General features: G+C 32.7%; 6 protein-coding genes and 1 pseudogene across 11 annotated transcripts; 4 read left to right on the top strand and 3 right to left on the bottom strand.

Moving 5' to 3' along the window:
• Window positions 1-2,035: 2,035 nt before the first annotated feature.
• LOC131846299 (uncharacterized) lies at window positions 2,036-3,542 on the bottom strand (annotated as a pseudogene).
• Window positions 3,543-26,938: 23,396 nt separating this feature from the next.
• LOC131846837 (phosphorylase b kinase gamma catalytic chain, skeletal muscle/heart isoform) lies at window positions 26,939-50,946 on the top strand. Its single transcript, XM_059196258.1, has 12 exons — window positions 26,939-27,372; window positions 33,612-33,787; window positions 34,578-34,710; window positions 39,298-39,449; window positions 40,862-40,952; window positions 43,634-43,663; window positions 44,086-44,192; window positions 44,446-44,543; window positions 45,140-45,223; window positions 46,970-47,131; window positions 47,856-48,049; window positions 48,925-50,946. The coding sequence occupies exons 1-11, from the start codon at window positions 27,281-27,283 to the stop codon at window positions 47,988-47,990; spliced, it is 1,260 nt and encodes a 419-aa protein (XP_059052241.1). The 5' UTR covers window positions 26,939-27,280; the 3' UTR covers window positions 47,991-48,049; window positions 48,925-50,946.
• Window positions 50,947-56,370: 5,424 nt separating this feature from the next.
• Window positions 56,371-93,522, top strand: LOC131846792 (max-binding protein MNT-like). Of its 6 annotated transcripts, none has more exons than XM_059196213.1 (13): window positions 63,739-63,927; window positions 67,227-67,727; window positions 81,443-81,680; window positions 86,566-86,806; window positions 88,268-88,403; window positions 88,634-88,695; window positions 88,836-88,955; window positions 89,154-89,231; window positions 89,825-89,911; window positions 90,517-90,619; window positions 91,365-91,436; window positions 91,995-92,086; window positions 93,119-93,522. In XM_059196213.1, exons 2-13 carry the CDS (start codon window positions 67,319-67,321, stop codon window positions 93,272-93,274), a joined length of 1,794 nt encoding a protein of 597 aa, XP_059052196.1. In that variant the 5' UTR covers window positions 63,739-63,927; window positions 67,227-67,318; the 3' UTR covers window positions 93,275-93,522. The 6 variants fall into 6 exon arrangements, with proteins under 6 accessions (XP_059052219.1, XP_059052196.1, XP_059052203.1 ...); XM_059196220.1 differs by having other exon boundaries at window positions 67,166-67,727; window positions 91,998-92,086; XM_059196196.1 differs by having other exon boundaries at window positions 67,166-67,727.
• Window positions 93,523-101,733: 8,211 nt separating this feature from the next.
• Window positions 101,734-112,762, top strand: LOC131848262 (zinc metalloproteinase nas-1-like). Its single transcript, XM_059198067.1, has 8 exons — window positions 101,734-101,920; window positions 103,629-103,799; window positions 106,347-106,496; window positions 106,951-107,106; window positions 107,623-107,756; window positions 108,702-108,787; window positions 109,213-109,242; window positions 112,693-112,762. Exons 1-8 carry the CDS (start codon window positions 101,734-101,736, stop codon window positions 112,760-112,762), a joined length of 984 nt encoding a protein of 327 aa, XP_059054050.1.
• Window positions 112,763-114,978: 2,216 nt separating this feature from the next.
• On the bottom strand, window positions 114,979-117,913 carry LOC131846829 (uncharacterized). Its single transcript, XM_059196249.1, has 4 exons — window positions 117,670-117,913; window positions 116,609-116,670; window positions 115,719-115,869; window positions 114,979-115,055 (listed from the first exon to the last, which is right to left on the bottom strand). The coding sequence occupies exons 1-4, from the start codon at window positions 117,911-117,913 to the stop codon at window positions 114,979-114,981; spliced, it is 534 nt and encodes a 177-aa protein (XP_059052232.1).
• A 5,226-nt stretch (window positions 117,914-123,139) lies between these two features.
• LOC131848252 (uncharacterized) lies at window positions 123,140-124,491 on the top strand. Its single transcript, XM_059198055.1, has 2 exons — window positions 123,140-123,203; window positions 124,103-124,491. The coding sequence occupies exons 1-2, from the start codon at window positions 123,140-123,142 to the stop codon at window positions 124,489-124,491; spliced, it is 453 nt and encodes a 150-aa protein (XP_059054038.1).
• A 952-nt stretch (window positions 124,492-125,443) lies between these two features.
• Window positions 125,444-131,103, bottom strand: LOC131848245 (uncharacterized). Its single transcript, XM_059198041.1, has 9 exons — window positions 131,043-131,103; window positions 130,140-130,310; window positions 129,601-129,794; window positions 128,754-128,904; window positions 127,864-127,932; window positions 127,223-127,411; window positions 126,595-126,704; window positions 126,162-126,326; window positions 125,444-125,524 (listed from the first exon to the last, which is right to left on the bottom strand). Exons 1-9 carry the CDS (start codon window positions 131,101-131,103, stop codon window positions 125,444-125,446), a joined length of 1,191 nt encoding a protein of 396 aa, XP_059054024.1.
• Window positions 131,104-144,179: the final 13,076 nt, after the last annotated feature.

Raw genomic sequence — 144,179 nt, 5'->3', positions numbered from 1 at the left:
CCAAGTGCTCTCGCTTTAAATACCGCTGACAGACCATCCAATTGCAATCAACACGATTTTATGTCATTATCAATTTGTAAAACAAATTCAACTAAGAATCCACCGCAATTACAGGACGTAAGGCTCTAAAAATTTCAATTGGTTTCATTGAATCTGTAGACAGAACTCAACGGTTGGAATAAAACATTAATAGAAAAAACTTGACTTGTGTAACTGATTTTAGTACTAGTGTTTGATAAACGGTGGTAGATGATATCCTATTAAATGTTCAAGTTAATTATTTTGTTGCATCGACGCATGACGCATTTATTGGAAATGAATTAATTGTATTTCAATTTCTAAAGCCATTCATTAATGTTGGCGCCATAATGTCAGATAAGCACAGATCCTCGCGCTGTAGTGAGTAGAAACAGATATTCTTTTTAAATTTCATGTACTTAACAGTTGTATGTGATATTCCATTGAAGGCTCGTGCTGATTGTGTTGTTGCATCATTGATTAATAGTAAAACCATTGATGCGTTGATAGGAATTGAATTAATGGTACTTAAATTTCTATAGCCATTCATTCATGTTGACGCCGAAATGTCAGTTTAGCACAGATCCGCACTATTCGCAAGCTAAAGTGGGTAGAAACCGTCTCGTTAACAAATGCCCTTATCTCTGTACACCTACACCTACGCTAATGCAACCGCCCACATTTAATGGTAAAAGTTAATTTATAATAATAAATATAAACATGCGTGCTGTTTACATATCTTCATTATCATTTCATGATGTTAAATTAAATCAACACTAAGGTTGTTTTTAGGTTTTTTATTGTTTTATTAAACTAACTAATTCGCGATTGATATTTCGTCCAATTTACATATTTGTTATTCTGATGTATAAGCTATATTGTAAAGTTTCATCAGTAGTTTTGCGTGAAAGCGTAACAAACATACATTCCACCATCCATTCATATATAGTCCCATAATCCCATAAATTAACGTTTATAATATTAGTAAGATTGGCTTCATAACTTCAACAACATTATATTTTAATTAATCTTTCCGAAATACATTCGTTACCAAAGAGATAGCGAAGGGTTTACACAAATATATAACTTACTGTTTACTATAATTGGTTCGTACAAACATCTCCAAACTAGATTAGGTCAACATGTATATAAATCTGACAATAGAATTTTCCGTGCCCATCTAGGTTGCTACCAGGTTTACCATCCTTATGCTACGTTTTCATTCAGCCGCTTCCCCTGGCACTCGCGCTGCCGTAAATATTACCGCGTCAGCGTCGACGAGAGTCGACGCGAGTGAGTGTCGTTTACACTCACCCCTTATATTTATTTAACGGGCGACTCGCAAAGATGGCGGACGTCGACGTTGTTGCGGCACCAGCTGCATGTCTGCTTAGTGTAATGAATTATTTAAATGTTGTGAAAAGATATTTAAAAAAAAGACGCTATCTCCAAAGAAGATAGTGGATGAAAAAAATTCATCTGAATCGAACGACGTAAGTACTATAGAACTTCCTAAATGTACACTTTTGATATTAGTTCAAGATGTGAATAATGAATATTATATTTTTGTTACAGAAACAGCATGAATAGTTTTTTTATGGAGTTGACTTCCAAAGATGCTGGCGAGTTTTCTAACTATTGCAGAATATCAACTGCTGATTTTGAATTCTTGTTACATAGAATTGGAACCTATGATCGAAAAACAGCAAACCAGACTGCGAATGCCTATACCAGCAAAGATACGTTTGGCATTAACATTACGATATTTAGCAACAGGGGATAGTTATAAAAGTCTCCACTACTTATTCAAGGTTTCTACATCAGCTATTTCGTTAATTATTCCTGAAGTATGCAAAGCTATCAACTATGTTCTCAAGGATCAAATTAAGGTAAGTAACACAAGTACTTTAAAATTATGTTTTATTGTATTAAATTATAGGAATGATATAATCAAAACTACACGGCGTATCACATCACTAATAAAATGAAACAATGTAAATGAAAAAAACAATAGAATTCAGTTCTGGGTAGCATTCTAGTAGGCTCTTTCAATCACATTCATTTCGTGAGGTGTAACACTTCATTCTGGGAATCTGGGCTGTACTTTTGGTTCCAAGACGTATTGTGTTGATGGGCTTGGTGGCATCACATGGCTTGGAGAAGCTGAAATTTCAATCATTTCCGGGCTCATTTCTGGAATACTGACATCTACTGATGAGTCAGACTGTGCCGTTGGTTGCATGGTATAAACACGTTGAGATTGTTGATTCGGTGGGTTTGATGTGACTTGGTAATCTGAATACTGTGATTGCGATGAATGATTTGAGAAGACACTTGATGGTCGATCAACTTGATGGTCGATGGTCGGATAAGGATTTTGCAAAAGTAACCCATCTATTTGGTACATAATTGTTCCCCGTATTGACTCGGGATATTTTCGTAATTTTGTAGCTAAGAGTTTCGCATAAAGATCACACTCGTCTTCATTCTTTTCATTTGTATAATTTCTTTTATCTCTTAGCACTTGGTTCAAAGTGTCTAAAGTCTGAGATATTTTATTTTGTGCCTCATCTATGTCAAGGCTTGGTCTTTTTTTGACTTTGTTTGGCCTTTTATATACTGGTGTTGATGATGCTCCTGCCTGTGTAAAAACTGACTGTGACGGCGAAGGAACTGACTGTGGCGGCGAACTGATTTGATGGCGTGATGGCGATTGAAGTGACGGTTCGACATCTGGAGATTGTGCCTCATGTTCAGTATGAGAATTCTGAAAATTTAAATAAATATATTTTTTCTGTTTAAGTTACCACAAACACTTCCGTTGGTGGTTATCTATATAGAAGAGGGATTTAGGAGGAAATTTCCTCGATGTGTCGGAGCTATAGATGGGAAGCATATTGTAATTAAATGTCTCTTGGAGGCAAAATCAAACCAACCCAGACAATTTAGCTATTAGGCCAATAGCGAACGTACCAAGACGCTCATCTAGAAACATTTGTGAAATCCGAACTGAATTTGCGTATTATTTTAATAATTTGAATACAGAAAATAACTAAATAGTTGTAATATGTAAGCTGTAATAACCACCCAATAAAAATGATTATAGCAAGTGTTTTAATATTTGAACGAAATTACCTTTTGTTCCGTTTTCATGGTTTCTTCTACGTCATACAGTGTGCCTAAAAATCTTTCCATAGTTTCAAAAGGAAACCATATTGGCTGGAACACATCATCAACATCTGCTCCTGAACGTATGGACGCTTTCTTTTTCTTTAAGAGTGGTCGAAATGTAGCCATAAGCGATTTCTTCTTCCATTTTAGCTCTTTTATTGGAGTATTGTCCATTTGAATACTTATGCGATTCCACGCATCGTGTACTTTATGCTTCACTTTATGATTTTTAACACGTGGATCCCATATTATTCTCTCACTTTCGTAAAACTGCAAAAACTGTATTATTTTTTCATTACTCCACTCTAGTGGCGGTGGTGGCGTAGGCATGGTTAATGCTGACGTTTACAACTAGACAAAAAAAAAGCAACACGTCCTTCCGCTTAAAACGCCGGGCGACAACTGAGCGAGAGGGCTGAATGTAAATACACGCTGCCACTCGCACATTCGAGGGAGCGCCGGGCAGGGCGAGTGGCAGCGCCGATGGGACGGGAAGTATCATGTTTACACTCTCGCGTTGCTCACTGCCCTGCCCACTCGGGCTGAGTGTAAATTAGGCATTATATGTTTCTTATACACTATTCGGTCTATAGCATTAGTATAAAGTCATTCAGTAATATCAGATTATTTTTACTTTCCCTATAATATTTATACAACATAAATTGTTAAATATTTGTACAATAAGAAAATGCTTTAAAAAAATTAAGAATATATTGCGGTGGGCCTGTAGTGTAATACAGTCTTTCCAAAATATAAGGGTAACTTGAGAAAGCCTCACAACTAGCAACATTAAGTCAAATGATTATCTTACTTAGTGTTGCCAGTTAACCATCTTGCTGGCTAGGTATATATCAAAACACAAGTGGAAAAATATAATAAGAGCGGAAAAGGGGCACTGCATTGCATGGAATAATACACAAAACAAGCTTAATAAAATAATTACTATACTTACCCCAACTGTGTAGTGCTATCAAAATACTCCCCCACATTTCAAATATGAAACGTTAAAGGAGGTACATACCTGTAAAAAAGAAAAAAATATGTTAAAATGAGATAAAACTAACATTATAATTATAATTCAGCGTCATGCTAGCGTGGAATATATGAAAACTTTGGGCTGGCTACTAGACAATTTTAATTGATAATTGTCTTGTCATTTACAATTGAAGTTATTCAAATGTATTATATAATTAATTTGGTATAGTTTGTAATTATTAATCAATACATGTAGTAGTGTAAGTAATAGAGGATTATCATCGTAAATTTTAGTTATCTGTTTATTAATTATGTTTAATTTGTAATATTGGTATTACTAATACTTGTATAATGGTAATAAAACAATGACACAATATTTCAAAATAAGTTTTACTCGTAAGGTCTATTTACTTATAAATTATGCCTTGTATCATACATAAGATAAAAGTAGGTCTCTCACGTAACTCTTTTAATGTTTTCATTCATAATGTAACAATAATTATCATCTAATTAACTACAACACCAATTTTAATGATAAATAGTCATAAATATTTTCCGACGTCAAGACAATGGAAAAAACTGGTTTGCTAAAATCATTGCAGCGGAATTATGGTGCAAAAATGTTTCACAGCGACGACTGAAAGTTCAGTGACCTCTGTTGCCTAGCACAGATGAGTTGCTAACCTAGCGCCACTCGAAATATTAATCTGCAACCACGTCATTCACTGACCTATCATTCACATGTTACTAGGCAGTTTCTAGTAAAGAAAAAACGACTGATGAGTACTATAATTTATTCCAAATACATGATAATTAATTTTAAAAGCGTGCAATTTTTAACCTATGTGTCTTTTGATGTATAATCTGACTAGATTATACATCAAAAGACACATAGGTTCAATAAAGTCTATTCAGTAGTTTTTGCGTGAAAGAGTAATAAACATACATTCATCCACGCTGACAAACTTCCACGTTTATATATCCTTATGGATGATGTAATGGTAAATAGTCATAAATAGTCACCCACCTGCGATAACGGTTTACGCTGGCGGGGCATCAGTGGAGGCTGATAACATGAGCATGAGGTCAGGACAGTTAGCCCATCAAAATGACAAATTCACAAAGAAATTATCACGATGGTTTTCAGGGGGAACCACATGGAGGTCAATTTGACATGGTACATGGTCTCCGTTACTAACAATATCCTTCCCCTATGTTTATAATATTAGTAGGATTCTTTGCCATTCTATAATGTTAAAATAAGGGTTGATATAATATTATTATAAGAGCTCTATAGACCCTTATGGGCTCAGCAAAGTACAATGGAAGACAGCGGCCTGATTTTATTTTTTACTAGCTGTTCCCGCGATTTCGTCCGCGTGGATTTAACTTTATTTTTCTAAAATAAAAGTAGCCTAAGTTACTCCTTATTACATCAGCTACCAACCAATAAAGGTCCCGTCAAAATTGATCTAGCCATTTTAGAAATTAGTCGGAACAAACAGACCGACAGCCAGACAGACAAAAATTGTAAATTAACTTTATTTTTCTAAAATAAAAGTAGCCTAAATTACTCCTTATTACATCAGCTACCAACCAATGAAGGTCCCGTCAAAATTGGTCTAGCCATTTTAGAGATTAGTCGGAACAAACAGATCGTTTGTTTTTTGGTATATGTACCGTATTTATATTCATATGCATGTAGTAAAAAACGGTTATTTCAATATTACAAACAGACATTCCAATTTTATTTATATGTATGTATAGATATAGATGTATAGATAAGTTATCTGTGAAATATTCACTGACATTATAAATACGAAATTCTTAAATACTTTTGACATTTAATAGTGTATGTTCACTTTTTATACATATATCAAAACCTATACGTTTCGTTTCTTTAAAAGTAGACTTTGTAATCTTCTTCCTAGAGTTATGGGTACCGTATTTAGGTGCTTTTTCTACGCTTTATGGTACGGGTGACGAGATGTAGATATTTGTGGATGTATTCCTCAATATTTTCGCTGAAATCAATAGGGATTTCAGACTGAAAACGAGAAGGAGCTGGTAGAAAATGCAAAAGTAAATTGGTCGTAACTATTAATAGGTTAATACACCTACCACTATTCATCAAACTGGCCGTCAGCTTGTTTGAAACAGTTACATAAAATTGAAATCGTGTTCTATATCACTCCAATTATACTATCTAGTAGAGATATACAGATTAATTAGTAATTAAAATTCAGCATTTAATCTTATTGCATTAAATGAATTACTTGAATATAATCGCCAGTTATAAGGTCACTGAACTTAAACGATAAGGTTGTCTGAAACATATTGTTACAGTTACTCAAGGTTATTTTGAACTGAAAATAAAATGGCGTCACGTGAACTTTATTGATAAGCAACATGCTTGTCTGCAACTGCGCGTGACCGGGACCGATGTATAAAAGTGTATGAAATACAAATCTTTAAATTTCTCGGCTAGTATAGAACAATACTATAATATGTATTATACATATAAATCACTCTATCTATTGCCGCATCAAAATCTGTTCATCATCATCATCATCATCGCAGCCCGGAAGACGTCCACTGCTGGACATAGGCCTCCCCCAAAGATCTCCACGACGATCGGTCCTGCGCTGCTCGCATCCAATGCCTTCCAGCGATCTTGACCAGATCGTCGGTCCACCTTGCTGGAGGCCTTCCCACGCTGCGTCTTCCGGTCCGTGGTCGCCACTCGAGGACTTTACTGCCCCAACGGCCATCTGTCCTACGAGCTATGTGCCCTGCCCATTGCCACTTCAAAGTCGCAATTCAAAATCTGTTGCGTAATTTAAAATATGTAAGCGAACCGACCGACAACTCATTTTATACTATGTAAAGAAGATGGATGGACTAATGAAATATGGGTCTAATTAAAAAATATTATGTACTTATAAAAATCTACAAAATCAAGGAGTTATATGACTTTTCAATTATTATACATTAATAATAATGATAATATTATATACATTAAAAATACAATGCTCAGTCCTAAAAACTATATCATAATATTATATACATAAAAAATACAATGGTCAGTGGTAAAAAAACGATATCAATTTCTACGAATTTTTATACATTGTTTAATTTAAATTTGTGAGTAATATTGAAACTCTATTAATGTTAAATTCGCCACAACACTTTATTGTTAAGAATTGATAAATAAAATAAAACAAAGAATATTTTTTATATGGGACTAACACGATAACATGCTGTGTAACTACTCTCGTACATATATAGGCAACGGCTACCACTTCCCACCAGCTTATTTGTCAGTCTATTTATTGTATACTATCTTACTCCGCGAACTCCGTTTATACCTTCCCTGGACTTCTACGAATATTTCAAGATAAAAATTAGCCAAATCGGTTCAGCCGTTCTGAGTTTTAGCGAGACTAACGAATAGAATTCATTTTTATATATATGGATATAAAAAAAATAGGCTCTTCTTGCAATCAATAAGGCGAGAAAAATTTGGATGCATTAATATTAGGAAACATGGTTGTGTGAAATAAATTGTTTCAAACAAAGATTTAGAACTAAGACAGTCAAAATCAGTTGCTCCGCATATTTGAAGTACATTGCAAATAAAATGTATTACTATTTGTTTAAAAAGAAAGGAATTATGATGGAATAACGTACACGGGGCGACTACTAAAAATAGAATTACAAAATATGTGGTACAGTCATACACAAAAAAACCTCCTGTTGTTTGAAGTGGAGTCGTTTAAAATAGAATGTATTAACTTTCTATTGTGATAAGCCTAAATAAACATGTTACATAAGTAACGGTTAATTATAGTTACCGAAATGTAATAATTGAAATGTTATCTTTTCATCCAGTTACCAGAAGGTCATCGATGTTTATGTACTTGTGAGATATATCATTGATAACGTTATCTGGAGTTACCTACACCTACTCGTAACGTAAATAATTCACTCAACATAATTCCATTTGGAATGTTCAATTTGGTTCACTGCTGTGATTCATTTGTAAAGAAACACCTTTACATACTATTTTTATAGTATAGGGAACAAATTAACATGCGGCTCACCTGATGGTTTTACTACTATATTTATGGGTATACAAAAGAAAACAACCTATTCTCAGATGTACTGAGTATACACACAAAATTTCATCAAAATCGGTTCAGTAGTTTTTGCGTGAAAGAGTAACAAACATACATCCATCCATATTCACAAGCTGTCGCGTTTATTACATTAGTAATACGATGAAAAGTATAGATCGTACCTCAAGACTAGCTGTTAAAAGGGACTTCGTACGCGTAGAATATATTTTTTTAATTAAAATAAAAACAAATCTATAATAAAAGTCTTATAGTCAGTTTTAAAGGTTTTTACTGGGATATTATAATGTTATAAGGATATATATATATAGTTATAACAGGTTAAGTTATTGCTTGTAACATTATCTATCTGCGCGTGTCCAGTCAAAATAGGTCTAATTAAATATTAGTAAGATTAGTAGATTGCTTTGCATAGGGACCCCGAAGTCGTTCAACTAGCTCTAAGTTTCTTACATATACACATACCATGATTTTAACTTAGTTACTGACAAGTCTACTGATGCAACATTGTTGTAGAACTTGTTCGTATGCTAATGCATACTCGTAATTTAAAATATCCCTTTTCATGTTTATATAATGAGATAGAGGCTCTTTGAAATTCTCTTTGATAAATTCCCATCAACACCAAAGATTTGACAAAATTGCAATAGCATATGCTGGTGGTCACTGTATTCTCCCAAATTTGAATTTAATAATGAATCTGTATTATTGTAAACACGTACAAGCTCATTTTCTTGTCAAATCATCTCATATTTTCATATATTGTTTATTAACCAATGTAAAAAGCTTCTCTACATATACATACAGTAATTAATAATTATATAAATTCAATCTAATTACAATAACATTAATAAATAAAATTACATTAGCATCTCAGCTCGAAAGCTCTCTAAACTGACAGTAGATTTGACATATGATAATATCGAATCTACCGTCAGACCCAGCCTGTAATAGATCTACATGAATAAAGATATTTTGATTTGATAGTCAATAAACAAACAAAGTAGTATGAATCGACAATACCAGATACGAGAGAATATATATTCTTTTTTTTATTTTAGTTTTTGGACTGACAAAATTAAGTTAGGTTATGCTTTGAATCTCAGTCAAGCTAGCAAACTTAAGGGAACAAATAATTTTATTGCCAGAGGTCAGAACCGGTCCTTCATAATACCTGACCTCGTCTCATACTAGCGGTATGGTTTTTGAACAAAGTGTTGCGACAAAAAGGGTTTGTAATTTCGCAAGCTCAAACAGTTAAATTACAATGTAATTGTAAAGACGCTTCAGCACAGTAGCTACTTTATTACCTGTTGGTAGTAACAAGGCTCTTGGCCTCTCTATTCAAATAGGAGTTCTAAAGTAATATATATATATAGACACTGCTTATAATAATAATTTACCTTCCTAGTCCTATAGTTGTCCTCATCATCATCATCGTAGCCCGGAAGACGTCCATGGACATAGGGATTGTATGGTAATGTGGACTAACTATTCCATTGCAATGTACCAAGTCAGACTGACCTCCAGGCGGTTTCCCCTGGAAACCATCGTGATAAATTCCTAGAAAAATTGCAACGATGGGCTAAGTGACTTCATACCTCCACTGATGCATCCACTGGTGCCCCGCCAGCGTAAACCGTTAGCGTAGGCGGAGTACCAATCCATTATCATCCAATAATAAATAAATAAAAAAAAGGTGAAGGGATTGTATAGTAATGTGGACAAACGATCCTATTCCAAGAAATGTACCATGTTAGGATGACATCCACCAGATTCCCCTTGGAAACTATCCTGACAAATTCCTGGTAATAAGCAAATTAGTTAGGTGGACTAACTGACCTGACCTCATATTCATCTTAACATTCTCCACTGGTAATCCAGTGGAGGATGATAAGATTGGTGGTTAAGTGGACAGATTTTAGTGTTTCTACAGAATTAGAATTCAGGATTTTTATATCCACATCCGGGTAGGACACTAAGCACCTGGTATCATCAATACTAAACTAAAATAAACGCTTAATTTTTTTTAATTACATACATAATATACATAAAAAATAGTCCGTTCTATAGAAACATGTATGTAAATATTAATATCGCACGTGACACAAAGATGCGACCATCAGAGGTAAGCCAGTGTGGTAAACCACTAGACCATCGAGGATATCAAATAAAAACAAAAAGCTAACATTTTAATAATAAACATAATTTGGGGATTTCCAATCCACAATTAAAACGAGGAAGTTCCTAATTTGACAGTATTGGCAACAAGAACAACACTCGAAATCTATCATTTGTATATAACGACTATAATTAGAATATTTAGGTTTTAATACATCGTAGAATAAATAATAAGATTTCATGAAATGGGCAAATAATATTAGAAAACATAATACGAGATTGCTTTTTAAATATAGGGATGTTTCAGAATAAATCTAAAAATATTAATACATGTAAAAACTTTGTATCCATTTTTAAGAAATTGCGTGGACGTAGAGTATGAAATTTCGCACACTTACAGTTTATGCAGAGAAGAAGTGCTATTTTTTTTTAATTATGCATATAAAATACAGGGAATCAATAAAAACATTACACATACTACCATATATTTGGCATACACAAGCATATATACTCTTTTGTTTATTGTTACTCTTTCTTATTGACTTATTGCTGGTTCAACGATTTATATTTTTTATTATGGTGGAATTTTGATCATTGGGAAACCCACTAGTCATATTAAATAGAACCATAGATTTTATTTAAACTAATTACTGCTTAAAAATTATACATTAATATACACTATAAGATTAACAATATTTTTATTTAACAAACTAATTTCGAAACCCTTTTCAGTTAATTATAATTGGAAACAAATTATCGCTCGTACATACGAGTATAAGCAAAATCAACAAAGATTAAGAAAAAATAATAAATAATTCCGGACAAATAATTATTTAATTGCAATGCCCAATTAAATTATTTTTCAATTATATATTTTTTTAACAATTATTGACTTTAATGTTCTTAATGTTTATTAAAAAAAAACAATAAAAAACCACCCAGTGGTCAAAATAATATAGTGCTATTACTTGAATTTATATTTGCAACTACAATATCAAATTTATAGCAAAGACGGAAGGAAAAATGGAACAAAATTTTGATTATATGATAAGACTCTCAAGTCTTTCAAGGTTTTAGAGTCAAAGTCACGAGTATACGGCTAAATCAACTATTTTAGTCCTGACAGAGACGTATTTTTTTATAACATTTTATAACCTCAATAATAAATCATAAATAATATATAGTAACAAATATGAATAAGTTATGCATCGAACTATAATTAAGTATCGTTTCGTACCTACACGTTTCGTGGTCTAGGATACAAAAATTACAGTCCTTGTCTCCGATGACAGTCTCGGGCATCAGGGCTGGATCGATTTCAATAATTCTTTTTTTGATATGTATGTTATTGCCAATAAAAGGTTCTTATGAAAGAAAAAATCAACAAAGTTTCGCGGAACATTAGTCAACATTCATAGATAAGATATCAGTCGGGTTCGATAGTTACTAAATTAAATTTAGCAACTTTAAAGTCTAACACTTTTTGAAATAAATATTACAAAAATTTACAAAAATCAGTGTTTATCACAAATTGTCATATTTAGCTTATTATTAAATGTCAACGAAGCGATTCTTTTTAGTTAATCTATTGTTAAACTAATTTTCGACACTCAATGTCTTGTTTTTTAAGTAATATTGTATTATACCTATATAAGTTTTTTTTAATGTATGTGTCAAAATAAAGAGAAAATAAAAATTAATAAAAAAAGTTTAACATTTAGCGTACCTAAAATCTGGGGCCGACTCGATTATCCATGGGACATTTATCATTGTTTAAGAAATATTATGCGAGTTTGCGCTTAAGTTTGCTAAAAACATAAACCTCAGTAATAGCAACAAACATCTGAATGTACGTCATGTAGATGGCATATGGCAATAAGCTTTGTAGTTTTATTGGCAACTAAACGTTCTCTGTGCTCAGTTCATGACGCCGTCCACGTCGTGGACACCGAGACTCGTTTACTAAAAATAGCTACGTACGCACGATACGGCATGCGGCATTTTGATATGGCGGGGTGCATACTCAGTGTAGCTTATGCACGCGGAGACAGTATAACGAATGTCGTATTAAACTTATATGGCATTCTTGTAGAATTCAAATAACTCCTACTTAGTCATGTCGCCTTAGTACCCAACGACTGGCTAGGTGGTTATAGTTTTTAAATGTCTTTGCGATGTATACTAACATTATATAGCTAAAGAGTTTAATCACTTCGTTGAACGAGCTAACCTCAGAAATTACTAATTACTAATTAGAATTGTTTTTTTAAGATTTTGTTAGTATTTATCGAGGTTGGCTATTGGCTATATAATATTACGCTACGGCCGATAGAAGTAGAGTATTATGAGAGTTTCCTCCCTCGTATGACGGAAACGAGCATGGACTATCTTCTATCTCAAACAAAACAAACAGTCACGGGTAACAGCCAGTTTACAAATAAAGTGAATTCTGTTCACAAATGTTTCCCGCTAATCGCTCATAACTTGTAACGTAGCGATTCAACATGCAATCGCTGAGTCAAGGCCAGCGACGCATCTGCGTGCATGAGCGTACCAAGGCCACCCCAATATTTCGTTACAAAACAAAACTTTTATTACACTTCGGACGGGATTTTTATCTGTAGCCAGTAAGCAGGTTTTAAGCTGTGTAACTGACAACTTTGTTGTATTCTGTATTTTAAATTTAGAACTCTTAAATCTTTTGTTTCTTTTGTATAGAGAAATGTAGAGAGACTACTCACACACCGCCGTAAGTTCCTCCTAAGTTTCCCAAACTTGTTTTTTGGCGAATGCACTTTAAGCCAAGTCATAATAAATAAGATGTTTAATAAATATGAACATCATTACTTATAAAAACTAACACCATACAAATAATTTTAATTATAATGGGGTCATATGAAGAAAATAATGAATAACTAATGTGAACTTACTATTTTACAATAAGTTCATCTGCACAAAGTTCAGTTTCATTTTCAGATTAACTTTTTGGACATAAAGCATTATCTATGTCCGTCCTCGCGATATAAGCTATACTCGTATTCATATCAAATATTAAGATTCATTATCGTTATTTGTCATAAAAATGCTACAAACAGATTTGAAGACCTATTTTCGTATGTTATGTTAGTTATACGTATATTATTTAATTTTTATCTTTATTTATTAGATTTAAAAAAAATATAAAAAAAATTACACAACTTCATTGCAATATTTATTTCCTTACTATTTCAATGAAATAATTTATTGATATCTACTGCACATATTCAATGAATATTTTTATTATGTTGATTTCTTTTTTGTATTCGTAAATAATTTTTATAATCTCTCCACAATGAACAAAATCCTAAAACTAAACAATAATAAGCTGTATTTGAGACGCAAGTCGCGGGTTTATCAAAGCCTTTTAGATAAAAAGCAGTCCTTTGTCAGGTCGCATATATGTTCGTCTGAGCCTTTCGAATATAGTCATGATATTCACGCATGACATTTCTGTGGATACAGGACACAAAAAACATAACAATGGTCTTTAAAAGAATGTAGACAAGTTAATAAATGTCGTTTAAAGTTACTATTTGAAATACTCGGATTATTTTTAAGGAGCCGTGATTTGAGAACTTATGTTTTTTTTTTGTTGTATACTGTACTAGCTAATCAGAAATGTATTTTTTATTCTAAATTCGTATTTTTATAGTTCTTTTATTGTACATTCTTGTTTATACTTCAATGTCTTGACAATATATGTAATTAATCTTTATTCAAATAAACTTAAGATAAGCACTTCTGAATAGTCAAATTTTTATTTCATTCTACCACTAATTCGGAACGCAAACTCATTACAAGAAGAACGAGAAAGAAACTTAAGAATTTTGTGCGACTACGAACTATAAATTTATTTATGTCAACTCAAAGTTGACATAAATAAATTAATAGTTACTTGAGTAGCAAAATAAATCACTCATAGTTATGAGAGCAAATCAGTCCCTACAAGCAACATGTGTTCACGAGTATGACAACATGTTTTCAATATAAATATACCGCCATTACCAGGACCAGGAGTAACCTGACATTGATAGTGATGCAGCTGGACTCGAGTCACAACACGAGTTTTAATGTCCTCACCAACATGTACCAGGACTACTGAGGCCGGAAGGGGTGGTGTGTCGGGGCTACGGTGGCAGATTGCCGTCATCAGTGCCGTAACCACAGCGACAATCTTAATCTTATATTATAAACACGAAAGTTTGTGAGTACGAATGTATGTTTGTTACTCTTTCATGCAAAAACTACGGAACGGATTTTGATGAAACTTTACAGTAATATAGCTTATACATCAGAAGAACATACTATAGGCAATGAATTTCACGCGGATGAAACCGCGGGCACTGCTAGTAATAAACGCGAAAGTTTGTGAGCATGGATGTATGTTTGTTACTCTTTCATTTAAAACTACTGAACGGATTTTGATGAAACTTTACAGTAATATAGCTAATACAATAACACAGGCTATAATTTAAAAATATATAATGTGAATTGAGTAAGTGTGATGCAGACAAATTTCAGCGCAAACTCGTCTGCGTCAGTTTATAATAATTATTGCATATGTATGTTAGTCAATAAGGTATTTATAATATGGGCCATTAGTAGCCTGAAATAAATAAATAAAATAATAAAACATCAACTCCTATATGGCTACAGTCATATGCAGCTCGATACAAATGAAGATATGGTCGGCAACGGCGCGACGCATAAATATAACAAGTTCGTAGCCACATATTTTATTAATTGCATCCTCCCTAGCACTCTGTATCTAGTTTATTGCATTTTCAAATGAAGAATACGTAGCGACATTAAAAATAGTTCACTTTGATTGTTGCGATAGAGAAAAAAAAAATTATACAAAAAAATGCCTGATGAGGTTTTCTCGAGAGAATACTGCATGGGTTATATTAAGAATTCTTAAGGGTCGACCACGTGCACGTGGCAGCCCTGGTGTTTCAAAGGTCCATAGGCTACGGTAACCGTTTACCATCAGATGAGCCGTGTGCGTGTTTGCCACCTAGCAAAAATTTCTTACATGAGTAAATGATTTTTGATTTGACTCGATGCGTTACCATCCATGGACTGAGGTACCCTGCCTCCGTATCCTATAATTTCACTACAATATCTCATACATCATCATGCTTGACTACCATCAAAGTTGTATAAAAAATTCTTACAAATCCAAATGCTTGACGAAAGGCAAGTGTGACAGAGAACTTATAAACTCCATTTCAGTAGTCATCACAGTGGACCCCCGGTAGTCCGACAATCATTTTGCAGGGCAGTGTCGGACTATCGAATTTGTCGGATTATAGAGTGCTGCTTATTTCTGCTTATAGTCCGTTTTTAAAAAGAGTATCTTGTAATCCGACAAATTACAGATCCAATGATTCTCATATACAGTTATCCGACAAACGTTTTGCAGGGCAGTGTTTGGTCAATTTTATCATTATTTTATATATGTCCATGTTATATATGATTATGTATATGAATTGTTAATAAAAAATAGACAATGTCGGATTACCAGGGGAGGCCGGATCTTATTTTATATATGTCCATGCTTTTGATTTATATGAAAAAAAATATTTACGTGTTGATGCATGCTTCTTCAGCAACATATGCCTGATTGTTATTTTATGCACATTGCGCCGGCGCACAATATTTACATATATCGTGTAAATGCTTACAAATATAATCGTGACAACGTGCTAAGAATTATAGATAACATATCGAGTATTATAGGATTGTATATTTAATTATCTAAGTACTAATATATGATAGCCAATGTTATAAGGAATAACTTAGGCTAGTTTTATTTTAGAAATTTGATATCCTTACATAGTATAAAATTAAATTGTCGGTGTCTGTTGGCTTATATCTTTTAAATTACGCAACGGATTTTAATGCATTTTTAGCATCAGATAATGTGATTCAAGAGGAAGGATTACATGTATAATATATGCGTGTTACAGTATAAAACAATCAAATAAATTCAAAGATTTGTAATGTATCCGTGCGAAGCAAGGACCTGTCGCTAGTTATAGATAAGAATATCGCAACCGGCTTGGCGCCAACTAGGCGACATTTATTTATACCTGAAATACTTCATTAATTCACATTGATTAGATAAAACGTATAATTTTCGTAACATTCGCATGTTGTAATCGAAATTAGAAGAAAACACATTGTTTTTAGTTAGGTAGGATACAATTTTGGTACGTGCATAGGTGATTTCGGTGGTCTAGCGATTTAGCACACCGCTTTATTTCCGATAGTCGCGAGTTCGATTCCTCGCATAAGTATAGGTATAAACATTTGTATTCTTGAATATGATTGTTTGTATCGGTCTGACTGTTTTCTATATATATTATGTATGTGTTTACAAAAAAATATATGTATTTGTATCAGTTGTCTAGTACACATAATACAAGTTTTAGCTAGCTTAACTTGGTTCAAGAGGGCGCTGTGTGAATTATCCTGAGATTATTATTATTATTAATTTCACTGCCTAATCTAGTACCCTACAACATACAAGTTGGCCGTTTGTTGTCATTAATATTTCATAAAAAGTGGACGTTTCAGACATTACGCTTGCATTATGACTGCAAATGTTTGAAATTATCGAGAAATTGTTATTGATACTGTTAATAAAATACTGAATAAGTGAAGCATGAAATGGGCAATTCCGTGGCAGTAAACCGAACCAGATCCATAGTTATCGTCTTGGACATAGATTTAATAGAAATGCCATCGTAATAGATACAGCAAAAATGGAACATTATATCTTACTAATATTATAAACATGGAAGTTTGTGACTGTGGATTGATTGATTGTGTGTTAGTTACTTTTTCCCGTAAAAACTGAATGAACTACGGAATGGATTTTAATGAAACTTTATAATAACATAGCTTATACACCAGAGGCAATAAATTAAACATGGTTGAGATCTTGGGCACAGTTAGTATGTCAAGAGGATAGTCATGGCTATATAGAACCGTAAAAATAGGGTTTTTAGGGATCTATATTACTACTAGCTATTTACGACTTTACTGGAATGGTAAACGAACTGCTTATCTGATCGCAGGCATCAGACTGGACATATGTAGTTAATAATCGAAGCCTATATGTATACATGAACAGTATCACGAACATCATTTCATCATGGTAGGTACCACTTACCATCATATGAGCAATTAACTTTTTTACTTCTCCAGTTATATATTAATATATACCTAATGGTTGACCTCCACGCGGTTCCCCCTGGAAACCATTGTGGTTAATTCCTGGTTATTTAATCACGATGGGCTAACTGACGTGACCTCATGCTCATCTTATCATCCTCCACTGGTGCCCTACCAGCGTAAACCGTTACCGCAGACGGATGTACCATTCCATTATTATCCATAAAAAAAAGACGGACGTGACGTGATATGACGTTCGTGGTACATACAAAAAAAGTCGCGATCAGAAACTTGTATATATTCTACTACGTAGGATCAAGACAAAGTATCTAAAAAAATAAGCTGATACAAAGTTTGTTGGGCCGTTTCATCAACTTTATTTCCACGCGTTATTACGGTCGAGCAATCATCCGTGGTGGACGCCAATCCACCTCCTAATCCGTTCCTGGAAACTGGATGATAATAATAATAATAATATCTCACGACAATTCACACAGCGCCATCTAAGAAGAGCTTGTATTATGGGTACTAGACAACTGATATAAATACATAGATACATTTTTTCTTAAACACATACATAATATACAGAGAAAGCAACCAGGCGATATAATTTTAGTCATGAATACAAATAATAATAACAATAACAAAAGTCGAGAAGAAAAAAAGTAAAAATAACACAGGATAATTCACACAGCGTCATCTAGTTCCAAGCTAAGCAGAACTTGTTTTATGGGTACTAGACAAGTGATATAAATACATAATACATTTGTGAGTATTCTGTTTGTTTAATTATACATAGTTATGTTACATATTTCATTTGTTCTTTTCTGTAAAACTATTTATTACTTTGTGACATCATAGTTTATATCAATAAAGGATAACAGTTTCTAATTAACGCATTAACAGACATATCTATCTCTGAGGCATCAATCAAACCGCGAATCAATGGTTGCCGCTATTACACACTCACTCCTCCGTTAAAACCAGTTGCAAAGGTAAATATTAAACTTGAATTCCTTAATGCATAACTATTATCAGAGCTAAGATTAACACCGATGTAAAGTAATGCCACAGACTATTATAATATACAGAGTGTTAACTTTTCAACCAGTGCTCTAATGTCCATAATACATCCGCATGCTTCATACATTAAACATGTTTTATTAAAAATATATGCGGGTAGGATAAGTGTTTATACAACTTTCACATTCGATTAGCGTAACGATTTCTCTAAACTTCTCAATAGCTCACTGGAAGAGATACCTAAGTGGGATAAGTCCGCCGAAGATTTAAGAATTTTACAACAATATTTCTTTCATTACAAATATATGCTCATTTAACTGCAACACAGTTTTATATCAATGCAGTAGATTACAAAAATAATACCCATGTAAAATAGAAAACAAAAAAAAACTTGTTTATTATAAACAGTTGTACCTGTTGCATAGGAACAAATTATTTTGTGATCAATACTATCCATATTATTCATATATTCATATATTTGTTTCTGGAAAATGGAAGACATGGAGAAGACCTTTGCTCAGCAATGGGACAACATAGATTAATAATATATTAATAAAAAATCCGTTTGAAAAAGCTTCAGTTTGAATATAATAAACTGAACAATTTTTTTTATCCTATAGTTTAGTGCTCAATCTTACACTCTGTATATCCTGTCAGTCCTGTTGCAATGCCGTTGGATTGGAATAAGTTCGATAAGTGTAAGAAACTTGTTTGTACAGGGTTAGAAAATAGAACTAGTGTCAACGACCTGAGTGTGGCCAGTAAATTCTCTACGTATATTCAACGACATTACAGAATAAATTTTGTAAGCGTACACTAATTGCTTAGTCATGGGCGCCTAGCACACGCTCGTGTTGTGTCCAGAAATACTATTTAACTAAATATTTATTAGGATGAAAGGTTTGTATGATGTCCCCTGGGTTCATAGATTCGTAAATAGTTACTACTTCTGCCTTGCCATACGTAAATCAATTTAAATTTTGGTTACTTTATAAATTTCAAATCAATTCCAGATAATACCTATGTATATATGCCGTAAGGAGTTAAGTCCACCCTATGTACTTTTATTTTGGTATTTTGTGCATTGAAGTTATATAAATAAATAAATATATAGGTAATTTTATAAGGGCCAGTCAATGTAAACATAAGCTTAACTGAAACGATAAGCATAAATCTTAAGAGTTGTTATATGGTACTATACTATTGTTACTAATCTTTATTCAAATAAACTTAATATAAGCACTTTAGAATAGTTACATTTTTTATTCTACCATTCATTAGGAACGCAGACTCGTCAAAAGAATAAGGAGCACGTAACTAGTGTGTTGCTCTTTTAAATAAATGTTGTTCTAAGTAAATACACATAATCATCATTTGATCTAAGTAAATACAAATACAATAAAACTGATAAGCGTAATTACATAAATTAGTTTTATAATTACAGACTAATTACCATTGACTGCTATTTTAATTTGTATATTAATAATATTTATATAGGTATAAATATACAGGGTGCTATACCCCACCATAAGTCAGTGAAATACTTATGAAATTGTCACTTTACGTTTAACAACTATTGTATAATTTTCTTTATATATAATAAAATAATTAAATTCATTACTTTTTTTTATTGGAGGTTTTGGGCTGTTCTCAGGTGCTAAGACCTGAGACACTGCGGTCTACATATAATAGATCTATTGTGCTCGCACTTTTTCAAAGTTAGCTGCCTAGTCCCGTGAAGTACAAAAATTTATGGTAACTATTACTTAGTGAAGACCTTCTGTTTGTATATCATCTTTGACGTCAAAGTGGCTGGGGGAATTTTCACAGAACGTGCTATAAACATGAATCAACATATAGATTAAAGGAAGGTCAGAAAAAAATCCGACAAAAATGTAATAATCCCCGTGTCTTATTATTATAAAATTTCAATTACTCAATCACAGTACCGTTATTACGAATTAAATATATAGATTATATAATTCGATATATATTCAGTTATTTCATTCAATTCATATTTATATTTTAGTTACTATTGTTTTTGCGTAAGCTCATAATATAATATACTACATGTCAATTAAGTTAAACCTATCATTGGCCTTAATACAATCACATAGATTAATGTAAATACAAGTTATAAAACCGTTGGTTTTGAATAAATAAATCGGAACAGTATACATTCGAATAAAATCATATTATTCCCCGAAAAGAACCAGTGATTCATCTAAGGTAAAAGGGCCTTGAAAGTGTCTCTAGGTAATACCTCTATTACACGCTCAAACTTTATTCCACAGTGAATAAACATGAATCTTGCACGATTAACGATTAATTAGGCACAACGATTAATCGAAGCCTTGAATTAGCTAATAATATTAAATTAATTGTTCGCTAACAGCTATGATTACAGAGTACGTAGATTTTTCATGATCTTTCTTATAATTACTTCCTTTTATCAAAGCAAATAGATGCGATTATTTAATCGAAACCAATATTGTTTTAGAGGAAATAATTGATTTCTTTGCAATGGCTTTTTATTAATGGATGATAATGGAATGGTGCTCCCGCCTGTGCTATCGGTTTACCAGTGGAGAATAAGATGAGCATGAGGTCAGGTCAGTTTTTCTAAATGAACATAGCTTGAACTGGCCGTTACAAAACAAAAGAATAAAAAAAATCATTCTTCAATAATCTTTATTCAAATAAACTTAATATAAACACTTTTGGATAGTCATATTTTTCATTCCACCACTCATCACAAGAACAAGCAAAAAAACTTGCATGAAGTGGTAGAATAAAAAAATACCATTCAAATGTGACAATATTCAGCTCCACCTAATAAATATTATTTCAATTTTTATTAAAGGTGCCTTAATAGTTTTATTTGGATAACATAAGTGTTTATATGTTAGTGCAGGTGATTGTATTATTATCAACAAAAACTTATTTTTGATTGCAAATAATAATACTGCGTAGAATTGTATTTTGTTCTAAGAACACTATCTCCACAACGATAATATAATTGATAAAATAGAATACAAAAATACAACCACCCTATGAAGTACTAGTATTAAACCGCGAGAAAAGTGATGTCTGCGAGAAAAGTGACCTAGTCTATTTTAAATACTACGAGTAAGTGTATGAGAAATTTCGAGAACTTTAGTTTAATTTCTTTTATCAACTCTCAACTCTTGTCACACTATGTCGACCCCCTCCCCGCCCTTTCATGTGTGACGTAATTTATTTCCTAGCTACACCATACAGATCATCAAAAGAGTATTTTGTTAATATATGTATTGAGATTTTGAAATGTGACGAAATTTTTGAACTCCTCCTAACTCATGTCACACTTGTCGACCAGCCCCTTAATGTGTGACGTAATTTATTTACTAGCTACACCAAACAGGTTATCAAAAGAGTAATTTTTAAAATGTGTTTATTCATTTTGTAATGTGACAAAATTTATGAACTCGTCACACTTTGTCGGCCAGACCCTTAATGTGTGACATTTATTTCCTAGATACACCATACAAATCATCAAAAGTGTATTTTTTAATTATGTATTTTAATTTTGAAATGTGACGAAATTTATGAACTCCTCCCAACTCTTTTCATACTTTGTCGACCAGCCCTTTAATGTGTGACGTAATTTATTTCCTAGCTCCAACACCATCGAGGTCGTCGAATGAATGAATGAAGTAATCAATTACAAGAATTTATCCACTTTCTCAACCCGACCGACGAGTAATAGTGAAATGCACGAAGCAAATGCAGGAACAATCTAAATCTTTACACTAAGTGAACAGGCTAATTGTTAAAATGGCTGCAAAGGCGATGGAATGTCCCTATAAAGACGGTGGAACTGACATATATAACTTTGGCTAAAAAAACAATAGAATTATCTTTTTGTCTTTTATGTGAAAGAATATTTGTATCGTTATGCAAGCGACCTGTCTTTCGTACGGATACAACTTATTATTATAGAATATATTATAGCTATCTACTATTTATTTAGTATAAAATATATTTAATTTTCTGATAATGTAACTTTCTATATGTAAAAAAAATCGCTTAAGTAATTTGCAAAACATTCGTACTCTAATATTAGATCAGGCAATGCCATCTGGCGGCAAGAACTGTATTTACCTGTCATAAATTGAATTCATATTTTTAAAGTATACTATACTTCATAATATACAAATTCAACATATAATTATTTTAAAAATACTAACATTGCTCTGACTTATTGTTACGTTACAAAAGAAATTTTATAGCGTATCTATAAAATTTCTTTTGTAACGTAACAATAATATATATTTTTAATTTATATTTATCCATCCCAAAAACTCACAATAATGCAAATGTTTGGTGTTATCACTCACTCTACTCCATTATTAAGATATTAAAATAAATAAGCAGCGAGATAAATACTATTAATTAACAATAGTGCCCATATTTTTAAAAATAGATACGATTTTTTATTAAATATAAATTTTTATTAAATAGTATAAATTAAAGTCGTGCCGCTGTCCGTTCGCTTATATCTTCAGCTATAAATAGAGTGATTCAAGAGGAAAAAGAAGAACCGAGAAATTCAGAGATTTGTAAATCATGCGTGCGAAGCTGGGATTGGTCGCTAGTATAATATAAACTGTTATCATATGATACCTATCTAGAGTTTCTTTATTCTACCAACAACAGTGTCGTGCAACGTTCCCGTGATTTAGCCTTAACGACCGGCACTGTTTACCGTCATCACGCGATGCCACTGTATCTTGTGACGGTGACTATTGTAACTTAGTTTACAGCAAACTCAGATTTAGATAAATGGGGATTATTAGTAATGGTCTCCATTGTTAGCAATGTACCTTGTCAGGCCGACCACCTCGCGGTGTTAAAGATATCTAAAATTTAACTACATTTTTTTGGTACTTGCACCAAAAAGTTTGACCGCAGCTGGCCTTTCCCGTTTCACCGAACTATAATGATGATTATGATAATAATAATAGTTTTATTAACTCATTATAAATATAAATAAAATGGAGGTACAATGTATAATTTAAGTAAATTTAATTTGTGCGAGTTTGGTGCCAATCTAGGTAGACTCTGTGGTACAGGTTACCAGATTCTCACCCACTGACAGGTGACCGACCTTCATGCTCATTCTTTCATTTTCCATAGGTATCTTGCCAGTGCATAACATAGAATAGTCCACAATATAGAATAGTTATTTCTTAAAAAGGACTCCCCTCAAATTAAATATAAACATGGTTGTTAATTACCACTTCCTAACAGATATTTCCTAACTTATATTTATTAGACAATTTTAAAAATAAAATACGTCAATTAAAATTTTCATACCACTAGCGCCATCTATGTTAATAACACTGAAATACTTCCACACAAACTGATAGCACCTTAGGCATGATGCATGACATTCACAGAGAAAGCAGATTAATTTGATAACCCTTAAGCCTCAAATTCAATTGCTGTTTAAAAAGTATATGATATAATAAAAATGTATTTATTAAGTGACACAAACGATTTATTTAATAGAAGTTAAAACCTTGTCATATTTATGAACTGGATATGATAGATGGCTCTTAAAAAAACTATTAAATTTGTTTTTTAACATATTTTTGTTAATCAACAACATTTGTAGATATTAGGCACAACAATGTTTAAATAAAAATATAGTGTTGAAGCATTCCGAGAAATAGTCTTCTAGTCTCTATACTAAATTGTGATTTTTATTTATTGCAATTAATAAAATACTAAAACCTAAAAAAATCTGCATTAAGAGTATGGTCCTTGTAAAGTAATAGCTCAGTGTCCTGATCATAATGAGGTGAGTTCCAGGTACACACAAGTATATCTTAAGCAAAAGTATCATAATTATAGTTAAAATTAACTTATGTAAATCCCAGCTGTATTCTAATAAATGAGTTTTTGAAAATATTAGACAATACAATGTTAAATATTTAATAAGAAAAAACAATTTCAATAATTAACATTTGTAGGTACTTTCACTGACTTCCATGATTTTAACTTATGTCCTCTTCTTCAAAATACTTTAAATTATTAAAATCACAAATTCTTTCTGCACAGAAAAAAGTAAAAAGTAATTAACAGCAGAATAGAAATAAAAAAAAAAGACTTTAAAATCTATATGAAGAAGAAAAATTTTTACAATTATGATATCAATGTTGATTATAATATTATTATTACAATAATTTCAATTCTCACATTGCCAAACACTTATATATTAAAAAAATAAATATATTCACCTTGGATCCAAATAACCACTTAAACATAATTAATTTTAAGGCAAGATGACACTGTACTATTTCAAATTGAATTTCAAACTGAACTAGCCCATGTCAACAGTTACCCCCATTGTTTTGTTTTAAATGTTACCTACATTTTAGAAAGCTAAATTTCAGAACAAGTTAAATTGTACTTTGTGTTTTCACTTATTAGTATAAGTGAAAACACATACATAAATTATTACATTTATACATATAATATATAAAGAATATTGTGAAAAGTGTAAACAAAAATAATGATAAAGTAAATATAAAAATGCTTAAGTTTTATAATAGTAATAATAAAATATACAAACTTTTTAAACTAGAATTATTAAACTTTTATTGTAGATTTAATTAAATTACAACTTTAATGCAATATTGTATTAAGTGTGTGAAATCATAGACTGCCAGTAATAATAAAGTATGTATTTTCCTTTAAAATTAGTACTATTAATAAATAACTAGCAAAAAAAATTACTACTACTATTAAAAGAAAAGAAATATTATGTAAATAAATTGATGGGCTGATACATATATATAAATGACTTCAAGTGAAAGCAGATAGTGAACATCTGAGGTCAAATTCCAGAATACTGAGAAATAATAAATACCTATTTATATTAAGTAATATACTTTATCAGTATGCCATAGAGGTTATCAAGGTATTATGGAATACATTGCTGGCATTATTACGGACACGTTTTTTTTTTTAATTTTAAAAAAACCTTTAGAAAAGGCTTGGACGTATCATAAAGACAGCTGTTTACTATTGTGATGATTTAACTTACTAGAATAGATTTTATAGCGAGCTAACCATCTATTTAAGCAATAAAATATCCATGGTACTGATTAAATATCTAATTATACTGTTTTTTAATTTCTCAATGTTAAAAAGGTCACTTTTAGAATAAATTTCATAAGATTGCTTTCTAAGTAGAAACATCGGATTAGCATTGTTTACTATCTTGCGAATACCTTATCAAAAAAAGACAAAATGTATGTATTGGACACAGAACAAAGGAAACAAATGTTTTCTATCGACTCAAGGTTGTTAAAAGATGTTAAAGTATATATCTAACCACCGAAAATGTAGCAATCAAATGTCACCTCGTTATAATCAATGCGTAGTTACAACTTACCTGCTTAGCAAAACTTGAAACTCGAAAATAATACACAAATCCAAAGGGGTAATTTAAAGTCTGCGTATGGAGATCACTAATAATACATAGAATCCGATTACATTCACAACACTAAAAATGCAAGACAATCGGACGGAACAACAAGCAAAAACATAGGAATAATGTTAGAAAGAGACAAAAACACAAATTATTTGACATTTCACAATCCCATTGACAATTGAGATCCACTATAGACAAAGAACAGCTGTTTTTGTCCATAGTAAAACAAATGCACGTTCAACGTAACACCTAACTACTAAATTATTTATATGGATAATGCTGAATAACTATTTCGAAAACAAAAACTTTGATATTGATATATCGATTTGATAAGAAAATTTATTTATTTCTATTCATAATTGCATGCACATTTAACTGCTGGGTCATATTTAAGTAGAGATGTTACTAACAATTCTTATTGGAAAGTTATGCTTTAGGGTGAACCTCTTTACCCGGCATTCATTCCGGGGGCAAAAATCCCTGTAACTGGCTTAAAAGCCTCCTAGTGCGGATTAGTTCAAAACTAACTTAAACCAGGGATATCCCTAGCTTGATAATATTTACAATTAATTTAAACTTATTAAATAAACTTAACTTAAGAAGTAATACCATACTTGGGAACTAATTTTAATGTACTTGAACATACATACTCAATATGTATATTTCATGTAATGTATATGACAACACTATATTATAACTTTGACAAAAAAGGTTTGTATAGTATATCAATATAAATTAATATAATGTCAATCAATCAAAGGAAGTCATTCCATCAGTTGACAAATTAATTTGTTATTTGTCATTCGTAATCATTTGATTTGTCACATTAATGTCATTTTTTCCAATGTAGCTTTTGTGATGATTGAACTATGTAACTTCCATCTCATAATATTTTAATTATTATTTAATTCTGTTGTATCTGAAGTTTTCTTTATAGTCAGTAAAGCGAAAAAACATCTAGCTAAACTGCATGTTAATGTTCACTATATTATGAAATAGCTTGTATTTTTGGTTAAAATAATTTATTTGGAAGTCTTATATCTGCTACTGTAACCGTTCATAATTGTAAACTGCATATTATCGCCAACTAATTAAGTTCCCGGAAAGTATATCAGGAAAAATAGATAATATAATGGCGAAAGAAGAAGACGACGACAGTTTACCAGATAAGGATGCGGCTAGGGAGTTTTATGCTAAATATGAGCCGAAAGAAATTATAGGAAGGTGAGATAAATATTTTTGTTTTTTGCTAACGGTTACAACCGCTTAATTGGGATCTAAATTTTAAAAACATTCGTATTAACAATACATTCTTTGTGAACTGAAATAATTTAGAAGATATCTGTCTACCAGATATTACTATTTTTGAAGAAAATCACTATCAATTAGTCAATTATAAACAGTTGGTTACATCTGTGTCTATAATAAAATAAAAAATATAATATCGTTTGTATTCAATTTTAATTGTAAAAATTAAACTTGAAGCAAATGAAATTAGAATATGAAAATTTATGTGGGAAATTAATAATTTCTCAAGCGAGGTTGTATTTCAAATTAAAAAATCATTTATCTATGGAACATTTTAATCATTTAAGGAAGTCAAGTTTTTTTTTGTATTATTGTTTTCCCCATCCAGTTCCATGGTAAGCAAAGCTTATGTTATGTAAGTACATTTTTTTAAAAATACATATACATTATACATGTAAAACACCCAGACATATTAGCAATATACCATGTCAGATTGACCTCCACGCGGTTCCCCCTGGAAACCATCGTGATAAATTCTTGGTGAATTTGTCACCATGGGCTAACTGACCTGACCTCATGCACATCTTATCATTCTTTACTAGTGCCCTGCCAGCGTAAACCGTTAGCGCAGGTGGGTGCACCATTCCATTATCATCCACAAAAAAAAACACCAGACAGATATAAACAATCATACTCCTGAATACTAATGTTTGCACCTTGCGAGGAATTGAACCCGCAACCATAGGAAGTATAGCTGTGTGCTAAACTGCTATACAGAGGCCATTGGTATGCTGATTTATTGTCGGTATAATAATTAATGTTGTATATAATAATTAATAATCTCTGAGGACAAAATGGTATCTATTTCTGTAATAATATGGTAGATTAATTAACATTGTTCTATCTTAGTGAATGTGCAAATCACCTAATGCACAAAAATATCCTATTATGTGAATGATTTTCTTAATTTCTCTCTCTATAAGAATTTTTATTCATCAAAAGATTCTTTATTCACAAATTTCAAACATGCTTTGTTTTTTAAATTGGTGATATACGAGGTACACATAAAATGAATGTGCAAATAAAAGAAACGGTGGTGGCTCTATGTTCTGCATAAGTGTATAGGGAACCAACTCAGCATAAAGTTGTAGATAAATCTGCAGCACATGAGTGCTGCAGATTTATCTACAACTATAGAATATGAATAATAGAATATGAATTCTATTGGCTTTTATGTTTCAAAATATGTATGTAGTATTAAATTTTGAGTTCATTAATATGTGCCTGCCATTACCAATTATGATAGTGCATGCGTTCTATGGGCTATATTTGATTCCAAATATGGAAGCCGGCGAGTCTATGTATTATCAATAAAATTGTTGGTTTTGTTATTACTGTTTCCTCACTGGAGAATCAGTCAGAAAAATAAATTAACTCACAAACTTTTTTGTGTCAGCCAGATTTTAACTAAGTACCTTTTGGATGCCATTCGGAGTAGTAAACCAATTAGGCTATGAAGCTAGGTTGTATATTCACAATTGGAACTAAGAAATGTACTGTATAATATATAATTTGCAATATTATAGACTTTAATCTGAATCACATGAGAATTGTTATCTACTGTTACATAATTAAGCCCCCTGATGTTTCTATAGGTATAAACTGGCAATTGATAAACAACCAAATGATATTTATTTGTTATATAATTTAAAGATTTTTCTACCAAATCTAGACCAACATCCTTACTAATATTATAAATGCGAAAGTAACTCTGTCTGTCTGTCTGTCTGTCTGTCTGTCTGTCTCGCTTTCACGCCAAAACTACTGAACAGATTTAAATGAAATTTGGTACCCATATAGTCTAGACGCCGAGGAAGGACATAGGCTACTTTTTAATGCGAAAAAAGGGTTGTAAGGGGTTGAAAATGGTAATGCAAGGTTATCTTTATGCGGTTGAATAAACACTTATTATAATAATGGCTTAACTAAAAAATTAGATATTTTGGAAAGTCTACTTTATAATTGTGTTATTAAGTCTATTTTCAAAAATTTTTAATTTCTGAATTACACCAGTATTGTACTAGATATGCGACTTATTAACGCTCATATGTCATAAATAAACATATATGTCATTTGTATAAGCAGCGCGCGCAACTGATTATTGTCAATCCGTTGTCTCCTTATGAATTTAAATGAATAAACGTTTGCTCTGCAATTTTATTTTATAAATACATAAATATAATCCTGGTACAGCCTATAACTGATGACCCTGCTCTTGGACAAGAGCGTAAGAACATATTATTAATATTTTTGAAGAATAAAACAACATATAATATTTAAAATGTTGTCAATACATATGAACAACATTTCCTTGGAAGAAACAACATCTACCGTTCCATCCGAGCTAATCAGGTTCGGAATACGCGTTTCTCCATTCTGGCCAGTAGAGTCAGAGATATGGTTCGCGCAAGTAGAGGGATAGTTTGCAATTTAGAATATCACATCTATTATTTTGATTTAACAAAATTTTATTATGTTATTGGCCAACTGGACCACCAATTTTCAAAAGAATTTAAACTGTTTATTAAATATAAATAAATATGACATTTAAATTTGTTAATATCACATTGTCACCATTCAAGGGGTAAAATAAAATAGCAGATAAAAGTTTTTATGGAAATTCGTCATATTAGAAGCTAGAACGATGAAGCTTTTTTCTTACGCTTTTTTGGGTCAGTTTATTTAATAAATACCTTACTAATATTATGAAAGTGAAAGTGACTCTGCCTGTCTGTCTTAAAAGCCAAAACTTCTGAACTGATTTAAATGAAATTTAAAGTCTAGATCTTGAGATAGGACATAGGTTACTTTTTAATGCTATAAAGGGTTATAAGAGACTGAAAGAGGAATTTTTTAAAAGTTTAAGCTTCAGTCTTATTTTTTTGCGTATTGATCCTTACTAATATTATAAATGCGAAAGTAACTCTGTCTGTCTGTCTGTCTGTCTGTCTGTCTGTCTCGCTTTCACGCCAAAACTACTGAACAGATTTAAATGAAATTTGGTACCCATATAGTCTAGACGCCGAGGAAGGACATAGGCTACTTTTTAATGCGAAAAAAGGGTTGTAAGGGGTTGAAAATGGTAATGCAAGGTTATCTTTATGCGGTTGAATAAACACTTATTATAATAATGGCTTAACTAAAAAATTAGATATTTTGGAAAGTCTACTTTATAATTGTGTTATTAAGTCTATTTTCAAAAATTTTTAATTTCTGAATTACACCAGTATTGTACTAGATATGCGACTTATTAACGCTCTCATAAATAAACATATATGTCATTTGTATAAGCAGCGCGCGCAACTGATTATTGTCAATCCGTTGTCTCCTTATGAATTTAAATGAATAAACGTTTGCTCTGCAATTTTATTTTATAAATACATAAATATAATCCTGGTACAGCCTATAACTGATGACCCTGCTCTTGGACAAGAGCGTAAGAACATATTATTAATATTTTTGAAGAATAAAACAACATATAATATTTAAAATGTTGTCAATACATATGAACAACATTTCCTTGGAAGAAACAACATCTACCGTTCCATCCGAGCTAATCAGGTTCGGAATACGCGTTTCTCCATTCTGGCCAGTAGAGTCAGAGATATGGTTCGCGCAAGTAGAGGGATAGTTTGCAATTTAGAATATCACATCTATTATTTTGATTTAACAAAATTTTATTATGTTATTGGCCAACTGGACCACCAATTTTCAAAAGAATTTAAACTGTTTATTAAATATAAATAAATATGACATTTAAATTTGTTAATATCACATTGTCACCATTCAAGGGGTAAAATAAAATAGCAGATAAAAGTTTTTATGGAAATTCGTCATATTAGAAGCTAGAACGATGAAGCTTTTTTCTTACGCTTTTTTGGGTCAGTTTATTTAATAAATACCTTACTAATATTATGAAAGTGAAAGTGACTCTGCCTGTCTGTCTTAAAAGCCAAAACTTCTGAACTGATTTAAATGAAATTTAAAGTCTAGATCTTGAGATAGGACATAGGTTACTTTTTAATGCTATAAAGGGTTATAAGAGACTGAAAGAGGAATTTTTTAAAAGTTTAAGCTTCAGTCTTATTTTTTTGCGTATTGATTAAATATAATTAACGAAAATAGGTTGTAAGGGTCAAAAGGGGAGTTAAAATGTTGTATGCATGTATTGTCATTTTTTAAAGCTAGAAACTTGAAACCCATTTTTAGGCTGTTGAGAAAATATCAGTACCTACCGCCACAGGACTCAGCCATAAATGGTTACAGTATATACATCTTATCATACATGATGACACTAATGTAAGTAGCATTAAAAAAAACAAGAAAAAGGGTTATAAGGGGTTGAAAGGGGAGATGTAATGTATGTATGGTATGTATGGAAGTATCTTCATTTTAAAGATAGTAGTTTGAAACTTAGTTTTTGTCTGTTGATTGAATTGTATGGAATTATGTATGGAAATTTCATTTTTGAAGCTAGAACGATGTAACTTTTTTTATTGGGTTAGATTATTAATATATATTTTTTATTATTTGCTCAAGGTCACTATTTTACGCGGACGAAGTCGCGGGTACAGCTAGTATATTAATAAATGTACCACACAGGTACATTTATCAATATTTGTTTTGAGAATACAAATCATTTATTATTTTTTTTCATTCAATTTCTTGCTATCATTTACATATAATATAGAGTTATATATAATATAGAGTTATATATAATATAGAGTTATATATAATATAGAGTTATATATAATATAGAGTTATATATAATATAGAGTTATATATAATATAGGTTATGAATACCGTGTCTTATAGATAATAATGGAATGGTGCACCCACCTTCTCTAACGATTTAAGCTGGCAAAGCACCAGTGGAGGATAACAAGATGAGCATGAGGCCAGGTCCCTTAGCTCATAGTGGCAATTTCACCAAGAATTTAATGTAATGGTTTCCAGGAGCAACCGCGTGGAGGTCAACTTGACATGGTCATTGCTAGCAATGGGGTTAGGTTAGGTTAGGTTAGTCCACATTACTAACAATCCCCTTTCCCCCTGAATACAGTGTCAGTGTAAGCAAAGTGAAAGTTCACGAAACATGTGACCTATAAACCATCTAAAAATATAAAGAACCCTGAGCAATAAAGGTCAGTAATTCTTTGAGCCCATTTTAATTTGTTAGGATGAGGCAGTCAACCTTTCTTAACTTGTATATGTACAGTATGCAATTCAGGTATGATAAAAATATATCTACACATATATATATATATATATATATATATATATGTATATACTTATCTTTTCTGTGACCTGCAATGAGTCGAAGACTATAAATGGATGTTGCAAAAGTTATATCGCGGGTAGAGTGTGATTCCCAGCAGAATCATCGTCTCTTTAGGTGGTTCTGATTAGTCGTCGGGTACCAGTAACCTTTTAAGGCCTTTTAAGGCGACGTATGTTGTCGGGGACCCTCAGTTGGTTGGTCAGCATATTAGGTAACTATACATATAAAAAAATATTACTGACACTGTCTGTACATTGAAGATATGTGTGAAAAACCATTATTTTACTTTATGTATGTAATAGAACCTAACCAAAATATTGATATTTACAATTTTTTATTTGTTTATCTGTCCATATTCTGTGAATTGACTAACTGATTTGATTGCGGTAATTGACGATAATGGAATGCCGTTCCCGTCTGCGCTAACGGTTTACGCTGGCGGAGCACCAGTGGACGATGATAAGATTTGCATGAGGTCAGGTCAGATAGCCCATCATGGCAAATTCAAGAGGAATTTATCATGATGGTTTTTATGGAGAACCGCGTGGAGGTCAACTTGTCACGGTTCGTTGCTAGCAATGGGATCAACAGTCCAAATTAGTAATATTTGAATTCATGATGATGATTGTTTGCATTGGTCTGGGTATTTCTAAGTATATTAAGTCTGTAGTTTAGTAATTCTATCAATTGTCTAGAACCCAAAATACAAGCTCTGCTTACCTTGAAACTAGATGGCGCTGTGTCTTAAGATTTTTTTTATAATAAAGTAATATCTGTCGCTACTTTTGTTGCGATATCCTTTTGGCCTATATCCTATTATTGTCATTGTATGTGTATTTGAGTTTATTGTAATATATTTATTAAATTCGCACAGAGGTGTAAGTTCAACGGTAAGGCGGTGTATAGAAAAAGAAACGGGTCGGGAGTATGCGGCCAAGATTATCGACCTCAGTCAAGAGTCCCAGGATGGAGTGGACACTCACACGATGCGAGACGCCACCCGTCAGGAGATAAATATACTGCGGATGGTGGCTGGTCACCCTTATATTAGTGAGTGAGTTGTTATATAGATTCTAGACGAAATTGCCTGTACCGGATGACTACTTTTGCCGTTTAGGAAATTACGAAATATACTGCATCGTATATATCGGACCCCAAATAAATGGGATAAGGAAGAAGCAGATGATAATGACTATATCCTATATATCCTAATTTTCTCCTACTTTAAATATATGTTTAATGTAGTTCTATTACTTTAAATAATAGTAATAAAGTAGAAACACTATATAAGGCTAAACTATAGGATTTGAATTTTCTCTGAAACTACATTATAATCATTTACCCTCCATGTTTTGTAATGGATGATAATGAAATGGTGCACCCGGCATTTGGTAATATAGCATACTGTTACCGCAATATATATACATCAACATAAATATATACCTACTTAAATACTTACTACAATATATAATCTATATATATATAAAAGAAATGCTGTTCGTTAGTCTCGCTAAAACTTGAGAACGGCTGAACCAATATAGATAATTTTAGTCTTGTAATAATCGTGTAGTACATGAAAGGTTTAAACGCTGATAAAATATGAAATAATTGCTTGAAACAGCAATTTTATGTAACTAAACTTCATAAAACTGACATTTTATTTAAGTCTGAAGCCGAACGGAGTTCGCGGGGTCAGCTAGTAATATATATTATACACTAGTAAATGTATATACTGGATGTTGATAAAAATTTTGTAGGTATATGTGAAAAATAGGCAATTTGTGAATGCGACACTCTGTCTGCTTAATAATAATGTGCGTTTGTTTTTCTTTTGTTTCAGTTGAACTACAAGACGTATTTGAATCGGAGACATTCATTTTCCTAGTGTTTGAGTTGTGTAAGAACGGCGAACTGTTCGACTATCTCACGTCTGTTGTTACTCTATCGGAGAAGAAGACAAGATATATAATGAGGTAAATTACTACTAGCTGTGCCCGCGGTTATACACGCATGAAATTTATAGCCTATATTTAATTCTGATGGATGAGCTATATTACTGTAAAGTTTTATCAAAATCCGTTCAGTAGTTTTTGCGTGAAAGACTAACAGACATCTATCTATACTGACAAACTATTGCGTTTATAATATTTATAGGATATACACCCCATACCTACAAGGGTAGTAAAAAATAAAGTGCAATGGAGAAGGTAACAATTAGATGAGTAAAGTAAAGACGCTACTCACGTACTTCTGGTCTTCTCGGTTCTATACAATAGAATAAGTATTTATATCAGTCGTCTATTTTATACCGGGACTAGATACCGCTGTGTGAATTTTCCTTCCTTTTTTTTATTCATTCGTTTGGGCTATATTCAGGTGCCTTAGACCTTTACGCCCTTTTTGCAAAGTTTGCTACCTAGATCAGTCAGGGACAAGAATTGAAGGATATTCTTAAGAACGATGGTCTTTATCTCCTCAGTATAGAGTGTATATTTTCCAAAGGTGCGTCCTGAGTTATTTTTATTCTAATATTTTCTAAAAGAAAGCCACTCTTCAAATAAAAAACAAATATAATCTAAAATGTAAGACATTTATCGCATTTGTAGTCATTATGTATAATTAGATAAGAATGAGCCCAATGTTTATTAATTACAATTTATCTCACAAGCTTCCGGGTTATGAATGTTTTGCAGAATTTTACAGTGATATAAAAAAGTCTTATTTCATAATCGTGACTGATATGAGTATTGAATGATGTTATAGAAAGGCCAATGAATTTATATAATGCTATATTGTGTTTACAGATGTGCTTATACATATTTTATGTATAAATTAGCTGACCAGATATACGTTGTTATGCCATATAAATTAATATCGCTATTAAAAATAGGGGTTCGTGGTAGGAGAGTGAAAATTTAGGAGTGTATGTATTTAATACTAATTAAAAAAAAATAAAAAAATCGGTTGTGCCATTCTCATCAGTTGGCGGTAATATCGCTATTAAAAAATAGGGGTTGGTGGTAGAAAGGTGAATGTTTAGGTATTTTTTGGCATATCATAAAAAAAAATACTTCATAAAATAAAAAATACATTTTTGTTTATTTTAATAAAAGTAATAAAGTAAAGTTAAATTCCATGCGGATAAGCACGTCGTGGGTAACAGTTAGTCTTATTTTTTTTTTAATCGATGTTAATTGAATGGTTCACCCGCCTGCGCTAACGTTATAAGCTGTCAGGGCACCAGTAGAGTATGATAAGATGAGCCTGAGGTCAGGTCAGTTAGCCGTTCGTGGCGAATCCGCCAGGAGTTTACCCCGATGGTTTAGAATAAGATTGAGCGCCGCTTAATATGGCTATATCTATAATATATAAAGCTGCTAGCTATTATAAACATTATTTTATTTTATTTATTAACTACCTGTACCTCGACTTAGTCCGCTTTGAATCTTGCTTCATTACTTTAATTTTTCTAAAATAAAAGTAGCCTAAGTTACTCCTTATTACATCAGCTACCTGCCACTAAAAGTCCCGTCAAAATCAGTCCAGCCATTTCAGAGATTAGCCGGAACAAACAGACAGACAGACAAAAATTGTAAAAAAAATTATTTTGGTGTATGTACCGTATTTATATTCACATGCATACGGTTATTTCAATATTACGACCTATTGAATGCTACAATATCAAGCGAGCTTCACTTCCGAATAAACTACTATTTTTATTTTTCATTACATATAATGAAATTGTAAAATCGTGACGAGGCGGCAATTAATTGTTTATGTTTGGTAAGATTTCATGTAAAACGCCTGTAGGAATTGGAATCAAAATTTCACACAATATGTTGTTTAACAAATATATTCACAAAGGACGAAAAAATATTTTATCATTAATCAAATTAAGGAAATTTTATTAATATATAAGTAATTTAAAATTAATTTTAAGAAGATTTAATTAAAGAAAGTTTTAGGCGAAGTAATTAAAATTTTGGCGTTGTATAGTTGCTTTATTGTTGTCGTTTGTTTACCATCAAATGTCGATGTACAAATGTATACGCGTACGAAGTCACGGACTCCACTAGTATCTAATAATTGGCGACTAATTAAAATCCAGAATGTCTATTAGCAAACGTTGATTGCGGTTCTTTTAATTGCTTTATTTTTAACTTTACCTTTTTGTGTGGTTTATTACATGTAACTTATATATTGCACATCCAATACCACAGACCAATTATTTGAGTAGTCAATATAACGATATATAATTGCAGTCGTTATTGCGTTGTTTAGTTACATTTTCACCAATTAACTGTACTCGGCTAACCTTATCCAGATAAGACACGGTTACACATAATTGCTCGATAGGTTTCGTTACAGCGGTACTAAAAATACGACATTGCAAATTGAATAAACACAGCAACCTAGGCCTGTACATAATAAAAATCTGCATTTTTTGCCAAACTGAAGAGGAAACGCCACTACATATCCTATATGATTGTAGCCCACTTATGCATAAACGAAATATCTGCTTTGGAAAGTTTACACTCTATCTTGAGGGGATAAAAACCATAGCTCCTTAAAATATCCTTTAATTCTTGTTCCCAACCGATCTAGGTAGTGAACTCTGAAAAAGGGCGATCACAATAGATATAGGTCTTAGTGTAACACTTCGAAGCATGTAAGCATAGCCCAAATACCCCAATAAAAAAAAATTATGCCATTCCAATTTAAAAAAAAAGAAAACCTTTGCAATATGAAAGTCGTTCTAACAGTGACATTTTTAGTTTTTATATAAGTACAGGTTAGGATCTTGCCTCGCCTATTTCTATTGTGTTTGTGACCCGACTTGCTCTTGACCTGCTTGTTCAGTGTTGATATAGCTGATTAAACAATTTTCTTTAATTAGGATAAAGGTTATAACATGTACTTGTTTCTACTAAATTATTAGATAGAATAAAACTTTAATTGCTATAAAGTGCACACATACAAATATAAAAAAAAGTAAATACATAACTCGGTCGGTTAAAAATATTATTATGAATTTATAACAGACTAGCATCCCTTTTTATTTTTGAGATAAACTGTATCCGTTATTGTAATACTGCATCAACATATGAAATTTTTTTTGAGTTCGTTCAGCCGTTTTGGCTTATTGAAATTATAAAGATATGTAATATTTACATTAGTATTATTATATATTTTATTTGCACCTTCTTTTATATTACGATGGTGGCAAACAAGCTTGTAAATAGTTACCGTGGCCTATGGACGCCTGAGACACCTGGGGTGTCACGTGCGCCTTGTCGACCCTTAAGAAACCCCTCTTGAAAAATCCCATGCTATAGTCTCGCGAGAAAACCTCGGCAGGTAGTTCATTCCACAATCTTAGTTTAGTTTGGTCACTCTAAAGAACTGCCTAGTAAATTGCTACCGTATAATATATCTTTAATGTAATGAATATTATCCGAGTAAATTGTATAAACAACGTAAACAGTCGTAATTATGTGAATCTAAGTAGCTTTGTAAACGAGAAGGAGTATATAGATAATGGATTCGCGTATTTTCTGTCTCGCATAAATCGGGTTCGGAGTCCGGCCTCGAGTCTCAGTTAGTAGCGTGCGACCTCCTACACCTTCATAATCTCCTGGTAGTTTGTCGCGTCGACATTTGTGATTCTGTCTGTTGATTCTCTGTTTTGTTTTTGTTTTTAAACAAGATGGCCCTTTGCGGATTCCTGGCTGCAGATGTCCAGAAATTCATTTCTGATGAGCAGAAAAAATACGAGTGTGTTGATTTCATTGTTAATTATTTTGATAAATTAATAATTAATCGCTATATATAAGGTAGGTAATATGTTATTTATTTATATGGATAAAATGTTTACTTAATTCATATTTCTTAGTATTGACTTGTCTACGGATTTTTTAATATAAAACACAAAACTTGTCATTTATAAATTAATATTTTCTTATTGATTAAAATCATAATAATTACTACTTATACAATTTTATGTTAACGTCGTTAGATTATTTTGTAAGCTTTAATTTATCTATTAGGTAGCTATCGTAATGAAACATGTATTCTTAATACTAATTGTAATCTCAAACCGTTCCAATATTCCAAAGAAATACAGTTTGTTAGTATATTTTTAAACTATTTAAAAAATGAAACATGTGAAATATTGTTTTGTAACCGGCACTAATATATGATATTTTGAACAAATAACACAAAAAAATTATAATGTTAATGACTATGGGAAACTATGAAGTACAATTAATCTTATAATATTATAAACGTGGAAATTTATGAGTGTGGTTGCCAGATAGATGTTTGTCACCCTTTCACGCAAAAACTACTGAATGGAGTTTAATGATCGTTTATAATAATATAGCTTACACAGAATAACACATAGGCTATAAATTTCACGTGTGTGAAATCGCGGACACAGCTAGTAATGTGTATTAAAATTATTTATATTGTTCAACTCGGACAAGCCACTAGTATTAGTCAGTTTTATAAAATAGAGGTACAAACTTTCATTATAACTAACGTTATTATTCTTTTATAAGGCAAGTCCTAGAAGGTGTCCGGTATGTGCACAGCAAAACAATAGTGCATCGCGACTTGAAGCCCGAGAACATCTTGCTGGATGATCAACTCAACGTCAAGATCACCGACTTCGGCTTCGCCAAGGTGCTAAAGGAAGGGGAGAAACTCTTTGGTACGTATTCTAATTATAGTCTGAATAATAATGAAACCTATTCGCCATGAACATGTAAACTAAACTATATCCACATCAAGATATATCCAGATATAAATAGTTGATCCCAGTTTTGCAGGACACAGAAATGAAAATATTGTGTAAATTGAAAAAAAGGTCCTTCTATATAGATATACAATTTTAGCAAACTATAAAGGGATGTATTTTATTAAAAAATGTAAATTATGTCATGATTATGTCAACACTTGATACCTCATTTCGCTGGGTATCTCTCATATATTTTTTGATTTGTTATCAGAAATTTAAATAGACACACTAATTTGATGACCAGATTTTAACCCAGTACCTTTCAGTGTAAGTCAGGGTTGTAAATCACTAGGCCGACAGCGCAGTCAGGAAATACTAAATACTTTTCTATATATCTGGAGTAAAATAACATTACTATTCAGTGCATAACTGTTACAATGCTCATTGTTTCATAAATGTATTGTATACAGAACTGGATGTAACTTAGATACCACTGATTTGACGTACGGACTGCGGTAGCGACACCAGCACGGTCTATGCACTAGAGCATGCATATAAATACATTGTAGATAATTGAACGATCAAAGATCTCTAGATTTTTTATCTTCATCTTCTTTCTTATCCCCAGAATGTCGCAACGACTTTTGCGCATAGATTTTTAAAGAAAAGTGCAGATTATCGTAATTCCTTATTACGATAATTAGGTAGTAAGAGTAGGATTTTTGCTTTTTTAAATTGGAATGTTAGACTTGCTAATGGAAAAAAGTCAATGGTCGCATGTATATTTTATTATTGATTTTCTATCAACGTCATGGTCATCAGCATTCGTGTTGTCATTCATGGCCTACACAGAATATCAACGCTGTAACAGTATGTATAGCTGTCACAGCATATGCTGTATGTGGGCCATTTCGCCTACTAATAATGTAGAAGTGCAATTCTTTATTATATCTACATATATTAGTTGATAATAATTTTTTTTCAATCTATCTTTTTTGACGGCCTTGATTGTTCAGCGGTTTAATACACCGCCTTACTTCCGACGGTCGCGGGTTCGGTTCCTTGCACGGTGCTAACATTTGTATTCATGAGTATGATTGTTTGTATTTACAAAAAAAATGTGTCTGCATTTTTGTATCAGTTTAGTTCCCATAACACAGGCTCTACTTGGGACTAGATGGAGCTGTGTGAATTGTCCATTTTAGTATTATTTCTTTCTTTCTCTTATATGTTAAACCGCGGACATCGGTTGCCATTCCGGATCTTGCAAAATGTTTTATATTTTACGAAAGGTTGGTATTGACTAGATGGCCAATACGCTTCATTTCTTAAAACTTTTTATTTCGTTTAAGAATGTTATAATAATATTTCAACTCTGTCCGCAGAACTGTGCGGCACGCCGGGCTACCTCGCTCCGGAGACCCTGAAAGCGAACATGTTTGAAGATGCTCCCGGCTATGATACCGGGGTAGATGTGTGAGTATTCATCTCCTGGCCTTTTCATAACTTAATGTATCTATTAATATATATTATAATGTTTCCTTCTGCGTCTGTTTATATCATCATCTGCTTCTTCCTTATCTCATTTATTTGGGGTCGGCGTAATATGTTTTTCTCTTCCATTCATCTCTGTTCGCAGTCATCCCGTTATTTACTCCCTTTCTCACCATATCATCTTTCACACAGTCCATCCATCCCTTTTTCGGTCTTCCTCTTCCCTTATAAACCATCCACATTCATATGTAACACCGTCCTTAGGATATGATCTTCATTCCTACGCATTACATGCCCATACCACGATAGACGATTACTCTTTCACCTCTCCGACATCGGTGCCACTTTCATACTTATGAAGTATGAAAGTGTCTGTTTATATATTCGCGATAATGTCATAAATTTCAGAAAGGATTTTCATGCGATAGTCATGTATCAATAGAGTGATTACTGAGGTTTAGGTGTATAATTAATTAAGGTTTTGAGTAAATTAATTAAAATAGTAGTGCGAAGTGTGTTTGCTATTCCAGAATGTTAGGTACACAGTACCGCATTATTGTATAGGTGTAGAGGTCCCTAATGGTGTGGTAAACAAAGAATTCAGCATCAGCAATTGCTTCCAAATATTTGAACTTACCACTCCTACCTTAAACCTACACCCGGGTCACAAGTTCCGGGTAATGCTCGGAGTTTCTCTCCACCATACGATGGACCCGGCACCCACACGGTGAATGCAATGCTAAGTTAGTATCTGTATAAAATATATTACAAATTTTAAAACGAAAATAACGGCCATCAATACAAACCTAGCATGCTTAATAAAAACTTGAAAGGGGGAAGGGGATTCTTAGTAATGGGGTCTAGTGTCACCATTGCTAGCAATGTACCATGTTAGGTCGTGTTAGGATTAATTCCTGGTTATTTAATAATGATGTGCTAACTGACCTGACCTCATGCTTATCTTATCATCCTCCACTGCTGCCCCGCCAGCGTAAACCGTTAGCGGAGACGGGTGCACCATTCCATTATCATCCATGAGAAAAAATGACTCACAGATGATCTATCTGAGCATACAGTGTTATCGTGATGTAATAAAAAAAAGTGAAAACAAAACATCTATCGGACGACATGACCTTGTCGACACAAACCGTTATCACTATTAATCATATTGCGGGGAATAACACACCTCCCGGAACTGAACTAACGATATTTAGGATTGTCACACAACACGATGTGATCGATACATAGGATATTTTATTGAAGATTAGCAGTGCCCGCGACATCAAATATTCAAATTCAAATTAAAAAATCATTCATTCATGTAGGACATTTTAGCCGCTTATGAACGTCAAGTTTTTACATTATAATTTTTTTCCCTACCGTCCAGTTTGGTATATAGATCCAATTGAGAAGAACTGGCAAGAAACTCAATTGAATGACTTTTTTTTTTTAAATCCAGTATATTTACAATGGATAGGTATTTATATAGGTGTCTATAATATGTCAATAATATGAACAATGATCCGCGTTTTTGCAAGAAAATTCACTGATGCTTCACTTCTATTGGTCATAGCGTAATGTTATATAGCTTAAAGCCTTCCATGACAAATTATTGTTGTGTTGGATAACACAAAAATAATTTGTCAATTCAAACCAGTAGTTCCTGAGATTAGCGCGTTCAAACAAACAAACTCTTCAACTTTATAATATTATTATTATAGATATTTATATATAGCCCTAGAGCCAGAGGCTTTTTTTCAATTATTCAACTAGATTAAACATATGATACACTAGCCAGCTGACTATGTTTTATCTTCAACGTATAGGTTTAATTATGATTTGATAGCAGTTTGAGCTGGGATTAAATATTGGTATGTTTACATGTTTTCGAGGGTGTTACAGTCATTACTGTTACACCCACTCTCGAGTCGCAGCTGACTTTAGACATAGATTGTTAGTAATGTTGCATAACTTGCGATGTACCATATCAGGTTATTCTTCTGGTTCCCCTGCGGCATGGAGTCTCGGACGAACACTAGATAATTAAAAAAAGTTGTAGTTCAACACAGCCGCAGCCGGGGGCAACCATTAGTTATTCATAATCAGTATTAACTTAATACTCATCGAGGTTACTTGTTCCCGAGAGCTGGTAGCTACTTTGCCCAGAGGTTAAGAATGGTCATTCAAAGAGGCACTGCCAGTATCTTGGGTGCGCAGCCACGATGGCCGCGTTGGATTACAATGATTGTTTTTTTTTGTGATTGTTTATGTATGTAATTATAATTACTTGATACTCCAACTTAATTGGCTTTGGAACCTAGACATTGAACTTATTAATGTAGAACGAATGTATGAATCACGTGACATGCGGTATGGTACAGCAAAAAAATATAACCTTTGATTATGTTTTATGATAATAGTGTTGAATGATTTCAATATTGTTTTGCTATAAATTTATATTACATAATAGTGTTTACCCTCTTTTTTATATCTTGAATTGAACCCATGTTTTCATACAGAAAACGTGATTGAAAATGTGCTCATATTAAGATTCAGTATGACAGCAATAACCGGACGCGGTTGAAACCGCGGCCAGAACTAGTTATGAATAATCATTGTTTTATTTTTTAGTTTTTTTTTAAGTATTATTTGTTACTTTACAGGTGGGCATGTGGTGTCATCATGTTTACACTGTGAGTTCTTTTAAAAAATATATATTTATTATTTATATTTAATGAATTACATAGATAAGTAGTGTATAAAGTAGTTTGCGTGGGTAGCCCTCACCAATTTCAGGCGCCAAGCAGCTTACTTTATACATATAATTTTAATTAATTTATAAATTAAAAAACTTCAATAACTCAAAATACTTCATAAGTATATTTACTCTTATAACTCAAAAAATTTGAACCCATTTTTGAAATAAAAAAAGTTTCGTCAAATCGGTTTATAAACAACGGAGTTATGAATTAAGTAACATTAAAAAATATATAGCCGAATTGAGAATTGAGCCCCGTTTATCCGGCGAAGCTGTAATGGTCAACTGAGGCTAACAGCATTAGAATAGTCTGTAAAAAAAAACATTAGGTGGACTGTCAATCTGTTCATATTACAGATTGGTGGGTTGCCCTCCGTTCTGGCATCGGAAGCAGATGGTGATGCTTCGGAACATCATGGAGGGGAAATACTCCTTCACCAGTCCCGAATGGGCTGATATATCAGGTACGTTAAATTTTGTTAAATTTATATAGACGTTTAATTATTTTCTAAAGAGGGTTCTGTATTTATTTGGTTAATTTTACCCGCGACTTCGAGTGTGTGATCATGATTACTTGATTGATTTACAGAAATAAATCTCGAAATTATAGTAAACGCCGTATTGAAATCAAATCCGTTTCTTGGTTTAGTAAACCAAGAAACAGACAAACGAAAAAAGTTTATATAAACACAAAATATTTTTTTATTCCAATTCCAGATGATCCAAAAGATCTTATTAGACGGTTTTTAATGGTAGAACCAAACGACAGGATCTCGCTTCAGGACGCGCTCAATCATTCGTTCTTCAATCCCGTGGTAAGCCAACTGCATTTTATGCGATCCTCGTATACACCGACGATTGTTCATATCATGTCATTCATTTAATAAATAACCAATTTTTATTATTATGTGTAAATGAATATGAAAATAATATTATCATTTAATACTATTGATATTTTATTAAATTTCTTTTTAAAATTATATGTGCCTATTTGATATGGACGATATGACGACAGATTTACATTAGATTAGATCTACTAGCGTTATGCACTATTAAATATTTTTGTAATAAAATTTATTTACTTAATCAGTAATACTGCTGTACAGAAATTCCATAGTTATTTTAAGAACTATAATAATCTTCCAACACATGACACTATTTATTTTTCTTCCTAGTTTTTGCCTTTACTGTACTTACAGCTTTGTAATTAATGCCTACAAATATTAACTTTATTTTCTGCTTTTCTAATTTTATTCAAAGAATATAGCAACACTGTAGTAAAGGCTTACCATTTGCACTTTAGTTTTATGCTTCTTTGAGTTTGAAATCTTTCACTAGGATAGCATAAATTAGAACATGTATAAATTCACACGGCAACTAGTACAATATACATATTCTTCGCTTCTGGTAGTTGTGGGACCAGGATATGACGCCGCTCAAGAGATCGTTGTCATCCAGCAGCCGGAGGATGTCTAGGATCGAGCAGTTGACAATGGTAATATTTGTGTGGCCAATCAACAAGCGGGGATATTCATACGCTATCTCGATTATTTTTGTTTGTTTTTATGTTGTCTCAGTCTAAAACAACATTTTGGATCTTAATAATATATATAAATAACGATTAAGGCTGTTAGTACACCTACACCGTGAATTATCGTAGGGAAAAGAAAAAGTTTTTAACATACACGAAACTTCTGTAAATCTATATAGTATCTTTTCCTAAAGTAAAGGAGGAACCCTTTCTAAAGTTAAATCGTATAGTTTTTTCACCAAGAACATATACCGAGAAAGAAAATCGATATTCAAAAGCTATAAATGTAATAACTAAATATATGAAAAATATGGTATGTATATTAAGGAATAACTTTGGCAACACTTTTTCTCTATTGTAATTCGCGGGTTTTGTAGGCTAAGGTAGTAAAATTGGATTTGTTTACAAGAAAATTACATTCAGACAGATGACGTTCTAAAAACAGTATAATCAGGATAGCGTTCTTAAATACTGATATTCAGCTATTACACGTACCAATTCGTTTTCTCGTTCAAATAAACACATTTGCCTGTTGAGTTCTAGCTTCATGTATTACCTGCTCTAACATAAATTCAGTTTGAATTTTGAAATTGATGTATTAATACGTAATTAATAACTCCCATCGTAATATATTGTTTATAATAATTTACCTTTCATGAAAGTAAACAAAATGTATCAAATATCCAACTCTAAGTTTACTCAATACTCTACATGAAGGTATCTTAATTGAAAGTTTTTAGAATATGTAGGCTGTATACTATTATATACAGTTTAGAAATCTTATGCCCTTTATTAAAAAAAAAAACTAGATTGTCACGTTTTTGCATATTCAGTAAATAACTCCTCATAAATAAGAACGCCTAGTTCATTACGGGATCTATAAACTTTGAAGCCTTAGGGCCATAATGTAAAAAAAGACTAATAAAGTCGCAAAATGCGCTACTTAAGATGTCTAGTAGTAACACTAGTCTTAAGCTGACGACAGCAAGTATTTATGGCATTGACCGGCGGGATTTTGCCAGCGGCACCGTAGTTTGGAGACACTGGTTTAATACATCTGAGGATAGTTTAAGAGTTTTGCAAATTTTTAAAGAAGAATAGGAGTTATCGTGTTGTTTTTTGCATATTACTTTACTAACGCTATGTGCACATTAGTATGACGCTTAGCTGGCATGATTTGTTTGGTTCGTTTTTGCATGAACTTGTGCATTGTTTTGTTTTGTATGCTTATTAAAAATTACATGACAATTTATTCTATTTTACCATTAGGATCAGCAAGCAACAAGCTAAAGCATTTTTTACCTTAAACCCACCCTTATCCACTTCCTGACCACAAATCGCCCGTAAATTATTTTGCCACTCATTCTCTCCTTTTTCAGACTAGTTTCATCATACTACATGTTATTATTTTTTACCATTTTCAAAGCCGGAAATCTAGATGCTGTTTTTTACCCTGAAAAACTCACCTCCATCCACGTCCCAATCTCACATCGTCCGTAGATTATTTTTTCTTTCATTTCTATTATATTCTCTTCCTTTTCCAGTGTTTCCAGTTTTTTGAAACCAATAAAATATTATAGTGGGTCTCATCCCACTATAATATTTTATTGGTTTCAAAACTTATCCCTCGACCTTCTCTTCGTTCCTAAATTTAAGTTTATTAGAATTTTCTATTCCATTGTATTTACCCTGGTGTATGCGGGTACGCAGGCTATAAAGTCTGGCGGGTTCAACGCGCGCGCCAAGCTGCGCCTGGGGCTGGTGGCGGTGCGGGCGGCGGTGAGGCTGCGCCGGCTGCCCACCACCGCCACCAGGGAGCTCTCGCTGCACGACGCGCTGCGGGACCCCTACACCATGCGCGTGCTGCGGAAGGTACCCACCGCTAGCCGTTTATTTTTTTTCTTTCACACAGTAAATTATATACTTAATAGAGTTAATGCTCATAGAACAAAGAGGTGATAGAAAAATAATGATAAGAAATTACTTAGAAAACCACTATCGCCAACACACGCATACTCCTCGTGTCATCTTTTTAAAATCACATAAACAAATGTAATTAATTGGCCACGTAGCCAACCAAATGAAAATCAATCTTCGTCATGAAACAGATTTTTTTTTTTAAATGTTTTGAAAATTAAATTAAAAATATAAAGCAGATCGAAGTATGTGATTTTAACGCGTAATATTGGGGCTACGGGTTACGCAGCCATACTATTTCTACTATCTACTTTTTATTGTTGTGTTAATGCCGGAAGGCATTCTCGCGCTGCGAGGCCCCTGCACCATGTGTGTGCTGCGGAAGGTACACCTCATGCTGTTAATATATATATATATTCTTTTGCCCACAAAATTATGTAAATGGAGGTCTTGATGATGGTATTCTCTACCAGTCAACCGTCGCTCTGTTCAGAGATAATAGCTGCCTTTACACGACACCCTCTTTATGGCGGGAATGCCAGCATTCGCTATCATGTGTGATTATATTTTGCAATTTTTTGTGATCATGATAGAGTTTCTAATTCTTTTTACTAATAGCTAAATTTTAGTTAAATAGCAATAGGAAGGAAAATTGAATTTAAATTTGTTTTTTTTTCAGGTGATCGATGGCTGTGCTTTCCGCGTCTACGGTCATTGGGTGAAAAAGGGCGAAGGTCAAAATCGTGCAGCTCTCTTCGAGAACACCCCCAAGACTGAATTGAAGAGTTTGTACGTCAGTAACCTCAGCCGATAACTGCTGCCCGCGGAGGGTATCGGAGCAATTCCTTGCCGCTTCTAGACTCCTAGTCATTGGTAGGTGCTATAAAATTACGTTTCTACCTGTATGTATTAATTACGTAAGAAGGAAGAAGGTACCTTCTTCTTACATGATTGTTACAATGAATAATTTTTAATTTATGTAATCCACTTATTTTTATAACTAATTTATTTTTAAGTAATATATTTTTTTATTTAAAATTTAGTAAGTTTACTTATTGTGTAAATATTGTAACGGAATTACAGAGGCCGTTTTTATTTATGTAATTGGAATGGCAATCAAGCTGATACATCGCCTGATGTAACCATGTGTATATCATTCATGCATTGTCATTGCAATCCTTATCCTGTAATTTCACTGCCTAGTTTGAGACTGCAATTGAAACATAACTTCGAAATCAAGGCGCTTGCTGGAAGTAGTAGCAGCTCCAACTAATCTTATATTAATAATATTATAAACGCGAAAGTTTGAGAGTATGGAACATCCATACTCACAAACATCATCAAAATCCGTTCAGTAAATTTTGCGTGAAAGAGCTGTTACTCTTCAACCATACTCACAAATTTTCGTTTTCGTTTGTTTTCGTTTCGTGTTCGTTTCGTTTATAATATTAATAAGAGTATATGACTATTATATCCCCTATAATTTGCTTGGCAAGATGTATTCCAGTTTGATTAATGGGACGTGGTATTGAAATTACAGTGCACAGAAGCATAAACATTTTCTGCTCAGTTTTGATAATACATTTTATGGCATACGTAATGATGTTGCTTAAAAAACATAAGATCAAATACTTTATTTTACACCTAATAGCTCCAGGTTGTCTGTAAGAGATTTGGTAAATATTCTTCTGTGCACAATAGAGAGTTGTGTTTATTTTTTATTATAGTTACATTTTTTTTATTTTCAGGAGCATTAGTACCAGGTTATCAGAAACACAAGACACCGCGTTCTCGGTCCTGTGTTTTTGACTCATGAAGTGTGTCAACGAGTGATGTAGGTTAGTCATAGAACTTTCGACCCTCCGTAGTATACATTTCATACTTTATTAGAACAATTTAATTATGTACTCAGTTATTGTATAGTCGAAGTTACGTTGTAATAACGTAATGTTTTTATTTCAATATATTTGTTGTTATATTTACTCCATCTGTATGAAAAAGTAATTAGTACCTTGCAGTACATTTAGTTACACTTGAAATTGTTATTTTAGAGGAAGTCTAGATTACTTTAATCAGTATATCAATATCAATAATATATTTATGAATAATTTATTTATTTTTATTGTAAGTATCTAAATACTTTTATATATATTTGTTTTTTTACAAAATTTGTAATATAACTATTTTATATTTAACAATAATAGTATTCATGTGAATAATAAATAAGGTTTTATATTCCCCTTTTCAATCATTGATTTAAAATAGGTTTTATATCCTAGTTCTATTATAGAAAATGGTACAAAGCTACCCCTAATAAGCAATAATGATTGTATGTGATTTGGTAATTAATAGTTCAGTCTCGATAAAACATAAGGTTCACAATGTAGATAACTTTTATTATTATATAAAATATTCAGGTCATAAACAAGAATTAAATTTTTGAGAGGTTTTTCTTATATTTTTACAGTAATATTACATGCAATATTTAATAAAAATATTAGATAGATAAATTATTCAATTACATCTCTCTAGTACACATACAATAACTGGAATATTAGACAACAATAAACAAAGAATAAAAAAATTGCTAAAGAGAAACAATAAAAGAACTAGTTTTACAATTTTTAATAACAAAAAAATATATAAAGATTATTGGTGATGATTATTAATTGGCATACAATTCAATATGAACAGTAACATGTAAAATTACACCGTTAATCTTACTAAAATTAATAAATATAAACACTACTGATAAACCAAACAAAACATAACTATTAGATCAAATCATGTAACAAAATGATCACTGTGTATGACCATTATCTACATAAAACGAGACGACTGAAAAAATGATAAAAATATGTAATGAAACAATTGAAAATTAAAAAAAAAAAATTAATTCTGTAGTACTTTAAAATTTACTGAGAATTTATCTAAAGAGGAATCCCCTTTCCTATGGAAAAGAAATGATTTATTGTCGTACACGTAAATGAAATATTTTTTACTATTACTAAATTATATTTTGAGATTGTTAATAAAACTAGAAAATTAAGCGGCGATTGGAATTATATATTTTAACTTATTTGCACATAATGTACATACAAAATTACTAGTAATTTTAATATTTTTAGTGAAAAATGTGCCCATAGATATAAATAAAAATAAGAATGGATACGCATGTTACCCGTAATTAAAGTATGGAAAGTCAAGAATTTCATCTGTATACCATATCTGTTGAATTTCTATATCTTCACGATAACTAGCATGATTGCATTGCGTAAAAAAACAACAATAATAATATATAGTATAAAAGAAATGAAAGATAACTAATGTTATATAGAGTAACTTAGGCGACTTTTATTTTAGAAATTGTATATCTTCACATAGTATAAAATGAAGTGTCGCCGCTGTCTGTTCGTTTATATCTTTTAATTTATACAACGCATTTTAATATCGTTTTACGAACTGTAAAACAAAAATAAAAAGTGATTACAATTGTTGTATTGATATGTATATGTTTTTAAATAAGTACAGCTCACGTTATTCGATGAAATTGTAGTTTTCTATAAGTGAAATAAATATTTAATTTTTTTTTAAATTATTCATTATAAACAAAAATGTAACGTATGTACGTTTTAAATTATTTTTATTGGCTTTAATTATTTAAACGGAAAGTAAATTGATACTTTTTATGTATTTAACGATTTAATTACATTTTAAGCCTAGATTTTTTTATAATTATATTTGCACCGCCTACAATAATTCCCTACGCCACCTATAGAAACCTCCACCTCCGGTAGAAAATACCGCATGGTGTTAAATTCGCCAAATGTACTGTTACTTTTTGTACTGTATGCTTTAAAGTTATATGTATATATATATATATAAATAAATATTGTATGCAAATTAGCCTCCTATATAGGTTATTCATTTACCCGCGTTTAATTAAAAAATGCACTATTTCAGTAACAAGACTATATAAATGTAATGGGACCAGATGTATATTCGGACTTTCTATACAAAATGTAGATATATACAACTCCTTGTATTATAGTGAGGTGCCTTCCAAATCGTTGGTGCAATGTATCGATATGATTTGTTATGTTTCGTTCAATAAACAGCAAATGAAGAATTTTAAACTTTTTTTTCAAAACCACTACAATAAAAAATAACTCTTAACTCGTATAAATTAAGAAGCAAAATGACGTGGACATACTTTTTAAGTATTGTTATTTGTGATGTGTTTATACTATAATTTTAATTTGTTTACGGTGATTCCATCACCGGATTGTTAGTAAGAATTTTCATTGACATCAAAATTTGGTATTGGCAGATTGGGGCTCACGATCGATAAAAAATATATATAAATAATATACCAAAAAAAAGACTTATTTTAAAAAAAAAGTTTTGCCATTAATTTAATTAAAAATATCTGATGACATTTTTTTCGTTGATATTACATACATATAAAAGGTTAAATTCTGGTGTCTATCTGTACAATAGACACACGTATAGTATTCAGGTAGCATACTGTAGCCTACCTGATGCATCGGCCTCCTTTCTGTTTTTGTGTCAGTACGTTGTAAACAAGAGTCAGCAAGTACCTACGTATTGATGTCATTCAGTGCTAATAATAACTACGTCGATATGTCGAATTAACGATACTGCGTCGGAATTTACCATATTTCGTCGAATTCAACAGGCAAAAAACGGTAAACAAATATCTAACTAGCTGTACCCGCGATTTCGTCCGCGTGGAATATAATTTTTGGACGCCATCGTGACACATTCAAAAAGAATTTATCACGATGGTGTCTAGGGGGAACCGCGTGGAGGTCAACCTGACTACTCGCTAGCAATAAGATCATCAGTCCATATTACTAACAATCACCTTTCCCCCCTTATGGTCGTATTTCGACTATTGGCGACTAGTATCTTTATGTACGTCTTACAGAGGCCCAGTAGGTATCCATATTATATATTTATTTTAGACTACTATTATATATATTATAAATACCTTTTAGACGAACATACATACAAAATAATATAAGATATAATTAATTTGTCCACAATGATAAAATTATCAATAATAATAAAACGTTACATATTAGATAAAATATTAGAAAATTAAATGTTCACCCGTGTTACAAGTCCCGGGAATTGCTCGGAGTTTCTGTTTCTGCCACATGATGGACCAGGCAGCCGCATCCAGAGTATCCATGGAATGTTAAGATTTTCGTCTCTCTAAGAAGACAATATAGATTCAATATTCAGATCATAGATTGTAATTAAAAGTAAGTATTTTAAGTACTACCTTTTGCTGTAGCTACATAGAGAATACTTAGTAGTTAATAGTTTAGTAGTAGTATTAGTACCTATTCTCATAATAAGAGTCGAAAAGTCAGTACAGTTTTTGTTTGTATAATAATGAAACGGTTTTTTTTTCGGACTACTCTAATGCTGTTGGCCGCAGCTGGCCTTTATAGCTTCACCGGACGATAGGGGGCGAGTGCAGATAGCACTCCAAACCCGCGCAATGACTTCTGCAGCGGCTGAAGGCCAACTCCCGCCTGACGGATACGACTTTAGAACTTTAGTCTGAGGGCACCGCTAGGGGTTCGAAACTCGGTTCAGGCCGTCGTAATTTGAATTGAACGGGGATCGATTGGAGGGGACCTAAAGGAACGGTGAACTATTCTGTGGTGCCGTTACTATACACTAACGAACCGCTGGAGAATAATATGAAAATGGCCAGATGAGTTTTTTTAATGTCTTATGGGTACTAGAGAACTGATATAAAAACATAGATATTTATTTGTAAATACGTACATAATATAGAAAACACCCAGAACGATACAAACAATCATATTTGTGAATACAAACGTTTGTACCGTGAAATTAATCGAACCCGCGACCATCAGTAAACCGGTGCATGTGTGCTAAACCGTTAAACAACCAGGCCGTCGATTATTTAAAAAAGTGTTTTCTCCATTTTGCCGTCAAAATGAATAAAACACTTTTTTTCGTCTTTCACTCGCAGATAGAGAATGTTATAACGAGTAACTTATATCCTATGTTACAATTATATATATTATATAATAAAACCTTATAACATTATCAATATGCAAGTAAAAGACTTTTATGACTATAAGACTATTATTATAGAAGTGTTATATATTTTAATAAAAAAAAGGTAAATTCCACGCGGACGAAGCCGAAGGTAATAGCTAGTCATGAGTATTCTTCCTGACTAATACTAGACTTTTCATCGTCTTATGAATATAATAAATGCGACAGTTTGTGAGTATGGTTGGATGTTTGTTACTCTTTTACGCTAAAACTATTACTGAACGGATTTTGATGAAACTTTACAGTTATACATCAGAATAACACATAGGCTATAATTTAAAAAGATATTATGTAAATTGAGCGAAATATAATGATTAATGTTAAGCCAGTGAGGTTAGTTAGTAAGAGACAAATTCGTTAAATTATATATGTATGTCTTTATTATTTAATTAATTTGATGACAATACAACCACTATAAGGCACCCGCCAGCGCTAATGGTTTACGCTGACGGGGCACCAGTGGAGGATGATAAGATGAACATGAAGTCAGGTCAGTTAGCCCATCGTGGCAAATTCACCAGGAATATAACGTAATGGTTTCCAAGAGGAACCGCGTGGAGGTCGACCTGACATGTTACATTCCTAAAAATGGTGTCATCAATCCACATTACACTAACTATCACCTTTCCCGCTCCCCCCGAGTTTGCTATTTTTTTTATTATTTAAAGTAATGTCTGTTGTTTCCTTTGTGACGTCATCTTTTTGGAATATGTCTTATTATTGTCAATCTGTATATGTATTCCTAAGTTTTTTTTCTTAATTTTTTTGTTAATTAGATGGTCATGTTTTGTTGTAAACATTAGAAGCACTAATTAGAAAACATAAAATACATTACTAAGTACTTACATTAAGTGGTTCAGTGAATGGTCAGTCTCCTTGGACTAAGAAACATGTAGATGAAACGATTTATTTAATGGAAAAAAAGTTTCTTCATTCATACGGCCTCGGTGGTCTAGCGGTATAGCACGCCGCTTTACTTCCGATGGTTGCGGGTTGGAATCCTCGCACGGTGCAAAACTTTTGTATACATGTGTATGATTGTTTGAATTGGTCAGGGTGTTTTCTTTGTATATCATGTATATATTTAAAAAAAATAAAGTATTTATATTAGTTGCCTCGTACCCATAACACAAGTTCTGCTTACCGTGGCACTAGCTGTGTTAATTGTCCAGGGTTATTTGTTTATTATTATTATTTCAAATGTGGCAATGGAAAAATAATATTATTCAAATGTGCATAATTTTTTTTTACTACTTTGTCTATTTCTCAAGACGATTGAGAGTTGTGTCCAGTATTACTTTTTCCAACCAGAGATCTCTATTCTATGTCGGGATTGTTGACGGCATCTCGAACGGAATTTTATCATATGAAACTCATCTAATTCATTTCTAGAGTTATATACCGTCCTGTTGTCCCAGGACATGTCCTAGTTTTTATAGTGTCCTGGTACGTTCTGAATGGTGTCCAAGCAGCGTTCTGTGTTTTTAAATAATAAGTAGCCGATTCTAAGACCTATTGAATATAATAAAATTTCATCAAAAGTGATCAAGCCGTTTGGGAGGAGTATGGTAACTAACATTGTGACACGAGAATTTTATATACTAGACTAGCTTTTGCCCGCGGCTACGCTCGCGGTAATTTATCCCCTTAGGGGTGATTAGGTTTAAATCTTAAAATTATAAAAAAAATATTGAAATACTATGCATTAAAACTATGAATATTCTAATTACTTAAACTTCATTACATCTACTATATTTTCGTTACTAAATTATAATTCGGTTTTAAATCTTAAAATTATGAACTAAATATATTCAAATACTTTAAAAATATGAATGTTCTAATTACTTATCATTCATCATGTCATCTGAGTATTTTCGTTACAAAATTATAATTCGGTTTAAGAATGAATATTCTTAGTACTTAAATTTGATTTCACTATATATTAATTTAACTATTGCAACTCCATTACTTTGTCATGTTTTTAAACTGAATTGTCCTGGTATATCTGACTTCAAATCTGGTTTTTTAAATGTGGGGTTGGCAACCCTATTCGCTTCAAACTTACTTTCAAAGTAAAGAAATCGCTCTAAAGAAATAAAGGCATAAAAATGTAATGGCTAAAATCTAAACAAGCCTTGTTTAGGTTTTTGTCATTTTGTTTATTAAGAGAGAAAGGCTCTATTTCGTTAAAAGTAAAGTACACACATAAATAGTATACACATATATAACACATATAAAGTATACACATTGGAATCTAATTCAGAACATTATAAAACTACATATTATATTATAAGGACAGTGTAATTAATATATAGTAAAATCAAGGTATAAGACAAGAATTTGGAAGTATGACAAACTAGTTGTTACACGCGTCATCGTTCCCGTGGAATTTACCTTTTTTATCAATAAAATTCCTAAAATAAGTGGCCTAGGTTACTCTTTAAAACATTAGCTATTTGCGAGTGAAAGACCTGTCAAAATTTGTCCAGCCGTCTGAACAATTAACAAGAACAAACAGACGGACAATTTTTTTTATGTAAGTAATTACCGTTATACACTTTCATATGCATTTAGTGAAAAGCTTTTAATTTGAAATTACAAACACTTCAATTTTTTTTATTTGTACAGATATTGCTAATTATTAATTTTTAAAGAGTATTACAATTAGTAGAGTTCTGTGAAATTTTTATATTATGTGATTTGGGTATTTTACCATGCAAAATATATTCTTGATACGAATTGAATTTAGTACGAATCGTCTTGTTAGCCCATAACTTTAGTATCTTGCGAAATACGTCGCTTATAAATGTATATTAAAGTAAGAAATAAGTTTTGAAATAAAATACTTGTTATAAGAGAATTTAGATTAACAATAGACCACTCAGTGCGTCGTTAGGTTAAAGTTACGGGACGCAATGAACTAAGTTTTGTAAACAAACACAAGTGAAACGCTAACTTTATAAAGTCAATAAATAGAAATGATTAAATACATTCTAGAAATATTGACTAATTATAATTATTCTGAAGTATGATCTTATTATTATTAATATTATAAACGCGAAAATTTGTGAGTGTGGATGTTTGTCACTCTTTCACACAAAAACTACAGAACGGATTTTGATGAAAGATTACAGTATTATAGTTTATACATCAGAATAACACATAGGCTATAATTTAAAAAGATATTTTGTAAAATATAATGATAAATGTCAAGTGGGATGCAGACGAAGTTGCGCGGGTCAGCTAGTGTTAATGTAAAAATGATACGGCTCGGGAAAATTGTGTGGAACGTGCGGCCAAGTGTGCGTGAGGCTGTGGAGCGAGGAAGTGAAAGTCTGGCGGCACCCACCGACCACGTGCGCGGCTGACACTTGCTGCCGCACGACGTACCACGCACTCGCCGCTCACATTACCCTGTTACCTAATTTCACTAAACAAGCACATCGTAATTTTTACTAATTGTACACCACGTCAATATCTCAAATAGGAAAAACATTAGATAAACAAAGCGAGAGTTCAACAATGTTTTCTATTGCACCACTTGTAAATCATAACGTTTTAACAATAGAGTTGAAATTGCACCATCCCGACCGCATTTCGATTGGCACGCGTGTGTAGAGCGTGCCGCTTGCCGCGTCACCGGGCCGCGGGCGGGGGCGCGTGCATTCGATCGCTGGCCGCTGCAATGGCATCGATCGCGCACGCCCCATGCTACGTCGCCGCAACTCGCGCTCTGATTGGCGGACGCCGCCGGTCACGTGACCCGCGCGCTGTTTCCTCATTGGGCGATAGTGACGGCGGCCACGTGAGCGGCGCGCGACGCGCGTGGTCAGTCGCGGCGTGACAGCGGGCGCGCTCGTACTGCGCGCGGCTGTGCCGCTTCCCGACATGAGCCTCCTCGATACCGCAAACACGCTCCTAGAAGCGGCGCGCTTCATCGAGCTACAGGAGCGGCGCCTCCAGGCCGGTAAGTGGAGTTCCATGTCCGTACCCGACCGGGGCCGGCGGCCGCCGCCCGGCCTAGTGTTTGCCGCTCTCGCCAGCCCACGTCACGAGTGAAACCGGTTCCTGGGCGTGCGCCGATTCGCGAGCGTCCAGTCGCCGGCGCGGCGGTGCAGCGAGCCGACGCCCGACGCTCTTGACCTTGAACAGCACGCAGCCGCGCCCCGCCCCCCGCGCACCGCGCCGCCGGCCTCGCCCCACGTAAACAAAGGAAGCCTGAAACTTACCGCTGGCCACGACGCACTTTTCATGCATAATCTATCCCACGCCTAGAATCCTAGCCGGCGACGTAAATTATACTGGTTTACTTGCATTGAGAGAGTTGATACAAAAGTAGACACAGAAAACAACAGTATTACGTATTAGCTAATCCTCGTGTCGAGTATTTTTCTAGCGCGAGTGGGTGGCAGGTAAACGGTTCAACCGCGGTGTGTACGTGGAGCGTGTTAGTCAACATTAAGTATGACGCATGATTTGGACGAGGCAGGCAGGCAGGGGGCGCTCTAGAGTTCGGTCAGCTGATCGAAGCGTGTGCCGGTGGGCGCGGGGCGACGGGGGCAGGGGGGAGAGGTGACGCAGCGGGCGCGGGGTGGGGTACATGTGCACACGCATCGCGAGGCACGGATAATGCGCTTCGTTTGAACCAATATAATATAGTAATTGAATTTATATAGTATACATCCTTCGAAATCTAGAAGTACATGGATTTTCAAATTTGTTTACCACAAGAAAAACTAGCACAAGGCACCATTGCGTAACGGTCGTGCGTGCCTCACTTGCTAAGCTATTGTTTAGTGCCTACGCTCCACTCGATAACACGAATGTCTCATTTTGCATTACAAAAACTATGATTGGTCTATTCGCAGTATTGTTAACTGAGGTATATAATGTATTCATGAAGTGACGATCAGGGAATAGAGTACCTGCTCTTTGGCTATAAAATTCATTAAATAGTTCTTAAGCTCAAACAACTACTTCGGCACTATATATATGTATAATGATAAAAATAAAGATTACGACCCAATCCATTAAAAATATCTGTACTTATACATGTCGCTACTAAATTTGTGTTTTATTCTGATAAGAATAATAAGTAAATTGATAGAAATTGACCTCAAATCACTACACCACAGTTTACTGGATAAGTTATAAATATTGTCGCTGTAGGAGGGACGTTTAATGCATTTCGATTCAAGGACGAGGTTCGTCTGGCATTAACTTGTGTTATCGTTTTACACGACCCTTATCTTTGTGACCACTCACTGTTGCCTCTAATGGCGTGGCTGACCAACTTTCCTACAGTATGTACCGAAACGTGACTACATTATTGATAAATCATTTAGGCGTTACATCAACGAGAAACTGTAAAAAATGTAGAGGCCATAGCTATGTTTTTGTCCACATTATTATTGAACGAGGAATTACTACTAGTATTGAATCCTTGATTTTGTTTTCTCAAAATGATGAACACATAATTCCTTTCAAACGATTTTATCATTATTTCATAGTAAGTTTACTGAATTTGTCTGTGTTTGAATTCGATAATAGACTACAACTAAAATAATAGCAGCTTTAGCATTTCAAATTTGATCTTTATGGTGAAAGACCATAAATGAGATTTATTTTGTTGCTTGTTCCAGAAGTCAGATAATTCTTATTCTTCGTAAGTTTTGAATGTTTTGCAATAAATATTAGTAATGCTTGAATCCGGTTTACTTCAAAATGAGTCACTTAGTAAATTTAAAGCAATGAAGGATTTTATTTTCTATTGCATTTGTCATTAGGGCAACTTTTCAATTACTTGAAAAAATACAATCAGACGCATATATTTATGGTAAAAAAGCTACTCTAGAAAGTGAGAAAATACATTAAAAAGTTTTCAATCTAGACTAATGAATTTTATGAAAATTGTTGTTTAAATGTTCCTCAACTTTAAAACTAAATACACAAGGTTCTTTGCAATAAAATCTTAAAACGTTGCATGTAGGTGGTAAACAAGTAATTCCGCTGTGTTTACTGGCTCGAATCTTGCATCACAACAATGTGTAGTCTCCGTTTTCTTAGCTCTAGCCACTTGTATGGCAGGAATGTAATTAATCCTTCGAAATCTAGTATCTGCACCTAAAATTTTAACGACAGTAATAAAACTATGTCATTGTTTAAATTACATGCCTATTATGAATAAAGTAAATTGTTTCATCAACTATTATAAATCATAGCTCAACTCATTTGATACAAGTTTCTAATTACAAGAAGCCGTCAAAATACTGCGGGGCTATTAGGTGCGGTAAACAATCGTATCATCAAGGCTTGTAAGTAAGGTCGCGGCGACGGTACCGGGCATTCAGAATGGTGAAAGGGATCGTGTGACCTCGCCATCTGCGACTGGTCGGTGAGGACGTGTATACACGCTTGTAGTATATTGAACCTCCGGAGACATCGTTTTAGCGGCGGCCGGTCGGTCGGGCGGTCAGGCGAGCAAGCTTACTGGCTCACAGGCGATGGCGGCGCGTACGAGAAACGATTTGCCCATTAGTAACGATTATACCAGCTACTGGTTTTAGCGTTGGACAAAAAAAAATATACTTAGATGTTAATTAATATTAATTAGATTTAGTTTTACAACTTCTTACCTTCAATCGATGTTACATCATCTATTGCAATGTATGAACGTTTATACTAAAGTCTGGAAATGTTAGAATGTTCCATCTTTATTCAGAATTTAGTAATATCATATTAAAAACTCTAAACTCTACAGAAGGAGATCGAAAAACCTTTTCGAAAGCGTGAAATAGTTATAGGTCATACTCTTGGGAGAGACCCTTGCTCTGCATTGGACCCTCAATGGGTCATTATGGTTAGATCGAAATGCAGTATACAAGAAAAACTTTAGTCAACACATTTCGAATTACCTCTTTTATATTAAATACCAATGTACTGCAAGTACTTGTACTTGGTGGTCTTGTCTTGTTATAGGGACTTTTAATTAACACGAAGAAATTATTTTTTACGTTTTTTTTCTGATAAGGACAGACATTGTAGACTTGCAGTATCCCCTCATAAGGCTCTGGGTAACGGAATCGAAACCAATTATTATTCACACTTGGTAAGATCACGTTGAAAAACATGAAATTTTATACATTAATAAACTTGATTTTCAGAAAGTTTTCTGAACAAATACTATTAGAATTGTAAATAAAGAGTCGACAGCGCGATATTGAAGAGAAATGTTTCACATTAGATACGTATTGCCTATGTATTAGGAGGTTATGTAACGGTAACTATATAGACCCGTTAGCTGTTGAAATTTCCAATGAACTCGATTATTTAATCCCTATACATATATAGAATTGGTAAAGTGTCTTCCTCTATGTTCTTTCCTTTCTATTCTATTCCTCTACTATTTTATGATTTACTTTAGTTAAGAAAATTATGTTGTTCTAGTTCTAATACCTGTTCTATAGACAGATGTACTTTAATGATCTTTTTATTATTTGTGTTTCATAATGCAATAAATAAAAAGCTACAGATTCTTCTAAGTTCACGACTGACAGTTTATTAAATGTTATATCTATTAGTCTGTACTAGTAGAAATAAGTGGATTTAACTTTCTATGGTAGTTTAATATGTATTTATTTCGGAGCCTTGTCTAAAGTCTTCATGAAAACAAATTATTGTAATATTTTTTTCCATTTTTTGAGTGAAAGTGCTTTTATATTCGTCAAATTACAATTTATAAAGTATAAACTGTAGTTGTGGATTTATTTTATGCACAAATTGATGATATTGACACTCTCTGGTATAAGAACTAGAATTCTTTGCTTTTTGAAAACTGCCTGTTAATGGTATTGTCGCAAGAGTTTTGCACGAAATATCTATTGTAGTTGCGTAACGTATACGTGATTTTACCAATAAATCACTAATTCTTTACCTAAATTGTAATGTGATACTTTAAACAGTTACTCCATACTTCGAGCAAATATAGGACTTAAAATCAATTGCCTAAAGTCTCAAATAATTTGTATATTTTTAGCAACATTTAGTTTGTTATTTTGGTCTTGTACTCTTTAAAAGAGGTTCAAATTTTATAATGTTCCAAAGTTGTATACTATCAAAGGATAACTTATCCTCAGGGTAGTCCAATCCATTCAATACAATTTCAGATTTTTCTGGTTACAATGTCTATTAATCAGGTAGCTTTCGCAGAACGCAGACGGCCCATATCTACATCCGGTGGGTGGCGTGACCCCCTGACGATGTTTCCACTTGGATTCTCGTGTCGCTAAATGTTTTATTATTGATTGACTTTTTATCATCACAACATGTATTAAACATCAAATCATTTATTTTTTTCCCGTCTCGTATGATTTGTTTGAATTTATTCAATATTTTCTTTTTGATATTAATATTGTATCGGAATTAATTAGTCCTGCAAAGTTCATTTAGTTTTTTATTTATATATTTTTGTTGCGAACCTGCTAAATAATAGTTTGATGTGATTATAAGTCCTCCATTTCGAGATCTACTAGCTGAATAAAGATTAGATATCCTACTCAGAATGTTTTTTATTCCAATTTCATAATCAGTCCTGATAACTAGTAATCACATTCGAGAAGCAGAATCTAGGCATGATGCTAGGCGGCAACAACCTGCGTAACCGGCAGGTGTGGTTACAAGAGGACGTGGAGCGATGGGAAGTGTTTGTGCGGCGGTGTTCCCCGGCCGGGGCGCGGGGCGCAGCCCGGGCTGCACGCTGCACCGCACCAAGGTCAGCCGCCGCACGCATGCGCCACCCTCCCCCCTCCCCCACTCCCACCCCGACCTGTCCCCTAGCTGCCACCATATCGGAACCTGCACCCACCGCGCTTATGTGCTCCTGTGAGTTGCACTCCAATAACACTCACCCAACTCTCCCCATTTTTCCCAGTTGTCGCGAGTTGCATTGTTATATTTTATATACCATATAAAAATATATAGATATCTTAAGGTTTACATTTCCTGACAGGTTTCGTAGCTTTAAAGAGCATAAAGTTCGATAGTCTGTAGTTAATTCCTCCAAGTTTCAGTAACTGGGCGTTGCTACTGTTAGTTTCTTTTTATAAATGAACCATAAAGAGTTCTGAAATTGCCGATTTTGGTAATGTTGGATGTCTCCAATATTGAACAAAGGCTTCGTTACAGAAGCCTTATTTGCTACCACCCTTAAAATTAAAAACTCGTTGCTAGTCAGTTTAGTTGGTAAAATGTTTAAAGAAATGGATATCATATTAAACAAATTTATTTGAAAATACTATGTAGTTGACATTATAATAATAACAATGTATTACAGTATTATTTAAAATTTCCATGTAGGAATAGCTGCAACAATCTAAATACTTTAAAATTTATTCGAGCAGATTTTTTTATGTTATCACCAATTTAGCCTAGAAAGGGTAAATGGCCTGTGGTTTAAAAGTATTACTGTAGTTATTCTATATGTAGCGTAAGCTTCATCTGTATGAAGCCAATTATTTATAATTTATAATAATATAGCGGAGATAACACGTGCCAGTATCAGTCGCGCAATGCGGCGACGCGTAGGAGGCCAGAGTACTAGTTCGACACATTTAGAAATCCTATTAGGCGGATTAGTAACATGACATAATGTACAACAGCTTTAACGTTTCTGTAATGTACAATGTTTACCTCGTTTACGTTCTGATGTACTTTTTATTTCCATTAAATTGACTTGAATTGATCTTCTGAATTGTAAGGCAATGTAACTTATTTATTACTGTATAAAAACTTCGAGGTTAAAAACATTTTTTTATTAGGATCTTCGTAGAAGAAATAAAGAGCTCGAAACAATGCTTTGAGATTTCTTTACTTTTCAATGACAAGTTGTTTGACATTGAAACATACATTTTATTAGAAAGCTAACTGGTACTGTGCGAATTGAAGGAGCATCGCGGTCCGGTCTCTAGTGGGTTTCTGCCCTGTCGTTTCATACTGTGAAGTTTCGGCTGCAATACTTGCAGTGTTCCATTCACCTTGTTGGTTGGCATCGAGGTTCAGTGACTCCGTCGGCGACCGACTAACTTCTTGGAACACGTCATCTGCGTGCTAATGCAGTCGTTTCATCACCTACGACCGATCGCTGCCTCTTTAAATTCTGTGGGTGTCCCATCGCGGCCGCCGAGGCGACCTCATTTTACAGACGGCGCGAGCGAGTTGTCGAGTACGACGCACATCGTTCGTGCAGCGTTATGTAAAGTGTTGAGAGCGGTGCAGCGGTGAGCGTTGCGCTCGACCGCGTGCGCGCCCCCCTCACGCTTCCCTCCTCGCAATTTCGTCCGCCGTCGGTTTCACTCGCGACGATCGGCTGCGCTGGGTTCCGGAGGTCGCACTCCTCCCGCCTCGTCCGCCTTCCTCTGAGACGGTGCCGTCCGTCCGCGAACCTCATCGGCCACTCAGTCGTCGAGCGGATTGTGTCGACGGCGGTCGGCTCCGCAATTCGACTGTCGCTTCTCATTTACTATCGCGACATGCCGATATCGAGAAGTCTCGCGTGAATCGTACTCGCCGCGTCACTTCGTCGAGGTGTATCCGCTGGCTGCACTTTATCTGTTTCGGGAGAATTTGTGGTAATTTTATGATTGCGTTTGCGACGGTCACTACCGTCGAGCTGACGACGATGGTCGAAAATAGCGTGCGTTATCATCGCGGCCTCGAGTGGCGAGACGAGATAGTGCGAGGTCGGCGGCACCTGCGCGCCGCGCCCCACGTGCACGTCGCGATCCGGTGCAGCCGAGTAATTAGCGAGTGCCACACCATGTCTCCCGTTCGCTGTTTTCCATATAATTGCTCAGCCGCTACCCGGTGCCATCGTAGCACAACTCGCACTGACACTTCAAATCCGATAACCCCTACACTTAATCAGAGTTCTTTTGTATTTGTCGTCATGGGTGAACGAAAATGATTCTCTTGAATAACTTTATAGAAAATGGCATGAAATCTGAAAATAAAAAATGTCATGAAATTCATAATGAATTTGATGACTTAAGATTTTCTAACTATTGGTTAATTGACAGAAAAAGTAAAATACATTTCAACGTTCTGAAATACATAGGTACGTAGGAATATATTTGGAATTGCTATTTTGTTATCACTCATCTTAATATTATTTTGTAATGATGATGATACATGCTTTTAATCAGAGCATTGGTAAAGAAATGATTATTTTTTATTTATTTCATTAAGTCATCTATCGGTCTATGTAGTCTAGGTAACCTTACAGTGCCTATCTTAGTATAATAAATTCGATTAATTTAATACGTTGATTGTTTATTACATTTTACTTCTCTTTTATGTCAAATATAATTTTGTTTTTGTGTTTTTTACGGGTTTTATTTAGGACATTAACATTTATTATTCTTTTTCAATTGATTTACAAATTTTGATTATATTTATTAACTCTTTCTAGTTTAGGTTATCTGTTGTGTCAATTTTCGTGTTTTGGGTTTTAGACCAGGTAATCATTAAAATGAGCTACATAAGGGGCCTTTGTTAGGTTTTGGTAGTAATCTAATTTAATTATATTGTTTTGAATGTTTATGGTATTTGTATCTGAGATTGATTTCAATTTATGACAGTTAATGTCATTGGGCTCCAGTAGTCTATCAGCTTGTTTGCTGAACATACATATATTTTCATCGTGTCTGCTCTAGGGCGACGGGAACAAAGGAACGCCAAATGGTGCGCTTCAAAAAGATGTCTTTCGCTTTGTTCACATTTATCGATATATTCATACAAGCTGATTATGAGATACTTTTCTCTTGGCTCTTTTTCAGCACATCACATATTTGGTAGACCAAAGCCTTCTGCACATATTGTTGGACAATATATCTTTCGTAATACTTTTTACATCCTTTCTAAATGACCAAACGTCTTCTTTTTATCTACATTTCATTACCATCAAATTGTATCAAACTAAATATTTCAGTAGTTTACATTTCTCAGCGTTGACATTTTACGGCAGGCTTGTTAAGTAATTAAAAAAATCTTTACTAAATGAGACCGTATGTGTGCCATTGCGCAATGAAAATAATGCTAAAGTTTACTAATGCAATAATGTTAGATTTCTTTTGTATCAACAATCTGCTGACACATGCCTATTTTAATTAACCACATTATTTAATCCCCTTTTTGTTTTTGTTTGAAACTCTATAGGTATATTGACTGAAATGCTTTCTTTTTAGCTTGACTTTCAATCATCCTTTTTCCAAGTCTCGCATGGTAATCATCATTAGCATTGATATGTCATACAATCAATAGTAGAAACAATATTTAGCTATTAGAGCGAGATGGCAACAAAGAATTAAATTGGGAGATTCTACAAAAATGAATCTGAAACAACACGATTGTAGAAAAATCTTGTTTCTATCACAAGAATAATTGCTGCACATTACGAACAATGATAGAATTGTGTTGAGAGTACATGGTTCAAAGCTACGTACCATTATGTTTGTATGACTCCAGCTCGAGCTGTAGGTAGCCAATTACATAATATAAACATAGGCACATGTCGTTCGTACTAACTTATATAATGCATACGTACGAATATTTGCTTACGTACGACCGTACATTTGTTCTAGATTGTATCCCGAAATGATGATCAATATACTTTCTACGTTACACGTTACGTTTAGTTATTAGTTTCCTTGACTTTTTTTTGTTTCTGTTTTTAAAGCAAACTCCTAGTTTATCTAGAATGTTTTCAAATGTTGTTACACCTACTGGTTTGTTATACGATTATTAGCACGATATCAGCATCGCTTACTAAACACTCGTAAACTCCGTTACTACAAAGCTGACAAAATCGATAAGCGATAACATTGCTTTTCTTTATTTTATTAGTGAGCATACTGTAACACCTGCATATTTAAATTTCTATGATATGTAACATTGTTTTTATTCATGTTCTGTATCTAATACAAAAGAATATTATTGGTAATAAATAAAATTTACACAGGAAACTAACCTCTCTCTCTCGTGCTCTAAGATCTAACTCATATTTCATCATTATAACTTCATTAAGTTCTTTTATGTTCCTGCAAGTTTTAATATTATAGCCGGTATTTCTATTATTTTCAATTAGGATGTATGCTAGGTAGATACTGTTTAAATTTCCTTTTTTTTTCTTCGTTTGAATCCACTATGTCTGCCAATTCGTTAAGCCGTGATACTAGGACGGCATGATGCAGTAGGAGGTGATTTTAACTGTCAGTGATTGCGGGTGGCAAGGGGAGGGGGGCGCGCGGGGCGCAGAGTGCACGTGCCGGCGGGCTATCCATGCGTTCGTCCTCCCCTCACTTGTTGAGCACCGCGCAACGCAACTGTGCCTCTCCGTCCATTGCCGACAGCAGGATACCTAGCTCAGTTTATATTACCCATTTGTGCTGTTACCTTCTGCCTTGCTTACACACATTTGCTCTCTCACAAATATCGTTGTGCGTAGGTAGCAACTGAGACTATCTTATTGATTTCACTTATTACTTTATCTTTAATTTTACTTTATGTTTCAACTAATCATTTATCAGTTTTGCGAACACTCGTAAGTTCATTGGTCGCTGATCGTCATATTTCATGCTTATATTGTTGGTATTTTATTTCATCATAGTTATCGTTATTGATCGTTATCTGTAGCCTCTTTCTAATGAATAATATTACCAGCTTAATAATGTTCAACATTTTATTAATAATTATTTATTAGTTAATCAGGTTACTTTAAAGTACTTACATATTGCGGACACTTATTCAAGATTATTTCCAATAGTTTGGACGTCGCAAACGCAATGTAAATTTCTAATTGGTTTTAAACAGTAAAAATTGCTGTCAATATGAATAACTGAATAATCTAAAAGTGACGTGTGAACTGTTGTAGTTAAAAATAAGTTATGAAAATAACTTATAGGACGCAAGTGAGATTGTAACAATGAGGACTAACAGTTAACAATTGTTGTGTCCCATCATAGAATGGGTATACTAATGGAAACCACCCGAATAAATCTGGGTACTGCCAGCTGCCGGAGACAACGCGCGGAGCCTGAATACTTTGGCGCTATGGGATCCCCTAGCGAATATTACCCTGAAACGCTACACACCATTGCTATCAATACAAGGGAAACAGAATTTGGTAGTATTGTCGAACAGATCCCGATAACGCTGAGAACTTATAAACAATTTCCCGCTAACGGCTCTTCCTTGAGTGGCTATGGATTTCCGCCACAGAAAATAATCACTTCTTTCGTACCTGCGCCCCGCGTACCTGAGACCGAAATGCCGAGCACTTCGACATTTCGGCAAAGCCAGGTCAAAGACGAAGTCAAGGATGACAAGATTTCAAGGGCCCCACCTAAAAAGAAGTGGATTAGAGAGTATTTAGGTAAGTTGAACTTTTAACACTTTTCTTGTGAAAAGTCTGAATTACTGCAAAGGAATGAGTAACATTTTATAAGAATATGGTAGATATCTCCCTCATGGTTTACTTTATTGATTTCCGAGAAATCTTTATTATATTTTTAATACACCTCTAAATATATAATGACTTGGAAAAAATCCTAAAATCACGTTACATTATTAGATAATCATAGGGTTTTTAGATACAAGTGCAACGTGCGTCCTTGCTTGAATTATCTGACCTCGTCATATTTTTACAAATTTAAACCAACGCTAATGCAGGCCTTTCGTCTATTATGCAACTTCCATTGTTTGTCAGGAAAAATCCAAGAATAATAAATGCAATTCAAACATTCTGTGCCAGACAATACTTTTTAAACTTTGTAGCAAAAACATTGCTGTTTAAAAAAACAATATTTAGTATTTGTGCGTATACAACGGCTGATATGATATTTACAGAACTTATTGTTCAATATACGTCAGTGAATGAATAAACAATTCCAATTGACAAGTAATTCAACGTGCATAGCAAACAGGAAAACAAGAGGACATTGCGTCGACACAACCTTTAGGGCTGACACACGCGTGCTTGTAATCTTCAAGGCGGTTCACTCTGCAAGGTCGTGTAATATACAACACACGTCTCGGAAACTCAGATATGAACACTGTGTCACCGTCATAAGCATAACATAAAAAAGATGGTAAATTTTTTTTTACGGTATTAGTAACAGCGTCTACTGTCCTAAGCTAAGTAGAGCTGTTATGGATACTAGACAACTGATAGAAATATTTAAATACATTTTTAGTACATGTATAATATACAAGTAAGAAATAGCAATTCAAAAAATCATACTCATTAATTCGTGCTTCTTAGCCCTATGAGTTTAGATTGACGTTAGACAATTTTCTGTTTTTAGCAGCTTTAAATTCTTTTTACCAAAGTTCATCAAAAATACATTGTGTACCTGTAGTCAGTGTAACATTATTTTTGTTTTACACATTGAGGTCAGTAGTACCTTTGTTTCCTTTTTCATCTGATTCCATTGGCCAAAACCTTAGCTTATTCTCCTTTTCATCTTTCCACAATCGATCCAACTTCACACGTCCCGTGCCTTTATATCTATCCACGGTCATATTTAGTATCTTTAAAATATCTTTGTCATGGTTTTGTATAAGTAGGTAACCATTATTGTCACATGTACTAGATATTATTACATTTATTATAATAATGCCCTGCTTATATATGAAACTAGTATGTGTAGGTATAGTGAGTAATTTAATAATGAATGTCTACCTGGACTGTAGGCTGTCTCAGTCGCTTGCGTAACTATGGAATTTCTGCTTTTACAAGATTAACAGCTTACACCGTTTCATCTAACACAGTCTGTATGTTAAACAAAATGTGTTTAAGTATAATTTCAGACCCAGATTACCTTGAGTAATTTCAAGGTACCTGGTTTATTTGCGCTGTCTAATTTGACAATATATTCAAGTCTGAAAATATCGCTAGAATCGGAGAAGTTGATAAGTAAAGATTTGTTCTTAGTATGGGCATGTAATAAGCCTAAATAATAATACGCCTAAATAATTACTATATTATCCTTTGTTATTATTATTATATTTATATATTACTATACTGTGAAACAGAAACTTTGTAGTCCTTTTTACGAAAATCGCGCAAACGGTTTAGTATGAAAATTACCTACTTATAGTTTATATAGAGTAGATGTGCAAAATGCTAACATTTTTTTTATTATGCACAAAAATACATTAATATAGTACAATATAAAAAAAGAACATTACATACACGACGATGTGTTTGACACATCTACGCATAAACAAAAGAGTATATACTCTTTTGTTTATTGCCTGAGCGGCTGCCGGTGCCTTAGTTTATTTATTTAGTCTTTGGCAATAGAACCTTAATAATGTTCTTAATAACTTATAATTTATATATATAAATAAAATTGGAGTGTCTGTTTGTAATATTGATATAACCGTTTTTTACTACATGCATATGAATATAAATGTGGTACATACACCAAAATAACATTTTTTACAATTTTTGTCTGTCTGTCTGTTTGTTGCGGCTAATCTCTGAAATGGCTAGACTGATTTTGACGGGACTTTTTTTGGCAGCTGATGTAATAAGGAGTAACTTTGCCTACTTTTATTTTAGAAAAATAAAGTTAATTTCCACGTGTGTATAGCTAGTTTAAATTAATTATGGTCGAATTTCGACCACTAATTATTATTATTATACTATTAGTAGATTCTTTCCTACAGTCCAGTATGGACATCATAACTTCTTTATGCTCATCGTCATCGTAATCATTTGTTTATACAACTACTATCTTATCGTCCCTCTTTGTTTCACTCTCGCCAACTCGATTAGCTAGTGATACGGTGCGAATCATCATATTACATCTTGTTTTTTCTTAAACAGACTCTATGCGATTAATAATACAGTTCGTTTTGAATTATAAACACCAAATAGTTTACGTGTTCATCTGGAGTTGACTTGTACAATAAAATTACACGTTTTTTGCTAACAATAGTAAAGTTTAATGTGAGTTTTCATTTCTACGAAATGAGAAAGTACGTATGTTTGTTTGTTACTGTTTTGCGAGTTTATGGCTAAATCAATCCTAATGAAATCTGACGTGAAGGTTGTAACAAGAGAACGGACTTGACTATTTTCATCATTGCATTTCAATTTAAAAAAGCTTTCCGAATGAATGAGTAGATAAAAAAAATAAGTAATGATAATTCAATAGTGCTTAAATGTAAGTTTATGTGAATAAAAAAAAATCTTAAAAATGTAAAGCTACAACTTAATTATTTAAAAAAGCAAAACTCAAGTTTCTGTTTCGTTCTTGTGATGAGACAGATTTCTAAATGAATGAGTAGATTAATAAAATAAGTAATTATAATTCAAAAGTGCTTAAATGTAAGTTATTTAAATAAATACTTTTCTTAAAAATATTAAAGTTACAACTAAATTCTTTAAAAGAGTAAAACTCAAGTTTCTTGATCGATCCTGTGATGATACAGATTACGAAATAAATAAGAGAATTAAAACAAATAGTAATTATTATTCAAAAGTAATTAAAAGTAAGTTTATTTGAATTAAGAATTTTCTTAAAAATGTAAAGTTACATCCAAATTCTTAAAAAGAGTAACGCGCAAGATTCTTTCGCGTTCTTCTTGTGTTGAGACAGCTTTCCGAATGAATAAGCAGATTAAAAAAATAAGTAATGATAATTCAAAAGTTTAGTAGTAAAAGTTCAAAAGTTTAGTAAATAGTGTAGTTTAGTAAATAAAGTAATGATAATTCAAAAGTTTAGTAATAAAAGTTCAAAAGTTTTTTTACTACATTATTTAAAGGAGTAAAACTCAAGTTTCTTGTTCGTTCCTATGATGAGACAGATTTCGAAATGAATTAGTGAATTAAAAAAAATAGGAATGATAATTCAAAAGTGCTTAAATGTAGGTAGGTATATGAATAAAGAATTCATTTCTGTTCTGCAGTTGTTTGTATAATATTAGTCATAGGTACTATTACATAATCAGCCCGCCACTGCTAGTGACAAGTGTATCATTATATCATCCTAACGTATTAATGAATAATCGTAATCACCCGATTGACGCAATCGAATCGATATCAATTCGAAAATATTAGCGTGCATTCTAGAATAACGTTGATTTATTTCGACGGCCTCGGTGGTCTACCGATTAAGCGCACAGCTTTACTTACGATGGTCGCGGGTTCGTTTCCTCGTGTGGTGCAAACAATTGTATTCATGAGTATGACTGTTTGTATCAATAATGTTTGGGTGTTTTCTATGTGTATAATTATTTAAAAAATGTCTATATGTATTTATGTCAGTCGTCTGAGTTTCTTGTCGGTTCTTCTCATCTTGAAAGCACTCCGAACTGACGGTAGATTTGACATATTATAAGAGTCTGTAATATTTTGATTTCATTGATTTGAATACGCCTATCCCAAGAAATATTAAGTGTCCAGACAATATGTCTGGATAAGTATTTATTTAATTTAATATATTTTTAAATCCTACATATATAAACATCTATAATTTTGAATACGATGAACATTTATATTATGTAGAAGCTGTACTCGCGACTTCGTCCGCGTTGAATTTAACTTTATTTTTCTAAAATAAAAGTAGTCTAAGTTACTCCTTATTACATCAGCTACCTGTCAAAATAAGTCCTGTCAAAATCGGTCCAGCCATTTCAGAGATTAGCCGGAACAAATAGACAACAGACAAAAATTGTAAAAAATCTTATTTTAGTGTATGTATTGTATTTATATTCATATGTGTCTACTAAAAAATGGTTATTTCCATATTACAAACACACACTCCCATTTTTTGTATGTATGTATAGATTATCTATTATATGCAATTTTGATTTGAATGTGATTTGATTCTGATATGTTACTCCTCCTCTAGTTATGACAAATTTACTTGTATATGTTCTGTTAATTTTCTCCTTCGTATTGGATTGCATTGTATTGAGAGTTATTACACTACATATACAACATGTAGTTCTATCCATGGGCGTACTAAGGGGAGGGCAGCTGTCGCCTCCCCAGAATATTGTACATGTTGCATTTACTTTTGAAAAATACCCCCCTGGGCCAGAAGTTGGGTAAAGCCGAACATACGGGTCGATCATGAAGCAATTGTAGTTAATAATAATAGTTATAGACTAGAAATCAGGTTTCTACATGCATAATTATGCTTCAGTTTTGGTTAATTTGTATCTTTTACACTTATATACACGAACAGCACCAACGACATCACGTTTTCATTCCAGAGTGCTAAGATGACATGCTTATGAAGCTGTAATTCCATTCAATATGTATTTAATAAAATGTATAAAGAGTACTTGATTTTATGTAACTGTTTGAATTATAGATAAATTGAAATTTATACCTTCTTTAATATTATTAATAAAATATTATACTTTTTTTAAAAAAACCGTGATCCCTATAATACAGCGGGTAGAATGCCAGGGCTGGTCATTTAGCTAATAAATTAATATCGCGTTTCAATTAGGACTTCCTATGTTGCAATCCACCTCATCCCAACAACATCCTAAGAATAAATATTTGAGACTTCGTATTGCATCGTTCGACTGCGGTCGGAAGTGTTCGCGCCGCGTGACGATGTTGTCACGTGGCGGTGCCGAACGAGCGGTGCCACCTCACCCACCCCCTCGGCCGCACCCCTGGCCGCCTCATGCTTATCACTGTCAGGCCCAGAGACCCCCAAGCCTCACTCCACTGCGCCAGCTGCGCGGCCCTATCATTCGCCACGTCACATTGAATATTTCAATTTATACACGTAACGCCTTTGTCCGTTTGCGAACATTTTTCGCTAGATTTCTGCTATTTATTTCAGTTATTCGTGATTCCTTATTTTTCATTGTTTTTTTTATATATGGAGATGATAAGGAAATGTGGCGGAAACAAGCTTGAAAAAGAGATTGTTATTTATGAGGTTGACTTTGCACAAAGTCGTCTTCGTGGATATTTATGTCTTACCTAATTTAGTCGCCATGTAGCTTGTTTGGTAAGATGTGTTTCTGTTTGAAATTACAGAGTGTACTATGTAATTTCATCTCTTTCGAGTCATGACATCTTAGTCTTCCAAAATAGCAAAGCATTTTAATTTACCATGGACATCATATATAACTCCCCTGATACCCTCCCGCATGCAACGTGACCGTCACATAATTGATAAGTGTGGTACTCATTGATATCTGATACTGTATAGTATAAGCGACTGTTACCACTTAACAATAGGCCAACTCGCTTGCCATTCCAGTTATATAAAAAGTCTCTTTCTCTCTCTACGGTCTGAAATAATCTTCGTTTAATATCTTGTATTCTCTTGTACACGTGGCTTTGTTATGTAACACAGTTACTAAGAATTGTCAATAATAACCGATTAAAATCGATAGACTTGTAATTTTATTGAGTTATTTATTACAAGTGTATTATAGTGCATACATACAGTCACTAAGCTACATTTTACTATTCAAATGAGAATTATTAATTAACCACTGCTTTAATTAAGCTGTAACCATCACCATCAGTAATATCATCATTGAAGATGCCAGGACGAGTAGCAATAATACCGGTTTGTGAGGCTGACTCCTCACATTGTACAATCAATGCACATGTGTGGGTGTGTGGGCGCGGGTCGCGCCGCGGGAGCCACAGAGTTGGTCCGGTGTAGGCGCGCGGCGCGCCCGCCATGCGCAATTTTACCAGGCGATCATGACGCGACAAGAGCTTTTTGTTTGCAATGTTCGTCACGGCTGTTAGTGCAGTATCACAAATGATATTATTTTGTAGATATTCTTGTGGGTTATAAGTTTGTTTAATAATAAAGTTAGTTGATTTATTAATATAAACTTTTACTTTTTACTTATATTACCTTAATTGTGGTTACATTGCATTTACATATAATTTATTTATGATCTAAGACGCTGATGGTTTAATTGAAAGCAATATAAATTAAAGTTGCCTTTTCTTAATAATTAAATTATGGGAACATAAATTAATTATCCTTGTATTAATTTGCTTGAGATATTACCTAATAAGTTATTATTAAATATTACTATGTTCGTTATCATTATTTATATACTAGCCGACCCTTCGTCTGCATCACACTTACTTGATATTTGTCATTATATTTGGCCCAATTTACATATCTTTTTAAATTATTTATACATGACTAAAGTTACATCAAAATCTGTCGCGTAGTTTTTGCGTGTAAGAGTAACAAACATCCATCTATCCATACTCACAAACTTTAGCGTTTATAAAATTAGTATTAGTTATACATTACAGCAAGCTTTACTAGCTTTCTTTCCAAGATTTCTTTTGCGTTACATGGAATATTTTATATTAATTTGCCAAATAGTACCTTCTTTTCTAATGTAAACTCACCAAGGTTTCATAAAAAATGGTTAAATACATTGTGACGGTGACGGGATTTCAATAAAAACTTTGAATTTTGTATTTCGTAATAGTACCCCAAACAGAATGCGGGAACTGTGTGACGGCGCGCTTAGATATTTAAATGGAGTTTTATTTATAGCTTTTAATAGGCTTCTGTTCTCCCAGCTACCTGTCTAATTGCGCGCGACGAAAGTACCAGAAACCTTGTTGTGTGTGACGCACAATTCCCCACCAGTTTCGAAACTTAACCTTGATTGCATAACCACCCCAATATATATGTTATCCTGGTAGGTTCGGTCTGTTTTCAGCAGTTGGTATTTTTATTTTTATCGTAAGTAGATTTTTTTACAAAGTGCCTATTTTAACTTACCTTTGTACAAAATAGTCTGCGTAGGTGTCTTTGTAGTTTTTTATATAGTACTATAGTAGCAAACAAGCATACGACCCATCTGATGGTAAATGGTTATCGTAGGCTAAAGACGCCTACGGTAAATGAAACACCAGGAGTGTTACGTGGGCGTTGACAACCCTTAAGAAAATCTTAATATATATATCCTTCTTGAAAAACCCCATGCTCGTGAGAAAACCTCAGCAGGTAGTTAATTCCACGATCTAAGTGTACGCGGGAGGAAGCTCCTCTGAAACCGCACTATCCGAGACCACTTTGATTAGGCAATTCTTAAAGTGTTTTAGTCGCCAAGCAACTAGCTTTGTCAGTAAGCTTGGTTTGAAGGCTGAGATTTGGTAGTGAAATTACAAAATACGGATGAGACCTTATTCCTTCGAAGTGCAACGTTTCGTTTCATTACTTACTTTGTACCTGTATACAGTTAATTCATACAATAGTGTCATAAAAGCTCTTCAAGAGTAGGCCAAGTACAGTCACATTAAATTAATCTAATCGTATTCAAATGCCATCAGATGTGACAGAAATCATATTAAGCTATTCCAACAAATACTCGAATAGACCATTGCTATTGAGCAAAAACAACATATGCATGACGACTAAGATCTTCACAGGACTGCAAATTGAACAAACATATGGCAAACCTAGGGCTGTGCACAACAATAATCTGCATTTTTTTGCCAAACTAAAGAGGAAACGTCACTACATATCCTATATGGTTGTAGCCCATTTATGCATAAACGTAATATCTCCTTTGGAAAGTTTATCCTCTATCCTGAGGAGATAAAAACTATTGCACCTAAGAATATCCTTCAATTCTTGTCCTTAACGGGTCTAGTAGCGTACTCTGAAAAAGGGCGAGCACAATAGATCTATGTAGGTCGCAGTGCTATAGGTCCAGGCACCTGGCAATAGCCTAAACAACCCAATAATATATATATATATATATATCTAATTGGTTCTTCAAAGGATCTCTTTCATTACCGCCTGAGTATCTACATCTAGGTTTATTTTATCTGTAGATCGGATCTCTGTATCATTGTTATTTAGGCAGTATTCATTCATGGCTGTCATGTTTGTATGTTTGGTATCATAATGCAAATAAACTGTATCTACTGCTTTAATTTGTTTACCTGATCTTAGGGTACTAGTATTTCATGCATTCTTAATATGCTAGGTTACGTAAGTTTCTAAAATAAGACTGAGTTCGCTCAACGACTTCTTTGGTTGAATTTTAACCTTAAATTTAGTAAATTTAACAAAATACTAAATATAATTATTATATGGGACATTTCGGCCTTAGTGATCTAGCGGTTGAGCATGATGCTTTTCTTCCAATGGTACCAAGTTCACTTGCTCGCACAATGCAAACATTTGTATACGTGAGTATAATTGTTTGTATCGGTCTGGGTATTTAAAAAAAATTATCTAAATATATCTATCAGTTGTCTAGCACCGATAATACAACGTCAGCTTAGTTTGTAACTAGATAGCGCTGTGTGAATTGTCCTGAGATATAATATATTGTATACTCATTACGAATAATTACCTATTTTTCTTCATGTTCAGATATGTCTACGTTGACATTCGTATGTTTGATGGATTGCTTAAAGTTTTACTTTTGATTGAACCTAATACCACTGGTAAAAATGTCATGAGGCCAACAACCCGAGATATTCACCTTCGCAGTCGGTTAAACAATTCGAATAACTCAGGGATTGGTATGATATTTATACAGCACGATTATTTCATTCAAATATATGGTTTGAACAAACAGGTACCTACAATATTACAGTTTCAAAGTCATAGAGACAATAACCCTATACAATTTGTTTAGCGGTTGGTTATAGATGAAATATCTAAGTATTACTTGTGTGTCAGTCAGTGGTTCTCAATCTTTTTAGTTTTTTCTATGGACGATAATGGAATGGTGGACCGGCCTGCGCTAACGGTTTACGCTGGCAGGACACCAGTGGAGGATGATAAGATGAGCATGAGGACAGGCCAGTTAGCTCATCGTGACAAATTCACCAAGAATTTATCACGATAGTTTCCAGGGTGAAACTGGAGGTCAAAATAAAATAACATGGTACATTGCTAGCAATAAGATCATCAGTCCACAATACTAACAATCCCATTTCCCCCCATCTATTTAGTAGGGACTAATAACTATAGTTACTTTTTTATTTTTAACTATTTTTCTCCTGTTGAGAGTCACTGAACTATTACATTGCTGTTGGTCATAGCTGGACATTACAGATTCATCGGACGAAAAAGTTATTGCTTGATCGAAAGCCTTCTAGATTCACAGTTCATAATGCACAGCAAACTCTCGATGCACTCTTAAAAAAAACGATAACACCTTCATTTTGAAATGTGAAAGGTATGACAAGCTCAATTTTGACCTTTACTATTTTCTGATTCAATGAGGACCCTGTCATTGAGTTTTTAAAACCGATCTATCGTTGTAACCTATGGGACGTCCTTCTATTATTTTCTTTCGAGCTATTTTAATTCTTTAAAAAAATTTGAATTAATAGTTAAAATAGGTGTAGGAGGTTCAAATCACAATCGTAGTATACCTAAAAGAGATGAAATTCATAAATGTGAAATGTTTGCAGCATTCGAGAATTAAACCCACGACCAGCGGCAGTAATTCAGCGTGTTTACCTGTCCACCACTGATGCCATTAAATTAGTAAGGGTGTATTTTTAAATAAATTAGAAAAATAATGATTATTCACATACTCATTAGGATTTTATCATTACGTAGATTCCCAAGGTTCAATATAACGAAGTAGAAACTTTGAAAATGATAACTTTATCAGTCACTCATTAAGAACATTTCGGCTTTGATAAATAATAAATTGACACAATTAAATATTTTGTTATGCCTTTATGAGCATTACTTAAAAACGTACTAACCGTTTTCAAACCACGAAAATAATTAATTCTAATCTATAACTACGAGTTAGATATTGACCAAATCACTTAAGAAGCACCGGCTTTTTTATATAAAAAATGAGTAAATCAAATCAAAATATGTATTCATGTAGATCTATTATAGACTCTTATGATATATAAAATCTACCTTCAGTTCGCAGTGCTTTCGAGCTAAGAAGAACAGACAAGAAACTGGGCTCTTATTATTTTCAAACGACACATGTACATGATTACAAAAATACAGATTCATTTTGAAATTCAATTAGGGAGAATATAGTGACCACCAGCGTATGATATTGTCGTAGCGGTTATCATCGAATCATTATCAACAAAATCGATTCTTCCATAAGTTCTGTGATAACACGCATAAAAAAATTGTGGAATCTAAGACCTCTTATTTTTGAAGTTATCTATTATTTATTTAAGGTATTTTGATCTTAAATTCAAAACATCACATTATATTTACTGACCAAAGCTATTAATCACTAAACGATTACTTGAATGACGAGCGTGCATGGCAGTAGTTGTCGTGCACGAGATTTTCATTTAATATTAGACATAGACACATATATAAGTTTGTAAATAAACTGGGTTATTAAAAAAAAAATAAGAAATTCTATTGAGTTTATTGCCAGTTCTTCTCAATTGAATCTGTATACTAAACTGGACGGCAGGGAAATTTTATAATATAAAAATTTGACGTTCATAAGCGGCTAAAATGTCCTACATGAATAAATGATTTATGACTTTGGTTGGTTGTATAAAAAATTGCAAATAATTATTAATATTCATAGAACAATCGCTTCTACTTCCGTTTTACGTAATCTCGTGTTCCCTCTTGATTTTATTTCTCTGCAATTGACATTAGAGATGTTGAGTCTATTATTATAAACTTGAGTAATAATAAAAAAAACTGGTACGTAGGGTAACGTCTATTTTTATCGGCCCCACAGGGGTCCAGAGTCTAAAACTTTGTCCGTTATATGTCGTGCGATTTGCACAGTTGAAGGGCGACAGCGTCGTGGTCTAGTGGTTTACTACCCAGACCACGAAGGCCGTGAGTTCGAATGAGAAAAAACAGTGCGTCAATTTATAATTCTGACTAAACCTCCGGAGATAGATAGGTAAGTATAGGTATATATATACATATATTACCAGATTCTGTAGTTTGAAACAACTATAGAAACGTTGTTTTGTTGTATAAATTAATATCCTTATTAAAACATTGTGTTTGGTGGTAGAATTTAAGATTGTATGTATTCTTTAATGCTGCATCATAAACATAAATTTTAGTCCAAAAAATATATAGACTTTATATAGTCGTGTACAGACATATTCCATCTAATCCCATTCTTATAGTTATAAAAATAGCCTGTATTAGGTCATACAGTAATGATTTCAATTGAATTAAGATAAAAATTACTACTTTCCAATTAGGTATGTATTTAACAGTTCAATGACTGGTTCAAACTGATGAAACAAACCTATCGTTTTGAATCAGTTTTAATTAAGGATTATTGGCAACTATGTCACATAACAAGCACCTGATCAAACTGAATCTTATATTCAATGTAAAAAGGTTGATATTACAATAAACGTATTGAAAACATATTAATTAATTATCATCAAGCGCTAAATGTAATTCAATAAATACATTTGCATGTAGGTACCTACTTACTTATGCAATCCCAATAAATGCCTGAAATGTTTGACGCAGTCAATGTAGAAAAACTGTTTTGTACACGCGACTTTGTCTGCAATGGTCATGATTAAGTAACCGGTTCTTTGACAGAGCGATGGACGGGTTTTCGTGCCCACGGTTTTTTTTAGTGTTAAAGCCTATGTGTTATTCTAATGATTTATATTATTGAAAAGTTTAATTAAAATCCATTCAGTACTTTTTGCTTGGAAGAGTAACAAATATCTGTTTATTCATGTATCCATCCATACTCTCAAACTTTCGGGTCTATAATATTAGTAAGATGGTAGTATGGTGCCCCTGCCTACAGTTACGTATACGCTGGCAGGTATAAGTGAAATATGATAAGACTAGACGAGATGGTTCTAGAAACAAAACATCAAATTGTTATAAAAGTTCGATAAAAATAATGATATTTGATAGAGGTAATTTATGTACGGCCCCTAATCTATCAAGCATTGTTATATTTACACTTCAAATATTACGAGTGTATCAAATTTGCAAAGAAATGTAAATAAAAATGCCAATCTTCATATTACAGTTTATAGGTCGCCGATGTCAACATTTTTTTTGTTAGATACCTAAAAAAAATACTTATGTATTCAAAATTTTAGTAGTACACTGAAATTAATTAGGGTCAGAAGATTTAGGTACCTATACTACTGACTATTCAGTAATGACGTGTTTGGGTACTGCTGTGATTGGGTTGAAAGGTATAGCAGTGAAAATATAAGGTACGAATTTATCTGGAATAACGAATGAGAGTCCTAGTATGACGTGATATCCGTAGTGCTGTTCGAGTATTTAGGCAACGGTTGTCACGTATGACCAGGTGCGCCGACAACCGACTGTATGCCTTTCTTTTTCCCAAAAATAAAACTTCGATAGTATTATTCTTATTACGTTGTAGAGTCATAGGCTGATAGAGCGCGTTACACATGTAAAAATAGGTGGAGTTGATTTACAAAGATTACATCATAAAAAAGCTGATAAGAAAATAATACGTAGTTGAATAATAAAATGCAGCTTAGCAAATCGAACGATCGGGCACTGGCAAGCGAATCGATAATAATAACTATAACCAGTTACTCTGTCTTTTTTTTGTGATAATTTCCAAAGCAGCTGATTTTCGGCGTGGTAACGAAACCCATATCAAACCATGGGCACGCGCGCAACCACATGTGCTGACGTCATCAACAGTCAAACCACGCCCTCTCTTTCATCTCTATCATTACTTGTATATTAATCGCCTTTCTCACTCATCATTGCAGCGTGACTGATTTAATAATATATTTTACATTAACAACTTAACTGCCTTACAATAACGCTCATTATTGCATAAACCTAATGCCAGACAGTTCTCTGTTTATATGCTTGTCTCGCTCGCACGGGTACACTGGTCTCAGTTACGTGGCTGTTTACAACGCCAGCTGAGTTATGTTTTCCTGGTAGTTTACCGCCACGTATTGCAGCCGCCGACGAGCGGTTGACACGGGTTCGACAAGTTAGTAGTTGTAACTACTACCTACCGGTGCCGTCTTTACGAACAATCTCATGAGAGTTCTTAGAACAGTTTTTATTGATTTGTGTATGAATGAATGGTTTTTACGACTCTTTTTAATATGTTGACATATCAGACGTGCTATTTTGTTTACAGAGGAGGAGCCCAAATCGCCGGTTTCGGTGCGGGTGGTGACGGGATTGTCGGTAACACCGCGCAGCAACGGCGTGGTGCGGCCGACGTCGCCGGTGCCGGTGGCACCTCCCTGCACGCCCGCGCCTTCGCTCGCCGCTGCCGCCCCGGATCCGGTCGTCGCGCTGGCTGCCACCGCCCCCGCTCCTCTCGACTTTGTACAAGAACATTCCAGGCCACGAACGACGAGTAATAGTCATGGGTATGTTCTGAACTCCTAGTACTGGCGGTGTCTAAAACAGCTGGAGATTCGCAGCATGTTTTATTGACCTTCTTGCAGATTTACCTATGCTTATAGCGTGTACAGGTATGACTTGATAAATATTAATTAATTTCCATTTAGAATATACCTTATAGAACATTTATTGTTATTAAAAACAAATATTATTTACTCATAAATAATGTATGCGTTTGTCATAATGGATAGGTACATCAAGCTGAAAGTAAGTGATAGTACAATCTAGGTGTAGGTAAGAAGTACCCACTGACCTATAGATTGATAGTGGAACTATGAAATTTATTTCTGAACTGATGAACTGACCCATACTAAATCGATTACGTGACCACTCAGATTGTAACTTTATAAATCTTATACGTGGTCGAAAATTGAGATAACTCTATCGGAAAATTATTTTTTATATGTTTGAAATGACAAGCATACCTTGCCATTTCAAGCCTGTTTGGTAACTGATGCCGGCCTGCTGGTAAATGGTGACCGTCAATCATTTACACGACATCAGATTCGTCATATGAGGGCTCACATGATGAACGGTTGTGTAAAAATTGATATAGCACGCTAAGTAATACTGCGATTTTTGAAAAACTACAGTCTTTTGAAAATAGACTTTAAAATTAAACGCTTACAGGCAATTTCACAATATTTATGTTTTTTGTAAGTGTTGTGTTGTATTAAAAATGAAAACGCTTCTCCTAAATTAAAATGAGTATATTAAAAAAAGTACCATCAATACGACATACCTTTTTCAATTATATCCATAATGTTGGCGGCGCGGCGGTACAAGGCAAAGGAATATAAGGCTATTTATTTAAACTGTTTACGGTCAATTAACTAAAATAGTTACAATAGCGAGAAATTATACCTATAGTCGTAAATGCTTAATAAAGTTTGTACGATGACAATATACACGTAATAATAACATGTATTTGTATGTCGCAGACCGACGAAGCGTATAGACAGACCAATGTCATTAATTAAGCAGCTGAACTAAGCACAGAACGAATAAATATATTCGCTCTATCAAACGTTTGCAATTAAACTATGATTATTGAATGCAAAATAAATTTTATCGCAAAAGTGTTGCATAAAAGGAAATTTTATGTTAAATTTCCAATTATTACTAACTAGCTATCCACCCCGGCTTCGTACGGGTGTACATGTATTATACTTATAAATTTTCCTCTTGAATCACTCTATCTATTGTCCTTGACAAGAGCTTTGACCAACGACCCACATAAAGCCAAAGTAGACTTATGGAAGTCGAACCATCCTGCTCCTTTGGACTTTATTCAACCAGCCGAACACCTGCCCGAAGGTAGCGATCTGCAATGGTCCACTTGGAAATCGTTTAACAGACTGCGAACCCAGATAGGCTGCTGCTGCGGGAGTGCCTGCGGAGCGTCACAAGCCTCCCTTAAAGCGTCATCTCATTTTACCAAGACCCATCCTATGGGCCCCAGACTATGGCCCATCTATTGACCTGTCCTTTGTGCTCAACATCCTGCACAAAGGAAGATCTAAAAACTGCGACAGAATGTGCAAAAGTCGTCGCAACATTCTGAGGAATTTATATTTACTTCCCATTGAAACGAAAGAAGAAGTAGACTCTATCTATGGCTGCAAACAGCATTAAAATCTGTTGCGTAGTTTAAAACATCTAAGCGAACAGCTGAAGCGATTTCATTTTATACTATGTAAAGATCATAAAACTCTGTATCTAATTCATTTTTTATTGACAATCAGTTAGTCCCGGCGATATTGTCTGCTTCTTTTAACCGTTCTATTGATATTATCTTGACATTGTTCATTTGATCCGTTCAGTTGTTTAGTCGTAAAAAATTAATAAATAGACAGACAGTCATACTTTCACATTTATTAGAAAAAATATTAACATGGATTAGTATGGATATGGATATTAAATGAGATAAGATATAGACGTGATTCTGTAGCACGATTTGTCAAGCGATTCGTTTGATCTAATCTGTCCAATTTCTGCCAGAACAATATGTAAGGAGACCATTTGGTTTACTCGGCCGACAGGCGATATAGTAGCGATCTGTACACACGATTTGTCAAGCGATTAGTATGATCTAATCTGCCCAATTCCGACAGAACTATGTATATGTTAGGAGATTATGTGGATTGGTCGACCGACATGTTTGTGCCTGTGACCCGATATATCGGTCTGACCGATTGGATGCGAAATCGTGTTCTTTATCACAACTTCTCGGTATTTTACATAATAAGTATACTTTATCAGTAATAGAGTTCTATTATTATCGTGACACTAGTTTCATCCCGCAACTGCATCCGCATAAATTGTCCGTTCCCGTCCGAAGTGCCACCATACCATTTCATGGTATTGTTAAACCCATTAAGATGTGTAGGTGTTACAAATAAACCTACTGAATTTCGCATTTTAATAGGCGATATAGAGGTTATTCTGTCGCACGATATGGATTTGTCACGCGATTACTAGCTTGATATAATCTATTCGATACTGAAACCATAATATGTACTATACTTACTATTAGATTATGTATGCGAAAGTGCGTCTGTATACCAATCTGTTTGTTATCTTTTTAATAAACGCTACTAAATGTTTGACGTGGAGATAAATTGTCCCACGAGAACGGCCATAGGTTATTTTATCTCAATAAAACCAGACGAAGTCGCGGTTATCAGTTAGTCGTTTATACATTAACATTTTAGTCTTTTAATGAAGAGATTTTATGTAGTCACCTATCAATATACATTATTAATGTAGATATATTTCACATTTACTGGCCTTCTGTCCGCATGCATAAGTAAAAATAAAACAATTAATGCGCCGACTTGGTTTATGTGATCTGCCACAGATGTGGCGCATCTGGAACGTTCTGTACCACAGATACAACAATAATTAAATGTAAACAGGTCGTACAATAGAAATTGTAATTTATCCTTGCATAGGTACGTTACGCTCCTAGTTACTCAGGTATATTTTACCCTATTGCTGCCAAGGTTTGGATTTTAACAGATGTAAATTGAATAATCTATTAGGTTCTACGGGTACTTGCACAAATTGTTCTCATTCGATAGATCAGTCCTTGCTTTAATATACTGATTGCGTGATTCGTAATCTAAATTATGCATTCATGTCATCTAATCGAAGCGAAGTGGTTTCAGTATCTTTAACAATTGTTTCATACGGTAGCCAAAAATTTTATCTATCAACGACAGTGCACTGATTATATTTACAAACCCGCCCCGGCTTTGCACGGGTGCAATGATGATACTAAATAAACCTACCTACTACAGAATGTCTTTATAAACAACGTTTACAGCTTTTCTATCATTAGACAGATTTTTTTATTGACCTCTTTAAGGTGTACAATACTGTAGTGTACTTTCTCGTGGCGTTCAGCCATCGTTTTCAATTTTAGCGCAAAAAAATGTGTTTATTTAGTACAAAACCTCTAAATTTATCAATGTTTCTCTACTAATATTATGCATGTATTATACATATAAACCTACCTCTTGAATCACTCTATATATTAAAAAAGCCGCTTTAAAATCCGTTGCGTAGTTTTAAAGATTTAAGCATACATATGGACGGACAGACAGCGACAGCGACATTGTTTTATACTATGTAGTGATATAAATTTATTGAGAATAATTTGCCTGTTTTATGTAGCATTGTCCATGTTGCAACAGAAGGGTGATATACCCTTTTACATTTATTATGCCCTGGTATGTGTAAGCTCTCACTTAAAAGCTTTTAAGCTTTTCGTGATTTTTTTGTTTTAAAAGCGCTTTTTTAAGTAATCTCGTATTTTGATAACAGTGGGTGTGTGAGTACAACGGAATTCTTATGGTGCAATGTTACTCTCTGCCTGTTTGTCATTTATCGTCTTTTTTAAACGAGTAAAAAAAATATTTGCCAAGTTTCAGAATTAGTAATTCAAAATTTCAAATTTACTTAGCTTATGTGTAAAAGGAAAAATGACTACATCATACGAATAATGTTTCTTTTACCTTTTTACACATAAGCATTTACCTTTTTCGCTGTAATAGCGTTACCATGATCGTCATAAAGTAGTATGCCGATCCGATATGCCGCCTGTAAGTCGGGAAAGAGATTGTTAGTAATGTGGATTGATGATCCCATTGTTAGCAATATCAGACGCATGTCAGGTTTTCTCTAAAAAACCATCATCCACTGCCCCGCCAGCGTACACCGTTAGCGCAGGATGCACCATTCCATTATCATCCATTAAAAAACACCAGTATTTACATAAAGGTGGACATAGATATCTTTTTATCTTTCAGCTTGAAATAAGTACATATATGTATATTTAGAAAAGTGTACTGGATACTGAAATAAAATCAACTTTAATGTAAATTAAAACTGCAAATACAGAATAAGCATTTGCCTGGTGAGGTAATGGAGTGATTATTGTAGGGTACAATGCTGCTGACATGTACTTAGATGGTACAAAAGTCCCTAAATTTAAAAATAAATAAAAATAATAATAATAAGCATTGGGTTGTTTTCCTATTCCAATTTCATATAAAATATTAATCTTATTAATATTATAAACGCTAAAGTTTGTGAGTGTGCCGTCCACATGTTTGTTACTCTTTCACGCAAAACTAAAGAACGGATTTTGATGAAATGTCACAGTAATATGGCTTATACATAAGAATAACACATAGGCTATAATTTCAAAATATATGATATAAATTTAAATTATTTATTAATTGGGCGAAATATAATGATAAAAGTCAAGTAAGTGTGATGCACACGAAGTTGCGCGGGACGGCTAGTATGAAATATATATAATAAAAACCTTTTACTTGTTCACAGGCCTCCTCAAATACCATCCCCACCGTCAGTAAGCAGTAACGGCAGCGGCAGCGGCAGCAGTGGTAGCAGCAACAGCGCCCCCCGCGCCGGCACCCGCGAAGTGCACAACAAACTGGAGAAGAACAGGCGCGCACACCTGAAGGAATGCTTCGAACTGCTCAAACGACAACTACCAGCCACCTCGGATGACAAGAAGACGTCTAACTTGTCTATACTCGGTTCGGCCATCAGGTATATTCAGGTTGGTATAACTTTTTTTATATTGAATAATTTTGTTGTTTTAAAAAGAAAATTTATAAAGTGATTCTTAGTCGGATATTATGTTTGTACCTACTATAACTTTCACACACCGAGTACTACTTGGACGGGTTAGAGAGATGGGAGCATCGCTGAAAGGAGTGTGTAAAGGAGACTATGTAGAAAAATTAAGAAAAAAATTGTTCTATCATTGTCAGGTCGGAAACTTTTCAGACCGTGGGGATGGGTGTTTCTTTGTTTTCAATTTGTTTCTTATTTTTTAATTTCTTTTTCTATATAATCTCCTTGAAACTTTGCAAATTCCTACCAGCGATGCTCCCATCTCTCTAACACGTCCAAGTAGGAGTACGGTTAGTAGCCGTTTTTATAGTGATCGTTCACAACGGTGATTGCCTCCTCATTTAAGATGAGGGAACAATATATCAACTATAAAATATGACGATAATAAATTTAGGCTTAATTTTTTGGTTTATAATTTTAATCGCAAAAGTAATAATAATAATATCTCAGGACAATTTACACATCTAGTCCCATGCTAAGCAGATGTAAGGTTTCCGTAGCCTGAACAGGATAGGTTTTTTGGAGTGACAGAAATACTGACAGTTAAATAAATCCGTATCATACTCAGTCCATTCATTTAGGATCTACGATGTCACAGACATATCAAGCTTTTTATAAACCACTTTTTGCGTCAGGGGGTTAAATATTTGCAACTTGTGTTTTCATAACCGCCGGTTAACGAAACAAAAGTATGTACAACCAAACTTAAAATTGTAATAATTTTGCAACAGCCAAGGGTTGGTTTTCGACGTTTCGAAATTTTCCAAACTCTACTTGAAGAAATTGGCAATGTCCAAATAGCGTCTGTTGCCTTTTAAACTTGTCACGTTTTCTAAGGTTTTCTTTCGGAATATTAAGCAATACAATACTGGTCACGATAAAGCAAGGTTGTTTCGTATTTCCATTATTATTATGGGTTCTATGTGTATGTAAGTCATTGGCAATTAACTGTATTTATTACTTTTTAAAAGTTCTCTGACCTTTTCATTTCAGTTTAACTTTCTTTACAAAACTCGGAACTGTTACTTTGTATTGTTTTTCACTAAGAAAAATCATTGTTCTTAGGAGTTTTCATAGTTACAGTTTCATAAAAATTATAATTCTTCATGTTGATTTAGCTTTTTTCTAAATTTTACTTTGAGCTATAAGATGGAATACAATAAAACTTACTTACATGTTTTGTTAATAATGAAAATGGGTCTTAAAGCTAAAAAGAGATACAAGTAGCTAATTATATGCCGAGACTAGGTAATACGAGATAATGCAAATCAAATTGTAAAATAATCATTATTCAAACAACATTTAGAAATAAACAAAAATTTTATTATCATTAAATCCTCCTATTATTTATGATAGTTTAATTATTCTGTTTCATTATCTACAGGTGCTTCGTCGTAAAGAACGCGAGTGCGAACATGAAATGGAACGTCTGGCTCGTGAGAAGATTGCGGCACAACAACGACTCGCCGCGTTGAAGAGAGAAGTGTCGGTGCGTGCCACTGTGCGCCCACGTAGCATTGGTGGGTTCACCTTCTTGCGCTTATGCGCTCCTAGTACAATGGATCGAGACTATTTAATATTCGGCATTCTAAAATATTTTGCAAATAAATATTTATTTTCTTTTGTTCTATTTAATAGTTTAAAAGTAATAAAAATGGTAATTTTGATTATCTGATAAAAAAATTGTAATATATGTATAGTTCGATTTAGTAGAAAATATGGATAAATATTTTTTTATTTTCTTTTTCAGATTCGTCAAGTGAAGAGAAAGATGAAAGTATGAATGGGCAAATTTTAGGAATTCCTATAAGTGTAAGTTATTTAAATTATTTAAATGATTTTTACTCTTTCCTTATAATATGTTATTTAAATGGTATTTTTAACGTTTATATTTACAAAATTTTCGTGGTGGCCTGTAAATGGAATTGAAATTACAATTATCATAATTCCAGATTACATCTTCGCCTCCGCGTTCCGTTGTTACTAGAATGGAGGCTTCACCCCCCCGCACTCTAAACCTAAGCACTAAATTGCGTACGCTGCCGATACAAATAACACCAACTACCTCGCAGGTATGAACTCCTGGTACCGTGTTAGAAATTAGAGCTGACCTAATCTTGGATTAGGAGAGGTGTTAGATAATAAAAGTTACACGTAGTTTAATGGAGCGTCATCTACCGATTTCTTTGTACATTATTAGTTAGTTGAAACTTTATTTGTGACAATATAGATGGAGCTAGTGTATATAGTAGCATTTTTTCTATATCCAGGTTGTTCGGACTTCATACGGTTCTAGACACAACACTCTGACCCTGACCACACTCGCTCCTGCCGATGGTCCTACGCAGGTTAGTGTATATACTACATTGATTATATGTAATATTACACCTACTTAAAATTTACCGACAACACGTCATTTGCGTGGTAACAAATTTAACAAAATAGCATTTATTGCGCAGACTTATACGAGACGATATCCACTGCTGGTCTCTGAAATACTTATGCTATGTACAATACAATACAATACATGTACAATAGATGTATACTTTAAAATATATTTCTAGTTTTTTTTTTATTTATGGCTAAATATTAAACTACTGTATGTATATTGCAATTTTAAATAGAGAGATAATTATATTGTTTTGGTGGTTTTTCTTAACTTACTTTTTGTAAATATTACAATAAAATAAATAAATAAAATAAAGGAAATGAATAATATTATAATGTTTACTTTTAAACGAAATGGACGAAATTCTAAAATTTATGCATTGATTTGGGCAACATTTCCTGTCACTGTTTGTAACCTGGATTATTAGTATATATATAGTTAGTATAATATATAATATTACTAGAATATATACAAAACGCAGAAAGTTATGTATATTGGAATTTCTAATTTTTGTTTATATACTTATGAAAAAATGTTTAATACTTATTTCAGAACGGGCAATCGGTGGAAAACGGGGTGGCCAACACTCTGAGCACTGCCTTAGTCCACCCCGCTCAGATTCATCTACCCTTGTCACAGGTTTGAATTATTTTTATACTGCTCAGGTGTCTTTCTAACCGCTGAATAAATTTATATTATTTAGGTTCATACGATAGGGCCGTTTTCTTTTCTTGATTCTTTGTGTATTTAATATTTGACTCTAATGAATTAGTGCTAGTTTGTAGTTTGTATTCACACATTTCAACTTAAATGTTAATAATTATTTAAAAGAGCAACATGTAAATCTTGCTTGTTCTTCTTGTGATGACACAACTTTCCGAAAGGGCGGTATATTAAAAGAATAAGTATGATTATTCATAAGTGCTTAAATTTAAGCTCATTTGTCTAAATTTTAGTTTATTTGAATAAAGAATTTTCTATTTTATTCTATTCTTTTTTAATACCATATTATCTACTTTTCTCCTGTTAGCATATTACCTATCTGTTCGATATTTAAATTCGTTTCCCTAATGTTGCCTTGAAAAGATTGCTCTCAGCAATAAGACCGCCTTACTGTAACTATACACATGATCTTTAGTATATTGTCTTTTCTTTACTGTATGTTACAAATAATATATATACTATATATCTATTATCTAAACCTGTATACAGACGTCGGCTATGATCTTAATTTCTTTTTCTAGGTGGTGGGGAGTGGCGGTTTGGTTGTTGGTCCTGCGGCGTTGCAGTTACTGTCTACTAGCGGCGGACTGAGAGTACTACAGGCGCCAACGATCCATACCAACGGTGAGTTTTACACCCTGACTAGCTTTGTTTCTTTTTTCGAACTACTCTAATGCTGTTGGGCGTAGCTGGCCTTTACAGCTTCACAGGACGATAGGGGGCGAGTGCAGATGACACTTCAAACCCGCGGAAGGGATTATGGAGCGACTGAAGGTCAAGTGATACGACTTTAGTCTGAGGCCACCGCTGGGGGTTCGAACCTCACCTAAGACGTTCGTAATTTGGATCTCCGTTTGAATTGCACGGGGGATCGATCGGAGGGGAAGTAAGTGCATGTGACCATCGATTGTATCAAGATTGTGTTAATAAAAACTAGTGGGCACCCAGTGACCGTACTATACACAAATAATATTAAAGACGAACAATATTAATGTATTCTAAAGACCACAGACTAACAATAAACAAAAACTACATATGTGTGTGTGTCAAATATATTATAGTATGTGTAATGTTTATATATATATGTACATTATATACACATATATACACATTTTATATATATACGCCATAAGTCCGCACAACTTTCATAAAAAGTTTTTGCTTCTTATAATCATATATATAAAATTCTCGTGTCACAGTTTTCGTTCCCATACTCCTCCGAAACGGCTTGACCGATTCTCATGAAATTTTGTGAGCGTATTGAGTACGTCTGAGAATCGGCCAACATCTATTTTTTATTTTATTTTAAGGGAAAACAACGTTTGCCGGGACAGCTAGTAATATATATATTCTTGTTAATTATTTTAAGGTATTTCCACGGGAGATACCAATAGAATACCTAAGGAGAATGGTATAGTGTCGCCGACGCCCGTATCTACAGGTATGTTTTATTACCTAATTAATATTTGTACGCTGGACCTATTTTTATATTTATATTTAGCTGTAAATGCTTTGGTAGCGGAATTAAACAGAATGATACAATATAAATATTCATTCATTCATTCATCCATTCGGTAACGAAATTGACTTTCGCAAAATAACACCTACTTTAAAAAAAAGGATATTTACTTATCTATGGTATGAAAAGTGTGGCGATTGTTTCAGAAGAAAATAGCTTTTTTTTTGGGCTATTCTAAAGCTGTTGACCGCAGCTGGCCTTTACAGCTTCACCGGATGATAGCTGAGTGCAGATGTCACTCCAAACCCGCGAAAGGACTTATGGAGTGGCTGAAGGCAAGCTCCTGTCTGACGGATACAAGTTTAGTCTAAGGACACCGCTAGGGGTTCGAATCTCGGCTCAGGGCCTCGTAACTTCGATCCCCGTTTGAATACGACGGGGGATCGGAGGGAGTTCAAACAGCAAGCTATAATTTTAATTTTAGTAGGCGGCTATTTGCTCACCTCTGTATGTATGTGTTAAATATGGCGATTGTTCTAGAAGGCGGCAGCGTGGTGGTGAGCGGGTTAACTCCTCTGGTTGTCTCGCAGCCCGCTGCACACTTGTTACAAACGCATACGCTCACACACAAGGTCGGTTTATATATATTACACTAGGTTTGTACTACGGCGTTACTTGCGTGATTCACCAGCTTTATACTACGGTGTGAATTTAAGCAAAAAGTAACATATGCTAATCTAGAATAGCGAGTGAGAAGAGAGAACTGGTGGTTCGTTGGCCATTGGTGCGCTGACGGTAAGCAAACCGTTCTGATGGTCTCGGTTCGATTCCTCGCACGGTACAAACATTTGTATTCATGAGTTTGACTGTCTGTGTCGGTCTGGGTGTTGTTTCCCATGTATATTATGTATGTATTTACAGAAAAAAAAAAATATTTATGTCAGTTGTCTAGTACTGTAATACACAAGCTCTCAAGATAAGCGACTTTAGACTAGTTGGCGTTGTGTGTATTTTCCAAGGGTATTATTATTATTTCTATTGTTTTTAATTCTGGAAGTTATTCGGTATCTTAATTCAGAGGTAAGAGTCACACTGACCAAGTAATAATTTTAAATGTCTTTAGTTAACTGTTCATATTATAAACTTTGTCCGCGTGTTATAGTAGCCTTGACCAAAAAAAGAAAAAATATTTAATAATGAAACCCATTATTAAATATGTTTTCTTTATAAAAGCAAATCTTTATTAAATACATGACGAAAAATTTCATCCCCTATTTTATTTTACCCCCATAAAAATAACTTTTACAATCTTTGATATTTAATCGAAAGCCATAATAATTGTCATAATTGCCATTTAAAAGTCATATTAATTGATATTTAAGTTAAAGCCAAAAAATAAGTTTTAAGCTTTAAAAGCGGCTTTAAAAATGCCGTTCCTTCTGTACAACCTTTCATCTCCCGTTACAACCTTTTTTGCATCGAAAAGTAGCCTATGTCCTTTCTCAAGGTCTAGAGTTCTAGACTATCTGTCTAACAAATTCCGTTTAAATGGGTGCAGTAGTTTTGGCGTGAAAGCGAGACAAACATAGAGACAGAGTTACTTTCATATTTAAAATATTAGTATGGATTATTATTATTATTATTGTTGTTAATGTTCCTTTCAGATGGTGGAAACCCAAATGGTGAAGGGCACTGTGGCGCCGCTGACGGTGAGCGCGCAGTACTTAAGTGCCACCACGATCATGAAGCCGGTGGTGGTGGTCTCCAGTTCTCACACCACCACCGCAGCCGCGCCCACGCAGCCCGCGCCGCCCACGTGAGGGTACCGCCACGCACGCCTTCATGCCGCGTAAACCTCCTAGCGCCTTATCGACGCCCGGTACTTGAGACTTGAGTAGTTAAATAAATTATCAGTGTTGCCAGCTTTATTGTATAGAAGGAAATGGAAAATTCATAGAAATTGGAAGAAAAAAGAAAAGATCGTTGAAAACTAAACTACTTTTAAGACGACGGAACTGAAGACGTATGAAAAAGACGTAAAAATACTTTCCGAATATCAATTATTACGTAATTTGTATTTTACATAGATCGTCTATATGCTGTGAAAATCGCAGTTTTTTTACAGACAACTATATCAGAAAACTTGAGAAAGTGGGAGAATTCCTGAAAAATTAGGACGTCTGGCAACACTGGAATGGTTAATCAGATGTGTAGAATTTGAAAGTCAACGTGTTGTTTAAGTTTGTGAGAATGATCGTCGTAATTCCATTGGATAATAAAATGGCGAATGGCCTGCGAGAGCGGGTTCTTTTCCGACAGTGCCTACATGTCGCTCCGTGGTTTGATGGTAAATGTGTAATACTGCCAATCTTCTAGCAATAATACAGTGTGTGGAATGATATATATTCGATATGGATTGTCTAACAGAAAACATACACCTACCCAAGTCTCTGTGCGCCTGCTACCTCACCGGGATGTGACTGAAATCATTCCTCGTGAAACGTGACAAGCGAGACGTCAGTCGTGGCTGCGTCTCGTCACCCATAGTTTTATTGTCACGAATTTTCAGAATATTGATACGTGAAGTGTGAAAGCTCGCGTCCTAGCGTGTCTTATGTTAAGATCGCGCGTATGTATAAATGTATTTATGCAATACCTATTTACTAGTGTTTTTTATTGTTTCGAGACGGTGATAGCAAAGTGACAAGACGTGGTAATGGACATTTGTGGACGTGTATAAACTGGCCAAATGTATTAAATATTCCAACTCGATCGTGGTTGCAAACAATAATGTGGAAATCTTATTTTAATATTTATTTATTGATAACAGAAATGAACAATAAATAGGGAGCAAAACGTAGTTAAAAATTAAAAAGGTTCAGATTTCTTCATCAAAAACCAGAAGGAATATTCAATGTTATTGTAGCTTAGTGACTATATGGTGCATACCTATTTCAATTTGTCTGTCATAATCGAGAAATCCATGTACTATATATATTTAAAATGGATAGACAAATTGTGTAAACGCTGTGTATAATCCCTGTCTTGCTCAGTGCTCTATGCTGAGTGTACCTAATTATTGCTACATCATATAAAACTTATGCTAATATCAATAAAAACTATTTTCACCAAATTTGAGCACTGAGTAAGTTAAAATGCATATTCATTGATTTACAACACTGCCTAGATAACGTGAACGCTTCCAATGCAAACATTAAAGTTTATAACGTGAATGAGCGATATTCTAGTGCAATTGTCGCCTTGTTAGTAAATTAGCTTTAATTAATTAATCTATAATAATGATTACAATAATTAAACTTTTATTTGTTTGTCTTAGCAATTTTCAAATATTATTGCATGATTCGGTGCAAAATACAGTAATTTGATAACGTAATTAAATAAAATTGTTTCGTAATTATATTTTTAACAATTGAATTCTAGAGTTAGAAGGTTGCGTCATAAGTTAAATTATACCTAATAACTAATTACTTTTTATTATAAATAAAATTTATTGTTTTTTATTATCGCTCAAACTTGTTGTTATGGCGCACTTTCTCTAGGTCGTTGTAAGTCAATGTGCATACATACGCGTACTCCCTTCAACTCACAACTGTGAAAACGTAGAATTAGTGCAAAAGTGTACTTGTTATGTATAGAGAATAACGGGATAAAGTTTATTTTTTCTATATAATCTGTGATGTGTGCAGTAAGATAGATACTGTAGGAAAAAACTCTTGTACAAACACGTTTAATAGGTGTTGTCAATTTCTAACAGTTGTTTAATAAAAAGGAAGTCAATAATGATTAAATTAATGAGTTAGGTATTAATTAAAATTTGTGGCTTATATGTGTAAATGCAATATTAATTGGTGATATGAGCTGGCATTACTAGGAGACCAGGAATAGTCAGCAAACGTGTGGCATTACTTCAGTAGTCTTGATAACTTGAAAGCACATTACATAGCGTTTGCTTGTTCCTGTATTTGTCTGTGGACTAGAATAATACTAGCTAGTGTCCAGCGCTGGCACGGGCCGCGCGGCCGTCCTCACAATGTGCCTAACTTTAACTAATGGGTTTTATATTAAAATGTGTATAAAATACTTCTAAACGAGACAGTTGTATCGTAATCGATAATGCCAGGGCAGTGTCGGTGTTAGAATGGGGTTGCCATTGGTCAAAATTTAATATACAATAAACAATACGTCTTACAAACTCTTTTCAAGTATAAATGTATTTTGTCAATCTAGAAAATAGTAGGCGACTAAACACATGGCAAAACCATAGAGAATGAATATTCAGCCCGTTTTGTAAGTGAAATTGTCAATGCGAAAATTACGTGATATTAAAAATAAAAACCATGCTCAAGTTACTCGTCAGTATCTGTCTATTTCTGAACTTGTTAAGTTTTACTAACATGAATGTTAAAATTGTTAACTTAGGCAATGTTATAAATTACATATGTGGTTTGAACAGTGGCGTAACAGTGGTAAATAGGATGAGGCCCTCATTTTAGCTAAAAAACTCACGTTGTAGTGTCTTAAATTGATCCAATTTATTTTTTTAGTAATTTATGTCATAAATGTTACTTTTTCTATTTCTCACGGCCGGAGACAGTGGTATTTTGCCAACTCTGCAACTCTATTAATACGTCACTGAATATGGTTATTAAATAAGAGAATACCCGAATTTATGGCCAATATTTGGCCATAAATTCGGTATTGCATCACCTTAATTACTATATTCCCATTCAATATTCCAACATAAAATATTTGTTCAAAGCTCGATCGCTCGGGATGGCAATTTCTTTCTATAAAAACTGATTCTTCCCATTTTTATAAGGAGAATCGATTAATTATGGGTGTCCTGATTTAAATCTTCTAGGAATATATTAATCATTTTGGCATTTTATTTATTAAATACTAAATTTTATCACGTAACCTTGACGAAGAACCAATATTATTTTTTGTATCAATTTTTTACCTACATATTGTTTTATATTAGTCGAATTAAAAAAAATATATATTTTTGCTCTTAAATATCATTATGGATGAACGCGTGGACAACTCTGTCACTTGTAACTTTGTTAGGATTACTAACCTAACCTAAATTATCCGTGTATTATGAAATTTTGATTGTTCACAATGACTAATTCAAATGTTCAGATAAAACTGAAATCTTATACCAGCATATTATTGATAATTTCAATATATTTATGAAGCGGTCTCTACGCGCGTTCGTTGTAGATTAGAAGGTTTAAGCTGTGCTAGTCAGGCCGTTTTGTACGCCTCTGTCGCTCAACTTCATTATAATATCTTCAGTAATGACTTTACCGTCTGTATGTACTTCGGCAAATACTGTCCTTATATGTCGTGGTCGAATTAGGTCAATTTGTAAATTTATTATAAATTAATACTGTGCCAACAGTAGGTGTTGTTGAAATTGTTAATTACTTCTCGTTATTTATGAGTTCCTTGTACAATAGTCCAATAAGTTGTATGTTTTGCTGTCGTATGTGATGTAATTATAAAAAAACCACAAAACCTAATTAATATTTCGCTCAAATGACTTCATTATTTACTTTGAATTATGCAGATTACATAAAATGAAACTGTATATAATTATGTATACACAAAATATAATTTACTGTGCTTTAATTTTTATATATGAATTTTAATAGCAAAGTCATCAAGGTGCAATACCCAAATGTTTTCTATATTTATTTGAACGGAAGTTATACATTCGATATGATTTATTGGCTGTGAATTAATTTGTCCTTTTTACAACTGTATATTTTCATAATTCCGCCTTTGTACCAAAACCTTCCGGTAACTGCGATGTTTCTTTCATTACATGTATGTATATTTTTTAAACCTGCTCCATGATTCGATATGATGCAATGGTAAAAAATTCTAAATAAATAAAAAAAACAGTATTTTTTTCTAATGTGCTTTTGAAGTGTGAGAATTTTGTCACTTTGCCTAAAGAATAGGTCGAATGAAAATATGTATAAATAATATAATAAAGAGAGAAATTTATTTTAATTGTAATATTATTGTGAAGCGAAAATGCTCATGTAAATAAAATGACGTAGTGTATAAAGTTCTAATATGTTAGAAATACAGAAGAATTACATACTTGTTTTGTTTTATTGTTCCTTAATCGTTACCAAGGTAGACTTTCTAAAAAGTTATCTCGACTCCTCAGTCTCATAGATTTCGGCCGCCAAGCAGCTTGTTTTGCTGTACTTCAGTTGTAGGGAGAAAGTGGAATAAAATTACCGGACTGGCATAAAACCTTAGTTCTCTGGAATGGTAAAGAATGAGCTGTATTACAGGCATCACAGAATAACGTGATGTTCAAAGTGCTGTACATGTGTGTATGTACTGTATGTATATAGGCGGCGGTAACCAATTACCGCCAGAATAGGCTATTAAAATTTGTTAAAATATTTATAAATAAAATAGGAAATTAATTGTAATTTAAATGCACGAAATAAAAAATGATTTGACGACCTCGGTGGTCTAGCGGTCTAGCACACCGCTTTGCGTCCGATGGTCGCGGGTTCGATTCCTCGTACGATACATTCATGAACATTTACATTTGTACACAAACATTTATATTCATGAGTATGATTGTTTGTATCGGTCTGGGTATTTTCTGTATGTATTTACGAAAAAAATATCTATGTATTTATATCAGTTGTCTAGTACCCATAACACAAGCTTTAGCTAGCTTAACTTGGGTCTAGATGGCGCTGTGTGAATTGTCAAAAGAAAAAAAATAAACTAAAATAAATGCGCATAAAATTGATTAAAAATAAAATTATGTGGCACGTGGTTACGCTACACTACGTTGTGGTGGTGGCTACGATTAATTTAGTATGTTATTGTATGGCAATAGAAACACCGAAACCGAAGAGTTTCTCAGAAATATAATATTGAAAAGTTTTTTTTGGTGACGGCCAGATTCGAATTTGATATTCATTCTATGTCGGATTGTTATCCGTTAGGCCATATTTATTATGTTTTATTTATATAGTAATTAAAATATCTAAATATATGTTACTCAAAGGTGACTGACGTAGTGATCTATCAACGCATAGCCCAAACTACTGGACAGATCGGGATGAAATTTGGCATGCAGGTAGATGTTATGACGTAGGCATCCGCTAAGAAAGGATTTTGATTAATTCTACCCCCAAGGGGATAAGATAGGGGTTGAAAGTTTGTATGAAACTTCGTCAATTTTAAACCGATCGGGCTAAGACTTTGCATGCATAAAGCTACTATAAGTTGGCATCCCCTAAGAATTGATTTTGATAAATTCCACCTCTAAGGGGATGATTTAACGAGAGCGAAGGCGCGGGCAAAAGCTAGTATATATAAATGTGATCCCGTAGGTATATTTGATAATGTAATACATTACGTTTTCGTTATTGTTTTGTATTTATTGCTAAGTAACCAATTAATTTGTAAATAGTAACTAATATACGGGTCCCCTATTCTTAGTGTTTTCTATTGGTTATAAATTAAATTTATAGGCGAGTTAACTATGGACTGTAAGTTGATTGACCCATGTCTTGTTACTAATAAACACTTTACTGAATTGCAAATTTATATTGATTAAAAAACTGAAAGCCATACTAATATATAAATGCGAAAGTATTCTTTGTGTCCGTTTGTTTTTTGATACATTTTCACTACTAGCCGAACATAATGTTTAACTTGAAGGTTAGTCACAAGAAAAAAATAATCTGGAAAAGGGTGAAGTGGTGTGTTGTGTACCGTCAAAGTTGGATATAACATATATAGATAGATAGATAACATCATTATAAAAAAGCAGACAAGTTGACGCGTTAAAAGATTATACATATAATCTTACAAATATTATAAACACGAAATTTTTTAGTAAGGATGGATAGATCGATGGAGGGATGTTTGTTACTCTTTCACGTAAAAACTACTTAACGGATTTTGATGAAACTTTGCAGTAATGTAGCTTATACATCAGAATAACACACAGGCTACTTTCATGCGGATAAAGCTAGTATTAAAATAAAAAATATAGCAACATACTTATTTGTAATAATTTCGTGTTTAATATACATTAGTTATATTATTAACCGAGTCTTCCGAGAGAGGTAAATATATATTATGTTATTGCCATAAAATTATTCGTGTTAAGACACGGTTAATAATATAAATAATGTATAACAACATACCCATACTTTATTTCAATAAAAAGGCTAATGATTTGCTTCTCAATACTTAAAATTATTGAGCAATAATTATTTTATTGAGATTCCAAATGTACAATTGAAAGGTCATAATAAAAATCTCCATCTAAATCGTGAAATATATTTCCTAGATAATATGTGTACAAGATTTATAAGAACTGTTCGTCATATGTAATAGATTACAACCATGACACTGACCTACTTTCTTGTGGTTTTTTAGAGATAACATGTGCATCTTTCTCAGTATAGATAGGTAACAATTTATTTTGTTCAGGGGTAAGGTGATTCAAAGTAAAGATTTGTACTTAACTAGCTACTCGCCCTGGCTTCGCCAAAGTGTACATGTATTATACATATAAACCTTCCTCTTGAATTACTCTATCTATTAAAAAAAAGCTTTAAAATCCGTTGCGTAGTTTTAAATATTAAAGCATACATAGGGACAAACAGCGAAAGCTACTTTGTTTTATACTATGTAATGATAATGACGAAACCAAAACGAGATAAACTTTTTTTTTATTTAAAGTAGGTAATTCCTGTCGCTTTCTCTGTGGCGACATCCTTTTGGTCTATCTCTTATTCTATTATGAGTATTCGTAATTTTTTTTTTAATTAGTAAAAATAAAAATCAAACTCATAAACTCAACTACATCTATACAAGGTATGATTAGGACAATAGTTATTATTATTCTGAGGTAAATGATATCCTATTAATAATTAGCCAGAACAAGCCCAAGGCCCTCCAAACTAAGAAAACCACAAAACTGTGTTTGAGCTACAGATTCTAAACAACAGAATTTGTACGTTTAATTTTTTGAAAAGTGTATACGCAATATTCAAATATTGCAATTCATTTGTGGACTCCCGCGATAGTTTCGCCTAGTACGGTGTAAATTTCGAAAACTATAAATGAAATTAAAAAACATACTAATGCATACAAATGTTTGTATCTATTTTTTAATACAACAAGCAAGACATCTTTATATAAATAATAATAATTTTAAGTCAATAAATAATGCTAATTTGCATTTTTTTTTAATTTGTGTAAATATATTCTATCTGTATGTAACAAACATCATCATCATCATCTCAGCCTGGAAGGCGTCCACTGCTGGACAAAGGTCAAACAAACAAAGACAAACTTACGAAAATACAAATCCATCGTCTCTATAATATTAGTGCAGAGTGATTAGGTGCATTAGGACAACATAAAAAGTAGGTTATACTCACACTGCCTATATTAGCGTATGGTCTTTCAAGTAATATTTTACTTAAAAACCAACGAGGCTGGTAACCATATCAATCACTGAGCGCATCTTATGTAAGGCAGATAACAGAGACCTTGTTTGTGTCAACATACGATTGTGTACCATTTCCTACAACGTAAATAATGTATACAGGAAAGAAAAAGTGAGTGAGGAATGGCAAGTGACAAACATCCGACATTTAAAAGGAAACCCACCAGCATATATGTATATATATCTTATACCTATATATAAAATATCTTGTTTATTTCGTCTAAATATATTTTTTTTGTCACGTTGTTTGTCCGCGATGAAATCCTAAACTACTGAACCGGATTTGGTGAAATTTTATATGTATTTATTTTATTATTTTATTGTATTTATTTTTAGTTCCCAAACCTGACAAAAGAATCTTAATTTTTTATACTTTAGCGAGGTTAGGTTATTTCTATATCTATTTATGATATTTGTGTTGAAATAATTTCGTTTATTAAATATTTTATTTTGTTTGTGTATATGGAAAATAAAGGAAATGTTAACTGAAAGCAAAACAACCAAGGTTCGTCTTATCGATTAGTTTACATATTTTCGCCGCTACATCCTTTATCAGGAAGTAGGAGTAACGAACCTTGTCGTCTGTTTACCCTATGACAGGTCCTCGCGTGGTGTTCACCATTATAAATACTCGCGGCATATGAATTTTCACCACACACTTTCGGGTGTCTTATGGTCGCCTAGTACTTTCGTGTAAAAATATTATTTTCTCCAAAAAAATAATTCGTTTAAACAGACGGTATAATGAGAGCATGTGTAAATATTTTGTTTTTATATTTCTTAATATCCGGTTATAAAGCTTTGCCTCTAGAAGATGGTGAAGATTTAAACGGAGATGGTAACATTGATAATAGTATTGATGGTGATGATAATACTATAGACATATCTCATTTGGGAACAGAGGTATACGGCACACCGAAGAATGAAAGTGGTAAGTTTGTATCTGCTATCTATCTTCTTAGCCGTATGGTAAAAACAGAAAAAACTCAGTGCTATAATTTATACATTGTTAGCAATAGGACTTTTAGTTAGTATTACCAACTACCCCTTCCCCTTACAATTAAAATACTTCGCTTCTATCTGTTATACCATATATTCCATATTGATTTTTATACATAAAGTCTACAATGTTACACAATAATATTATTAAATTTATATTATACATAATTATAAATAATATTTATACTACTTGCAACTGTAAAACAAAAATAGGAACAATATAGCAGCGCCTAGTATGGTTCCGCACCTACTATTCCTTGTCCCAAATTGTTCCTTTTTTAAAATGGTTGAATGGTTAGATCTGAAATTTGTAAGGTTGAAAATATTAATTAAATTTTTGAAACTATAGTTTGTAACTAAAACTATTAACAATTCAAATAGAAAAGTGTCATTAAAATTATGTTCATATACTACAAAAGTTCTGAGGTAACACAAAAAATAACCAGTGAAATTTAGAACCGATTGATTTTTTTGATATCCGTTGAAGAATGAAATTGTATTACACAAATCATGCAGCAAAAGTACAGTGGCATCCAACAGATATACGACATCGTTACACAAATTTTTTCTTTCATTACAGAACCCTAACATAAAACAATAATCATTAATCATTAGAGTTATCAATGCATGTACTGAAGTATTATCATTCCTTGGTATTTGGTATATAGCTTTTTTGACACCTATATTAACACGTACAAATGACAAGCGATTTGATAATGGCGCGAAAATATGCTTTTGGATCCTGACTGTGACGGCTTACTTCCTTGCCTTTATGACATCCTAATAGCTGTCGATACATACGTAATTTTTATTTTTTTTGTACCGTGTTTTCTGCAAATTTTAAACACAGTTAAACAATTTTTATAGTTAACTCTTAATTCAGACATACTAATATTAAGATGGCCTCGGTGGTGTAGATGTTTAGCTAACCGCCTTATTTCTGATTGTCGCGAGTTCGAATTTTTTTATGAGTATGTTTGTATTATTGGTATAGACACAAACATACTCATACTAGCTTCCCGGCAAAAGTTGTTTTTCCATAAAATAAAAAAAAAATTTAGGGGTGGACTACTTAACATTTAGGGGGATGAAAAATAGATGTTGGCCGATTCTCAGACCTACTCACTCACAAAATTTCATGAGAATCGGTTAAGCCGTTTCGGAGGAGTATGGGAACGAAAACTGTGACACGAGAATTTTATATATATGATTATAAATTAAATAAACACTCTGAATATTGAGAAATGGGTTTATCTATGACTGTCTTCTTTTTTGAGATAAAATAAAATGTGTCTTGACTGCAAATTTCATTAAGTTAGGTTCAGCAGTTACTACCGAAACAGACAGACAATTAAACATACATATTTTTGCATTTGTAACACTAGTATGGATATATTTTGAAACTTATAAAAATACTCCTATTTCCGAATAAATACGATACTGAAACTTTCAAGAAAAGAGCTTATTCCTTCTTAAAAGGCAGGCAAATCACTTGCAATCTTCTGCAATCCTCTGGTCTTGCGAATGGTCATGGGCGGCGGTAATCACTTAGCATCAGATGAGCCGCAGGCTCGTTTCCCCCTTAAGATATATAAAAAAATGTTTTTTTTTTGTCTATGGTATTATTTTTTTATTTATAGGTGATTCAGTGTCAACATGGTCAGAATCATCATTAATGAATCCCGAGGAAATGGGCGGGTATGCCGAAGGTGATATTTTGATTCCAAAACCCCTTGGCAGGAATGGGATCAGCCATGAAACTTACCGGTGGCCAGGTGGCATCATTCCTTATGTTATTGAGGGATATTTTAGTAAGTATAACTTAATCTGGTACAGAATATACTTTATAAAAAAAACTTAATAACACAATAATACGAGACAGATTTACAAAATTCTACAATAATTTCATTATAAAATGATCATAGACGTGAATGAATATTTAATTAAATTAAAATACTTTAAACTATATGAAAATAAATTTAAAAAATATAGAATATTTCAAACTAAAATAGAATTTATGTGACCGTCAAATAATTAAGTTTAATAAAATGGAATACTTATATATCTATTATAAAGTATTACATATATTTAATTACAATACTTTTTACTGCTATTAAATTATTATAGTTACATTTCTGGTTCTGTATTATAAATATATATTCATATATCTATATATATAAATAAAATAGAAGTGTCTGTTTGTAATATTGAAATAACCATTTTTTACTACATGCATATGAATATAAATACGGTACATACACCAAATTATCATTTTTTACAATTTCTGTTTTTCTGTCTGTTTGTTCCGGCTAGTCTCTGAAATGGCTGAACCGATTTTGACGGGACTTTTTTTGGCAGGTAGCTGTTGTAATAAGTAGTAACTTAGACTACTTTTTTTTTAGAAAAATAAAGTAAAATTCCACGCGTACGTAGTCGCGAGTACAGCTAGTTTGTAATATAGGTGGTCACATATATATGTAAGACAGGTGTGTTTCGGTTGAAGGGTTTACATAGTGTAAATACAGGATATTTGGGTAATAACATTTCAGTCCTCCTAAATAGCAATGTGGTTTACCATGGTCGTCATATGACGTCGCGATGTCCGTAGTACCATTTATGTATATAAGCGACAGTTACCACTAATCAACATTTGGGTCGTCGGCCTGCTTGCCATTCAAATTAAATAAAAAACATACATGTTAATTTAAAATACAATATATCTAGTATTATTATTATTGTTTATTTTTTTTGTATATCTTTTTGTATATCCCTTTTTACGGGGGTAATATATTCAAACACGGGGGCCTTAGCCAAGCATGGATGAGTTATGTGATGAAGAAACAAATTTTCTTACTATTCGGCATGTGTTTACTATGACGGCTTTTTGTAATAGGTCTATTGTAGAGGAGGGGATATGCAACGTGTCTAGGTGTTTGTTCAGACTTTTTGGTATAATTCCTGTGGATGACAAAACTATAGGTACTATGTGGATGGTGCGTGCTTTCCATTGTTTTTTTAATTCTATTGCTAGATCTGTGTACTTTGTTAGTTTTTCATTGGGTGTGCTTTGTATATTGTGTGTGTTTGGGATGGCTATATCTACAAGGTATACTTTATTATTATTATTATAACACTTTATTGCACCAACATATAAAGGACATGAACAAAATTAAAAACATAAAAAAAAACTAAGTACAAAAGGCGGTCTTATCGCTAATGCAATCTCTTACGGACAACCTTTGGAAAGAGAGTATTTACAAAAAAAAATAGAGTAGGTGGCACATTAGTGGAAACATAAAAAATATATACACTTATGTAAACAAAATATAATAAATACACAAACTTACATATATATACATACATATGAATACATAATAATATAGTATACATCAAATAATTATACATAATCAAATATTATACATATACACCAGAAAAAAAAAATAACATCAGTATTCAATATTTTTATTGGTAGCGATTTAGCAAATCGCCTTATTTTTACGATGTTCGCCGGTTCAATGATTGTTTTAAAGGATCTGTATTTTCTATGTATATTATGTATTTACATCGATTGTCCAGTACCCGTAACATGAGATCTGCCTAGCTTGGGACTAAATGACCTGTGGGGATTGTGCAAGTTTATTTTATCCCATCAAAAACATAAATGTGAAATGATAGCCGAGTTTAATATTATGATATATGCCTTGATTGTTGACTTCTACGACAAAAGAGGTGAGATCTAAATGGGTGCCAAGTTCAATGGTCTGTCCTGAAATGTATTTATAACAATATAAAATATCATTTCTTCTTATAATTTAGGATAATATACTGTAGCCTAAGGTCTAACTTGGCCAGTTCTCATATACCAATTATTACTTTCGATTGCTAGTTACTACTAATAATAAAATAGGAACCGACAAGTAACATGTTTAGAACTAGCGAAGGCTACAGTATATTTCGTATATGAAAACTATTTAAAAATTACCTATCTGCATGCCAAATTTGAACTTCCTAGGTCATCTGGAAGAGGGTTATAATTTTGATCTAAGGTTGATCAGTGATAAAAATGACGATATTTGGACGTTAGTATCTAAATAACCGTTTGAGATATAATTGTGAAATTTGGAACACATATTTATCTCGCAAGTCTCAGTATATGAACAAAATTTGACAGGTTTATATGAAAGAGTTTTTGAGTTATGAGGGGGTCAAAAGTGGCTCCAAATGGTTCGTGTAAATATACACACGGTGCTGCTCGCCAGTTCTTTTACTTTAAACTCGGCTTGACACGCTACCGCGTGTCTAGATTATATTTTGTAAAACAGGCAGCATTATATAGAAATATATTATTATGTTTTCAGATCAGCAGCAACGTGACACAATCATGAGTGCGATTGCTGATTATCACCGGCTGACGTGCCTCCGGTTTGTTCCTTACAATGGCAAACAGCAAGACTACATCATAATACAAAGTAGAAACACTGGATGTTGGTCGAGCGTCGGACGGATTGGTATTTTTTTTTACATTTAATAATAACACGACTGAAACTGATTACATATATTCGACGGCCTCGGTGGCTTTATTTTCGATGATTGCGGGTTCGATACCTCGCACAGTACTATATGTAATAATTGTTTGTATCAGTCGGGGTATTTTCTATATATATTATGTATGTATTTAGATAAAAATGTATTTATATCAGTTGTCTCATTATCATCTTATTATACTTTACTGGAGCCCCGCGAGCATATACCGTTACCGCAGGCGGGAGCACAATACCATTACCATCAATTAAAAAAAAGCCCTTGACTGCTGATGACTTTTTGACATAGTCTACCGGAATCGAACCTGCAACTATCGGAAGTAAGGCGGTGTACTAAACCGCGATTACACTTAGTATTTCTACTAACGACTAACTCTATAGATTTACATCCAAAAAAGGTGAAACTTTTGTTTGTTGATAGGTGGCCGTCAGGAAGTGAATCTGCAGTCCCCTGGCTGTGTTACCAAGAAGGGTACCGTGTTGCATGAGTTACTGCACGCCATCGGCTTCATGCATGAACAAAGTCGTCCCGAGCGAGACGACTTCGTTAATGTCATGTACAATAATATAAAACCCGGTGAGAAACTTTAGATTCTTAGATTATTTTGGAATAAGAAAGATATTTTAATTTATACAATATATACATTTTCATATAAACAAACTATTTTATATCAACAGATACGCATGCAATATCTCATTTTACAATACAATAACAGTAAAAAACAGACTATAAATAATGAGTAGAGTGAATGAAAAAATACAAAAATGAGGGAAAAAATATTTTTTTTTCAAATATAATATATTTATTTATGCTATCATAATGGTTGTAGACGATTCTATGAAAGATTAATTTAGATTAAGAGACATGGTCAACAGAAAACAAATCTATATTTTGCTAGGTATGTTTTTAATATAATGTGGAAAAGGAAGAGTCTACCGTCGTCTCTCTGATTAATCTTGTTTGTCTTCGGATTAGTCTTCTTGGTGTTTTCCAATATCTTAATAATTGAATTTAAAATTGGTAAAATTGGGCAATATTTTTAATATATTTTTTTATGTAAGAAAATTTACTTAATATATATGTTTATTACAGGAACAGAGAACAACTTCAGAAAAGAAGAGAAGAGGAATACAAATGACTTCGGCGTATCATACGACTACAATAGCGTGATGCATTACTCTGAATATGCGTTCTCAAGAAACTCACGGAAAACCATCGAACCTAAGGTGATTATTGGGCCTTGTTAAAATTTATACAAAAAAATCCAAAGAAAAGTTTCAAAAATGAGGAATTTCTATATAAACTTTCATCCGCTAATTTAATATAATCTCCTTAAAGGTAACATTTTTACAAACTTTGAATGTCATATTTATTTATATTTAATCAATAACCTAAAAAATAAGTTTCAGGTTTAATAATGGCGATACTTCCATACAACTCTTCATCTCCACTTTCAACCCCTTATAACCCTTTTTTCGCATTAAAATGTAGCCTATGTCCTTTCTCAAGCTCTAGACTGTCTGTGTAACAAATTTCATTTAAATCGGTACAGTAGTCTTGGCGTGAAAGAGAGACAGACAGAGTTACTTTCGCATTTATAATATTAGTAAGGAAGTAAGGATAGTAAGGATTACGTTCTCATTTCATTATTTTTAAAATCGTAAGGACCTTACGTAATGACTTAAGGTTATGTTAGGAAAATAGAATATTCATTGTAAGGCCAATTATTAATACATCATTTTTAACAATTATTAAGTAAAAGACGACACTTTAATAAAAGGTGCATAGACTTTCATGGCCTCTCACTTTATTATTTTAATTTTTGGCTTTACAAGGAAACACGGCCATCCAAGGCCTATCCAGTTTATTTTTTCATTATTTTTTTTACATGAGACTTCTATGATCCTCTTACTTTACTACACTATTTTTATGATTTTGAATGGTTATCATGTTTGAAGTCTATTTGGACGATATACAAAAACACTGAATAAAAAAATCTTCCAATCCTTGTTTTGGGCTCTATCACGTAGAAAATTACCCGTATTTCCTATGTATATTTTTACTACACATTATTAAATCCGAGACAACCGGGGCCAGATACTTATACATATTTTGTATGAATAATGCAATTGAGATTTTGTATTAAAGATATCTTTATCCTGTCTCCCAAGGTGGGCGGGTACACACTGGGCCAGAGAGAGGGCCTCAGCCGCGGTGATGTTAAGAAAGTGAACAATATGTACAAATGCAAGAAAGAGTAAGTAAACCTCTATCATATTTATTAAATCCTAGTATATAGGATTAATTACAAAGAATATTTATATAGATTATTATAACCTCAGTGATCTAGCGGTTTAGTTCACCGCCTTACTTTTGATGATCGCGGTTTCGATACTTTGATTTCATGAGTATGTTTGTATTGGTTTGGGTGTCGTTTATGTATATTATTTATGTATTTACACAAATAATGTATTTAAGTATAAAGTAAAGAAAAGGTAATAAGGTTTACATATAGGTGATTTATGTATGATTTTACGCTTTGATAAATAAAATTATTAAAAAAATACATTAGGTTTGGAGAAAATAATATATTCCCACGAATGATAAGAGTATGGGTATTTTGAATGAATACATGTAGCAAATGTTATTTATATAATTAATTTAGCAAGATATTTTTTACAGAGGCACGAATGTACAAGGAGATAAGAAAAGGTAGCATTCATTTACAATTGATGTGTTGTGAACGTGTCTTTTATATGTGATTGTTTTATTAACTTGTCGTTTTGTTACTAATTAAAACATCTGCAAAGCCTATTACTAAACAATTACTTAAGTCACAAACGTGCAATGGCAATCGTTCTTCAGGCACAGGATTTTAATTTATGGAAACCTATATAAGCACACTACGTAAAGAAACTAGCTTAAAAAAATGAAATTCAGTTGAGTGTGTCAGTTCTTCTCAGTTGAACCTGTATGGTATAAATGAACTGGACGATAGGGAAAAATATCAATACAGTATACGTCTAAAATGTCCAACATGACTAAATTACTTTTGATTTGATTATAAGTATTCGATACTAAAGTATAATTTTTCTATTAAATATTAAAGATATTTTTTCACATTTTCACATTTTTTCATTCACATGTCTGAATGATTACATAAAAAGGTTTCTTGATTGATTTCTTGATTGATCACCTGCCTCAATTCATTAATGAGGCATGGGACGAGGTACGAACCCGTAACAGAGTTGAGAGTTGCACTCGCCCTCTATCATCCGGTGAAGCTATAGAGGCTAGCTGCAGCCAACAATATTAGATTAGTCCGAAAAAAAGCTGTATTTGGAGTATTTATATATATATATTCCTAGGGGTGTAAATTATTCATATTAAAACTCGTTTAACTATATTAATAATATACTTACTTCATATTAGGCTGCTAGCAAAATGGTGTTTTAAAATATAGCTCATACAATTGGAATCTCTAAATATCTAGGTTTCATATCTTTAACACAATATAATTGGGTAGAAATATATTTAAATACTTTTTCAGACATCCAACAATGAGTTCACATCGTCCACATCAGTGTAAACCGAAAAATCATCCAAAATGTAGGAATTGAATAGGTAAATAAGAAGAATAATTACATCATTTATAGTTATAGGATTTATTTATTTAGTTTGTGGTTTTAAACGGTATTAAAAGCTATTATAATTATTATTCAGGGAATTCTTAAATGCTGCTAGATGTAAATAAGATTGAAATTATTTAAACGTTTGTCTGCAACCAATACGAAAAATGTACTGAGTGATTTTAGATGTCATATTACACATTTCTATCGCGTATATATAATTTTTTTTTTTTAATAATGGAATGGTGCACCCGCCTGCGCTCACAGTTTACTCTGGCGGGGCACCAGTAGAGGATTATAAGATGAACATGAGGTCAGATCAGTTAGTCCATTATGACAATTCACTAGGAATTTGTCATGATGCTTTCCAGGAGAAACGATCAACCTGACCTGAATGTACCATACATTGTTCGCAATGGGATCACCAGTCCACATTACCAACAATTGCCTTTCTCTCTCTATGGCGTATATCAGTATTGTGCTGTAAAAATATTGCATATTTTGTTTTAATTGACATATCACATACCGTAACTACTGTTATCCCAGATAGGGTAGTCAGAGGTATTGTCAACTGTCGATGCTGAGGTGAACGCAACACTTGACATGTCCACATTTCGTTTCGTATATTTTTATACTGTGTTTTTTAATATTTTGTTTAATAAGTACAGGTACAAAAATAATAGAAAATTCCTTATTCAAATAAACTCACGTTGAAGGACTTTTAATTAGTCATTACTTATTTTTTTAATCTCCGGCTCATTCGGAAAGCTGTCTCATGAAGACAAGACAAGAACTAGTAACGAACTTGTTGCTCTTTACGATAATTTAGTTGTAACACTGCACGCAGTTGTACACTTTTACTTTTGTTGATATATGTGAATACAAACTACCAACTAGCACTAATTTATGAGGTAATATTTTTTATTTTATTTTTTAATTGAAATCAGGAGCTATCCAGTTTCTGAATAATAGATGACATATGTTGTTGATAGAATAAACAATTATAAACACAATAGAGATTCCAATTGGCAGATACCGTTCAATAAAATGCATTAACCTACTAATTTTGTTCAGTTGCTTTTCATATTTGTACATTTAATAACATTATCCCATTTTTTTTTATTGTACATCTATGAGTACTATTTTATTTAATTAATTATTAGATCATAGAATAAGTAACTTAAAGTAAAAGGTTTTATAGGTAATTGTGTATGTGTATTATGTAACATTTTATTACTATCACGCCGGCGCCTGTAACTCTTTCTGACAGATTTAATGTCGTTTGAAGATGCATCATTCCAATTCAATCATTCCAATAATAGTGAAAAGCTTCAGTTCATTCTGTTTTAATAGACCAAGATCCCGAGTCCATAAGATATTGCTTATTTTTGATGATCGAAATATATTGATGATTCAGTAGTATTAGTGTTATAATTTACTACTAGTACTATAATTTACTATAATATTACCCGCCATAATAAGCCACAGGAAAATAAATGACGTCAACAGTTTTTATGTACCGTCAGTATCTGGATACCTGGGAATGGCCGTCTGGTCAAGCTAAAGGGAAAACATCGATCGTAGTACTTACTAGCACTACTCAATCATCCCGTTCATTCATCAGAAAATAAGTGATGTTTAGCAGGCCCGGGATTTTGGCCTATAATGGTGTTCACGGCGGGACACCAGGATTTAACCTTGACTGTTTTCAAGGGGAACCCTTGAAAACAGTCATTTCAGTTCAGTCAGTTCAGTCATTTCAGTTAGCGTTAGTTATTTAGAGTGAGGTTTTCATGGGTCATTTATGAGTTAAGTTCGTTTAGGTTAAGGGAAAGTAGATTATCTGGATCTGCGTTACAAATTTCTATTTCTATAATATTTATTCAAATTAACTTATTATAAGTACTTGTGCATAGTCCTTCTTTTTTTATTCTACGACTTATTGGGAATGCAGACTCATCACAAGAAGGAAATAGAAACACGTGTTGGTCTTACAAATAAACTCTGTTCAGAATTACATTATTAAGAATTTTGTGTGAATACAATTGGCCAAATAGTAAAGTTGACGGTCTGTCTTACTTTCAGTGTTCTATCATAGATACTTATCAGAAGTCTTTACATATTAGAAAATGAACTCGCTTCCGTTGTCTGTTCGCTTAGATCTTTTAAACTACGCAACGGATTTAACAGATGCAGATTTTAGCAATATATAGAGCGATTCTAGAGGAAGGTGTATACATGTTACATGTGTAAAACAATCACCTTCCAGCAATGGTATTTTCAAACCGATACGATATTGAAGCCTACAAGAAAGAGCTTATTCCTTCTTAAAAACTGGCAACACACTTGCAATTCTCCTGGTGTTGCTACACTTGCTCATGGGCGGCGGTAATTATTACCATCATGTGAGTCGCAAGCTCGTATGTCCCCTATGCAATAAAAAAATGTATACCCGTCCGGAACCGGGGCCGGTAGTTAGTAATAATAAAGAAATAATTGGAAACTTTACAGTAATAAATATATCCTTTTACAGAGAACCTCAAACTGGCTGGCTGGGTGGTATCTGGCAATCTCTCTTCGGCGGCAACAAGGATAACGAGTAAAAAAAAAGATTCCTAAAAATAATAATTTCTATGCAAAGATCTGTTAATTAAGTATAAGAATTGTGTGCTAGTCTTTCTGTTTTTTGTATTTTCCGAGTTGTTTCTATCAATAAAATGATTATCAATATTTTATCTGTCTGTAATTGTATACACCTTCAATGTCTAACATGTAAGAATTGTCAAGTTTTAATATTTAGTTTTTCTGTGAACTTTTTTTTTATATCTATAGATACTAATTGATATAGACTGCGGTTATATTCCATATTCTAAGAGCAGTCAAATTTTTTAGACTCAAAGTAAGCATTAAAAAAAAGTAACTTTAAAAGCGATTTTAATAGTAATAGCCTAGGATAATTCTCACAGTGCCAACTATACCCAAGCTAAGCAAACTCTTATTATGGTTTTTAAACAACTGATAGCAATACTTAAATACATTTTTTTTGTAATTACATACATTCATAATATACACATAGCAAAAAACACTCTACCATACAAATAATAATAATTATTTACAATTTTTACTCGATTACAAGTGTTTGTTTGTTTTTGTTTGTATAACGATCTTAAGAAATAAATATTTTCATAATGCGTGAATCAATCTCGCTACTATCTGAGGATAAGACCACCTAGGCCGCCCTAATATATCTGTAATAACAAACTGATAAAGCATACTCGTATTACGTCGACCCCAAATAATTGGGATAAGGAGGAATGGTGATTATGATGAATAAACTGACAAAGCAATTACAATATAGTCGTATTTTTAATTAGACGAAGTCAACTGACGTTTACTGTGTTGTCAGTATTTGATAAAATAAAAATAGTGTTGTGACAAAGTGAATAATTGAAAAAAATCCTGAATTAATGGAATTGCCTCAATTGTCTAGTCTAGTGAATAGTTAGTGTTACGAACTGCCGATATCGGGTACGGGGTTCGAATTTTAGCTGTGCTTTATACATACCAACAAGTTTTCGACAACTATGTTCCTCTAGTATCTACCTATACTGAATACAGAGTATTTGAAACATGAAGAAAAAAATTGCGAGGAAACTTTTAAGACTGTCCTATTTACAATACATCATGTAGTTAAAACTATAGATGTATAAAATATCTAACATAATATAGTTAGGTAATAAAAATAAAAAACTTGGCTTATTACAAAATTTGTTTTTATTCATCATCAGATAAAAAAATCATTGTTGCTTTCGGTGACATTAATTATAAATCTGTCTGAAAAATTGACAATAATTTAATTTTGAAACAGTGTTTTGGTCCACGTTTCTCCAGAGACTGAAATTGTTCATTTTCTTTGTATTCTTTTAACACATTGTAGACTGAGGTCACACCAATTCCCAAAAAGTTAGCTGTTTTTGAAATACATTATTTTTTTTTCGGGAGCCTCAATAGAAATAGTGATGCAACTTTCTCCTCAAATACGTGTTTGTAGACGTTTTGTATCATAAGTTTTTCGGTAACGCTTAAAGCAATCCGTGGTCTCTTCTTTCTTGGAGACAAGCTTTGGCTTGACATGCATGGTTGAGGATCCATTTCCATCCATCCATGAGGAGAATACATTGGTACGAAACAATATAGCAAATATACAATATACACTATTACAACTATTACAACAAACACAACAGAAGGAAAAAATTATCAAAAACAATAACAAAACAGTGTGAGCGCAAAAAAAAGCATTCGTGCTCTCAGACCAGAGGTTAGAAGCCGAATTACGAACAAAATGACGACCGACGCTCGCGACGTTGACGATGACGTGTTGGCACTAATGGCTACTAGTGCCACAGCGCGCTTTGTAATAAGCTGTCAAATAACTGATTGTAGTTACATAACACTAGTAACTTATATCAGAGCACTTTCATACAACTTTATTGTAAAATAGAAATAATATTATTTTGTAGTTTGAAATGATTAACTATTCACACTCATTGTTCATTCATCTGACCGAGAACTGAACGCATCACTATTACTTTAAATATGGCAACATTATTTCATAACGTGACATTAGCTACTGTCAGTTAGCTTCACCTAATTAAAAATACTACTATAGGTATATTTTTAAATAAAATACTGGATTTATGTTTGCAATTAGGATTCCTCTGTAATGTTAAAAGTATTTTACATTACATTATCTACATAATACAGTATATCTTTTGTCCATTGGTTGCTGTGATTTCCGAATAAGACCATCGAATTAATTTTATTCATATTTCCGAATTTCAGCTTCCATCAAGCATCTAATGTATTGATATGCTCTTTCACATTTACACGATTCTCCTGAAATATAACATTACAAGTGAAATTAAACCAAAATACATTAGAATTAGATTCGAAAAATATTCAGGTCGTCTATGTATATATTATTTCTGAATTTCAAGGGCTTTCAACTATTTGTAACAAAGAAGTTTTTTTTAATTCTGAATCTGTCTGCTTTAAGACAGAATAAACATTGTGTAAAAAATTTAACGAACATGACACTATAGTTATGGAAACTTATGTTTGTTTAATATTCTGAAGAAAAGTGCATAAAATAGATAAATATATATTTTATTAACTGATACCCTGGTTACTAATAATTAGATATTTTTAGGGGGTAAAAACTACTAGAAATTTACATTTTAATAATTCTAGCAATTAGTAGTACCTACCCAATACTAACATTTAGCAATTTTACTAACTTCAATAAATTATTTTTATTTGTGTTAATTAAGAACACGTGATCGATGGTGACACCTAAAAAACTTACACAATAATTAAAAAACAACACTGTAAAGTAATGTTGCGGAAAAACAAAACAAAACAAAAGCCGATCACTCGAGAATACAAAGGATTCTCTGTTTGAAAATCATAAAATAAAGTACTAAAGAGATTTTATACCATTATTTCTGTTCAAATCTCTTTTTTTTACTCACAAAGTTCATATTTCTCAACAGTACTTACGTCGATCAATGCATCCTGAGGCCATGTCCTGAATATCATTCATTGGTCTGCCTGCTCTTTCCCCCGCGAAAACTACAGCCGTTCTAGTCGGATCATACTTCCCCTCCTCAGATGCTACTCCAGTTTTTTCAAGTACACAGCGTACAAAGCACTACAACATAGAAAAAAGTAATATTTCGGGTTCAATTTCTCGCATGGTACAAACATTTGTATTCATGAGCATGATTGTTTGTATCAGTCTCAGTATTTTCTATGCATATTATGTAGGTATATAAAAAAAATGTTTCTATGTATAATATCAGTTGTCTAATACTCATAACACAAGTTCTACTTAGCTTAGGACTAGATGGAGTTATTTGAATTATCCAGGGACATTATTATTAACTGCGAGTGTATTGTTGATAATCTATAATACTCACAAAATAAATACACAATTATATAAAAAATAAATAAATATACACATCAAAAAAGTTTAATTTTTATGGAAGATAATATAGAATAGAATGATTCATCCGCTTACGTTAGCGGTTTATGCTGGCGGGACACTAGTGTAGAACAATTGGATGAGCATGACGTTAAGTTAGCCCATCATGACGAATTTACCAGGAGTAAATCACGATAGTTTCCATCAGGTGGACCTGATATGGTTTGCCATATCAGGTCCACCTCCACGCGCATCTAACACAAACAAACAAATATACAAATAAAAAACAAATCTTCCATCTTTATAATACTTTTTGTAATGGCCTATGGACTATGATATAAGCATAAAATCAGTTAGCCCATCGTGTCTAATCACCTAGTATTAAGTACTATGTATATGCATAGTAACGCCATTGGTAACAATTTATTGTTACCAATGGCGTTACTATTCCCAAGTGGATACTTACTTTTGGTGTTCTGTCTGTTTCATCTGGAAAGCTACCACTTTCATTGAGTGCTTCCAAATAGGCTAAAACATAATAAAATATTATATGTACGTGTACCAGATATATTCGCGTTATTCGATTTCGGTTCGGTTCACGGTTTCAAAGCAATTTTATAATACAGCGCCGCATTTCAATTTGATTATGACTACCTTTAGGATCACATGTGATAATGTGATTCATGGGAACTTCTAGGAGTTACAAATATGTACTATTTTATAAATTTTATCTGTCTGTTTATTATAGAATAGAATAGAATAGAATAGAAAATCATTTATTCAAATAAACTTAATTTAAGCACTTTTGAATAGTCAACAATTTTCTATCGCTAATTAGGAAAGCTAGCTAGGAAAGTGTGTTGCTCTTTTAAACAATCCTTGTAAGTTCACATTTTCACAAGTCGAAACGTGTGAATACAAACTACCAACCAGCACTGATTCATTTAGGCTCAAATATATAAACACAATAAGATTAAATCAGTCGTAGTGATAAGAGCAGACCAGTCCCTACAAGCAGCACTCGTTCACGAGTATGACGGATGAGCCATCCATCATTGCGCTCGACCATATTTTAGGAAGCCCAATGGCCCACCACGCCGCCACATGTCTGAACATTTTAGTGAGCATGACTACTCATTCCACTCGACCTCGTCATTACTTTTTCACAGCTAGATGGTTGCACAGATTTTAAGAAAATTAGAGATTGTATTTGTTACTGTATTGGTTTGAATGTTTTCTATGTATATATTACATATATATATATTTACAAGTAAAAATGTTTGTAAGTATAGTATCTAATACCCATAACACAAGCTCTGCTAAACTTGGAATTAAAAGTCGCTTTGTGAATTCTCTAAGAATATTGTTATATTATTATTGATTAAACGAAATTACATTAATATAGATCTTATTACGAGGTCAGACATAGCCTATGTAGTATATCAAAAATTATTCGAAAGTATTTTTTTATTGTTCAAATGAAATCGCGGTAAAGTGCTAGTTTTATATTTTATTAAAATTACTTACACATTTCAACACGGAATGTTTCATTACATTCCGTCATTGCTCGGTCCAGTTCAGTTCGCATATCATCACGTGTCTCCACAGAGGTAGGATTGGGCTCCGAAGTCGGGTTCTCATACTTATTTACTCCCATATTCATCTCTTCTGTTATAGTATCTCTATTACGCTCGTTCACCGAAACCTGAACTGATTCGGTGAACGCAAAAATTTGCACAGCAATAACTAATAGTAATATAACTCTTGACATTTTATTATCTCCTGGTAAGTGTGGCGCATATCTGTAGCACTGAACCGATTTTTATAGGAAAAAAAAACTTTAATTTGTTGTTGTAGTCTGATTTGTGCAGGAGTTGACAACAGTTTTTGTAAAAAATTGTTAGTTCAAATATTATGTATTTATAGACAATCTAAAATTCATTATCATTACATATTACATAAAGAGGGGGACGGCGTTACTAGTAATGGGGACTAGATACACATAGCTTATCCATGACCTCTACGTGGTTCTCTTTGGAAATCGTCTTGGTTAATTCGCAACGATGGACTAATTGACTTGTCACTAGCCCAGCGGGTGCAAACAATAAAAAAACCTTACTACTATGTATATCGTGACATTAAATAAATATCCATCAGTCATTTAGTCATGAAATAGTAATAAATATATAGATGTATAGTCAGCCTTTCATTCATATTTTAGAGTAGAAGCATGGTGTAAAGTATATAGGTATAATTTGCTTATACCTATATACATTTGATGTACGCATTTAACTAAGAGACCTGGTTAATATACATAAATAGATCCCTGTTTATGTGCATTTAAACATAATTATAATCTTTAAAAGTACTCAATCAGATCCAGTTAACGCAATTGTAGAGTCAATTTACTGTGATTACACAAATAAGTAGTGTTCCGGAAATATTGTGTTTACTTCGTTAATATGATTCGCCTTCATTATGGTTACAGTGGTGGTAAACATTTTAGGCACCATGTTATTATATCTATTTTTATATATCTACCGTTTCGTTCGTACCGTTTCGTTAGCTGTTTTGAGACTAAATATGGTCTGCGAACCATCTTGAAGCCAAATTTCATTAAGATCTGTTCAGTCATAAAGAAGTAAGATTATATAATTATTTATATCTATTTATAATATAATTGTTATCACTTCCGGTTTTTCGAGAGTAATGGGGCACAAAATAGTGGCCTATGATCGGTGACAAAAAGAGTACTAGTACCACGGAACGGACGAGTTTTGAGCAGGTTTATAAAATATATATATAATAATATTATATCTCATGACAATTTACACAGCGCCATTTAGTCTCAAGTTAAGCAAGCTTATGTTATGGGTACTAGTCCACTGATACATAAATATATACAGTTTTTTGTATATACGTAAATGACGGTTCCCCCTTCGATCGATTCCTCGTCCAATTCAAATGACGACCAATTCAAAATTACGACGGCCTGAATTGAGGTTCGAATTTCTAGCGGTGCCTATAGACTAAAGTCGTATGCGTCAGGCGGGCGTCTTTCAGGCGCTCCATAAGTCCTTCCGCGGATTTAGTTATTTATTACGTTGCTTTACACAATTACGGTATACAATTAATTAATTCATACACATAACATGCTCCTTTTAGGCACTGCAACGTGGAAGAGAGGCGGACGTTTTAAATATTATACTAATCAATATCTTGCAAGTACTCTTCAATTTTGTAATAAGCTATATTTGTCAACATTTGTTTTAATTGGATAATAAATTTATTATATCTATTCTCATTTTTTATAATGTCATTTTTTAGAGTGCCATCTACACTCGCTCCCTATCGTCCGGTGAAGCTGTCTTTACAGCTTACCAGCTGCGGTCAACAGCATTAGATTAGTAAAAAGAAAACGTAAATGATGTATATAAAAATCTAAACCGATACAAAGAATCATACTCATTCATATAAATGTTTGTACCGCTAGAAAAATCCTATATACATTTTGTAACATTAGTGTGTATTATTCTAGGATATATTACTTACTTAGCTTTTATTTAGATCTGTGACCACAGTTTATATTATTAGATACCCATGCTGATGACTTAGTGTCTACTTTGGTAAAAGCTTTATATGAAAGTTCAAGATTCAAGAAAAAAACATAAGTGTATTGATATAGTGCAGTTTATTATCAAATTTCAGTGTTTAAAGATATGAAAATTCATTGGATAATGTTCGAAAGGAAGGTTTATGCTGTATTTAATCCCTATCATAATTGTATGAAGGTCCTTTGCCTTCGAAGCTGTAATCATCCATATTGTCTCTGTCATTAACGAAGTCTTCCCCGTTCTGTTCAAAATGGTCGCCTTTTTCATTAGCTTCGTTCTGCAGCTCTTGGTTACCGGCTTCTCCTTTTCCCTCGTATGTATTCATATCATTCTGGTTTGAATAGTGGTCCTGATTATTGTTGTGGTGTGACTCGAGGTCATCTCTGTCTTCATTGTAATGTTCATTCATATCTTCACGGTTGGCTTCTTGATGCTGTTCTTGATAATCTTTTTCGTTTTCAAAGTTTTCTTTATTCTTTTCCCTATAGTTAGAAGAAATAATATTTTTTGTATTTGAATTAAATAGCAAATAAGCTGAAGTCCTATCAAATTTGTTAAACCACGGTAAAAGATACAATACAAATTAATTTATTTGAATTCAATAGTGCAAAAACAGTGTATTTATTATAAACTAGCTGTTCCCGCGACTTCGTCTGCGTGGAATTTAACTTTATTTTTCTAAAATATAAGTAGCCTAAGTTACTCCTTATTACATCAGCTATCTCTCAAAATAAGTCCCATCAAAATCGGTCCAGCCATTTCAGAGATTAGCCGGAACAAACAGACAGTCGGACAGATAAAAATTGTAAAAAATGGTTTTTTGGTGTATATACCGTATATATATTCTTATGCATGTAGTAAAAAACGGTTATTTCAACATTACAAACAGACACTCCAATTTTATTTATTTATATGTATAGACTATGCGTCAATATTTCTATTACGCTTTCGCGCATTAACGGCTTCACACATGATCATCATATATTGGGAGTTAATAAAACACATTTACCAATCATCTTCGTCATAACGATTCTCCAGATTCCCAGCATCAGATTGTCCCTCCTCCCGCCAATAATCCTCTTCTTGGTTTATTTTATCCTCAATTTCCTTACCATTTTGGTCCCCATCTACTGTATGGTCAGGAAAGGTCATTTCAAACGTATCCGGTGATCTGGCCACACGGTATTTGCAGTCAGCTACTTGGAGAGCTGGAATTTTTTATTACTGAATTTAATAATAGTAATACTAACTCTAGACAATTCACACATTCTACTCCTAAACTAAGCAGAACTTGTATTATGGGTACCAGACAGTTGGTAGAAATACTTAAACATTTTATTGTAAATGCATTGTTCAAAATCTACCCTGTATCATCGTAAGCACAGAGTCCGTTAGTTTTCTGTTCCCGCGCTTTGCCTTCCCCTCCTTTACCTAGTACTGAACGGACTGTACAGCGGCCTTGACGCGCGCGCGCATTGTGTTGTGAATTAAAATAAATTAGAACTGTGAAACCTACTGTGAAAAATGAGTGGAAGCGTCAGTCACGTACCTGTATGGTTCTGCGGATTTCTTGGGCTTCAGGGTCTCGAAGATATCTTCGCTAGCCCAAGAAATCCGCAGTTTCATACAGGTAGGTGACTAACACTCACACTAATTTTTCCCTATATATATGTATATATATTATATATATACATAGTACTTTCCCTAACATTTTGGTAGCAGAGTAGTTTCCCAAACATAAATACATAACTTTTTTTGGTGAATACATATATAGTATATATAGAAAATACTCAGAGCAATACAAACAATCATACTCATGAAAACAAATGTTTGTAACGTGCGAGGAAGTAAATCTGCGACCATCTGATTAAATTAATCAATGTTTGGTTTACATACACAGTTTTGAAGTTAATAATGATGATTTTGCAGATGCAAGTTGTTTCAAGTCGGAAGAGGAACAAAAATGTATATGAAACTTCTCTTTGCAAAGCGAAAAAAGTCTATTTAGTAATTTAACGATGAGTTTTAAAAAATATCTGTAAAATAAATATATAAATATATAAATGTTTACCATTTTCAAAGTTGTGGTTATACTTATGGAGACAAAATAGAGTAATTATAGGAGTATATTAGTTAACAAATAATTAATAAAATGAAATTTTTCGCTTACCAAACACTCCTACAAGAATACATGTTTTGAAGACGAACATCTTTGATATATTTTGAAACTGTTTGTCACATTAACGTTATATATATTGGCGTGAATATATATGGCGGCACATTTGTTGTTAAGATAATGTGGAAAACATAATTACAGATGTAATTAGTTGTAATTAGAAACACGCAAACCAAAAAGACGCGTAAATGATGAAACACAAAATGCTTTTAGGTATTCGAAAAATACATGTGCTTACAAGATATATATTTAATTTATTTGTTGGTATTAGAATAATATTAGAAAAAAACAATGGTATGCCTAAAATTAAATAAAAAAGGTCCATCCATTTTTTTCACATATAGATGGACTTTATCGCAGACATATTTAAATTATTTGAACAAAATTGTTGCTTAATACTATAGAAGCCTAGGACTTCGTTTCGAGATATCATTGGATCAGCCGATTAATAAAAATTAAATGATGACAATAAATAAAGCCTGCAAATTAATTAATAAAGTTCTAGGGCGTATTGAAAATAATGATGAAAGTAAAATCTTTTATTTTTTCCTTCTTTCTAATTACAATTACTTATTACTTCGTTAATATATCATAATAATTTTTATCACCTATATTTAGCTTATATGTTGACCCATATTAAGAAGATATTCTATGACAATTTCATACTAATTCCTCCAGTAGTTTAAAAAAATAAACATTTACTAACCATTAACAGTACAATATTGTGACAATTTTTTTATATTAATATAAAAAGAGCGTTAATTAAATATCTTTATTATACTATTATCAAAATTAAGCCAAGTATACAATCTAAATTAACCCATTTTAAAAGCGAAAAGAATTTACTCTAATGAAATAAAAAAAATAACCTTTTTTTATATATATAAAGACATACATATATTAAAACATATACAGAGATATCAATAAATTGATGGTAGAAAATTGACATGTTCTTTCTTATCTTATACATATTGATTAGCTTCACGATTGACTTCTCAAAAAAAACACATTTTCAGGATATAGATAGGAAAGACATCAAAGGGTGTTTTGCATAAAACAATTCATTATTTTAACATACTTTAACATAGCTATCTTATCGCTTTTAGCAGTGTCACTTTAGCGTTCTACTGTATTACCATTCATTGATGAAGCTACACCGTTGGTGGTCACACATTTCGGTCTCACTAAAATTCGGTTGAAAAATAGCATGAGAAAGAAGTCCTATATATGTGTGCTGTTGTTAATTTTAGTCTTTGAAGCATTTTGCGAAGGTAAGTGTTTTTCATAGTTCTTTCTTCATGATGGTCTCAGTGGTCTAGCATTTAAGATACCGCTTTACCTCCGATGGTTGCGGGTTAGATTCCTTGCACGGTACAAACATTTGTACTCCTGAGTATGATTGTTTGTATCGGTCTGAGTGTTTTCTATGTTATTATTTATGTATTTACAAAAAAAAATGTGTCTAAGAAATATAAATAGAAATAATCTTTATTGAAACTTAAACTAAACATAAGCACTTTTGAATAGTCATATTTTTTTATTCTACTACCCAATCGGAATGTAGACTCATCACAAGAAGAATGAGCAAGAAACTTGTGTGTTGCTTTCTACGTATTTATATCAGTTATTACTAGATAACGCAAGCTCTGCCTAGATTGGCACTAGATGGCGTTGTGTGAATTGTCCAGGGATATTATTTTATTTAGCGAAGATTAATGTCGATGTCTACTTTTAAATATAATGTAAACCGAGTATTTGTGAACCCTCCAACCGACCAACGGCATAGATACTGATATAAACTTTCTAAAAAGTCATCTGCGTGGGTACTTCAATTCAGTCGCCAAGCAATTTGCTTGGTAAGGTTGAAGGATCGAGATAAGGCATCTCATTTATCAATCTAGCTTAACAGCTAAAATTAGCTATAATTTAAATTAACTCTAATAATTATTAGACTAACCTCTAGATTTTTTTCAAAAAAATAATTTGCTGCCTATACTAGTGATATTTATTAGTCAGATTTCACAAGATAATTTAGCTTGTGACATTAAATTTAATTAAGATGTGTTCAGAAGATTATTAGTGAAATTGTAACAAATAAACAAACACACTTTCATTTTATAATGTAAGTATGTATTAATAGATTATTTAAATTTACTTACATCTGATACAGAAAATAATGATGATCCCGCAGAAGAAGATCTTTACGCTGTACCAGAGGGATATTCACAAATATTTAGAGATCTGCCGACGGTGTATGAATATATTATAGCTACTCTACAAGATAAACCAGAAGTATTAGAAAATAACAACTCGCCAGCTTTCGATGATCTCAATCGCAAAGAAAACCATGTTAATAAAAGAAGTGCTAATTATTTCAGTGTAAATGCATATGAAGTAAATGATGGGAATGTAAAAGTTGATAATTATTTAAGCAACATTGATTATGGAGTAGTGTTAATTGGATCTGATGGTGCTTATAAGTCTTTAGATCCTGAAGAAGTGGCTGCAAAAGCTATTTGGGTTGAACAGGAATTAGAAGACTATAATAATGAAAAATAGATTAATTGTCTTTACATTGTATAAAATGAAATCGCTTCCGCTGTCTGTTCGCTTAGATGTTTTAAACTACGAAACGAATTTTAATGCAATTTTTCGCAATAGAGTAATTCAAGGGTATATGTGTACAAAACGTATACACCCGTGCGAAGCCGGAGCGTAACAGAACGTCCGGTACGTTCCGGTAGCAACTTAATAAATATATTGTAACTTAATGGTTAAAAGAAAATAGTTCATTACCTATATCCATATAATAATCTCATTAATTTAGATGTCTTCTAGGATATTTTTAATAATAGGTTCTGCGTATTTAGAATAAATACGCAGTTAATGGAGGTAAATTTGCATGTTCATTAATCTATTTGCTGCTTTAGTAGCGAAATTAAACAAAATAAAATAAAATAACAAATATACAAATCCATTAAGTAATAAGAATTTCAGGAAAATAACACCTAAATCAACAAAATGTATAATTTATAATATTTGGTTGTAATACGGAATAATAAATAGCTATCTTATATACTTAATGATATCAATTTGATTTGTATAATAATAATAATTTCAGCGTTACATCAATATTTTTATTTACTAATGTCTGTTGAAACAGTTGTTGTTATATTAATGTAGGGTGTACAGTATATTACAAATAAAACAAAACATACCTCAAACATAATATTTTAATACACACGACTAAATTATTACACACAAAATAAGTTAAGCATCGCAAAACTTGTATCCGGTAAAATAATCTGCTAATAACTTCTTATTTTATTCCACCAATTGCGTTTTCAGTATATTTTTTATATATTTCGAACATTGTAATTCGTTTTAATTAAATATTTATTGTATATACTACAGTGCACATTTTCAATTTCGTGATGTTCATAAACGTGTTTCAAAATTAGAACACAGTGAGGTTTTGATTTGAAAAAAATAAGTATAATCTGTGGTATAATTAACCCGGGCCCTCTTTTTTTTCCTCCATAGACTGGAATTGCAATAGTATAACTAAATATGTCGTCAAGCTGCCAGTTATCTGAAAAGATTAAAACCAATCCTTACTAAGTCATTAAAAGGGGAGATGATAGGTTGTATGAAGTATCGTCGTTTTTAAAGCTAGAAATTTGTAACTTATTTTTTAGATTGTTCAGTAAATATTAATTAAAACAATATTCAGTTTGTAAAAATTTCGCCTTAAGGGGGTAAAATAAAATAGGCGATGACAGTTTTTAACATATATTTCAGCGCGGCTCATCGAGGTTACTTGTGACCCGGGAGCTGGTAGCTGGTACTTTGCCCAAAGGCTAAGTATGGCCATTCAAAGAGGCAACGCTGCCTCGATGTGCCGCGGTGGATTACAATGATTGTTTTTTGTGATTGTTGGTATTAATGTATTATGTATAATAAATAGGGGATGAAAGTTTGTATGTAAATTCGCCATTTTTGAAGCCAGTACAACGAAACATTTTTCTGTGGCTTTTTTGCTATTATTAAATAAATTTTCTTTATTTCAACCAATAATGCTACATATATGTATTTAGTTAAGGACAAGCCATATAGACGAATATGATTTCTTATTTTCTGATAAAGGAATTCAAATTTGATTCTTTTTTTATTGGATACAATATTTTATGCTTCATTAGCATTCGTAATATATAAAATAAAACACTTACAGAGGCACACAAGGATCTTGTGAGTTGGCAGATCCCTAGCGGCGAATATATAATTTTATTCAGTATGAGGTGCTTGAAGAACTTCGTTAGTTCAGTAGCTAGGGAAGGATCGGTCCCAGCCAATCTAGCTGTCAGCCGACTCACCAAGGTCTGTGTGCGGCTGGCCTGAGACAAAACAATTGTTATAACCGCATCACTTTAGGTTTCGTACTTCGTAATTCGTATTTCGAACGTCGTAAATTCGATCCCCTGTTGAATTAAACGGGGGATCGATCGGAGGGGACTCCTAAACATATGTGAAATATGTGTCGCGTAAATGCAGATATTATATATATGTACAATAATAGTGAAAAGTAATGTTATATGAGTCTACATAGCATATATTATAATGTCATAATATTGCTTATGAAGAGATTAATAAAAGAAACTATACTTCTTCCTGTGTCCAGTGGCACGGCTCCACGACCATCAACAAGCTGATGATGTGCGCTACACACCATGACATCTCTACTAGCAATAACGCAGGGTTTGGACTTGGAGTGACTGTAAAAAAGGAGACGTTATAATTTTTTTTTTAATGTTATAAAAACATTTACTTTATCTACTTACAGTAAATATTATTTAAAATACTTGATAATATTTGTTTTTTGAAATATATAGTACATTTTTACAGTGGTGTAAGTTTTGTTAGTAGTAGTTTTACAATGGAAATAATGTTTATTGAAATAAACGTAATTTTAAGCTTATGTTTTGTATAGTTTTTTTTATTCTACCGCAATATCCAGAATGAGACTGCCAATACCGCGTTACCTCATATTTAAATTCATATTTATCATAAAATTTCATCATTGCGGTTTTTGACTGAATTTCATGTTATTTATTAGTTGTAACTTTAAAATTGTAGTGTTTTTTTTAGTATGTTGTTAATATCAGCAGGCTCTATTAAAACCTCTAGTTCTCCGTAATGCAATAGCTGTGGAGAAGCACAGTGGCGAAGCATGCTGTCTCTGTGCTTCGCCGTGGCTTATATATAAATGAACTTAGTAATTTAAATTACTTACATAAAGTTAACAGTAGGTAATAGGGCGCAATAATTAAATGCGTAAGATTATTGCAAAACATTAGTAATACAGTTACTGCATGACATTTGTTCACCTCTTTCACCACTAAACATAGTTTAATATATGAAAGAGCGAGATGCCGCACGGTTTCACAGTGTCTTCTAGGTTTTTGTGTAAAACTTATGTAATCTGTAAATAAATAGTAATAAATTGACACCATGATCACTAATTCCGAGTATATTCAAAATTTAATCCGTTCCTATCCATTATCCCTTCTCGTTTCCTATTTTTAGTGGCATAATAGACAACACTAGCCTCTTGCCAATGAAAAAAAAAATTGACACTATTAGTAATGTAAATGTAGTTAAACCGTTACATTACTTATGTTGTCCTATTATTGTAATCTCGTTGTTATATTATTGCTGCCGGTGGTCGCAGGTTTGATCCTCGCACTATACGAATATTTGTTTTCTTTATTTATTAGTAAATCGTATTGTTCATATATTTTCATTTAAATATTTCTAACAGTTGTGTAGTATCCACGGCAAAAGCTCTATTTAGTTTTAACTAGAGGACGTTGTCTGTCTGCTTATACTTTGACATATGGATGGCATTTTATACATATATGTGCATAAACTTACTCTGTTTCGATTCTGCAATATTCAGTAAACTTGATAATGGTTCGTTGAGCGCCTCTACTGCGGAGAACACTGTGATTACGCCGAATATAAACTGCATTTCGAGCAAAATTAATGCAAAGCAGGCTGGCAAATAGCTAATATAGAAATATACTATTAATACTGAAACAAAAGATAAGTATATTGCTGGCAGACAAAGAAGTATATACAATAGAAACATAATAATGAAGTACATTTCAATTATCTTATGACAAAAAAATATAGGTACCATCAGTCCGCAGTGTTGTTTCATCCAAGAATAAAAAAAACATTAAAAAGACAGTCTCTTTTAAACTATTTTAAATTATTAAAATTAAGAAATTGATATAAATTATAATAGTAACAGTGGGATATTTAACAAAGGCCAAAAAAGACATGGATGGACTGTGTCAAAGATGATATGGCAAGACAGAAAGTGAATAAGGAGATGACTGCGAACATGGATGAATTGAAGAGATTGAAACATATTGAGAATGAGAATGAATCATATTACACTGATACCAAATGAATGGAATAAGGAAGAAGATGATGTAGATGATGTAATTGGATTTTAAATAGAATAGAATAGCATGGACTAGAGAATCCAAATAAACTTAAATTGAAGCACTTTTAAATAGTCATCACATTTTTTTTCAATCTACTGCTTATTCGGAAATCTGTCTCATCACAAGAAGAATAAGAAAGAAACTTGCGTATTGCTCTTTTAAATAATTTTGTTGTTACTTTAAATTTTTAAGCTGACATGCGTGAATACAAACTAGCAACTAGCATTAATCAATTAAATACTCAAATAGATAAAATGTTAAATATACTAACTGGTTTAGTAACTAAATAGGAGTAAATTGAAAACTTACAATCCGTACCAAACTGTATTGCCAGGTTGTATGCCATATAATACTCTCCAATGAGGATCAATCCGAAGGCAATAATTGATAGCAAAGTCAGAATAACATGTTTCCTCCTTTTCAAAATCACGGGTTGTATGTTATCTATACTCATTTTTATCTGTAATTTAAAATATCACAATTTTTATTCGTTTTTGAACAGTTTCGAATGATGTTTACTCAATTACGCTTAAATGAAGTACTACTGATAGTTTATACTGATGTTTTTTAACACAATTAAGACGACAAAAGCTAAAGCTTTCCTTTAGCTGACAGTATTAAAGAAATTAGAATTTTACCATTAGTGGAAATCAATTAGGTACATACAAATTCATAAATCGAACGGATTTATTTATGATCAAAAAAACATCATCCTGCTGTCGAGCACAGAAACTTTTGCCTACTATCATCACAATGAAATCAAGTCCAATAACAACATAAACCAATGACTCTTAAAGAAAGTTGTAGAAGTAATTTCTATCATATTCAAACTACAAGAAAAACACAGACTGCTTTGATAGCAATCTGTGGACGACGTTTTTGTATGTTATGTTTTTTAATATATTATGTTACATAGAGAAATATTTTATGCAATTGTCATTGTCTTTTGTCATTCTTTCCATAATAATAATAATATTATTTAGCACTGTAATAGAGTTTCTTCGCTCAGATAGTCAATTAGTTTTGGCTCAAAAAAAAAGGATCAGTTTCCATGACCAAATAACTAAATAAAATAATAGCAAAACAAGTAAATTTTGCACATATAAATAAACCCTATTGACTAATAGGATTTTGCTATGCAATATTTATGTGGTACCTTGTTTGTTTGGTTTAAGTATCGTATCATATCGTTCATCCGGAGGGGCCCGCCGATGACGCCGACCAGCATCGTCAATATAACGACGGTAAAATCTGCGATCCACAGCATGCGTCTGGTGGGACTACGCGCACGCAGCGACCGAGATGGATCCACCTCCAGATCAAGAATCAGTCCAGCTATACCCATGCTTACTAGAGATTATTTTGAACATTAGAAATAATTGAGGAATTTTATCATAATTATTCGTTTTTCCAAAGCTCCGTTATTTATTTATTATAATTATTATTTATAGAGTTGAATAAAACTTTTTTAATTTAAAACAGTACATTCGTACAAATCAGTACATACAGTTTGATACAATATTTTTTTGAAATTTTGGAGTAATTTGTTTATTAAAATTTTATCTCTGTACAGAATTGGATTTGCAAAAAATCTGACGGCCCATCTGATTTTTATGGGTATTTAAGGGTAATCAATAATAAATAGTTGTTATAGTTTAACAAAAATATTTGACGTTATTTATGAATGCCTCTTACCTATTATTGAAGTTATTATAATGCTATACACGAAAGCGAACGGCGATACACTGATGAGCCAACCATCACGGTGTCGCCTGAACCGAAGGGGCGCAATACCAGCTATACGTGATACGCATAACACTAGTGCAGTGGCATCTGACACTATACATTCCGGTTGAGTTGCTGTATCTGTAAGAAGTGTATTATGATTAATCAACTTTAAACTTTAGGGGGCGTTTACACAAGGTGCAATTCGCCGTTGCACGTTGTCGCGTTGTTGAAAGCTGTGAATATTTGTCTTTTTTAAATATAATAAAATTGTTTCTCTTATAAAGTATCACTTAAAACAAAAAAGAAATGGGATGATTTTTTTCGGACTACACTAATACTGTTGGCCGCAGCTGGCCTTTTCAGCTTCAAGACGATAGGGGGCGAGTGCAGGTGGCACTCCAAACCCGCGTATGGACTTATGGAGCGGCTAAAGGTCAACTCTAGCCGGACTGAATGTTTTGTTAAATATTAATTAACATATAGATAATATACAAGTATAAAGAAAACAACGACAATAACAAAGGTATGCCATGCCACTTAGTATTTCATTAAAAAAATATTAATAGCGCCACATAGATTCTCCATTTACTGTAGTCGCTTGATATAAAAAACACTTGATGTCTACACATAAATATTCATGCACATATTAGAGTTTGTATGTATGCCCACAAATGCATACACTAATAAACTCACTATCTCGCATGAATTATGCGAAGAATGAGCAAGATTACAATTAACTGGGAACGAGTAAGTTAACCATATATATGTATATAGTAACATTTTGAGAAATTAATTAAAATTTGAAAATATACCAAGTCCCCAAAAGCAGAGCAGAAAATGTTCATTTTATGTTCAATATTTCATACTAACCTTGCGCTTGGTTAGTTATAAAATTCTTCATATAGTTCCGTAGTATACGAATTCCTTCCATTTCAAAAATATTATAGTATTTATCTGAAAATTAATAATAAATATAATTCTAATAAATGTAATTAGGAATAAACCATTAGACGCACGATACCCACCGATATAGAGCCATTAATAAGCACTAACGGTGATGGTCAGTTGTTAAAACAACACACGAGTATTTACCAAACAAACAAACTTTATTGATTGCTTCCAAAACCTTCAGAAACAAAAAAGCTCGTTGATATACATAATATAAGATATATGTATATTAATATTGTACATATACAATATAATAATATAGTTTGGTGAATAAATATTATCCTTTGTTAACAAAATCTAGACACGCGGTAGCGTGTCAAGCCGAGTTTCAAGTAAACTGGCGAGCAGCACCGTGTGTATATTTACACGAACCATTTGGAGCCACTTTTGACCCCCTCATAACTCAAAAACTCTTTTACATAAACCTGTCAAATTTGGTTCATATATTGAGACTTGCGAGATAAATATGTATTCCAAATTTCATAAACATATCTCAAACGGTTATTTAGATATTAATGTCCAAAAATCGTCATTTTTATCACTGATCAACTATAGATCAAAATTATAACCCACTTCCAGATGACATAGGAAGTTCAAATTTGGCATGCAGATAGGTAATTAGGTGAATATAAAGGAAAAAATCTGAAACTGGTAAATTGTTATCATTTTACTATAATTTTTCACTTTAATTGATTTTATTTCAACTTATACTGGACGAATACTAAAATTCTATGAAAACGTCGATAACCACCAATTGACATTGATCCCTGGCAAAATAGCTCATCTTGTACTGGACGGAAAGTAATATTGTATGAAAACGTCGAACATTACCGATTTACGTTGACCCCTTTACATCAGTGTCGATAACTAGCAAACTTCAAATATTGCATTGAGCGGTAAACACTAGTTGCTATAATTAAGATTCTGTCTAAAATTTACTCGTACTTATAACTAGGAGTATAGTCGAATTTCGTATTTATTATGTTATTAACTGAGATTTGGTATTAATTATTGTTTCAATATTTAGCGCACATCGATAGTGTAAGATCATTGTTTTTATAAATAATTATTCAATAATAGGCATTTCGTTATAGGGCGCCGCGGTGCGATAAAACGTTGACGAGAACCTGTCGGAGCGAATGGCAACCGCCCTCATATGTCTCAATGTTTTGTTTCTCGATATCTAACCTATAAGGTTGCGTTTCATGCTACGAAATTCATAGTTTTCTTAAATTATACTTATATATTTGTGGTTATATTATTATTACATTATTTTAGTAAATACGTATGGTATAGACAATAGTTTAAACCAAAAATTAATAATAATTTTAGTATAGTTATAAGTAGGGATGTATAGTTAACTCGAGAATGAGAACTCATTGGTAACAAATTGTTTTCTTGAGAATTCAGTAGATAACAGTCAATTTATTACATAATCGTCCTTACGAACTATAACGTGTCAATACCAAGTTTCAGATATTAAATAATGTATATGTTGACAGAGAACAATTCCGTATTTGCTTAACATATGCTATCCACAAATCACAAGGCCTTAGTTTTGACAGTCCTCTTCTCAACATAGGCTCCTATCCTATATTTAATTTAGAGGAGCCTATGTTATTCATCGTTCATTCATCATTCATTCATAATTCATTCAGCATTCATTCAGCATTCATTCATCATTCATTCATCATTCATTCATCATTCATTCATCATTCATTCATCATTCATTCATCATTCATTCATCATTCATTCATCATTCATTCATCATTCATTCATCATTCATTCATCATTCATTCATCATTCAATCATCATTCATTCATCATTCATTCATTATTCATTCATCATTCTTTCATCATTCATTCATCATTCATCGTTCATTCATCATTCATCGTTCATTCATCATTCATCGTTCATTCATCATTCATCGTTCATTCATCATTCATCATTCATTCATCATTCATCATTCATTCATCATTCATTCATCATTCATTCATCATTCATTCATCATTCATTCATCATTCATTCTTCATTCATTCATCATCATTCATTCATTCATCATTCATTCATCTTTCATTCATCATTCATTCATCATTCATTCATCATTCATTCATCATTCATCATTCATTCATCATTCATTCATCATTCATCATTCATCATTCATCATTCATCATTCATTCATCATTCATTCATCATTCATTCATCATTCATTCATCATTCATTCATCATTCATTCATCATTCATTCATCATTCATTCATCATTCATCATTCATTCATCATTCATCATTCATTCATCATTCATTCATCATTCATTCATTCATCATTCATTCATCATTCATTCATCATTCATTCATCATTCATACATCATTCATTCATCATTCATTCATCATTCATTCATCATTCATTCATCATTCATTCATCATTCATTCATCATTCATTCATCATTCATTCATCATTCATTCATCATTCATTAATCATTCATCATTCATTAATCATTCATTCATCATTCATTCATCATTCATTAATCATTCATTCATTCATTCATTGAATGAATGATGAATGAATGATGAATGAATGATGAATAAAGAATGAATGATGAATGATGACTGAATGATGACTGAAGAATGAATGATGAAGGAAGGTTGAATGATGAATGAGAATAAAAAATGACTGAAAACGAAGAATGAATAATGGAGAATGAAGAATGAAGAATGAGAATAAAAATGAAGAATGAATATTGATATTGATGATGATGATGATTAAAGGTTATTATACTGGTTTGCATTACAAATACTTAAAAAACAGATGGTACGATCTCTCATCTCTGGTTAATCGTAGTATAGTCAACAATCAAGGCATATATCATAATATTAAACTCGGCTATCATTTCACATTTATGTTTTTGATGGGATACATATCACAATGTTCGCGTCATGCATTTTAGTGCAATTATTGTTAACTGTTAGAGTTTTTTTCTACTAAGTTTATAATCTTTTACCGTCCGTGTGGTCACTTATGACATAGACTGAGTAACAGCGCTGTAACCGTAAACTGTTGAATAGGTGGTAAAATCGATACAATGAGCTAATTAACCAATTAGCTCGTTGTGGCGATTTCACCACGATGTTCTCCAGGCGAGAATGCCTGGATGTCAGTAAACTTTATTGCTAACAATAAAGTCTCTATTGAAAATCAAAGTTAAAATCATTTATTCATATAGGACATTTTTATCCATTCTTGCGTTTAATTATTTTTATAAAAATAGTATCTAGAAATAGATGATATTAGTATCGTCTAATTCAGGTAGCTACCTCATACCGTACATTTTTGTATTCGCTATTCTTAACAATTCTTTCCCCATAATAATTATTAGTTTATTGAGTTAGTACATTGATTTATATTGTATAAATCATAGATCAATTGTGAAGATAAATAAAGTCGCATTATGGTGCTTTCACATTTCAGTAATAATAATTTTGTTCATCATCATCCTCTGCTTCTTCCTTATCCCATTTATTTGGGGTCGGCGTAATATGTTTTTCGCTTCCATTCATCCCTGTTCGCAGTCATCGCGTTATTTACTTCCTTTCTTACCATATCATCTTTCACACAGTCCATCCATCTCTTTTTCGGCCTTCCTCTGCCCTTATAACCATCCACATTCATATGTAACACCTTTCTTAAAATATTATCCTCGTTCCTACGCATTACATGTCCATACCATGATAGACTCTTAATAATAATTTTATTCATAAAACAAATAAATGCCACGCATTACATATTGAAAATATGAAAGTGGTTTTATGTCTTGTACAACTTGAATATTAATATATATCCTGGATAACAATTCTTATTATATATATTATAAATAATAATATGGTAAATAATATCTATATTAGTACTAATTATATTATCGTTCGTCATAATGATTTCCGCTTCAAGTGCGATACAACTACCCAAATCGAATTAAAATATCTTTATTCATGTAAGTCTCATGCAGACTTATGATATGTCAAGTCTACCGTCAGTTAGGAGTGCTTTCTAGCTAAGAAGAACTGACAAGAAACTCAGCATGTATTCATTTCAATTGAGCTTGTATGTACAATTACTGAAATACAGAAATATATAAATATAGAATATATCTAATATAAAACTATTTAAAAAATATTATTATTGCCTATTTATGTTATTTGCTTGAGGTTGGAATTGTTTAATAGGTAAATAGGTAGGGTATAATAATAAGATGTATATAATTATAATTACTATTTTAATTATTTAAAATATTGTTATGTACATAATCTTAACAAAATACATTTAAAAAATAGGTCTCAAAAATAAAAAAAACAATCATAGATAGGCATAAAACCAAAGGTTAACTGGTAGAGAATGCCATATGGCATTAAATTCGTCTTTTAAGTTTTATTGTACGGTAAAGATTAAATAAACCTCTATGTTATGCATGTATCCTTCAATTCTTGTCCCTGACGGGTCTAGATAGCGAACTTTAAAAAAGGACGAGCACAATAGATCTATGTGGATCGCAGTGCTACACGTCAAACCATCGGATAATAACTCAAACCCCCCCATAAAACATACATGTATTTAATAAATGCATATATACCTATATTTTTCTTGAATAATTGGTTTTTGATTTTGTTGTATATAGTTTGGAGTCATTATCATCATCATTCATTCATCATTCATTCTTCTCTCTTTAATTTCTCATTCATCACTCTTTCATCTTTCTTAAGTCATCTTTATTCATACATCATTCATCATTCATCATTCATCATTCATCATTCATCATTCATTCATCATTCGTTCATTGATTCAGCATTCATTCATCATTCATCATTCATTCATCGTTCATTCATCATTCATTCATCATTCATTCATCATTCATTCATCATTCATTCATCATTCATTCATCATTCATTCATCATTCATTCATCATTCATTCATCATTCATTCATCATTCATTCATCATTCATTCATCATTCATTCATCATTCATTCATCATTCATTCATCATTCATTCATCATTCATTCATCATTCTATCATCATTCATTCATCATTCATTCATCATTCATTCATCATTCATTCATCATTCATCATTCATCATTCATCATTCATCATTCATCATTCATCATTCATCATTCATGCATCATTCATCATTCATCATTCATCATGCATTCATCATTCATCTTTCAACATTCATCATTCATTCATCATTCATTCATTCATTCATCATTCATACATCATTCATTCATCATTCATTCATCATTCATTCATTCATTCATTCATCATTCATTCATCATTCATTCATTCATCATTCATTAATCATTCATTCATCATTCATTCAATCATTCATCATTCATTCATAATTCATTAATCATTCATTCATCATCATTCATTAATCATTCATTCATCATTCATTCATCATTCATTCATCATTCATTCATCATTCATTCATCATTCATTCATCATTCATTCATCATTTTTTTATCATTCATTCATCGTTCATTCATCATTCGTTCTTTCATCGTTCATTCTTCATTCAGCATTTATTCATCGTTCATTCATATGATGTATGAACATGAAGTATGAATGAATGATGAATAAAGAATAAAGAATGAATGATGAATGATGACTGAATGATGACTGAAGAATGAATGATGAAGGAAGGTTGAATGATGAATGAGAATAAAAAATGACTGAAAACGAAGAATGAATAATGGAGAATGAAGAATGAAGAATGAGAATAAAAATGAAGAATGAATATTGATATTGATGATGATGATGATTAAAGGTTATTATACTGGTTTGCATTACAAATACTTAAAAAATAGATGGTATAACATATAAAATTCAAAAATGGTATAATATAGTATAGTCAACAATCAAGGCATATATCATAATATTAAACTCGGCTATCATTTCACATTTATGTTTTTGATGGGATACATATCACAATGTTCGCGTCATGCATTTTAGTGCAATTATTGTTAACTGTTAGAGTTTTTTTCTACTAAGTTTATAATCTTTTACCGTCCGTGTGGTCACTTATGACATAGACTGAGTAACAGCGCTGTAACCGTAAACTGTTGAATAGGTGGTAAAATCGATACAATGAGCTAATTAACCAATTAGCTCGTTGTGGCGATTTCACCACGATGTTCTCCAGGCGAGAATGCCTGGATGTCAGTAAACTTTATTGCTAACAATAAAGTCTCTATTGAAAATCAAAGTTAAAATCATTTATTCATATAGGACATTTTTATCCATTCTTGCGTTTAATTATTTTTATAAAAATAGTATCTAGAAATAGATGATATTAGTATCGTCTAATTCAGGTAGCTACCTCATACCGTACATTTTTGTATTCGCTATTCTTAACAATTCTTTCCCCATAATAATTATTAGTTTATTGAGTTAGTACATTGATTTATATTGTATAAATCATAGATCAATTGTGAAGATAAATAAAGTCGCATTATGGTGCTTTCACATTTCAGTAATAATAATTTTGTTCATCATCATCATCATCATCTGCTTCTTCCTTATCCCATTTATTTGGGGTCGGCGTAATATGTTTTTCGCTTCCATTCATCCCTGTTCGCAGTCATCGCGTTATTTACTTCCTTTCTTACCATATCATCTTTCACACAGTCCATCCATCTCTTTTTCGGCCTTCCTCTGCCCTTATAACCATCCACATTCATATGTAACACCTTTCTTAAAATATTATCCTCGTTCCTACGCATTACATGTCCATACCATGATAGACTCTTAATAATAATTTTATTCATAAAACAAATAAATGCCACGCATTACATATTGAAAATATGAAAGTGGTTTTATGTCTTGTACAACTTGAATATTAATATATATCCTAGATAACAATTCTTATTATATATACTATAAATAATAATATGGTAAATAATATCTATATTAGTACTAATTATATTATCGTTCGTCATAATGATTTCCGCTTCAAGTGCGATACAACTACCCAAATCAAATTAAAATATCTTTATTCATGTAAGTCTCATGCAGACTTATGATATATCAAGTCTACCGTCAGTTAGGAGTGCTTTCTAGCTAAGAAGAACTGACAAGAAACTCAGCATGTATTCATTTCAATTGAGCTTGTATGTACAATTACTGAAATACAGAAATATATAAATATAGAATATATCTAATATAAAACTATTTAAAAAATATTATTATTGCCTATTTATGTTATTTGCTTGAGGTTGGAATTGTTTAATAGGTAAATAGGTAGGGTATAATAATAAGATGTATATAATTATAATTACTATTTTAATTATTTAAAATATTGTTATGTACATAATCTTAACAAAATACATTTAAAAAATAGGTCTCAAAAATAAAAAAAACAATCATAGATAGGCATAAAACCAAAGGTTAACTGGTAGAGAATGCCATATGGCATTAAATTCGTCTTTTAAGTTTTATTGTACGGTAAAGATTAAATAAACCTCTATGTTATGCATGTATCCTTCAATTCTTGTCCCTGACGGGTCTAGATAGCGAACTTTAAAAAAGGACGAGCACAATAGATCTATGTGGATCGCAGTGCTACACGTCAAACCATCGGATAATAACTCAAACCCCCCTATAAAACATACATGTATTTAATAAATGCATATATATTTTTTTCTTGAATAATTGGTTTTTGATTTTGTTGTATATAGTTTGGAGTCATTATCATCATCATTCATTCATCATTCATTCGTCATTCCATCATTCATCATTCAACCTTCCTTCATCATTCATTCTTCAGTCATCATTCATTCATCATTCATCATTCATTCATAATTCATCATTCATTCATCATTCATTCATCATTCATTCATCATTCATTCATCATTCATTCATCATTCATTCATCATTCATTCATCATTCATTCATCATTCATTCATCATTCATTCTTTCATCGTTCATTCTTCATTCAGCATTTATTCATCGTTCATTCATATGATGTATGAACATGAATGATGAATGAATGATGAATGAATGAAGAATGAATGATGAATAAAGAATGAATGATGAATGATGACTGAATGATGACTGAAGAATGAATGATGAAGGAAGGTTGAATGATGAATGAGAATAAAAAATGACTGAAAACGAAGAATGAATAATGGAGAATGAAGAATGAAGAATGAGAATAAAAATGAAGAATGAATATTGATATTGATGATGATGATGATTAAAGGTTATTATACTGGTTTGCATTACAAATACTTAAAAAACAGATGGTACGATCTCTCATCTCTTTGTCGTAGAAGTCAACAATCAAGGCATATATCATAATATTAAACTCGGCTATCATTTCACATTTATGTTTTTGATGGGATACATATCACAATGTTCGCGTCATGCATTTTAGTGCAATTATTGTTAACTGTTAGAGTTTTTTTCTACTAAGTTTATAATCTTTTACCGTCCGTGTGGTCACTTATGACATAGACTGAGTAACAGCGCTGTAACCGTAAACTGTTGAATAGGTGGTAAAATCGATACAATGAGCTAATTAACCAATTAGCTCGTTGTGGCGATTTCACCACGATGTTCTCCAGGCGAGAATGCCTGGATGTCAGTAAACTTTATTGCTAACAATAAAGTCTCTATTGAAAATCAAAGTTAAAATCATTTATTCATATAGGACATTTTTATCCATTCTTGCGTTTAATTATTTTTATAAAAATAGTATCTAGAAATAGATGATATTAGTATCGTCTAATTCAGGTAGCTACCTCATACCGTACATTTTTGTATTCGCTATTCTTAACAATTCTTTCCCCATAATAATTATTAGTTTATTGAGTTAGTACATTGATTTATATTGTATAAATCATAGATCAATTGTGAAGATAAATAAAGTCGCATTATGGTGCTTTCACATTTCAGTAATAATAATTTTGTTCATCATCATCATCTGCTTCTTCCTTATCCCATTTATTTGGGGTCGGCGTAATATGTTTTTCGCTTCCATTCATCCCTGTTCGCAGTCATCGCGTTATTTACTTCCTTTCTTACCATATCATCTTTCACACAGTCCATCCATCTCTTTTTCGGCCTTCCTCTGCCCTTATAACCATCCACATTCATATGTAACACCTTTCTTAAAATATTATCCTCGTTCCTACGCATTACATGTCCATACCATGATAGACTCTTAATAATAATTTTATTCATAAAACAAATAAATGCCACGCATTACATATTGAAAATATGAAAGTGGTTTTATGTCTTGTACAACTTGAATATTAATATATATCCTAGATAACAATTCTTATTATATATACTATAAATAATAATATGGTAAATAATATCTATATTAGTACTAATTATATTATCGTTCGTCATAATGATTTCCGCTTCAAGTGCGATACAACTACCCAAATCAAATTAAAATATCTTTATTCATGTAAGTCTCATGCAGACTTATGATATATCAAGTCTACCGTCAGTTAGGAGTGCTTTCTAGCTAAGAAGAACTGACAAGAAACTCAGCATGTATTCATTTCAATTGAGCTTGTATGTACAATTACTGAAATACAGAAATATATAAATATAGAATATATCTAATATAAAACTATTTAAAAAATATTATTATTGCCTATTTATGTTATTTGCTTGAGGTTGGAATTGTTTAATAGGTAAATAGGTAGGGTATAATAATAAGATGTATATAATTATAATTACTATTTTAATTATTTAAAATATTGTTATGTACATAATCTTAACAAAATACATTTAAAAAATAGGTCTTAAAAATCAAAAAAAATCATAGATAGGCATAAAACCAAAGGTTAACTGGTAGAGAATGCCATATGGCATTAAATTCGTCTTTTAAGTTTTATTGTACGGTAAAGATTAAAAAAACCTCTCTGTTATGCATGTATCCTTCAATTCTTGTCCCTGACGGGTCCAGATAGCGAACTTTAAAAAAGGACGAGCACAATAGATCTATGTGGTTCGCAGTGCTACACGTCAAACCATCGGATAATAACTCAAACCCCCCTATAAAAAATACATGTATTTAATAAATGCATATATATTTTTTTCTTGAATAATTGGTTTTTGATTTTGTTGTATATAGTTTGGAGTCATTATCATCATCATTCATCATTCATTCATCATTCATTCAACATTCACATTCATCATTCATCATTCATCATTCAATATTCAAAGTTAAAATCATTTATTCATATAGGACATTTTTATCCATTCTTGCGTTTAATTATTTTTATAAAAATAGTATCTAGAAATAGATGATATTAGTATCGTCTAATTCAGGTAGCTACCTCATACCGTACATTTTTGTATTCGCTATTCTTAACAATTCTTTCCCCATAATAATTATTAGTTTATTGAGTTAGTACATTGATTTATATTGTATAAATCATAGATCAATTGTGAAGATAAATAAAGTCGCATTATGGTGCTTTCACATTTCAGTAATAATAATTTTGTTCATCATCATCATCTGCTTCTTCCTTATCCCATTTATTTGGGGTCGGCGTAATATGTTTTTCGCTTCCATTCATCCCTGTTCGCAGTCATCGCGTTATTTACTTCCTTTCTTACCATATCATCTTTCACACAGTCCATCCATCTCTTTTTCGGCCTTCCTCTGCCCTTATAACCATCCACATTCATATGTAACACCTTTCTTAAAATATTATCCTCGTTCCTACGCATTACATGTCCATACCATGATAGACTCTTAATAATAATTTTATTCATAAAACAAATAAATGCCACGCATTACATATTGAAAATATGAAAGTGGTTTTATGTCTTGTACAACTTGAATATTAATATATATCCTAGATAACAATTCTTATTATATATACTATAAATAATAATATGGTAAATAATATCTATATTAGTACTAATTATATTATCGTTCGTCATAATGATTTCCGCTTCAAGTGCGATACAACTACCCAAATCAAATTAAAATATCTTTATTCATGTAAGTCTCATGCAGACTTATGATATATCAAGTCTACCGTCAGTTAGGAGTGCTTTCTAGCTAAGAAGAACTGACAAGAAACTCAGCATGTATTCATTTCAATTGAGCTTGTATGTACAATTACTGAAATACAGAAATATATAAATATAGAATATATCTAATATAAAACTATTTAAAAAATATTATTATTGCCTATTTATGTTATTTGCTTGAGGTTGGAATTGTTTAATAGGTAAATAGGTAGGGTATAATAATAAGATGTATATAATTATAATTACTATTTTAATTATTTAAAATATTGTTATGTACATAATCTTAACAAAATACATTTAAAAAATAGGTCTTAAAAATCAAAAAAAATCATAGATAGGCATAAAACCAAAGGTTAACTGGTAGAGAATGCCATATGGCATTAAATTCGTCTTTTAAGTTTTATTGTACGGTAAAGATTAAATAAACCTCTATGTTATGCATGTATCCTTCAATTCTTGTCCCTGACGGGTCTAGATAGCGAACTTTAAAAAAGGACGAGCACAATAGATCTATGTGGTTCGCAGTGCTACACGTCAAACCATCGGATAATAACTCAAACCCCCCTATAAAAAATACATGTATTTAATAAATGCATATATATTTTTTTCTTGAATAATTGGTTTTTGATTTTGTTGTATATAGTTTGGAGTCATTATCATCATCATTCATTCATCATTCATTTATCAATCATTCATCATTCATTCATCATTCATTCATCATTCATCATTCATTCATCATTCATTCATCATTCATCATTCATTCATTCATCATTCATCATTCATTCTTTCATCATTCATTCATCATTCATCATTCATCATTCATTCATTCTTCATTCATCATTCATTCATCATTCATTCATCATTCATTCATTCATCATTCATCATTCATCATTCATCATTCATCATTCATCATTCATCATTCATCATTCATTCATCATTCATTCATCATTCATTCATCATTCATTCATCATTCATTCATCATTCATTCATCATTCATTCATCATTCATTCATCATTCATTCATCATTCATTCATCATTCATTCATCATTCATCATTCATTCATCATTCATCATTCATTCATCATCATCAATTCATTCATTCATTCATTCATTCATTCATTCATCATTCTTCATCATTCATTCGTCATTCATTCATTCATCATTCATTCATCATTCATTCATCATTCATTCATCATTCATTCATTCATCATTCATTCATCATTCATTCATCATTCATTAATCATTCATTCATCATTCATTCATCATTCATTCATCATTCATTCATCATTCATTCATCATTCATTCATCATTCATTCATCATTCATTCATCATTCATTCATCATTCATTCATCATTCATTCATCGTTCATTCATCATTCATTCTTTCATCAATCATTCTTCATTCATCATTCATTCATCGTTCATTCATCATTCATTCTTCAGTCATCATTCATTCTTCAGTCATCATTCATTCATCGTTCATTCATATGATGTATGAACATGAATGATGAATGAATGATGAATGAATGAAGAATGAAATGAATGATGAATGAAATGATGATCAATGATGAAGGAAGGTTGAATGATGAATGAGAATAAAAAATGACTGAAAACGAAGAATGAATAATGGAGAATGAAGAATGAAGAATGAGAATAAAAATGAAGAATGAATATTGATATTGATGATGATGATGATTAAAGGTTATTATACTGGTTTGCATTACAAATACTTAAAAAATAGATGGTATAACATATAAAATTCAAAAATGGTATAATATAGTATAGTCAACAATCAAGGCATATATCATAATATTAAACTCGGCTATCATTTCACATTTATGTTTTTGATGGGATACATATCACAATGTTCGCGTCATGCATTTTAGTGCAATTATTGTTAACTGTTAGAGTTTTTTTCTACTAAGTTTATAATCTTTTACCGTCCGTGTGGTCACTTATGACATAGACTGAGTAACAGCGCTGTAACCGTAAACTGTTGAATAGGTGGTAAAATCGAT

Source organism: Achroia grisella, unplaced genomic scaffold, assembly GCF_030625045.1.
Source record: "Achroia grisella isolate CSIRO2021 unplaced genomic scaffold, CSIRO_AGI_Agris_v1 utg109, whole genome shotgun sequence".
In the NCBI taxonomy this organism is placed as follows: Eukaryota; Metazoa; Arthropoda; class Insecta; order Lepidoptera; family Pyralidae; genus Achroia; species Achroia grisella.
This window is presented reverse-complemented; position numbering and strand designations above follow the sequence as displayed.

Coding starts and splice junctions, on each gene's coding strand:
- LOC131846837 (XM_059196258.1), top strand. CDS start 27,281: ATGGCGAAAGAAGAAGACGACGACAGTTTACCAGATAAGGATGCGGCT. Junction 34,711..39,297: donor AAGACAAGATATATAATGAG/GTAAATTACTAC, acceptor TTCTTTTATAAG/GCAAGTCCTAGAAGGTGTCC. Junction 44,544..45,139: donor ATTCGTTCTTCAATCCCGTG/GTAAGCCAACTG, acceptor CGCTTCTGGTAG/TTGTGGGACCAGGATATGAC.
- LOC131846792 (XM_059196213.1), top strand. CDS start 67,319: ATGGGTATACTAATGGAAACCACCCGAATAAATCTGGGTACTGCCAGC. Junction 86,807..88,267: donor CGGCCATCAGGTATATTCAG/GTTGGTATAACT, acceptor CATTATCTACAG/GTGCTTCGTCGTAAAGAACG. Junction 90,620..91,364: donor GCCAACGATCCATACCAACG/GTGAGTTTTACA, acceptor AATTATTTTAAG/GTATTTCCACGGGAGATACC.
- LOC131848262 (XM_059198067.1), top strand. CDS start 101,734: ATGAGAGCATGTGTAAATATTTTGTTTTTATATTTCTTAATATCCGGT. Junction 101,921..103,628: donor CACACCGAAGAATGAAAGTG/GTAAGTTTGTAT, acceptor TTTTATTTATAG/GTGATTCAGTGTCAACATGG. Junction 106,497..106,950: donor GTCGAGCGTCGGACGGATTG/GTATTTTTTTTT, acceptor GTTTGTTGATAG/GTGGCCGTCAGGAAGTGAAT.
- LOC131846829 (XM_059196249.1), bottom strand. CDS start 117,913: ATGTCAAGAGTTATATTACTATTAGTTATTGCTGTGCAAATTTTTGCG. Junction 116,671..117,669: donor AACATTCCGTGTTGAAATGT/GTAAGTAATTTT, acceptor ATTATGTTTTAG/CCTATTTGGAAGCACTCAAT. Junction 115,056..115,718: donor CTCAGGATGCATTGATCGAC/GTAAGTACTGTT, acceptor GTTATATTTCAG/GAGAATCGTGTAAATGTGAA.
- LOC131848252 (XM_059198055.1), top strand. CDS start 123,140: ATGAGAAAGAAGTCCTATATATGTGTGCTGTTGTTAATTTTAGTCTTT. Junction 123,204..124,102: donor CTTTGAAGCATTTTGCGAAG/GTAAGTGTTTTT, acceptor CATCTGATACAG/AAAATAATGATGATCCCGCA.
- LOC131848245 (XM_059198041.1), bottom strand. CDS start 131,103: ATGGAAGGAATTCGTATACTACGGAACTATATGAAGAATTTTATAACT. Junction 129,795..130,139: donor TATAATAACTTCAATAATAG/GTAAGAGGCATT, acceptor AATAATCTCTAG/TAAGCATGGGTATAGCTGGA. Junction 125,525..126,161: donor CAAGATCCTTGTGTGCCTCT/GTAAGTGTTTTA, acceptor TAATCTTTTCAG/ATAACTGGCAGCTTGACGAC.